Genomic DNA, 129,948 nt, shown 5'->3' with positions numbered 1-129,948 from the left:
AAATTACACCTCTTATTGGAAAACCCTGTATCTAACACATCGCTCTTGAGATTATTTTTCACATAAACGGCGATATACAAATCACCTAAATATTATTAATTACAATGATTACTCTCGGCGCATTAACAGACGCCTGGATAGGCGTTTGTTAACTGTATTTAGTAATTTTCCGAGGAGAAACCCGATAAAAGCCAGTACATGTTCAATTCATTTTGCAAATTGTATAGGAGAGGTTTTGTTTTTATTTTACACGCAAATTCTAAACAATTCTCTACTTTTGTCATTTCGTTTTATACATGTCATATGCATAACAGGAACTCTCGCAGATTGAAGATATAATATGGATATAATATACTCCCATAACTTGTACTTCTTTTTTGTTCAATTCACCAAATAGTGGTGATTTTCAGATTTCAAACAATCTACTTGTACGGATTGTTTCGGAGAATTTGAACGATTAATCAAATTTATGCATTCGAGTTCGCATCCTCTGGATTCGTAGCAGAAGATCACTCAGCCACGGAGGTCGTCGGGACTAATCTGATAGTATTATTACGCTAGCGTCTGGACGATCTAGGCCCTCTTATTGGTCGAATTCAAATCGTATGTTTCGGGTAAATCCCGAATAGGGGGTCTGCAGGCAAAATTCGACCACTCCGCCCCTCTGGCGGTATAAGAACGAACCAAATGACTGGCGCGAATATTTAAAAATGCAGCTAACAATACGCATAGTTACAAAAACTTTTTTACCATTAACAAGCGTTTAATAAGAAGATTTCTTCTGGAAGCTAATCACTTTGTGATGGCATTATGTATTTTAATAAAACATGAATAACTTTGTTTACATCACTTAATTACATACAACCTCTACATGTTTCGTGAACGAAGATCACCTCATCAGGAGTAAATATACATTGAAGTAAAAAATTAAATATAGATTACAATTAGAAAGAAGAAGTGGAAGGAGGGGGGAGGGGTAAGAGTGGGCGGAGTTTATCAGAATTAGGAATTACAATATCATTAGACGTGAAAGACCAGTTGAGCGGGAAATTATTTAAAAGAGGGTTTATATTTTTTTTGCTTGTTGATTATATTTGATTTTATATTGACATGTTTTCTTATTACTAAAATTTCAAAATTATTTATTTGCGATGCTTTATATCCTGTGTGAAGTATCTTAACCGTTTGAGTGCCAAAAAAATCCATACAGTTGCTTGTAAAATGCCACCAAAAAAACATTATTTTTTATGAAACTATATATTTTTTTTAAACCCCATAAATTCTTTGAATTTTCAAGGATTTCGATGATTTTTTCGGTGTTTTATTAAAGAATATTGGTTTAGAATCACGCGGCGGAGGATCCCGAAGTCCAGGCGTTTCGAAAAAATGAGAATTTTACGTACAGACGTACGCGCGAATCAGAATACGACTGACGCAATCGACGGAAATCGACGATCGGCAATCTTCGCTAAAACACGAATCGACGAAAATCGACAATTGGCACCCAAACGGTTAAGACCTGAATTTTTTATAATTATTCAAAAGATGATCAAACTCAGATTCACCATTTCCATTTAGAGCTCCGAGATGTTTTATATGTAGTTCTGACTTCAAATTTTCTGGTTCTACCTTTGTAAAAGAAATTACAATCATCCCAATTGAGTTTATAAACTCCCGATTTTTTTGTTTGATTATCGCTATCTTTATTATTAAGAATATATTTCTTCATTTTGTAATTAGTGTAAAACGCCGGTTGAATAGTACCAGGAATGTTTTTATTTATAATTTTGGAAGTATCGTTATCCACAAATAGAATTCTACGCCATTGTTTATATACCTATAACCTATAATATTATTACTATATATACCTATAATATTGACCGGTCGGTGGCCGAATTGACATCGAGTTTTGGTCCCACCCAGGCGTAGTGTGTTCAATTCCTCGGCTGGCCAAGTCCTCCATTATAATACAAGCAACATTTTCAGCTTACTTCGGTGGTAGTAATGGTATATATATATACCATTTGAAGAGATAATGTTTAAATTTTTTATTTAGTATTTCAACAATCGATTTATTTTATTTTTATTTATTTTTTTATTTTTTTTACTTTATTTATTTTCATTTCTTTACACATATTATACATATTAATAGATAGTATAAAATAACATAATATATAATACCAAATAGTTTACAAAAGAAATGAAATTTTGCGCCCTTGAGGTGATTTTCTCACGAAAACGGCGCTATATAAATAATCCAATCATTATTATTATTAAAACCCACTAAGGCACTGACTGCCTGAGTGTGGGTAATATAAAACGATTACTATATTTCAAGTACCTAAAGTATAATATACATTAGTAGAAAAAGTTTTTTTTTGTTTATAGTTATTATAAAAAGTAAAGAGAAAACATTATGTACAATAGTTTATAAAGTTTCAGCAAGTGAGTTGTAGAAAGGATAAATAAATTTATAGTAAAAGCGTTTCAATATCTGCGTCAATCAGCCATAGTTTTACCTCTTTAATATATTCTATCTTTTTATTTATCATTTGAGTTTGTAGTGGTAGAAAGTTAAATGTACGAGGACCAATGAAACTGCTATGCGTCTGCATTAATTTAGTATTGGTTTGGGGGGTGTAAAATATATTATTTGTTCTTTTACTCATTCTGTTTTCATTTATTTTGAAATTGTTTTTGTTTTTAAATAGATATTTCATAGTTTGTAATATAAATAATTTACGAATGTTAAATAATTTAGATTCCTTGTATAATAGGTCGGTCGAAAATGTTTTATTTTTGTTATATATGACTTTAATTATGTGCTTTTGAATTATTTGTAGAGGCTTAATAAATGTATCAGGTGCACCACCCCATCCTATTATGCCATAAGTGATTGCAGATTGCACCAGGGAGAAGTAGATCATTTTCAATTTTTCAGCGTTTAAAATTTCCTTGAGTCTATAAAATATGTAGGTTAGATATCTTAGTTTAGAAGTGGTTTGATTAATATGAGATTTCCAATTAAGATTAATATCTATTGATACTCCTAAATATTTTATATTTTTGACATTAGCGAGTTCGTTGCACAGGAAGCACATTTCTTGATTGCAAGTTGTATTATGGATTCTAATTTTAAGGTTGTCTTTTGGTTTGTTTTTGATGTTTTTATAAAAAGGTAAGTAAAATGTTTTGCTGTAGTTTGTTGTATTTTAACCATTTTGAAACAAGTGAAATACATACAGTTGCATTCGAAAAAGTTTCTGTCCAATTATTACCATCCACTATTATTGCCGTGTCATCGGCGTAAGAAACAATTTTACCAGGGATTACAAAATTACATAAATCATTAATATAAATTAAGAATAAAATCGGGCCAAGAACAGTTCCCTGCGGAACTCCGTTTTTTATCTGTGTTTCTGAACTATAATTATTCCCAATTTTTGTTTTTTGTGTTCTGTCTTTAAGATAGTTTGATAGTAATTTTAGTGTGTGTTTTTTGAAGCCCAGTTGAGTTATTTTTTTAATGAGTAAATTATGATTAACGGTGTCGAAAGCTTTTCTTAAATCTAGGAATATGGCAAGACATTTCTTTTTTTATCGATAGATGTATAAATATTTTTTGTCAATTCATATATGGCATCCTCAGTGCTTAGATCTTTACGAAAGCCGTGTTGGTTTTTCGATAGAATTTTATATTTTTCTAAGTGTTCAATGACTCTAAATTTGATGCATTTTTCGAATATTTTTGATAGGTTTGAAACAAGGGATATTGGTCTGTAATTGTCTAATTTATGCGTATCCCCAGATTTATGAATAGGTATTATAGTGGAGATTTTAAACTGTTCTGGAAAACGACCATCTTTGAGGCATATATTAAAGATATGTTGTAATGGCGTTAATACATGTTGTTTTATTTTTTTAATGTATCACATGATAGGCCATCATTTCCATTAGAGTTGGATGGTTTTAGGTTATCAATATATTTTTCATTTTCATTAAATGTAATAGGAGAAAAATATTCTATTGAGTTAATTGAATCGTTATTAGAGTCTAATTGAGGAGATGTCTCCATATAATCATGATTAACATTAATGCCGGAAGATTGAAGTACCTCGTCTACTATATTTGTAAAGAAGTTATTAAAACATTCTGCAATGGTCGATTTGTTAGTTATTATTTCATTATTTATTTTAACCTCATTTACAATATTTGAAGACATAATTTTTTTGTTGGCAATTTCATTTATAATATTCCAAGTTTTTTTAGTATTATTTTTAGCATTTTCAATTTGTTCACAATAGTATTTCTTTTTGCAGTTTCGTATCAGTCTATTTAGTAAGTTTCGGTACATTAGATATTTTGTTTTCAGATAAGGCATTGTTCTGAGATTATTATTTTGGCAATCCATTTGATATTTTATCATTTCTCTATATAATGTATCCCTTTGTTTAATTGATATAATTAATCCAACTGTAATCCAAGGTTTAATTTTTTTATATTTTCTGTTAGTGACTATTAAACTATTTTACTTTCACTTTTTAGAATATACTCTCTAAGAGTATTATAGAAATTCTCTAATGCTAAATGTGGATTTTCTATTGATATTACATTTTCCCAGTTTTCTGACTGAAGTAAAGAGTTTAGAGTTTTATAATCAATGTTTACTTTTTCTAGAGTTACAGAATTTTGGTTTAGAGGTGTATTTTTGAAATGGTGTCCATAAAAGGTCAAATAATAATAATATAATTATAATATCTGTGATATGAGTTTCAAGAATTGAAGAGATAATATTGGTCGCCTTGTGCGACTTGACAAATATGTGGTCTAAACATGCAGAGTTACTTAAGGTTACTCTAGTTGGTGAGCTAATATATGACGTATATCCAGAGCTTGATAAACAATCTAGATACTAATTTTGACAATTTACATTTATATTGTTATCATTAATATTTATATTAATGTCACCTGTCAAAATGGAAAAAGTAAAATTGTTTCTGTCAAGATTTCTAACAAAAGATTTTAGTTCTTTTACAAATAAAAAATCATTTAATGATGGGGATCTGTATATGGCTAGTACGTGATATTTATAGTTGTTTTGAAAAAAGGTTAATTTTATTGCATTGGCTGACTTAAATTCAATAAATTCAGTGGCAACATTTTTCAGAGTATTATGAAAGAAGACAGTGACTCCATCATGACCAGTATGCTTACAGGCAGAGGAAATTGTGGTATATTCTGATAAGTTATATGGAATAACATCATTCATTTGTGTTTCAGTGAAAACAATTACGCTTGGAGAAAAATCTAGGTTATTAATAAGGATACAGAGCTCATCGAAGTGTTTCCTTAAACTTCTAATATTCATATTTAAAATAGAGAAATTAACATTTTTAAAAAGTAGATTTAGTTCATTTGGGTTTGTACATTTATAATTTTCATGTATATTGTTTTCTTCAGCCATGTTAAAGGTTGATTGGTGTTTGCTATGTGGTGTTATTATTATTTATTCGAAGGGAATGTCTTCTGAGCTGTTTATTTGTATGATGGGAGATTATTAGAATAACCGTTATTAAATGCTATTTGTTTTATGCATATATTGTTTTATGGTTATATGCTTTTGTTTTTTCAGGTCTTAAATTACTTCACACAGGATATAAAGCATTTCAAATAAATAATTTATATTTTTAGAAAACATGTTTATATAAAATCAGATATAATTAACAGTATATTTTTTTAATAAACTCTCTTTTAAAAATTTTCCTATTCAACTGGTCTTTCCCGTCTAAGGATATTGTAATTCATAATTCTGATAAACCCCGCCCACTATAACCCCTCCCCCCTCCTTCCACTTCTTTCCAATTGTAATCTATATTTAATTTTTTACTTCGGAGTATACTTACTCCTGATGAGATGAACTTCGTTCATGAAACATGTAGTGGTTGTATATAATAAAGTGATGTAAACAAATTTATTTGTGTTTTAATGAAATAAAGTTTAATAATATTACATTATTTTATCTATTTGCGTTGTAGATCAATGCATATGTCGCAATAAAATGTAAACATTATATTTATTTATTTATTGGACAATTTGTATAACTCCGCTTTTGTGAGATATCACCTCATGGGCGCTATATTGTAATAATCTATTTACAATTTATACTCACCCTCTCTCTGTGAATGACGTAATATGTACCTATTAAATGTAACTGTTGTTAGTATCACTTAAACTGGGCGAAGCCCAACCAAGTGCCGCAGGGTCTAGCAGCAAAAAACCCGGGGAGCGGGTTTTTAACTGCTAGTTTATTTACCCGGGGAACGGGTTTTTAACTGCTAGTTATCATTTTTCTTTGACATTTTTTAAAATTCTATTAATATTTCAAATGTGTAATAATTTTTGACTCCATAAAATATTTAATTATATTTCTTTGTTTTCATTTTGGCAAGCCGAGTTACATTCCGTAATCAACTGTAGGACCTACATATTGATTAATGACCTGGGTCTTTATCTAAATACGTAAGTTTCAAATACAAGCCTCAAAACTTAATGTATACAAATTCAGCCTGCGTATGTTTGAACTCGTAATAATCGAAAAGTACTCTACCGATATCGCTGAAAATTTCAAAGTGTGTTCTCATTAGTGCAAGAAAAATAAACAATTATTTGCTCTGATAAACACAAGTAAATAATGATGATGATTCCGTGTAAAGGCACGGATGTAAAATCGAAAGGTTTTAAAAGGCACTCACTTTTTAAAACCTTTTAAAAAAAATAATATTTTGTACATTTTATACTTTTAGATATTTTAACATTTTATACTTGTTACTTTTATTTGAGTTGTTGTACTATTACATTTTATACTTTTCTTTGAGTTGTTGTACTTTTACATTTTTTTACATTTTACACTTTTACACTCGTGGAAGGTCCCATACCCTTTTTTATGCTCCAAAAGCGAGAACTTCTGCCTATCAGAACGCCCCAGTCAACAGAGCGACTGAACTGCTCAACGAGTCTGCATTGACCATCGACATTTTTAACGTAACCTACAGGCAGTTTAACAATTATCTTTTGACGTATGTCACAAAGTAGTGAAACTGACCTTTTTATGTGTTTTGCTATACTTTTTGTCTAATTTGTAATCTTCTCCATAATGTATTGGTGAATAACCGTTTTACGGAGAACATGAAAATAAATAAATAAATAATAAATAAATAAATAAATTTTATTCTTTTCTTTCAGTTGTTGTACTTTTACATTTTTAACTTTTACTTTTATTTGAGTTGTTGTACTTTTACATTTTATATTTTACTTTATACCTTTCTTTGAGTTGTTGAACTTTTACATTTTATGCTTGTTTCTTAATACTTTTGTTTTTTTTATTTTGTACATTCACTATTCTTACTTTTGTTGATGGCAACGTTATGCCGTATATATGAAAAAATAAAAATAAAATTAAAAAATACAAGATTAACTCAATTTTTTTTTTACCCCACTCTGAGATAATTTCCGAGAGGGCTAAAGGTCATATTTGGAGATGCTGTGTGAAGGGTATTTTTAAGGAAAGGAGGTAGAGGAAGTTCTGGGAAGGAATATGTATGAAGTATGGGTTGGAATCTAGGGATCAGCGTGTCTAGGAGTGATGGCGTATGATCTATCCCTCGCTCTGCGGTGCAAGGCGATGGGGTCAAAAGAGACCAGTTGGAGAAGTCAAAGGGTCTCCCCAAACCAGCCTCTCCCGATCTGGCACCCCAGGCAGACGCTGGGCAGGCGCATCCTGAACCTAACAGACCCGAGGAACCCGGGCACCCCTGTTATATCACCAAACGTAGCGAACCACTTGGGGTGACCTATGGCAGAGGTGTTGGTTATCCAATAAATGTCTCCCGGGACGACCAAAACCTGCCCTCCAAATTAAAATTATATAATATGAACATTTGTTATTTTTGTACGGCTGATTATTTTTATACAGCGGTATAAAACCAGCTAAGCAAGCATATTTGGTTATTTATGGTCAATGCCATTTTAAAATAAAATTAAAAAATTATAGCGGTGCTACAAACTGTGAACCTAGTTTGGAAAACCTATTATACAGGGTTTTCCAATAAGAGGTGTTATTGTGAATAGCCCGCTATTTCGGTAGATGTTACTTTTGAAGCTGTCATTTTTTGACATTTGACAAGTAGAAACTACGTCATTAATAAAAATGGAACGATACACGCTTCAACAACGCATTGAAATTATTAAAATTCACTTAAGTGAATCAAATGCACATCATTTTGAGTGATGAGGCCCATTTCCACCTCGGTGGCTTCGTCAACAAGCGAAATTGTCGCATCTGGGGCTCGGAAAACCCAAGAGTTATTGTTGAAAAGCCTTTTTATCCTCAACGTGTGACTGTCTGGTGCGGTTTATGGTCCGGCGGAGTCGTTGGACCTTACCTTTTCGAAAATGAGGCTGGAGCAACAGTTACGGTGAATGGATTGCGCTATCGAGAGATGATTAATGATTTTTTATGGTCGGAATTGGATGTTATTGATCTGGACAACGTTTACTTTCAATAAGACTGCGCTACGTGCCACACAAGCAACGAAACCATTGATCTTTTACGATTGAATATCAAAATAACACCTCTTATTGGAAAACCCTAGTTACAAAATCTGGAAGAAACCATTGCCCATTCCTGATATTCCAAACGATGCTTTAAACATTTTTAACTAATTATTCGGTTTGTTTATGAATTATTCTAACAAGGATAGTATTAGAATGATCGCTTTTTTTCCGGAGACAAGTCCGCAGTCCACTACATATACCGCTCACTGGTTTATACACGTAAAATCCCTTATATTTGATATTTGTTGTCATTGTGGAAGCTGATTGATGTGAGGTTCGATAGGCAGGTACTGCCAATCAGAAGCTATAAGCGCAGGGTCCCCCTTGATCGAAATAAGATACGAAAATGTAAAAATAATAAATAATAATGGATTGTAAAAATAGCAAAAAAAAACTCTTATCAGAATCACTCTAAAATTATGTTAATAAAAAACCAGGTGGTATAAATAAATCATACGTATTATTACAATGAAATAACCCTGACTTTTTACATAAATAAATTTTAAGTATTATAAAAAAGCATATAAAAACATAAATTATTAATATGAAAAAAAAGTAAATAATACAATCGGATGATATGTATTAATTATACATTTCATTATTATGAAATAATCCTGACTTTTCATTTAAATAAATTATGTGCATTACAAAAAGATCTTTAAAAATGCGTATTAAAAACGGTAGTTGTAGGTAAAAGTTAACAATTTGTAAATTTACCTTTTCATTGTTCTTTTTACGCATAATTACATCGTTCGGAACATTTATAAATAGTTTGTTTGGTGTTGAAGATGTTGTATTTGTACACTTTGGTACCAAACAGTATTTATAAACGGTATTTACAGACATTTTATTAAAAAAATATCAACTGAAGTCTTATGACACTGACGTGGAGTAGGCGGCTGTCGAGAACTGAGACGTCACAAGCCAAAACCGCGCGAAAGAAAGCGTTTCGGATGTAATTTGAAATGTGAATATTCAAAAGGTTGTTGAAAAACTATTCTTAGCGAAAAAATAATGTTCTTGGTGTGTTCCAGTTTCTACAGTTCTTGTCAGTAATATTAATAGGAATTTATATCAGATCTCGAATAGTTATTTCGATTTATTTAGTTTTCTATATCTTCTTCTCTGCATTCTTCGTCTTTTTTATCGTGCTAGCATTTTTTCTTTCTTTTCCATCGGTTTCTGTCCTTATATGTTATTTTTCCGGTGCTGTCTAAATATTGATCTTCCTCCTCTTTAAACCTCTGCTAGCTGTTTTAATGGAAGCGCGTTGGGGAAGGGTCGCGATCTTTCTGGCACAAATATTGTACTTGTTGAAGACACGGACATGTTGTAATAATTGATATCCGGACTAAAATCGACAGGTAATTCATATACACAATTCTGTGAAAATTATTTCATAGTGTCGGTCCCGTTAAACTCATGAGAACTATTTAGAACGGTCGATCGACAAAGGGTTTAGCAATAATGTCGATAACTTACCAACCACTTATGACAAGTTATCGAAAAAATTCTTTATCGTGCTAGATACCCAGAAACTGTAGGTAAAGGCAGTACATTATTCGTTAAACTCACGAAACCTCTCGACGACCACATAACAAATGTTATTGGTCTTGTACTAAAGAATCGCAGATTGAACGCCGCTGTCTGAGGTATACTCCGATCTGTGATTGGTTTATTTATGTATCGAGTCAAAGAGGTCACACAGTATTTGTACCTACTACCTAACTTACGTGCTAAAAATGTGTTATGAGCTGCTATAAATAAATAAACAAATATAAATTTCTCGAGTAGTTTCGACAAATCTACGATTGCCGAAACAATATCATACTGAAAGAAAACGTCCGCTGAGATTCTCCGCTTTTCCACCTTGAACGTAAAACACGAATTCATCATATCGAGAGATAATAGAATATAAGATTATCTTTGATTTTATCCAAGGCAAAAATGGAATCCACCTGAATTGGATGATTTAGTCGCATATCACCATGAATCGTCAAAAGTGTCTGCTTATTTACATGTATTTACATTGCAATAGGTCTTTAAGCTCGCTAAGAGAGATATTTACCCAAGTCAAGATGCTAAGATGACAAGATAAGCCGACTAATACTCTATATATTACATAATATACCGACAACAGGGGTCATAGGGCCGATATTTCAGTATTTTTTGGTACAACTCACTAACTTACCTACATAAATAAGATAATACGTACCTACATTTACCAATGTATATACGAGTACTTACATGTTTATTTTTATGCGATTATAATGCGATTACAAGTTAGTAAGTAGAAACTTATTATTTTTAATATCTTGTTGCAGGTCAAATAAAGCGCGCACCTGACGGATCGGATTGGCAGATAAAATAATTAATCTAAGATAATAACGCAGGCAGGGCCGGCCCTATGCAGGCGCAATTGGATCAGTCCGCTCCGGGCGCCGAATTGTCAAGGCGCCAAGGCGCTGATATACCTAACACCTAACAGTCCTAACTAGAGGAGAGGCGTATTATCGTAACCAGTAAAAGTACCGGGTATTTTTATGCGATACTTTACTTGTACTTGTGACAAATCTCCAAAACGCCTGGTTCCAAAATACTCACAAGTATTTTATACTGGGAATAAGTATTTATTACTCACAGATATTTTTAAGAGGTACTTTTAAGGCGATGCACTACTTAGTAATGCAAAATCATGTGTTTTTGGTTTGAAAATTTGGTCGCCTAGAAATGTTTCAGATGCTTTAATTAAATACTGCGATTAGAATACATATTGGCCTTTGAAATAATCGAGTATTTTTTAGATAAGTCTTTTATAAGCCCAGAAAAAAATAATGTATAAGGCCTATGAAAACTGCATTAAAGTTCTAAATCTCCTACTTACGAACCCATTTTCGGTTATGATTTTATTGTATAATGTGGAAAATTAAGTTATTTATAAAATGATCGAAAAAAAAAATATTTATGCCTGAACATCCAAAAAATAAAATAAAAGGCACTTTTTGGCCATGTTTTTTTCTTGCATAAATCAACCTTAAAACAACCCCCATTAAACCTTATCGCTATCTACGTAAGGGTTATTATTGATAGCGGCTCAATTTAAAATATTACACGACGTAGTGCATCGTCATTATCATTTATTTTTTTCGTAAAAAGATTCCCTTCCCTTGCCTGTCCAACAACCGGGTGGCGATATAGTTCCTCTGTCTTTACACTGTGCAGACAGGGGCGCCCTTGTGAGGTATTACAGCAAATGAAAATGAAGCAGGATAAGCAACGGGAATTTCTTTCTGCAACTGGCCCTACAGAACTGCCCCTTAAGTTATTTGTCAGTGCTTATTCCGGTCAGTTCTTCTTGTCACACGATATCCGATTCTTCAACATTCCATTTCCATAGTCAAAATGTCCTCAAACTTAGTTTTGAAGTCTGTGTGAAGTGCATTTAAATGTTGAACGTTATTATTACCCTGGACGTTTTTCAAACACAGGGGAACTAGGAAAATTCGAGGCTTCCAATGTGCAATGTTTTGCTTGAATATATTAATTCTGACGAGACTCTATTTATATACCTCAATTAACAACTTTACGAAATATAAAAATAAAAATATCAAATAAGTAATTTCTCAGTCTATTATATTTGTGTTAGGTCTATTGTGTTATTTACGGAACTCCTAAATGTTGACTTGAGGTAAATGGGGGTCCGCTCGTATGTACCCCAATTTGAATCTCGTGGATCTCCCCAAATTTTTTTCTCGCTGACATAAACCCCCAACAAGCCGATATCGACTCCTGGGGGTCCATATAGACCACTTTGGGAACCTCTGACCTACCTACTACCTAGCCGACTACTGGTTTTGACAACATTTTTTGGGGCGTCAACATCTTACTTGCGCCAGACGCCGCGATGTTTCAGGGCTGGCCCTGAATGCACGTATCCAGACGTATTAATGCGGCATGCTCCTATTATGAGGTAGATAGGTACTTTTAAAAAATTGAACAGTCCTGACATTGCTGATTGATGTTCGTGAGTATTTGTGTTCAATTCGTAATTACACAGTTACATAGTCCAGTCGCGAGTTAAATCAGTTAAGTACATGATAAAGTTGTCAGTGACGGGAGAGCGATCACAACGCTCGTGTCGAGGACGTTTTATTTTATTGCGTCGTTTTTTTAAACCATTATTTCAAAATTAACATCGATACTCATTTAGGCAAGATGAAATTTTTATTTTCAAAATGTGTTAAATTTTGTTGATTATCGAGTGTATATATTGATTGTTTGTGTAGTTTTTAATTAGAATGAGGTTTGTGATTTGAACAACCAGGTGTGACTAATAATTATTACAAAAACAAAATCTCAAAACTATGCGGGAGCAACTGAGATAAATAGCATCGAAACGACCATGACCCCGATATTTTATGACCGATTCGTTCTTTAATCGTGTATCTCGCAATGATTCTCTTCGATGACAATTTAAAAAAATATTATAATTTCGGGAAGGATGTCTAATGTTCTATCAGATAATTAGTGGACAGTGTGCAGTCTGTGCTGACCTTAATGAAAACAACCCATAATAATAATAATTTATAAATGAGATAAAAAGAATTTGGCATTCTCAGACTATAAAAATATTACCATTCGTTATTTTGGCTACTGGCATTATAACTAGCTCTCTCATTAAAAATTTAGGCGTATTAGATCTATCTAAAAATTTATACATGAAAATGCAAAAATCAGTCATTTTAAATACATGTAGGATAACGAAATGTATTTTTTTATATATTTATGTTGAGGGATCAGTAGGATTTATAGGCCCTGTTAGAAGTTCTACCGAGCCGAACCCTCTGATATGAAAATATCTGGAATCGGTGAATTATTTTCCCATTTGATCTCTGGTGAGTTGACATGTTGTTCTTGTATTGTTTTGTGTTTATTTTGCTTATACTTGCATAATGTTGATTGACTAGATTCACTAGATGATCATTTGTGGAAAAGTGTGTGGAAGGGTTTATTCTTTCCTATGGGGAAGATTTAAACCGGACACAAAATCGGATAATAAAAAATAAAAAAAATAAATCACAAAGCACTCTCTTTACGGTGAATTGCCATACACAAAAAAATAATGTTTGGGTAATATGATTTGAGATTTGAATGGCCAAGAGTAATAACATCTGCTCTGATGAAGAAAACGACATAAACCCAAAAATTCTTCACGATAAAAAGAAGTTTTTTGATTAAAATGTGTGTTTTTTCTATAATTATGTGACAATCGTTCAAATTTGACAATAGTTCTACTTGACAAACGTTCTACTTTGACAAATTGACACATTTGTAGTGAGATATTAAATTAGCCATACAATAAAATCATACCTTATCTTGAAACTAAACATACCATAACTTTGGTCATAGAGAAATGTATAGGCGAATTTAAACCAGAGGTCCCCAAACTTTTTTGTCCCCTTGATTTGGGTATACCACCTGCTTTCCTATTATTGATTTTTTATAAATTCGTCAAATTTAATTTTATTTTTGAAGCGGACACTTTGATATGATTTACTTTAGAGTGGACAATTTTAAGGCCCCGTGGTAAGCGCTCAAAGATGGTTGTTAGAGGGAGCGCGCTCATATTTAAAAAAAAAAACTATAATAATTAAGCGCAAATGGTGAAAATATTTAATAAAACACGACTCGTTTGAAATAGAGCCAAAATTAATCGTAAAATGCTTTAGTTGCATTTAAAGATACACTATGATTTTTTTACATGCCTATAACATATTAAATAACAGATTTAGTCTGTAATGATCAGAAAAAGGGTGTATTTAATAATTTTCGCTGCTTTTTTTTCTATCGAGGGAATTTCATATAATTAACGTTCCAGCATAACAAAGAAACTTGTTATAAATCGATAGAAATTGGGTATGCAACCCCTTATCAGTGTAGAAGAATCATGCCCATTCACGGTACAAAGCATTGTAATTACAATGTCAACCTTGAACGTTCATTTTGCCTTAGGATAATATTACCTGTACTAGGTTTGTTTAAAACAAAAATTTTAATTGTCACTTTATAAAGAGACTGATAAAGTGCCTCATATCTTATAAACCACAGAAGTGAGATAAAACAAATAGTATTTCTTTTACATTATATCCACATTAGGCTCTGAGAAAAAAAAATCCCTCAGGGCCATATTTGGGGATGCTATGTGGAGGGTCATTTTATGGAAAGGATGTTCTGGGAAGGAAAAAAGGTTTGAGGGGTGGGTAGGAATGGGTCGAGAGAGTCCGGCTGGAGAGGTCAAAAGGTTTCCCTCAACCAATCTCTCCCGATTCGGCCCGCTATGCAGTAGGTGGGAAAATGTATCCGCCGCCAAGACAAACCTCACTCCAAAAACCCGGACACCCCTGCTAAGTCATACAAACCACTTAGGGTGACCCATGGTATTGTGCATTTAGCAATTTATTTATTTATTATCACCTATTTGGGCTTTACCATTTTAACATATAACATGCATAATAGGTGCATAATAAAACAAAAATAATATAAAATGGTAATACGTAATAGTTTCATCTTTTTTTCCTCCTTCATATAATCCGAGCCTCTTTAAGACCCGGATTAATAAATACTTTCCTACAGCCCCTAAAATATTGAATTAAAAAACAAATATAAAATAATACAGTGATAATAGTGCAAATATTTGCAGTAACAAATATCAAGAATAACACATAATGTTATCAATATCGCCGTGGTATCGATATAGCACCTTCTGACCATATACCCGTTCTACTTGGTACACGGAAGTCAATCAACCAAAGAACTTCAGGGGAGTATTTTGTGGAGAATTTTATAATGAAAGAATAAGTCGGAACATATTCGCTTTCACTTGCAACAGTTATAATTGATGTTTTCTAGGAATTCCTAACCTTTAATTATTTTGTCTTAAAAACCTTATCCCAAGTTACAAACAATTATCAGTGGACTTAGCTCAATATAAAATTACGATAATTGATAAGTGCAAATAGGTACCTACAGAATAAATACGAAAAATCATGATAACTCTATCTTATTAACAAAAAATGGTTTATCAAACCGACGAAATGAATTCAATTTGTTTATTTTTCGATTCACAGAAACTAATAAAAGTTTTTTTTAATATACCTAATCTATTATCATTCTGAAAATATTTTTCACATATTTTATTTTATCATAATCGGAGATGCCATAGTCTAAAGGCTCCAGACGGTTGGGAGCAGTTGGGACTCTTGTGGGGTATTCACATTAAATATTCACCTCAAGGGCCCTAAATAGTATACAATGGTGCTAAGCAACGATGCCATCCTGTATCTATGTATGTTATTTTTTTCCGACTCCAAACCATTTCACAAAAGGTTTTAATTTTATTTTTTAATTATAATTTACTATAATTAAAGAAATATAAATATTTAGCTTTCTAACTAAATATAAACTACATAACATTAACACACATAACAATAATAATATTTTTAATTGGCAAGATTTAACTCGAACTAAATGCAATCTAGACAGAGTCTTAGATTAACATATTTATCCTATTTTTATTTTTGATGTGGAATATCTATCGAAATGAAAATAATGCTGTTAGTTCTTATTTGAAGTATGATACAGTCAAATATTACCAAATGAGATAGGGTTCCATTAGCTCAGTTGGTAGAGCAAAGGTTCAAGACCGTATCTTTTTCTGATTTTTCAAATATTTGTTTAAGAATCGATAATATTGTCTTCAATAATCAGGGCCGAATTGCCAAGTTGCCGATAAAACCTAACACCTAACAGTCCAAACACATCTCCGTTGAGATTATTTCTCATAAAAATGGCGCTACATAAAAATAGAAATCTTCAGAATATTATTGATTACAGTGATAACCTAAATAGGCGTCTACTGATTTTGTCAAAGGGGCGTCAACATTGAACTGGCGCCAGGCGTCGTTTGGCTCAGAACCGGTCCTGGTTCAATGATTTAATATTACAATCTGTGGTTTTCCTTAAGTTATTCCACCATTAAAATATTATTATTCTCGTAAGTGGTGGAATTAATACCATCGGTTTTTATTTACTATTTTTAAGTCTGCAATATGAATATATATATATTTTTTTGTAATTTTGTTCCTTAATCTTCTGGATTGCCAAGTTAGTAGTTCTTGAGTTATAGAATCGCCACATACGAATTCAAAAACATTTACAAACTTTTTTTATATTAGAGATATGTAAATAATCAGTGGAATTTCAGGCATACCTAAGCTAGACGAGAAAGTTTGGCATTCAGAAGGTTAAATACGATTTCAATTTGTACAATTATCTATTATGTAATGTTTTACATGAAATTTTTAGGGTTTACATGAAGCGAGATCATGAATATGTCTGAATATTTGGTGGAACCCTTTCTAATCGCTGGATTATTGGGTGTAATTTCGTTCGTATTCCTCGCTCTGAGTTCTCCAGGAAAGAAGAAGGATGGATTCTACTCAGTTCCAGGTACTAATACAGGGTGTATCGGCACTAACCCGACAAACTTTAACCAGCTATTCCTTAGCACATTTGGAGTAAAAAATGTTATCGGCACTTTGCTGTCCGGTAGCATTTTTTTTTCAATTAAAAACAAAAAAAATAAAAATTTCCACTCTACATCATTGTCATTGGTATTGCTTTTCGTGTTCAACAGCTATTATAAGCAAGTATGTCGAAAAGCGTCTTCGCTCTTTCGCACACACGAAATAATAATAGTTAAAAATGAGACGAATGGTGCCGTGCCATTTCGTTGTGATTGTAAAAGTGCGCCAATAGAACAATAGTACAATAGTAATAATAATAATACAATACACGTGCATTATTCAACGGAATTCGAATAAAATATTGCCAGATGGGTTTTCAAACTTTGACAAAGGTTAAAACAGTGGTGACATGTGTTGAAAATATGAATAATAAATTTTTTATTAAAAAAAAACGTTACCGGACAGCAAAGTGCACATAAGATTTTTTACTCCAAATATGCTAAGGAAAAGCTGGTTAAAGTTTGTCGGGTACGTGCCGATACACCATATATAAAAAAAATAAGTGTTACACTTGTATAAATTACATTTATACAAGTATTTATTGCATTGACGAAGTAAAAACTCGTGAACTGTGCTCTTCATGCTCTACTCAGGACAGTGGCAATTCAACACTCTTGTGAGAAGTTATATAAAGTGAAAAAATAATAAAAAAGGTTTTTGTACCTTATCTAACGTAATCTAATTAACCTAACACTTATCATGACTATATCACTTTTAAAGAGTGTGTTTAAGTGTGTTGTCTGTCCTGTCCTGAGTTGCCCGGTTACCATTAGCTCAGCTATTTCTGTCTGTGATTTCTCTAACACAGAAACTATTTTCAGTTTGCACATCATTTCGATCATAAAATATAATGTTAAAAAATCCAATTAAACTGTCTTAAAATATAATGTTAAAAAAGTCAATTAAACTGTCTTAAAATATAACGAATTTTTTCTTCTTTGTTTTTCAATTGCTTGTGTTGAAACTATTCTTCCTTGTTAATCAATTACTTGTGTTGAAACTGGGGCTAAGTTGAATAAAAGTAGTAATTAATTGGCTTAAAATTTTGCAGATTGGAATTTCTCTTTAAAGAAATGCTATGCTAGTTACATAATTAACAAATGGAAGAAATCACGATCGGAAGACGAAATAGAACTGATTGACTCTACCGAGGAGCCCCTAAGCTTGGATCATGGCATTTCTGATTCCCTGTCCATCTTTGGGACCAACAAAGACGGCTATTCATTATTCATCACATTTATAAGGAAGCCCCACAGAGTATCTGACGTTATATTGGAACTGACATTGCCCTGCGGGACCCGTCTACAACTTCCCAGTGAGTAATTTGATTTTATTTTCAATACAGTATTCTCACCTTCAGTGCCAATATTGGGAAGAAGTCTCAGGTACCTGATGGGAAGATACGTTGTGGAATGGAGACATTGCCAAACACCCAATGACAATCCCGATGACATCTGTTATAGGCACTGGTACTGGACTACTTTCAAGGGTCGTAATAAATGTCACACAACTATGGTACAAAATGTTTTTTTTTGCTGATTTCATCTGTAGAAGTGTTAGAAAATGAATTTGGATGATAAAAGGCGCATTTTTTGCAAATTACAATACGTAAAAACAAATAAACAAATTCCAACCTACATGTGCTTACGTGAGCTAAATAATAAGTATTACGGATTGTAAGAGCAAATCAATTTTTCTAGTATTTTTGATTAGGTAACATGATTCAAAATCAACAAAAGCGGAGAGTTTTTTTATGATTTGGATGTTTGTTTGTTCTTACAGCAACAAAACTAGTTATTTCTAGAAAAAATGTCAAAGTAATGCTGGAAATGGCAAAGTAATGATTTTGCCGAACTTGAGCACTCGTCGACCTTGGTGGCAGTGCGGTAGGCTTTCAAGGATCGGCAAGAGGTCGCGGCTTAAAAACCCGGCAGAGCAAATGAAATTTTAAATCGCTTAATTATGTGGATTATTTCACATATATTAAAAAATATATATTTAATAAATATTATATGTTACGTTACCTTTGGACTACTTCCAAATTCCAATATCGCTGTTAACGGGGAACGGCTGCGAGCTCTTTTTCAAACAAATATTAAATTTGGATTTCGTACCAAAACACCATACTGATTAATTATTTATTGTAATAATTAATAATTGTCAAAATTGCTTCTGAAATCTTTAATGAATCAATTTATTTAATGGCCTGTATTTTATAATTTGAAACAGAAATAAACAAAATAGCACAAATCCGTGCTAGATATTTGCTACATCTTTTGATTAACTCTTGACAAGCCAAGATGCCAAACTAAACGTCTGCAACAAAGTGGGTCTTTGGATGACCCCATGCATTTTCTGTTTTCTGCAATTTTAAACTACAGAAATCCCAATTATTCAGTAAATTAATGGTAACTTACTACTTAGAAACAGGTAAAATACTAATATGATTTGTCAAGTATTTAAGCTAATATAAGGATGATAGTAATTTTGGGTACCACCAGTTGGCTGCGGGATACTTAAAAAAATATTTATTCAATTTGGTAATGTAACCTGGCCTCAAATCCAAATTAAAAATTTGTTTGAAAATGGCCACGCAACTGTTCCCCTTGAAGCGAAACGTTACTTGAAATGGCTTTGATTGTATTTAGGACCAAGTCTGAGTATAATAACCAAGTAGGTAGGTACTTCGCAACCTTTCTTTTTCCCATCGACTTTTTACCCCTATCCATTTTTTAATCCCCACAACATACCCCTATTGGGGATGCTATGGTCTCACTGGCTCCAGACTGTTGGGAGAAGTTGGGAAAAGTTGTTATCTTACCATTTCTTTTAAATAATCTTATTTAAGTAAACTTGTTATATTCAAATGCTCAATAAATTGATTGATAAGTTTTTAACCATTTATTATTTAGATCAAGATGACACAATGATTTTCGATGGGTCTTCTTCAACATGGAGAGCCGGTGGACTATCATTGACACTGCTGAGGCCCTTCCAAAGCTGGAGAATCGTCTTCAATGGAATGCTTCAGAAACAAAGCAAATCAGGATCTACAGATGCAGACATGCAACATGTGCGATTTAATTTTATGTGAGTAATTTTCTTTTATCTAACAAACTTACGAATTTTCACAAACTATGAATACCTTTAAAATGCTTTGGAGATTTAAAGTTAATTTTTCTGATTTTGATCACAGTATAAAAAGTGTTTAATTTTGATATTTCCATTAATAATTATTGATTTTAAAACGATCTAAAATCCTACATTCCGAAACGGTTCCAGCCAGGGCTGGCCCTGAGCCAACGAGCCCCCTGGCATTCTCTTGTCCAAACCAGTAAGCCTAGATAGGTGATCACTGTAATCAATAATATTAGGTTGATTTGTATTTTTATGATGCGCCGTTTTTGTGAAAAATAATCTCAATGGCGATGTGTGAGGACTGTTATGCTGCTTACATATTTGCGAGCCGAGCCACGAAAGGAACGAAGCAACCGCAAGCGGCGTTTGGTGCCATTTTCTGATGCCAGAAAAAAAGGAAGAAAAACAATTGTTCCAGTTATTTCATTTCTTATACAGGATTCAGCAAGAAAATTAGACAGTTTAAATCTCCACTGACAAAATGTTTTTATGGATAAGAAGTTTAGTCAAGAACAGCAACGAAATGTGACTGGAGTTTAAATACCCGAGCTTTAGCAATAGTACCAATTTTACACTTTACGAACTTGCATGTTATGGAACATTTAGAAATAGACTGATTTCGATGATCTCAGATGGATTGGAGATTCGGTTCCCCAGAGAACACCAGATGACTCCAGCGTCAGCTTGATGGCAGAAGCCGTTGCATCAGAACCCTGGAGAGGTCCCAATTGGATGGATGGGATGTAAGTACACACAGACTCTTTTACTTTTAATCGCGGTGTAAATGTTACGCGGCGCATATGGTCGGAATAGCGAATTATTTGACTTATTACCACGGCACAAAACTAAAAACTAAGCCGGGCTAAGACCGGCTGAACTACCAATATTGAACCGATGCGACGCGCGACGCCTAAAAATCTGTTAATGAAGACGGATTCATTTTAAAGATGCATTCAAATATAGGTACATTTCTTTCTCAGCCAATATATTAAAAAAGTTAATAAAATTTTGGCACTTCTTATTACTTGTATCACTTCTTGCATATGTGTATTATTACACAAATGTATTATTTTATAATACGCATTTTACACCCTATATTATAATACCTGTACATTTATATGTACTCGTATTCATATTAATTAACATTAAATTTGAAATTGAAATAAACATTATTAGTATTAATAATTAACGCCACTCAATCAATTTAAGAAGAAAAAAACATTTCAAGGCAATTTTTTTATCAAGAGAAAAATTTATATGCAATGTTTTTTTAACCAGAAGTAAACGCGTGCAAATGGTTCAATTGTTATTATATCTCAGCTAAAAAATAACTTCAACTACGTACCTATAATATTCATGTAAGGTACGTTGGGGGTTAGGGAAAGAAACATTTGTCCACTTTGGGTTTTTTTAATTGAAGAATCTACGGTGTCCCCATAAAGGGTTTAATTTTATTTTGCTGTATTTAGCTTTTAATTATGCTAGTATTTTTTTTTAATAATCGAGTTATACACTGCTAAAATACCAAAAAACTGCCAAAAAAAACTTCCTGTAAATTATTTTTCTATATGGTAACGTCGAAAATTTGTGGGGCAAAACCGGAATTCATTCAAAAAGTACTTACTTATTTCTTACTCCTTTTGCCAAATTAGCCTGTAATACTTTAATTGTTTATCTGCACAACAAAAACAGGTATTTCATTTTAAATTTTAGTAAAACGATCTACCCCTTGTGGGGTAAGATCGACGTAGTGTTCGTCAGTGTTTTGGAAATAAGGTTTGAAGAATATTTTTATAAAATTCTCACATAGTAGAAAGCTTTCCTGTTTATACGCACCCAAATATGTCATCATGTAGGTGTTCGGCATTGCAATTGTTCGTTTCGGACTTGTTATTTTACCGCCTGTCTTTTCTGTTGATTTATTTACTGTACATTACTTACTATAAAAAATTTTAGGTCGCGTAATTAATCACGCGAATTTCGGCAAAGAGAATTCAAGTCCTGTCACTTTACGCGCGAAACTGAGATATTTATAGCCATTTTAAAAAGGAAGGAGAATACAAACACACAATACAATATGCGAACGTTGTAAATTGTTTGGTGTTGTAATATATAATATTATAACAATACATATGGGCAGAGATGTGCAAAATGGGTACCCAAAACCATTTGAAATGCAAAATGGAAATGGGTCAAAATTTTTCCATTTGAAAATGCAAAATGCAAAATGGTTTTTAGAAAAGCATTTCAAATGCAAAATGCAAAATACCTATTTTCAAAATGCATTGAAAATGCAAAATGGTTTCTCAGGTCAAACAATTAAAATAATTATAGAATTTTTAAACAAATTTGTCATTTAACCCTCCGTCAGGCACACCTATGGGCGAACCGAAATCGGGCGCACCCGGCCTGAGAGGCCACCAATATATTTTTAGCCCCCACCTTCCACTATATTAATTCTAATACAAAATACTTGTCGGCTAGTCTTGACTAGGATCTATAGAAAGGAATTAAACCAAATATAACACAAAATAACCAGTTTATTAAACATTACCATCCATAAACTAAAATAAACAATTTTCCAAAAACAGTGTTCAAAATAATTGGTCAAACCGAGCTCCATAAAAGTAATAAAAGTTTTAAAGTAATAAAAATTTAAAGGTAAGGTAGGTGGTAGTCTCTACTGACTGCAGCCGTAGCAAGATATGGACGATGAGGTTCCCAAATCAGCAGCCGAAAAACAGGTTTGGCACAGCGCGTTTACGTGGAGTAAACAGATCGGTTGATGACAACCTAAACATTCGTAATTCGTCATCCTCCTAAATCCTGATTCAAACACGTATATTCCACACTTTTGCCTTTTTTGAGGTGTTGTAGGGGATGTGTTTTATTGGAAGCGAGTTTGCAACTGAATGGGCATTCCACTTGTATTCAGACTTCGCCCGCTTCGCCGAGCTAGTTGTCCGATGTCGCTCTCGTCGCCTAAATCTTCAACCAAAGCTGGATCTTCAGAAGCATCATCATCGAGAAGAAACGTCACCATATCATCAGCATCATTGCGTTGAGAGAGATCATCTTTTCTAGCCATTTCTGCAGAAACATATGTATATAAAATGCCTAAAACTGAAATTATAATTCAATCGGGCGCACTCTGCCTGAAAGGCCAGGGTCCAATACAGAACTTATTTCTCAAGATACTGATAAACTTCATACAGAACAGGCATAATTGAGTATAATGAACAACTGCAAATAAAAATATCCTGAAAAAGGTCACCTTCAAAATTGTGATGCAATCGGGCGCAGGCGGCCTGTGAAGCTGAGTGTAAGGTGTAAGTGAGCTGCGTAAAGACCGACGACTGACTGAAGACGGGCGCCGTGTAAGGTTCCTAAAGTTAGGCGAGTAAAATGAGGGAAGGGCGGGGGGCCGCCTTTGAGAATTGGAGAGGGAAAAAATGTCTTTTGTTGGCCTCTGAGGCCGGCTGCGCCCGACCGAGGGTTAATAATGGACATCAATGTAGAACAAACATATTACATGATGGTAAATCCAAAAACACCACGACTACAGATTATGAAACCACAAAAAATTTGCGCGGGACTAATGTTGCCAACGTAAAAACATAGAAACTGCTATCTAACATTTAATATTACAGCGTCCTGGCCATGTTCAGTATTTGAATCAGTATTTTTTGTAATGGTATCACTCAATTGACAAATGTAAATTATCTCTCATAGCGAGGTTGAGGACCGACTGATATTTGGCGCTTATGAAAAAAAGATGAGTGGAGATAGTAGGAAGAATGTTGCAAAAAAGCATTTAAAATGGAAAATGCATTGAGAAAAGCATTTAAAATGCAAAATGCAAAATGGTTTTTAGAAAAGCATTTAAAATGCAAAATGCAAAATACCCATTTTGCATTTTGCATTTCCATTTGAAATGGATTTATTTGAAATAAAGAACATCTCTGCATATGGGAATAGCGGTGTCCGCCCGGCGCAGAGTAACCTTTCCTGTACCTACTAGCACCACCACCACCGCAAATTCACCCGTTCGTACCTGTGAAAGTTTGGGAATATATATGGCGTTTTGAATGGAAACGGCGTAAGATCGAAAGTGTCATATTCCGATCTCCCCCCGGAAATTTGTCAAGGGGGAAAATCCAAAAGAAAGCTACAGCCGAAACCGAGTCAGATTAGGAAACCGGAGTCTGGAGTTCCTAAACTACTTTAAAATCGAAAAGAAAGCTACAGCCGAAACCGAGCCAGATTAGGAAACCGGAGTCTGGAGTTCCTAAACTACTTTAAAATCGAAAAGAAAGCTACAGCCGAAACCGAGTCAGATTAGGCACCGGAGTCTGGTGTTCCTAAACTACTTTAAAATCGAAAATAAACCTACAGTCGAAACCGATGGCTTGCCTGGATCTGTATATTTACGATGGGGTAAGATCGGATATCTCACAATTTCACGAGAAATTTTAATTTTTACAAAACGCACCACACAACCCCCTGTCCTGTCACTATACGCGCGAAATCGAGATATTTAAGAGCCATTTTAAAAAGGAAAGTGAATACAAACACGCAATACAATATGCGAACATCGTTAATTGTTTGGTGTTGTATTATATAATATTATAACATATGAGTTCCTAAACTACTTTAAAATCGAAATGAAACCTACAGCCGAAACCGAGTCAGATTAGGCACTGGAGTCTGGAGTTCCTAAACTACTTTAAAGTTAAATAAAGTATCTAAACAAAGAATTTGAAATCTATTCGATGGCTTGCCTGGATCTGTAGATATTAACGATGGGGTAAGATCGGATATCTCACAATTTCACGAGAAATTAGAATTGTTTAAAAAACGCACCACAAAACCTAACACTTTGGCCGCTTCTAGCCGGCTTCAGCCGGCTGAAGGAGGAGCGAGGCACAATAAAGTTGCCCCTGTTTAGAGGTAATTGGTGCATATTATAATGTTACCAGGGTGCCGCAAAATCGCATTTTTCGGTCTTCCCCATAGACATATGAATATTAGGTCTTCCCTATATTCGGATTTACCCCGTATGTATGTGAATAATTGTTTGAATATGAATTTTAAATAGTGTATTGTGTGACACAATACACTACACAAGAAAATTAAAACAGTTAAACATTTTAATGCATTGTACCAGAACAATGAAATTACATAAGAACCCATATCTACCATGTGGTATGTTGAAGGTATGTACCTACCACAGAGTAAATATCGTTCTTACGTCAGTGGTACTTACCTGCACTCTATAATTTCTTTATTCTGTGAAATAAAGGGAATCATTGTGAAAATATTAGTTTTACTGAATGTCAATAAATTATAGCAAGTAATTTAATAATCAGCTTTGCGCGAAATTTCGTTAAGGTGAAATAAATAATAATAAAATACGTAACTCAATGCATTAAAATAACATTTTCACGAGCCAGAAAATGTATTATCAAAATATCTCTCATTAGAATTAAAATGTTCTTGTAATCTTATTTTTTTTTGATAAACCCTTGAGAAATATGGAAAACACGATTTAGTAGGTATTTTATAAAATTTATTTTGGTAATTATTTACCTAACTACAAGAAACAACTATTTACATGCGCAAAATAGGTTATTAGTTTGTTATGCATAATTAGATTGAATGGAAACTTTCATAAATGACTCCAACATTCCATATTCAATGGCGGCAAACGGGTCGTTTTATAAGGGAAATTTTGAAATTTCATTGGATTAAAATAGAATTTGATTGCATCTTTTACCATCTTTCCAAACATAATTAGTTGTTTCTTGGAACAATTATGTTGAAACGATGTGTAATTTACATAAAATGTGTGTATAAGTGCGGCACTTAGGTAAATATTTACCATTGACGGACAACGTTGGAATATATTGATTCGATACATTGGTCGATGATGCTGTTACATATTGTGTAGAAGTGTTTGAATTGTGACACAAATAGACAAGTTGAACACTAATACTAAAAAAAATTGACTCCCCTGTCGCATCCTTGACTAAAAGACGTTCTTATTCATTGTATAATGTGTATGTTGCGGCATATCACATATTTATCTAAAAGAACACCGTCTGTGGATGTGTTAATGGAAATTTCGAAGCTCCGTAGTTCATGGCGAAAATTATGCTGAAAATAGTTTCTTTTACCCTGAAATTCAAGACAGAAGAGCTGTTTAAAATTCATGGCGCCAGAACCAACCATTCACGAGGTTTTAGTTGGACATGTATACAGATTTTCTCCGCCAAAATTTTATCAATTTTTTTTAGTAAGATAACATAATTTGTGATTTTTAATTTATTTTTCTAGTATACTTTATTAATAGGTATTACGTTTTTTCATTAATTTCCATATGATTTTCTAGAACGCAGTCTGAAAAGCGAGGTTATGACCAGTATGGCAGTATGTGTGGAACCATCATAATGGGAGAGAAGGAAGACACGGTGACCACCTCAATGTATGGTCTAAGACAGAGGGTGTGGCAGCCTGTACTGGGAAATCTGCGGAGATCACTGACCATCGTGGGGGCAGCTTCCGAGGGAACCATTTATCAAATCGGAGCAGAGTCGTTTACCAATGGCCTGACACAGTTAGTCAAAACTTATTTGTTTCCTAACGCTAGGAATGAGAGAGTCTTAAACTTGCGTAATACGAATATCATTTCAATTAGATAAGGGCACTCCATTTTACTGGTCACATCGTATCTGAACCAGTCAACGAATCACAGACAAAAAAATTCCTGTGAACATTTTTAGGAATTGAATTCAAATTTTGTATGTCGGGAGGGTTGTATATTGCATATCACATTATTTCATAAATTTAGCTATTGTTTATTTTGTTCCTTGAACTATCTTTGAGAGATTAAGGGGTCTGGAGACGATCAATGTCAATTTTTAATGTGCTTCCGTCATTGACAATGTGCGTTGAAGTGTGATTGACGGATCTTCAATCAATCTGTCAATATTTTTTCGCCCCAATTGCTTTGTTGACGTTTTGTGTAAACAGTAGGTACACGAGGTACCCTCCTACCTAAAGTGAATGAATACAGTGGTAATTTTTTGATTTCACTTTCCGTAACTCTGAACAATCGCGATATGATGCTATTATAATTGAAACCAATCTGAATCCGCTATGAAACTGAATTCCAAAGAGCTCGATCATTCATGTAATTAGTCGATGGGCTCGATAGATAGGGCAATTGAACAAACGAGTGTCAACCGCACTGCGAAACGATTATTCCGCTGCGTCAATGGAATTTATGCGCTCAATCAAATACACATGTATTCGCTCAATCAATTGTCAATAGCTTCAATTGCTTCAATTTCTTCAATTGACTCTCTAATAGATCAATAAATTAACAATGTTATATCGCATCAATGACGTAAATTGACTTTTTATATTGATGGTCTCCGGGGCACATATTATCATTAATAATACTACAATTCTTCACATTTCAGATTTAAGTTTGGACATGTCAGATTACCAAATGGAGACGTACAGGCTTTTGAATCATTTGATTTAAATATGTCAACCATTGGAGAACACGACTCAGATTTACCTAAATCATTCACCATAAAGTTATCAAGTAATTAACCCCTTTCATAAATAATTTTAGCTCGTTATTTTTTTATTTATGAAAACATTAATCCAAAACCTATTTTTTAACACTATTCCAGCTAAATCCAGGAATTATGTCCTTTACATAAGCCTAAATAAAGAACTAAAACAAACCTACAAAAGCAGGACATGGAAAATAGTTTTGGTACCATTTCAAGCTGGTATAAATGGAAATCAAGGGTCTGGGTTTTTACAGCTCTGGTATCCGTATAGAGGTAAGAATACCTTAAAACAATTTACTAATAATAATATTTTGTTGTAGGTAAGTAAATTTTTTTAAGGTGTAACTGAACACCTTAAAAAAATTATGTATATTATATAAACATGTGACTAATTTAAAAAGGTGTAAAGTTTCATTAACAAACAACACTCTAAAATCCAGTCTTTATCAAACAATTTGTAATAGATAATTACATACAAATACATTTTTTTGTATGAACCTGTACCGAGGTGGAAGAAATTTAATTGAATTTCAAAAAAAAATTTACTGAATTTTAATATTTTAAATTATAATGAAATTGGAACAAAAAATGAAACAAAGAAGTAAAGCTAAGGGGAGGGGGTGTAGTTCTATTTTTTTTATAGAGCTTACAGGGAAGGAACAAAGAAGCAGTCAGAATAAACTAGAAATATTTACATACAAGCTGACGTGTACCCAGCGTTGCTTGGGGGTTTTTAACAAGACCGTCTTAGCCAGGCATTGCCGCATTGGCATACTAAGTTTGAAATAAACCTGAAGCATAACACAAACCATTTCTATCACAATTTCATTCTATAATTTTATTAGAGGGGTTCAAGGCCCTAGGCTGGGGAATCCTGGGCTTAGGCGGATGTCCTCCCCTGATCGAGTCGACGCGTTATGTCTGTATCTGGCACTAAACATGTCACATTTATTAGAAAAAATGATAGATTTGTAGTTGTGGCGCCAGTTGTAAACATTTTATTTCCTTATTTTTTTCTCACCATATTTTCAAGGAGTGGCAGCTGCTTCCCCCCTGCCCCCTCCCGACACCCATGCCACCTGTAGCGATAAATTGTTCGAGAATTATTCTGAATAAAACCTTCATTCCCAGCATTTCCATACCATGAAAGAGAAAACACAGTAAAACAGAATTTATTTTGACAGGGGAAATGCCATTAGAGGAACACATCAATATAAAGCAATTGCAATGGTTGAGTTTGGATGACTTGGATGCCAAGGTCCCCTTGTGCGCAACTTTCAAGGAAAGAGTGGCCACCTGCCCTGATGCCGTAGGGGGCAAGGGGGCCTCTTTGGCACTGCTGGCTTCAGTCAACACTGATCAGGTAAAAAACATAAAATCAACTAAACAGTAGGTTTGTGTACTCAATACCTGGTTTCTCTGGTGTCCTCTCCTATTATAGGATGACTATCAAGGCTGATGACTACCAAGGAATAGATAAGTTCATTCCTTACTAACCTAAGCCACGCAATTTGTTTTTATTTGGTGGTGTTATACCATTACAACACCACTTAAATGCAAATTTTATCTTGAGAAGTAAACTGAAATGATTTGTTACGTGGATATCAGTTTCATAATACATATTGGCACGATTTTTATTGCAGTACGAGGTACCAAATGGCTTCTGTTTAACAACACGGGCTCTTGAATGCCAGTTGACCCATTACCCGGAATTACAGCAAGCGGTGCAAGCCATTACCGATGTTGGCTCCAATTACAGTGAATCAAACCTTAAAGGCGCTTGTGAGAGGTATTTAACTTGCTACTTATGCACAACGTAATTTTACCGAATACCTACATTTAAGCATAGAGTTAACATCTTTGCCTTTTATATCAGAATGTAATAAAATTTTAGATACGTACTAAGAATGATGGTTTGAAGTGAAATCAATATCAAAATCTGCATAAAGTAGCATTTGTGGAAAAATTGTAGATTCTACGAGCGTCCATTACAATGTAATAAAATTTTAGATACGTACTAAGAATGATGGTTTGAAGTGAAATCAATATCAAAATCTGCATAAAGTAGCATTTGTGGAAAAATTGCAGATTCTACGGGCGTACATTACAATGTAATAAAATTTTAGATACATACTAAGAATGATGGTTTGAAGTGGAATCAATATCAAAATCTGCATAAAGTAGCATTTGTGGAAAAATTGCAGATTCTACGGGCGTACATTTCAGACTTGGGTTCGAACTTTAATAGCCGTGTTCTCAAGAATTATGTGGTCAAACATAATAAAATTTTAGATTCGTACTAAGAATGATGGTTTGAAGTGGAATCAATATCAAAATCTGCATAAAGTAGCACTTGTGGAAAAATTGCAGATTCTACGGGCGTACATTTCAGACTTGGGTTCGAACTTTAATAGCCGTGTTCTCAAGAATTATGTGGTCAAACATAATAAAATTTTAGATTCGTACTAAGAATGATGGTTTGAAGTGGAATCAATATCAAAATCTGCATAAAGTAGCACTTGTGGAAAAATTGCAGATTCTACGGGCGTACATTTCAGACTTGGGTTCGAACTTTAATAGCCGTGTTCTCATGAATTATGTCGCCAAACATAATAAAATTTTAGATACGTACTAAGAATGATGGTTTGAAGTGCAATCAATATCAAAATCTGCATAAAGTAGCATTTGTGGAAAAATTGTAGATTCTACGGGCGTCCATTACAATGTAATAAAATTTTAGATACGTACTAAGAATGATGGTTTGAAGTGAAATCAATATCAAAATCTGCATAAAGTAGCATTTGTGGAAAAATTGCAGATTCTACGGGCGTACATTACAATGTAATAAAATTTTAGATACATACTAAGAATGATGGTTTGAAGTGGAATCAATATCAAAATCTGCATAAATTAGCATTTGTGGAAAAATTGCAGATTCTACGGGCGTACATTTCAGACTTGGGTTCGAACTTTAATAGCCGTGTTCTCAAGAATTATGTGGTCAAACATAATAAAATTTTAGATTCGTACTAAGAATGATGGTTTGAAGTGGAATTAATATCAAAATCTGCATAAAGTAGCACTTGTGGAAAAATTACAGATTCTACGGGCTGATTCTAATATCTGCATAAAGTATTATTAGTGGAAAAATTGCAGATTCTACGATTTCATACTTGGGTTCGAACTTTGATAGCCGTATTCTCAGGAACTATGTGGCTGAACGCAATATAATGGTTTTATTTTTCAGGGCTACAAAATTAATTGAATCTACTGCAGTTTGCAACATAGTGAAAGAACATGTTGTATCTTCATTTGAAAACTTGTGTGAATCTGAAAATGATGATTTAGCACCTAAAGATCTTTACTTTGCCATTCGTTCTTCAGGTAAAATAATTTATCTCTCATTAAAACTGTATAGTATGATTTAATTAAAATAATATTCATCATCACAGGGCTGAACTCCAGGTTCTTATTTGATCTCCTCAAGTGGCTATGGCCCATAGTTTAATTCCAGTCCTCGGGCCTTCTTACCATGTTCCAATCCTCTTCCAGGCAGTCAGGTCAACTTTTTCTTAGTCTGTCTCTGGGGTTGCATTATTCTCAGTGTTCTCTCACATGGATTATTTTGCTGTTTTTGTGACTTACAATTCTGAATTCTTTTTTTTCCTTTCCAAATCAGGTATTGGCGAGGATTCTGAAGAACTTTCTGCAGCTGGTCAAAATGCTACAATTTTGGGATGCAAATCTGTCGAAGATGTTCTCAAAGGAATACAAGAGTGTTGGTCATCGCTTTTCACATTTCAAAGTGTGGAGTATCGCAGGTAATTTTAACATAATATGAAGTACATAAATGGATAGAAATATAAGTCTTTCCTGAAAATAAACACAAATACATTGTTTAAAACCACAATTTTACCCCCATCAATTGATTTTGAAAACACCTTTCCTTAGCGAGAACGAAAGTTATACTAAAAAATTAATAAAAAATAGTCGTTAACAGCGGCAACTAGCTCAACACACAGTGGCAACTAGGAGCAACACACTCCCAAAATTTCAGTCAATCTAAAAATAATAATTATCAACCGATAATAATATCAAAGCAAATAACAGTAATAAGAATAATACTATGTATTGTTATTATAAGGATGGGATGTTTTACAGAATTTGAACAATTCATCAATTTTAAAGGCTCATTTTTGGGTTTTGTGAAGTCCTATTCAAGTTCTGTTATTATATAATTATAGGCTAGTTGCTTGATAACAGAACTTGAAAAAATCAGCTAGCTTCAGAATGGAATTCCTGTTTTATATCATGATTTATGGACTTTTTTTGTGACACCTCATAAGGGCGCTCCTGTCTGCACTGTGTAAAGACAGAGGGGAACTATATCGCCACCCGGTTGTTGGGCAGGCAAGGGAGGTGAATTTACTTACAAAAAATAAAAAAAGGATAATTACATTTGACATTCAGTATTTGGCAGGCAGGGCAGGGAAAAAAAATATTTCCATAATTTAAAGTGTTCAACGAGGCAAAAAAGTTTGAGAATCTCAGATCTATATCATTCAAATAATAATTTTTGTACTTAAGTAACTTTTTTTAAAAGTGGCGTCCTTAGTTAATAGTTTTCTTATTTGCGTCATCTACTTCGTTGGGAAATTTTAAATAGTTTTGTTTGACAGTGTAACGTTTGCGTAAAGTAAACTTCCCGGCATAAAGTATTGGAATGGGGATTGTTTTGCGTTATTGGAATAATTGTTTTTCTATGATTCAGGCAACACGGCCAACAAGTGCAGTGTGGTATGGGGGTTGTTGTTCAAGTTATGGTGGATGCCAAAGCAGCTGGAGTTATGTTCACTCGACACCCTACCACTGGCAACCCTGCTCACATCTTCATTACTTCCAACCATGGACTGGGAGAGGTAATATTTTGAATCAATTTTTTTCAGTTCGAAGAACACCTTATTAAAATAATTTTAAATTAAATTTTTTTGTTTTTTTTTTTTATTGTTATGCCAATGTTAATGGCAATGCCAATTAAATAAGCTAGATTTGTAATGTCTACAAAGATTTTAATACAAAAAATAACAGTTTTGGAAAATTTATAAAATACATGTGTAGGTACTGTGTAATTTGACAATGGCAAAAAAACGTATTGGACTTGAACTTTGTTTTCGTTTTATGACACTCAGCTTACATGAGAACTAAGGTTTGAATCAGGATCTAATTCAAGATTACTTTTATAATATAATGTATTTTACATTGTTTTGACTTTTTGCTGTAATACATTTTCAGAGTGTAGTTTCTGGTCAAATAGAACCTGATACTATAATAATTAACAGAGATATTCACAACAACCTCTCAATTAAAAGTATCGAAGTTGGAAAGAAAGGAGCGAGAATTGTTTTGGACAAGTCCAAGAAATCAGGAACACAGACAGTACAAGATGAAGAGAATGCTGTTCCATCTTTGAGCCTTTTGGAAAAAGAGTGTTTGTTGCTTGGCAAAATAGCCATTCTACAAGAAAATCTATGGGGACTCCCAAGGGATATTGAATGGGCCATTGCACAGGTATTTTTTTTTGTTTTATCTGCAAACAGTTTATTAATCTACTGTAAGTACATCACCCAGAATAAGATAATATTGCCATTTATCTAACTAACCATCAAGTCCTTGCACCACAGGGGTAGGCAGAGAGAATGAAATGCCACACAACTCTGTATTGGCACACACTCCTAAGTTTATTCACATTGTCATTCATATCTCATGCATACTCTTTTGTTATGAATACTCTTGACATGAGACATGACCAAACCAACTAATTAACATGATCATACCATGTCTTCCTGAGACATCCCTTCTTCATCTTAGAGTCAGATATTCTCCTGAACACCTGACACGCCTTTCTCCGCCCATACGCTCCATGTGTGCAAACCATATATATGTATAATAAGTACCTTATTAATTTTTGGACCAAATTTGTTTTTTGGAAAGTCGTTAATCAATGTTTCTTACGAATAATAATAATATCCTTAAAGTGCATTGATATTTTTACTATCTTTTACTGAAGATAATGACTCCACTTCAATTTTTACTACAAATGCCTACCTAATAAATTGGAAGTACATTGAAAGAGAAAAGCTCCCTATCACCTTTTATTCAAGAATGATGTTTATAATCTTTAATTTAAAAAGGTTTCAATGTAGGGAGGAAAAATATCATTATTACATTCATGTTTCTTAACTTGCAGGATAGAATTTACTTAGTCCAAGCCCGGCCCATCACAAGCTTAAACAACTGGACTGAGTTTGAGTTGGCTCACGAGGCGGATACACCGGTTATGTCAGAAGAAGATCTATTAACTTTTGCCAATACTGGAGAGGTAAACATTATTGTTTCTGACACTATTAAGAAATTTATTGATACGCCGTGTCTAATTGTTTTAGATTCCCTCCCAACGGACTGAGATGTTCCTTTTTGAGAAGTTAAAATGCAGAAGAGAATCAATCATGGCGTTACAATGCGTTTTATTAATCTCAGTCTGTAGGAGGGAGAAAAAATGATAACCTGCCATCTGTCACAAAAAGCGCAAACCATCTGAACCACAACCAAACTCAGGTTCAACCCAAGATACATAAACTCTGGTTTGGATCTTTACTTAATTTCAACACGCCGCTTTAAAATAAAGTTTATAATTTTTTTTACAGGTTTTGCCGGGATCCATCTCACCTCTGTCTTTATCAGCTATTACTATAGTCCTAAATGACTCTATATCAGTGGCTAATGGAATACCAACTGCCAAATACGGCATGAAAATGTTGAGTTCCACAAACTACCATGTGGGCTTGAATGTGTATAACGTAAGTTTTATTTTTCATTTTAAATAAGTATTAGTAATTTCCATAATGAGGTATGAGCTTTGAAATATGTATATATTTAAATGTAAAAATTATTTCAGTCAATGTTAAGGCAATGCGAACCAACCATAACGACTAGCACCAAAACAATGGATCTAGCTATATCCGGGCACGTCGTTGTTGATGAAAACATGCACTCAATTGCACTTTATAGGAATAAAGGGATCGGCTTAATGACAAAATTTTTGTTATTTAGGGATATCGGTCTCGTAAGTAAATATTTTTATTGTTAATTAGTTAAGGCGATGCCATACGTAGTAATGCAAAATCATGTGTTTTTGGTTTGAAAACATGGTCGCCTAGAAATGTTTCAGATGCTTTAATTAAATACTGCAAGTAGAATACATCTTGGCCTTTGAAAAAATCGAGTATTTTTTAGATAAGTCTTTTTATAAGCCCAGAAAAAAATAATGTATAAGGCCTATGAAAACTGTTTAAAGTTCAAATTCAAATCTCCTAAGAAAAAACCCATTTTCGGTTATGATTTTATTTTATAATGTGGCAAATTAAGTTATTTATAAAATGATCAAAAAAAAATTAAATATTTATGCCTGAACATCCACAAAATAAAATAAAAGGCACTTTTTGGCCATGTTTTTTTTTTGCATAAATCAAAATAGGCGGATGGTGTTAAGCGGGAATTTAAACATTATCGCCATCTACGTAAGGCTTGTTATTGATAGCGGCTCAATTTAAAATATTACACGACGTAGTGCATCGCCTTAAATACTTTTGTGGCACCAACAAATAATTGGCCGCGATGGAAATCGAACCTAATAAGTTTAAGGTTTTTTTGGTATCGTTGAACAGGGTAAATCTGGACGCTTTTTAGAGTATAACGGGATTTGAAAAATAATCAATAATAAATAATTATGATTAATCATGTTACGAACATGTGAAGTACGAGGGTCATCCAGAAAGTAAGGTTACAACATTGATGTAGGATCAAAAATGTTGTACTTAATTGAAATTCATAGAATACTTATATATTAAACTATTTTTCAACATAATCGCCGTCGAGATGGAGACATTTCAATGGTTGGGGCACCAACTTTTGCATACCAGTGTCATAGAGCTCTGCCGCCAGCTCTTTCAGCCACTTCTTCACAGCTTCCTCGACCCCGTGATCGTTGGAAAAACGTTTCCCACCGAAAAACTCCTTTAGTTTGGTGAAAAGATGAAAGTCCGAAGGCGCCAAGTCGGATGAATAGGGGGGCTTGGTCACAATATCCCATCCAAGCGATGTCAGCAGCTTCTCTCGCGCGCATAGAGCCTGGCGTTGTCAGCAGCTCCTCTCTTGTCATGCAGGAAGCTGACTCCCCGGTTCAGCATTCCCATTCTGCTGTTTTGAAAGGCTCTTTTGAGGTTTTTTAAGGTATTGCAGTGTTAGCCTCTGCATTAATGGTATGTAGTCCCTTTATGCACAAAATCCACTTAAAGGACCCCCTTGTGGTCCCAAAAAACACTTGTCATCTGTTTTTTGGGACCGTAGGGGGCATGTCATGACTTTTCCGGCTGAATGGGTCGTCATGAACTTTTTTTAGGCTGGGGAAGATGAATGACACCTCTGAAGTGATTGTCTTTTAGATTCTGGGGTGTAGTGACACACCCACGTCTCATCCCCCGTCACTAAAGAGTCCAGAAAAGCTTCTCCCTCCTGTTAAAAATGATCCGAAAACGTACGCGGATCTCGCACGGATGGAAGGTGGCGGGAGCGCAGATAACCTCACCATCGGAAGAATTTACTGTGACTGAACAAAATGGCCGACAAACATGCGGGACTAAACAAACTGATCGTTAGAATCCCCCTACACGCCAGGTGCGCCAACTTAGAAACAAAAATTTTCCCCAGGCCACAGGAGCCCTTGTAACCTTACTTTCTAAATGGCCCTCGCACATTACTGCTTCCCCTCAAATACCCTTTGTGCGAAAAAACCCCGTCGGACGATACCAAAATATGTGTATTTTTATATTTTGGAATAACTTAATGAGTAAAACCTCAAATTCTAATATTTTATCATTGAAGATAATATTAACGACTCTCAAACGAAAGATGTGAACCAGAAAAATCAATAAAAAATTTAGTCGCATCTAGGTGTACCGGGGCTTATCTTTACCACTGAGCTAATTTGCCCTAACCTAACCTAACCCTATCCCCTTAGGTCATATTTGACTGTATCATACTTCGACTAAGAGCTACCAACATTTTCTTAACCCATATTTTTTTTGGAAGCTATCTTTATATATGATTCTACCCAAACTATAATACAAATCAACTCAGTGGTACAGCAAAGCCCCGGTAAGGCCGAGGTCCTGAGTTCAATTTCTAGATGCAACTGAATATTTTTCTGTTTCACATTTTTCATTTGGGAGTCGTTAATATTGTCTTCCATTTTTAAGTGTAGTTTCTGTTTTCGCAGTGATTAATCTCTTGTGGGAAAAATTATATCAATATAAATCAGTATCTTTTCGGTTTTGCAGTTTTTATGGAGAAATAAGTCTAACTGTGAAAAGGCAGTCGCTCATGCGAAGAAAATGGAGGTGGACCTAAGTAAGCAAAAGACTGCTCTAGAAATATTTAACTATCTTGAAGGAAAAATAGTTGAGGTGTCTGACAACTCTCTCTTCCATAGTAACTCCAGTGGGGCCAGTGCCATGTCCCAAGTAGTATTTCTATCCATTATTTTGGAGGGGCGTAGCGGTAAGTACAGCTTCCATTTCATAAACACTTCTGTACCAGTCAGTGGTCTGTACCTACATATTATCGGTGTACACAAAATTACTTACTTGAGCTTATTGCCGCGAACAAAACCAAAAATGTATTTAATATCAAACTGGAGATGCTGAACATACAATAAGGCCTCCCGCAGATGAGAGACTTTAGTAGCGGTGACATTTGGAAACTTTCTTTTAATTCGTAGTTCGACAACAAGGTTTTTTTTAAAGTTTATATTCCAGATTTAATAGATAACTTATTTAACTAGAAATATCTAAAATAAATACATTTTTTAATTATATTACACGTAAATACATAACAAAACAATATTGAGCATAAAATTGAACAATTTTTTTTAAATATAGCTACACTATTTTCATTTTAATGTTGTCTGAAAGGCATTATATATGTTGCCTCCCTCGTAACCAATGAATTGCTTGACATAGTGAGTATGTATGGTGTTTAAATGTAAGTTTTCGTGTTACCATGCAAAGTGTGTGTTTAACATAAGCCACCAGGTCAAAAAAGTCTCTGAAGGCTGTGCGGCTAAAATAGCCTGTGAACCCTAATACCGTGGTCGCCGTCACCGATGATGTCAGGCATCGCCCTCTCTTCAACCGAAGCTGGAAAAGCAGCTGGTTTGATGGAGTCCTCCCAGACTTTCTGAAACATGCTGGACCATGGACAAAACTATGGATCGCAAAACTATTTACTGAAGTTTTTAAATACGGAAAAATACCAAATATCTGGAAAAAGACTAAAGTTATTGTGATCCTTAAACCCAATAAGCCACCAGAGGTTCCGAAAAGCTACCGGCTCATCTTGTTTTTAAATACCATGAACAAACTCTTAAAGCGAATCATGCTCCGCAGGCTAGCTCCAATTCTACAGAATGTCGCTCCACAAAAACAAGCTGGCTTCAGACCAGGCCTTAACCTGGCACATTGAATCTGGTTTCCAGAAAAGACTTAAGACAGATCTCTCTGCAGCCTATGACACAGTGTTGCATTAAGTCCTCCTTGTTAAACCCTACGACACGATAGAGGATGGCAACACAGTGCGACTTATTGAGCAACTGATAACTTTCAGGGTTTTTCTAGGGGGGAAAAAAGCAAAAAAATATACCTCTCAAAATAATGCCCTTGCCCAAGGCACAGTGCTGGCCCATCGCTGTTTAACATTTACACCTGAGACATTCCTCACACTGAAGGCAGAAAATTTGCATGCGAAGATGTTATCGCCATCACAGCTCGAGCCAAAACCCTTTAGAGGAGCCGAAGAGACCCTTAATTCTGACCTAAAGGCTACGGAAGACTATTTCCTCAATTGGCGACTAAAGCCATATGGGTCGAAAACAGTTGCGACAGGTTTCCAGCTTAGCAACTCACAGGCGAATACCAAACATAGTTTGTGTTCAGTTTGATCCCCTTTCGGACTTTAGACCCCCACCCCCGCTATCTGGGAGTTACTTTGGACTTGGACAGGAGCCTGAGTTACCGGCAACACAGCAAATAGTGAGTAACAAAACTAGGACGAGGCTCAACTACAAAGTCAATAAGTTAGCTGGAACTAGCTTGAGATGCGATGCCAACACCCTAAGAACGGCATCCTTTGCCCTGGTTTTGTCAACAGCTAAATACTGTGCTCCAGTATGGGCTAGAAGAGCCCACACTTCCATGGTCAATGTTAATCTAAATACCACAATGTGAACCATCAGCGGGATACTATACCTCTCCCTAGGCTCCACGCACTTGCAAATATAACCTGCCAAATATCAGGCGTGAGATTGCAACACTGAGGGAATACAAGATTCGTCAAGAAGTTGCCACTCACCCAAAGTAATTAATATAATTATGTATACCCACTAAATGTTTGCTACAAGTGAAAAATTAATAATGCAATTTCTTGTAATATTAGCACTCTAGTACACCCAAAAGTCACGAGCCGTTACTGGCCACAACTAAAGTCTATCGTCTGCGGGGTGCCTTAATTTGTACACAATCATATATTTTTCACATATTCCATGATAAATCAAATACAAAAAATGAAGAAGAACTATTTAGGTCTTCCCCAACTTCTGAATCAAGTAAGTTTTTCTTTCACAAAACCTCAATACTCCCATATGAGGTTCCCGTAGAAGGATTGTGGTATACAAAATACTACTTTTCCATTATGTTAAATATATAAATAATTGCTGGTTACAGAATTTACAACAGAACTTTATACCGATATTGGGACCATTTTGTCTTCATGTTCTGACGTGATTTCGGCGCAAATTCCCGAAGAGTTAAAAAAAATAGCTAAGGCTCTTCAGTCTTCAGGGAGAGCTGAAGAATTCTCCCAACAACCCCCAGAAACAGTAATGAAGTGGTTGGAAGACAATTGCAGCAGTGTGCACAATTTGTTGGCACAATTTTTAAAAAAACATGGTCACAGGTGTATAAAAGAGGTCGGTACAAACTTATAAGTGGCAGAGAAAGAATAAGTGGTGAAGAATTATAAGTGCAACATTTAAAAGAGTAAATTTATTTATTTATCTTCCAGTTTGAAATGCTTACTGACACGTGGGACATTAACCCGACTCCACTAATGAAATCCTTACAAGCAACAGTCAAAGTTCCGATTGTAGAAACTAAAAGTGCTCCCGTTTCTGTAGAGGAACTTATCAATAAACTTGTTTCTCCTATGAAAAATTCTACAAAGTATGTATATATATACATACTAATATGTATGATGTAATTAATACACACAAATATTTAAAAGCTGTACATAATATTATTATGATACCATATTATATAATTTTTCCTTTTTTCAAGAAAAATTTTGAGGTATGTTGTACCTATCTGTCAGAAATCTGTCTCCAGGCGAGAGGCAACTAAATCAGCTTTAATATCAGTTGTGCACAAGATGAGATTGGCATACCGTGAATTAGGAAGGCAAATGATGAAGGAATGGAGATTGCCCGATGAAAAACTCGTGTTCTTTATGACCCGCACAGAACTAGAAAAATATTTACATACTAGAAATCCAGTATTTATTACAAAGTATGTATGCCTTCTTTATTTTTCTTCTATCTTCTTATTATTAATTTGTACTGTAGTTTGGGGATCAGGTAAGGAGACAATGAAAGATGATAGTGTGTTGTGTCACAGCGTTTATTTTGAGTCAGTAGAACTGCGCAGTTGGGAGATGACTCTGGACCGATGACGATGACACCAGGTGTAGGGGGCGATGACGGTGATGGAGTGGTCGAGGCGGTGGTCAGTGAGTCGACACCGCGTTGGTGGAGACCGGACTCGCGGACGTGTTCAGCACTAGTGTGAACAAGGTAGCCGAAGGTGCGATAGACCTGGTCGGCAGATGTACGGGAGATGCAGGCCGGCGACGATGACGCGGGGCCGAGGCGCAGACCGGCAAAGATGTCGCAGGGTCTAGGCGCGTGAGGTGAGCGCTGGCCAGGAATGATAGCCGGGGCCAGGGCGCTTTTGTGATCCTGAGGAGTCCGTATTGATTCGTAGTCCCTGTAGAGCCTGGTGTAGGTAAATAAGGTCCTGTAGCGGCGCGGTGAAGTAACAGCAGGGCGCGACAGGGGGAGAACCGGCGGTCGGTGGTCAGCCGCTTCAGTATGCAGCAAGCAGTAGCAGCGCTCGCATGTTGGTCACTCATAAAGCTGTTAATTAATGACTGACTGAGTAGATCTTGACGCGCCTCGTTATATAGCCGCCCGGGCGCATCGAGAACATTTCAGACCTGTAGGTAGGAACGCCGAACGCTTGCATTGCGTCTAGGGTGTTCCCGCTACAATGCGTTTTGCATTGGCGATCATTCCAGAATATTCTCGTAGCATCACTACAGTAGGAATGTATATATCCAAGGCACTGCTTTCTCGATTCTTACTGTGACCGGTAGATTGTATTGATCTTCGGTTCCCCAAGGGGGTATAGTATTTATAGGTATGGTAATATATTTTGCATCTATACCACAAATACATTTGATTAATTGAATTCTTTCAGAGCCATTCTCCGGCGGAGATTCTTCCCTCGATGGGACAAGTTACAGTTTTCTGAATTAGTTTGGGGATTTGCCCGACCGCTGACTGCCCCAGACGCTGAAATAGCCAGAGATGGACAAGAAGGTTTCAAAGTCACTGGAACTCCTGTGTGCTCTGGAGACATTGTTGCAAGAGCCTGTGTCATCACCTCCATTTCAGAGGTTATAATATTACATAATAACTTTTTTTACGTCTTCCCGTTCGCTCTCTTAGTAGGTACTTATTTAATACTTACAACTTTTAAAATGAATAATGTCAATATGTAGTCAATTCATCGCACAGTGCTTTATACAAGCCTAATTTCAAATTGTGTTACTTATGTAATAAATTTTGTTTCAGATTGATCAATTGCAATCTGGAGACATATTGATAACACACGCTACAGACATTGGCTGGTCTCCGTATTTCCCGTTGATGGGAGGAGTCGTCACAGAGTTGGGAGGACTTATATCACATGGTAGAAATTGATTACGATTTATTGTATTATGAGAACTAGTTTTCTTGGAGTTTAACAAGAGCATTCTACTTAAGTTAAATTACAATATAGATCAGTTGGATATCTCTTTATGTTGTACTCCAGCCGTCCAGAGATTGACCACCATGAAATCAGGTTTGGTATCTACTAAAGAATCTAATTTTTTTTTAAAGTTACGTTTATATCTCTCGTTCCTGATTCCACCTAGGCCAACCTCTTGGTGATGTCTCAGCATAAATATGTTTATAAGGCCCAGTTGTTTCACAGAAATTGTGACAGCAAAGTGTGAGAAAAAAGTGTGACATAGCCACCAAATGGCCATTTAGTCATTTTATTATTTTGACATTTGAAAGATCCCGTTTAAACTCCGACTCTAATTAACATTATAATTTCAAACAATTATAATGATTTACAACAAACCTGTAAGAAAACAATTTCAAAGCTCTACAGAAAACAATTTCAAAGTTCTAAGCTAACAGATTTTTAGACAGAGTCTATCTACCTACTTTATTAGTCTTCAATATAATTCGGTTTGTACCATGAATGAATTCATTTAACTTACAATTCTATAACTCACCTAGCTCCTCACCATAAATTCCCTTTCATACATCATTCTTTCGTTCACCATATTGATTCCAATGTGGTTGCCTTCCAGGGGCAGTGGTGGCTCGGGAGTACGGGCTGCCCTGCATCGTGGGGGCACAGGGGGCCACCGCCCTCTTCAAGACAGGGGACATGGTGCTGCTGGCTGCCTCCAAGGGGGTGCTGGAGAAGGTTGTGGCACAGCCGCAACTCTGACATGCTAACCATGTTCATATATAACTGTTCATAATTTATTTAAGTATGCAATTATATGTAATAATTTTGTAATAATTAATATGTAATTATATGTAATAATTAATAATTTTAATAATTTACACTCCTTTTTATTGACTAAATATTTTTTCTTCATTTTTATGTTTTGGTTTTCAATAAAAATTTCCAGCGTTAAGATTTTTATTTATTTAAAATAAGTTTGTTTACGATTGGTATAAAAACACCGGACACAAAAAAATATATTTTCTAAAACATTCTTTTGATTTGAATTAAATATGTTATGGTTGTCCTTTTGTCTCAACTGCAATAAACTTATGTTTAAAAATATATAACTGTTTGTAAAAATAAACAAGGAACAAAACTACAACAAATAATTTTGATCACAGCCAACAGATACCTCCATTAGATTATGATACTTTTATTATTTGCAAAAACACAACATCATAAGCATTCATTGGTAATGTAGCGAAGGACATATTGGCCTTACTTTCCTGATATTGTCTTGACTCTAAAAAAATTAATAATTTTGTATTTCGATTGAAACTTCTGTTTCTAGAAAATGATTGGCAATTATAATATAAATCTACTAATAACATATTATTAAATAAATAAAATAATTTAAATAAAGTGGGTTTACCGGATCACAGGAGCATCTATGTTCCATATTAGACACCAGCTTTTGTGCAAACTGATTGTAATATTTCCACTGTTGAGTTTCTGACACAAGTTTATTTTTAAAATTTGACCAGTCGTTGTCCACTCTGGTCAAAATATCACTTTTATCTCCTGAAATGTAGAAGATTACAACCCTTTGTTTTCTGTTTGACAGTGTATATATCAATCAGGATCTATTTTTTGTGAAACGTTACTGGATTCACTGTATTTCACAAGAAATAGTAAAAAAAATCTCTAGATTATGTCACTATGTAGACTAGTCTGGTTGGATTACACACACCAATCAATACTCTACTATTTTTATTATCTAGATTATGTCACTATGTAGACTAGTCTTATTAGATTACACACACACCGGTCAATACTCTACTATTCTGATTCTCTAGGGAATCTGACAGAACTATTCACACAGGAGTTGTAGCCCATTTCAAGCAGTTTTCCTCAGTTGAAAGTGGTCAATGACTAGAAAAAGACACTGGTACTTGCGTATTTGTGTGGAGACTAGGAGCTTTTTGACTCCCAATCGATGTATATTAGGCCACTGATATTCATAATGTACTTACCTGCTTTAACAAGAATCTTTCTTTGTGCCTCTTCAACAATGTCATAAAACCACTGATTCCAAACTTCTAGAGTAACGGAGAAACAGTGCAAAATCTTAGCGCACTCCTTGAATTTTCCAATTTCATCTGAAAATATAACAAACGATTATATTTATTATTGTTCGCATGTATTTCTACAGTACTTAGCATGGTATTTGGTCATGAGACATCACTTCAATTACATATACATAAGTGTTTTTTACAACAACACAATTATAAAAATTCCAAGAACCTAAAATATCAAAATCCGTTCCTACAGTAACAAAGTTTATCAATACATATTTGTTTTCCCCATTAATAAGTTTTAATTTGTCACAATGGTTAATTAACAAATTTTATCAATTTGATGTTGATGTTTCAAAAGATTACAAATATTCAAGATGGGTGCCAAAATATACATTCATTTATGGATTTCCAAATAACCAACTGTTCTTGAAAATCTTAGGATGGGTTGTTTCGGAGAATTTGAACAATTCATCAAATTTCAACGTTCATTTTCAATTTCTGTAAAAGTCCTATTAAAGTTCTGTTATAATATCATTATAGGCTAGTTGTTTGAGAGAACTGAAATTAAAACAGAACTTGAAAAAATCTTTCACAGAACTTGAAAATTAACTTTGAAATTTGAATAATTGTTCAAATTCTCCGAAACAACCCGTCCTTATAATTGTTGTTAAAATATGTCATAAAAATTCAAAATCACAAAATAATCATGACAATCAATATCACTTCCTATCAGAATCCTATAAAGTTCGACAATGATCTACAGGCAATCACCACAAAAAAAAGAATGTATAGGATGTTAAGGGACGTACTTGACTTTTTTTTTTTTTGACTAGTGATTCCTGACATTATTTAGAGTAAATAAAATTTTGGTCTCCGGTAAATTATTTGAAGTTTTTTCTTCTTAAAAACCAAACCAAACAAAAAATTCTTCCACATGTCATAACTGATCACTCAGCCAAGTGAACGCCCAACCCCTGACCCGACACCCAACTGTCCAATACCTACTGTTTTATGTTGTTGTTTTATGACCAAAATATAATTTACATTATTTACTCCAATATTGTCAGGAATCACTGGTTAAAGTAAGTCATGTTCGACCCTTAACACCGTGTATTTCTATGTACATACTTGGAGAGAATGAAGCATTTTTAGGTATGATGGCGTCAATCATATTCATTTCTTTGAATGTAGGATCGTAGCAGCATTGCCCTGCGGGTGTGGGTGCGGCACTCCTGCACTTCTGCAGCTTGCTGGACACACAGAGCTTGGGTCCCTTGGGCTTCTTGCATTCTCCCTTCTCTGCATCAAAGCCTTCCTTCCCGCAATCCTTTTTAGGTGGCAACATTTTCTTACAAGGATCGTCTTTTGGCAGACACTTGTCATCTTTTAGCAGACACTTGTCATCTTTTGGCAGACACTTGTCATCTTTTAGCGGACACTTGTCATCTTTTGGCAGACACTTGTCATCTTTTGGCAGACACTTGTCATCTTTTGGCAGACACTTGTCATCTTTTAGCGGACACTTGTCAACTTTTGGCGGACACTCTATAAAAATTACAATATTTACAATATAATCCACGTTGTTTAGCTTTTTCAATCTTCAATTTCTCTGTATGCTTTCAAAATCCTCTTAGACTTCAAGTTTTGCTTTTTCAAAATATACAAGGTGTCCAGGGGTAAAGTACGCTAACTTCGGGAGGTGATTCTACATGATGGTAGAAGTAAAAAAGACAAACAACTTTTTATAAATTCCAATGTTTATTTTCCCATACAAAAATATATTTCCAAAGAGGAATATTTATTTTTCCATACAAACAATTCTTCTTTTTGACCTTAAAACATTGGAATTTCAAAAAAAAAAAAAAATCTATTTTACTTCTAAAATCATGTAGAATAATCCCCCGAAGTTAGCGCATTTTACGGGGACATCTTTATATTTTTACAAAAAAATTGTTTTATTAGTTATAAAATTTATAACATGTCATGAAATAATTCAAATAAATCTTCCTCGGGCATCCCTGACTACTTCTACAATTCACATTCGCATCATATATTCTCCTTATACTATTTTCTATGTATTTATATAATGTATTATGTGTTGTGTTTGCATTCCATAATAATATTATTAATTAAATATATTCAATCTCACTACGTAAAAAATTTATAACCCATTTATCAATATACAGCTGGATTAAATAAAACCGCGTTTGTTAGGAAGGGGATTATGTATAAAATATAAAATACAAAAAGTGTCCGGGGGTATAGTGCACTAACTTCAGGAGGTGTTTCTACATGATAGGATAAGTAGATTTTCGAAATTCCAACGTTTTAAGGTAGTTTCAAGTTTGCAAGTTTAGGTAAAAAAGTTGAGTTATCCCGAGTTAAGTTCACAATTTCAGGAGTTATACGATATTCAGTTATTCTATACAATAGCACAAGTAAAAAAGAAAAATAACTTTTTGCGAAATTCCAACATTTTAAGGTAAAGAAGTTGTTTGCATGGAAAAAATCTTCCAATCAAAAATATGTTTGTACGGGAAAAAATCAATAGACTTTTGAAAAAAACACGATTCTACCATCATGTAGAATCACCTCCTGAAGTTAGCGCACTTTACCCGCGGACACCCTGTAAAAACTTTATATATATAGGTAGGTACATGTATTATATTATACAGATAGTATTATTAGCGCACCAATTAAAAGGCAAATATATTTCTGATGGAATGAACTGAAGAATGTTTCGTCCAAAAAATTAGAAGGTTTTTGATAAAAAGATTTATAAATGAAACGGATTACAATCATCATGGATCTCTAGCTCCAAACTTCTGGCTACTGAATGACACTGAATGCACTTCTATTAATTTATTAATTGATAATTAATTCTTATACTTACCAGGGATTTCTTTTGGTTCGCTGACTACCTGCAAACATTAAGAGACATGTGTAATTTTATTTTATTTCAATATATAGAAAAATTGTGGTTAAAATTAAGTATTTCTAAAAAATTCAATTTTAAGGTAGGCTTATTAACAGAGAGTTATGTAAATTATGTGTCAGGGTTGTACGTACAGGGGCCGGTGGTTTCTTAGGTTCAGCAGGAGGGGGGTTTGGCTTAGGAGGGAGTGCAGGAGGGAGTGCAGGAGGGAGCGCAGGGGGAAGCGCAGGCAGGGGTTCTGGTTTGGTCTCCTCTGATTTTTCCTTTTTAGGTTTTTTTTCTTTTTTAGGTTTGTTAGTTTTTTTTTCTTTTTTAGGTTTTTTTTCTTCTTTAGGTTTTTCTACTGCTTTTTGAATTTTTGGTCTTCCTGAAACATTAAAATTTCATAAAATACAGTCCTGGATTCTGTTATTCAAGTACACAAGCATAATTAATACCTAGTTGAAGTTAGTTTGTGAAAGAATAAATTAACATTTTATTCTTGGTTGAAACATGTCAAATGGGAGAAATATTTTGTTATTACTATGTATTAAAGATTTAAAACTATTGCAATTGGTACCAGCTACTTAAAAAGAGTAAAAAATCTTACTTTGTACTTTTTTTGGTGGACATTTTGGTGGAACCTTTAACCAAAATTGAACAAAATGTATTAAATATTTGAAATGTCAATAAATTAAATAGTAATCTTTGTAAAGTTGACTCTCTCACCTTCTTTTGGTTACATAAGCAATCCAATAATTCATGTTTAAAGTCTGTATCATCTGCTTCTGTAAATTTTATTACAATTTTCTGTAAGTACGTTCGATACAAAATCATGCAATAACGCTATTCGCAAATTCTGAAAATTCAGGGAGGCGTGTTAAACATAAAATACTTCCTTAATACAACACATTGGGAACAAATTAGTAAAACCTGCAAAAGCTGCCTCGTCGCATTCTATGGTTCCTTTTTTCTCCACCATCTCTTTGATCCAGATACTGAGCTGTTATCAAATAACAATACATTTTAAGGTAATAATTTCAACGTTATTTAATTTTTTAAGTAAATATGGTATAATATTATATTTACTACATCTACTATTGTTTGCATCAAATACACGTCTTAACCTTGACGTACCCACAATGACAATCCACACTGCATCTTTAATTTCTTCTAAAACTTAAACAGAAACTTAAAACTACACCTAGCCATCAAAAGATTTATAGAAAGCTAAGAGAACCGTTACAAATATGTATTATTATTCAAGGGAGCACACATATTTAACACTTAACACAAATTATCCAATTATTATTAATAACTAAAATATAATGGCAAAGTTGGCATGTCAACAAATTATCCAATTATTATTAATAACTAAAATATAATGGTAAAGTTGGCATGTCAACAATTATTAATAACTAAAATATTGTGGTAAAGTTGGCGTGGCTTGGGTTGGGAGCATCGACAAAATTGATGATTTGAAGGGAAGTTTAGTTTAGTTTTTTTAATAATTGCGGTACATTAATTTGCTTATATTTAAAAATGTGTAGGGAACTTCATATTCTGTCAGTTTAAGTAATTATTATTAGTAGTTACTACACAGATAAATTTTCTTACCTTTTTAGCCATTAGAATTAAGGTCTTTTGCTTGGGATCTTTGGTTTTGCTGACATCAACATTCATAATGCAACACAGCTCATTATATATAATGCAAGTCATACTTGTTTCTCTGTAAAAAGTTATTAGGTTTTCAGTTGGTAGTTTCATAATTATAATGAATCCCGTATAATATATAAAAATAATACTTCTATTACGGATTTCGTGATTTTTACTACATACATATTTAGAATCATCGACTGTGACTTCAAATACCTTTTCATATCATAAGTGTTGATTTTTTTCAGTAGAGATGATACCAATGAACACGAATTTTTTCCATCACTCCCTTTCCCCTGACAACATTTTCCTCTGACTTCGGCTTTGGGCTTAGGTTTGCTTGGGCACTTACTAAAAATAATGTAGTTATATCATAATTAAAGGCATACCGATGATAGCTCCTTCGTAACCTCTCTGTCTTTCACATAAACGAAAAATTTAACAGAAAGATGGGTAAAAATTCTTCTGTTTAGAACCCACAAAACAATATTCATGTACACTCTAGTTTCCCTTCAATAACAAATACATTTTTCGTCTTTTACAAAAGATTTCCGTGGAGTGGAGCTTTCAAATGATCTATAAACCAATCTATTGAAAAATACAAAATATTTTTTTATGCATTCTGTGTTATAATGGGTATTCTGGCAAGACAGAAGGAGTTTCACTAACTTTCTACACAAAATTCTAAATGATGTGTTTTGTTCAGAATAATGAATTAGTAAATAATTTTTTTTTTTACAAATGTTCACCTTCTAACTTAAATACAAGTATTTTAATTTTTTTTTACAAAAATGTCAATTGGATACTTAAAACAAGTTTATGTTTATCAAAACATGCCAAAATGATTGTAATCTGACGGGGTATGCGAGACATCATATGTACCTCGGTTTTGTCTGTTAACAGTAAGGTCAATCCCACACGTGTATGTATTCAGTATGAAAACAAAACACAAAATTTAAATATTTTGCATGCTTTTCAAAAAACATCAATTCTTTTGAAATCATTCGTAAACCGCAGCACATTACATATAATGACCCATGTGCAAGTGTACGCAGTGCAGCTTGGCGCAAAATAGTCCCAATTCTTAATGCACGCATTCTGCGAACTCGTGGTGTAGCGGCTCAAGTGAGGTCAGAACTCGCCGACCAATCATGGGAAGTTTGAGCGTCTCACGGTTATAATTATTTTTAAATGACTATTTATTAATATTATGTGTGTTTATATATAATAAAACTTATAAATTCAGAAACAACGTTTGTAGATCTATATCTATATGAATATAAGATTTCTAGGCCACAATATTTTTCACTCAAATTCCTTATTGTCAGACTGAAAGATTTTCACTGACTCGGTGTACATAAAATTATATATGGTACATTTTAGTTCAGAATTGCTTTCATTGATAAGCTTTCGGATTTCATTATTTAATACTAAAAGACAGGATTTATTTCGGTTCAGAAATTTTGGGATCATATTTCTGAACTTATATCTTCATTGCCCAGGATAATAATAGAGGGTCTTCTGAGTCAGTGGACATCTTCAATTTATCACAAACACAAAAAATTATCGCTGGGCAGTTTATTTATAATAATTACATAAAAAAACTATGTAGTGAAATGTGGAACTGAAGCCCATTTAAAAAAAAATTGGATCAACCTTCTACCTTAAATTAGTTTTTTCATTATCTAGTCATTTTCGAAATTTCTTTTTCGTTCAGGATTTATAAATAGACTTTTTTGAAAATATGCTACGAAGGAAAACGAAATATAGTGTATTCTCACAATTGTAAATATTATTTTTTCAATATGGTTTAGAATCCCCTTGTATGTAATTTTACTAACTATTCCAATGTAAAAGCCCTTAAAAGGGCTGTTAATAAATAAGTAAAAGAATTCTCAGGGGCACGACAATATCAAAAAATTAAAGAGTAACATACCATTTTTTGGGTGGCTTTTTAGCAGCTGTTGTCCTTTTGCATTTGCTTACATCCACACCCATGTACTCTCCTTTAACAATGCCTTTCAAATGTTCAATCTTAAAACAACAAAATAAATTAATATGGGAGGTGGGTACCTACTTACAAAATATTTTTACTTATGGCCACGCAAAAATTAACAAACCATAAATATTTGAATTTAGATCTGTCAAATAATAATTTTTTTCACTTCTCTTGCCCTGTGAACTAATAACATATATCCTAGAATATTAATAATACATACAACTCCAGTAAAATATTGGCAGTGTTTATTTGTATTGGCTGGTAAAGCTGGCCGCTAGAGGCGCTATTGTAACGTGTTGCATACCTTACAACCAATTATTTTATTTTAACTCCACACAGGAGGCCCTGAAGATAATTTCCCTCAGGGCCTATGTCATCTTTGGGGATGCTGTGTGGAGAGGAAGGAGTGAACATGGGTCTTGAAGAGTCCCATGTTGTAGGAGGGAGGAAACACAGGGGCCGGCAGCTCGTTCCACATCCGAGCTGTTGAACTTAAGAACGAATCGTAGAAGCGACCCGTTCTCATGTGACAAATGTCAACCGTGTACAAATGATGGGCGCGCGTTTGGCGTGTATCCCGACTACGTACCGGTGCCGAAGGGATCAATGACGCTAGTTCCTCAGAGCATCTTCCATTGTAATACCGATAGAACAAGGACAGCATACCTACCTGACGCTTGTGCTCTTAAGATTGCAGTCCGTTTGTTAAGATTGGGGAATCTATCAAACGGACCGCCCGTTTCTGCACAGAGTCAAGGGTTTTTTTCAGGTATTTAGGGGCTCCGGACCAGGATGGCTGCCAAATTCGACAGTAGGGCGCACTTGCGATTTGTACAGGGTCAGCAGTTGTGTACTATTAAAGTATCTGCGGGCCCTGTACAGTACGCCCAGCTTCTGAGAGGCCAACTTTACTCTGGCTTCGATGGAGCCCCCGTACCTGAGCTGGTCACTTATAGTTACACCAAGCATATCAATGGAAGGCCTGTTCGGAAGATTGCTTCCGTTGAAGGAGACTAGATTATCATTTGGATCCCTTTTAGACGTAATCAGACAGGATTGGGTCTTTGAAACATTAAATTCGACGAGATTATTTTTACCCCAGGAGGAAATACTCTCGAGATAACCGTCCATTCTCTGCTTCAAAGCCCTCCGAGCCGTTGGAGTTTGTGTGCCCTTTGGGGGCTTGTCAAACAAAAAGCTATCATGAACTGTACTGTCATCCGCGTAACAATGAATCCGTGCACATGTCAAAAGGTCATTGATGTGCAACAAAAACAAAGTCGGAGACAGAACCGATCCCTGTGGGACGCCAGCGTTTATAGAGTGTGAGGAAGAGGTGAAACCGTCAGCAACCGCCTGAATCGATCCCTTAAAAAGTCAGCAATCCACGTACACAGTGATGCGGGAAGTCCGTAAGAAGGCAATTTGTTGACAAGTCCTCGGTGCCAGACCCGGTCAAAGGCCTTGAATATGTCTAGTGCGACCGTTTGGGTCTCACCGTGACGTTCCAGGCACCGCCCCCAAACATGCGTCACATACGCGAGAAGATCACCGCAAGAGCGGTTCCGACGGAATCCGTATTGACGGTCGTTGATAATTTTGTTCTTCTCGAGGTATGTGAGCAGTTTGTCGTTGATCACACATTCCATCAATTTGGACAGAAATGATGTGATCGCTATGGGGCGGTAGTTGGCCGGGTTGGAGCGGTCACCTTTCTTGGGAATAGGGTGAATGACCGCTTTTTTTCCAACCAGAGGACACAGTGCCACACTTCAGGGACATTTTGAAGAGCTTTGTCAAAACTGGAACTATTTCCGCAGCACCCTTCTGCAATACCAGGGCAGGTATTCCATCAGGTCCACTAGCTTTGTTAACATCGAGCCCCCGTATAACGTGGAGTACATCCCTATGCCGGATCCTCAGCTTTTTCATATAGAAGCCGCAGTGAGGAACCGACGGCGGAACAGCACCTCCGTCGTCGAGGGTCGAGTTTTCTGCAAACATTTTCCCTAATAGGTTAACCAAACCAATGGTGGCAAATAATAATTAAATATATTTATATAGTACTTGGTGGCAGTGGCAGGTTTATAACTTTGCTGTATACATGAGCAAAAACAATAAAGTCTTATGTTTTTTTTCATTTTCGACTTCCATAATTTATGAACATAAAATAATGAAAATATTTCACATAAAATCCATTAAAATGAAAGAAATCGAACGTTGTTGATTTATGATGAAGACAGACATTCTAAAAAATTTGGTGTATGAACTAAATAAACAATAGGACTGGATGCCATTTATGTATTCAAAAGATGCGTCGAATACAAAGATATTAGAAGAACGAGATATGCTATGTTGTCCGTCGGACCGTAGGCGGAGTACTACCTAATTAGGGTACTTTGAACGGTATCGGGACGTGTACGTACAGAAATCTGTTCCATGTATTAGTGCGGCTACCTTAGCGTAAGCGAAGGTGTGCAGTAGTATTGGTGAACAAAACCGGCGACATTCGGCAAAACAATTCCACACAGCACGAACTGCTCATAGCACATCTCGTTCTTCTAATATCTTTGGTCGAATACTACCTCGGCGCCTAACGGATTTTGAGGTGTCAAGTGGTCAACTCAGTGCCGTGCCATAATAGAGCAATGACTGTTTACAAATGGCGGCGATTGTTGTTGATACGGCTTATTTGTGTGTTGTTTTTTTTTGCAAGCATAAAAAAACAGAGTTATTAGACTATTTTAAGCAGTGAGTAATTACTTAGTGACTTCATAATTTGGCACAAAGACCTGTACTCTAGTTTGCCTTGCATTTTCCCTAATGCTGCATAAAATCTTCAGGCGGGAAACAATTGTATTATTTATAATGTTCGATAATAATAATAAGTAATTTGTGTGTATTTACAAATGAAATTTTATTCCTTGGCTTTTATTAATGTTTGCTGGGTAATTAAAACACTTTCTCATTACATACGAGCAGAGATGTGCAAAATGGGTACCCAAAACCATTTGAAATGCAAAATGGAAATGGGTCAAAACTTTTCCATTTGAAAATGCAAAATGCAAAATGGTTTTTAGAAAAGCATTTCAAATGCAAAATGCAAAATACCTATTTTCAAAATGCATTGAAAATGCAAAATGGTTTCCCAGGTCAAATAATTATAGAATTTTTAAACAATTTTGTCATTTAATAATGGACATCAATGTAGAACAAACATATTACATGATGGTTAATTAAAAAACACCACGACTACAGATTATGAAACCACAAAAAATTTGCGCGGTACTAATGTTGCCAGCGTAAAAACATAGAAATTGCTATCTAACATTTTTTTTTAATAAATTTAATGGCTTTTCACCCCAAAGGTGTATCTAACATTTAATATTACATCGTCATGACCCCATGTTCAGTATTTGAATAAGTATTTTTTGTAATGGTATCACTTAATTGCCAGGGCTCCTACCAGGGAGCAACTTGACAAATGTAAATTATCTCTCATAGCGAGGTTGAGGAACGACTGATATTTGGGGCTTATGAAAAAAAGATGAGTGGAGATAGTAGGAATAATGTTGCAAAAATGCATTTAAAATGGAAAATGCATTGAGAAAAGCATTTAAAATGCAAAATGGTTTTTAGAAAAGCATTTAAAATGCAAAATGGAAAATACCCATTTTGCATTTTGCATTTCCATTTGAAATGGATTTATTTGAAATAAAGCACATCTCTGCATACGATGTCATTTTGGCAACTTTTAAGGCAATTTACTTAGGGGTAGCGTAGCACACAATGTAATACTAGGCGTGACAGTTTCGTACTAAAACTAAGAAATCGAAAGCAGCACAATTGACATACTTGTCACTTTGAAATTTCTAGAGCGCTATATATATATATATTGTAACATCATGTGGCATTAAAATTTTCTACAAAATTTACTAATAATGACACACATGAAAATATAGTTATAATTAACCTTTACCTTTCAATTGTTTGGGACTTACCATTTCAGGGGGCATGACAGTATTGTTATCCCTCCAAGTACTGAGGGCATGTCGCTTAGATGGCAAAGCCAATGGATTTACATTTGTCGATCTGGACTTAATTGAATGTTTAATCTTTAAAATCCTTTCTACATTATCACATGAGCATTTTCTAGCAAAAAAAAACAAACAAAAACATAAATTAAAATTTGATTTACCATAATACCAAAATCGTAAAAAGGTATTTAATGATTTTGTTTTTCAAATTACTTTGATGGGGCTGTTTTCGTTTCCGTAAAAGCCTTTTGCAAACATGTGCACGATTTACGGTCTCCTTGCTCCATTTTGTTTAATTTTATGTTGTCAGACTATTTCTACAATATTGATGTTAAACTTGTCTTTAAATCGAAGTGCTTATGATAATTTGCTGCCAGATCTAAAAACAATTAAATTTATTCCATTAGTACAGAAATGGAAGTAAATGATTTCAAAGGATCAGTTAAAAATAAAAAAAAGAATTACCTTTTTACATACAGATTTTCAAAAACTTTACAAAGTTGTGAAAAAGTAAAAAAAAATCATAGAGTTTAAAAAAATTAAAGAAATAAAGACCAAAAATTTCAACAATTCAGAAAAGATTGAAAAAAAACTAAATTAACAAATGGTCATTCATAAATGGAACACCACAATAATGACATTTTTAATTTGTAGAAATTTTTCATAAGTAGGCATAGGTACTTTCAAGATGCTTAAGTACTTTAATTAGAAAGGTAGGCCTTTAGGTTCACAGAAAATGTATTTAACAAGGTTAGACGTACCTCGAAGTCCAGTTAGAGTACGAAAGCAACGATCTCTTTTACTTTTCATTAGGTACATAATATCACTTTCTGGTAAATGTAAGTTATTTTCCTCACACTTATATCTCTTCATACGAGACGAATCAACTTTGATAAAATGTTGTTTTTTAACTGTAAAATTGTGGTAATCAGTAGTCAATGGTAGAAAAAGTAGGGACGCGCGAGAAAGACATAATACACATAGTACATACTTTGAATAAATCACCATTACATACCAAACACTGTTGGATTTGGCAGCCACCTCTGGTCTGGAGCTCTACAACCCTTGACGCAGTGAATCGGGTTGTACGTTTGATAGATTCCCCTGTCTTAACCCATTGGCCTCAAACGACGCCGTCCCGGCGTGTGTACGGCGATGTGTCTTAAAATCAAACGACGCTGTCCCGGCGGGTCTGATGTCTGTCGTCTTAAAAACGAAAAAGGGATACATTATTGACATCTGTGTTTAAAATTTTAAATGCCAATCGCTCTGTAGATAATTAAGCATTTAATTCGTAGTAATTGGCAGGACTCCGTTGATACAATTTTTTCCTGGTATTTACGATTGAAATTTTGTTATATTTCAGCTTCATTGATTTTTTTCAAAATGTTGTGTGGTTCGGGAATTGACAAGCTTGTTCGTAAAACGCATGGTGGGCGGCTAACAAGAGCCCAAATGGCAAAAAATATATATTATGGTAATAAGTATGATTAATGTACAACTTTTCTTAATCCAATTATAAAAAATTAAGTAAAAAAAATTGGTTTTTGAAAAAAAAAAATTTTCATATCCTCTTTTAATCATATTATTATTTTTTTCTAAACAATGCATACATTTTTTACATACCTTGATTCAATGCACAAGTAAATTAAAAAAGATTGTTTCGTTTGCATGTTTAGTTTAAAAGTTATGTAAGATTTAGTACACCACTGCACTTAAATTTTTGGTACAAAATTAATTTGGATGTGAAGGACAATTTTTTAGCCAAACAATTCGGATGTCAATGGGTTAACCATTGAGTTAGATATAAATGGAGCCTACATTCCTTGCAATATCGGTGTGAAATATTGTTCCCGTGCGGGAAGTAGTAAGGGGGGTGTGACGACTGTCGATGTTGCCCGAATCATTCCGACTGCGAACGAACTCAATAACCGTGTCAAAGGTGACTGACATTAATAAGTCAATTTACACGACTACTGAAACTCTTATTACAAATGAAAGGTATTGCTTTCCCTATATTTTACAGTATGACTTGTACAATATCTCAGTTTGAAATGCTCGGCGAGCGCTTGTAACCGACTGATGTCCGTGATATCTCACATCGGACAATGATCCTCTATGCGTGGCTCATACTTCCAACACCAATGCTGACTATATCTATATTCCTCTTTGGTCTTATCAAACGGATTGCATTCTATGGAGCACAATTGTCAAGTGGGAATGCTGTCCTCGTTCTATCGGTATTTCAAAGGAAGAAGCTCCAAGGAACTATTAATATTTATCCATTCGGCACCGGTGCATGGTTGGTAAACGTGACTTTTTTTTTTTTTGATTATGTAACTGATGTAAAATACAGATGTGTGTAATGGCAGAATTAGAACCTTATACAAGGGGTATCACTGTGATATTGGGTGGAACCATGTCTGAAAAAATAAATTGATTTGGGAAATAAAAGACCCGAGATAAATTATAATAATGGATATTTTATTTTATGTGAACAATCACTGATAAAGCTAAACAAAATTAAGGCATAATATAAAATGGTGATGTAGCGATAGGTACTATTTAAATCCAAATTACACATTATGTTAATAAATAAATATTAATTGTAGGTCATCAATTTCACTACTACAAAATTATCAGGTTTTCTACAGTATTACATTGAATTATTAAATAAAAACACTTATGCGGAGAAATTCTAATATCATGTAAATCAAATTTCACATGGAAAAAAACTTTTTACCACAGTTGTGGGGACCTGCATTTATAATTATTACAGGAAATTAACATAAGTTATACCTGAATCCTTTGAAATATAAAAATAGTTTCTCTTTGTATGCTGTTATTAGCCGCTCCTTTAACCTTTCGAGCGACGGCTACCCAAATTCGGGTAAGTGATTTTTATGAATTATAAATTTAGCGATTAATATTACCTAAAAATTTGGGAAAAATGGTGAAATCTAGATGGATTAATTGGCTTTAAACTACAGTATGTGTTTCTGTATTAATATTTGGAGGTATATCCATCGCTCGAGTGGTAAATATAATAAATACATTATTTAATATATATTTATACAACATAATATATATTTTTATGAGAAGTAAGTATCCACTGTAAATGCATAAAAATATGTATCACCCTCTCAATATTTAAAAAAATACTTTAAACTTTCGAGATTCATACTCTTGATAAACTGTTTAATTTCTCAATTGTTTTGGAATGCATAATATCATTATCCAACTTGTCGGATAATGCATCAACAAATTAATTATTTTCCAGTTCAGATCTGAGAAAGTGTGAAATTAACAATGCACATTTAAGTAAGGTGACCGTTCATAGACGACAGATTCGATTTTGTAGTTTCCAAACTTTTAATATTTTCCGAAAGAAACTCAATTCAGAGTTGAAAAATTTATAATCTAACTTTTCCTAGGCATAAGCCATATTTCTGATCAAGACTTCATACATATTACAAACAGATTTTTTCGCAATTTTTGTGCATTACTCACATAATTAATAAAACAGTTTTTTTTATTCTTTATAAATTTTTGATTAAATATATTTTTTAACATAATATCAATAGTTAATTCCTCATTCCCTTTAACTTAAGAGTTCCTATAACATAAATAAAACTTAATATGTACAACCAAATATTAAGGCCAAATATTGGTCAATGCTTATTCTCGCCTAAAGTGTAACTTCTATGTCATTTCTACGTAAAAGCATTAATAATGCATAAAATACAATTATTCTGAATAGAGTAAAGCAAACCCTGGGGGTTGGGAATTTGTTTAACAAATAAATAACCAGAACAATCCTCTACGGGGAATATTTCCATTTACCGCACAGATTAATTTAAATTGTCTTATCAGAGGTGCTAATAGATTTAACGTTTCAGGAACACAAATATTATAAATACTAGCTGTACCCCGCCACGCGTGGCTGTGGCTCAGTTGTCTGTGCAGATAGAGAAACAATCGTGCGTGTTGCTATTCTTTTTAAAAAAAAAATTTAATAAGAAAGACGAACATTTCTGGGTTACAAATAACCTGACCACTACCACCACAGTAAGCGGAAAATGTTGTTTATTGAGGACTTCGGCAGCCGAGGAGTTGAACACACTGTTGTTCAAAAAACCATGTGTTTACCCAAAGATAACAGACCTGTCACAGGTGACATCAATTTAAAACAGGTATATAAAAACACACACGTATTCTAATGCAACATTGTGTCAAAATTTTAAAGCAATCGGTGAAGAATGTAAGGTTTAAGATTTGGAACAAACTATCATTTACATGTTTATTTATATAGACAGATTTTGCATTATTCTTATTATTGAAGATAATTTCAAGAAAAAATATTTACATGAATTGATCTGAGTGTTTATGTAAAAATTAGTTAATGTCTTGCTTTTATAATTTGACTCCTTCTTTTATGTTTGTTTTATGTATGTTGATGGATCTGGTACGATAAATATATGATTGAAATACTTCCCATATTTATAGGTATCTACGCTAATTTTAACACAGTTTACTTAAATGTAGTTAACACATAAAATACTTTATTTTAACTTAAGATACTACATAATAAAGTTATAACCTATGCTTCAAATATGCAACATGCTAATATTTTATATTCTTACATGTAGTAGATGAAAATTCTATCACAAAAATTTATAATTATAATTATCTACTCTACACGCACACACATAATTCTGCAATGAATTTGATGGTAGTATTATTATTTAATTTGATCTAATCAATTTTATAGATTAATAGATTTTTTCAAAATTAATACTGAATCAAGTAACATCATACTTTTTAAAACCATCAAGATGCTACAAGGGTACAACAAAAGTATGTAATTATAAATATGAAATTAAAGAAAGCAGTGCTCAATTCACGGTAGTTACTATCCAGTGTTTAGAGATGAACATCAACACTCTTTATTCAATATAGTAAGCGTGGCAAGAGATTGCTTCATAAACTATCAAATATATATTTATAATAGGATCGTTGGTTTTGCTCTATTTTAAATACATTGACAAAAATATTTAAGTATCAAATGAACAAAACAATCAATCGGTTTAAACATTATTAGCAAATAACAAGTACAAATGGAGTCACCAGACTTAAAATACTCCGATGAATATAAGCCGCATTTCGTTGATGAAAAATGCTTCGTCCTACTAAACTAGGCTCTAATAATAACTACATCAAGTACAGCCACTGGCGGCGCTAGTTAGAAATGGCGCTAGCCAATGTATCTTACATATAGCAGTTTGTGTCCAGTTTGTTGGAAACATACAAATGTTGCTATATCATGTTTCATTAACCAAAGCTCAATCATACATTAGTTTATTTCTAATGGCTCATTTGATAAATTATCTATCTTGAAGGAGTATTGCCTGATTCAAATCTTTTGGATTGAATTGGAAATTTGGCATATTTTTGTTGTAAAGATTTAATGGCCATCTGGTTTAGTTAAAGTGTATATGGTTAATAGCTGATGTCTTTTCTTGCTCATCTGTGTTTGATGAAATGCCTATAATTTATTTCCGTTGGCTTGTTTGCAAAACAGCTGGCTTGAATTGAATGGCTATAGTCTACGGGTGATGTTGTGGTGGGATGTGTAAGTAGATCTGATTTGGAACTTAGTTGCAGCCGCAGTCGCGGAGCTCCCTGTTGGGGGCCAGGGGCACCGGGGGGCGGTAGTTGTTGATGATGTGGACTCCCTCGTCGCAGGGTCTGTCTTCATTGGAGCCGTATGTTCGCAGAACTCGGAATTTGTTCAGCTGGAAGAAAATGACAGGCTCATTAGAACTTAATCAATTTTAAAGTTTTAGGGTCCTTAAATAGATAAGTCATTATACTGTATACATTATAGTCAAGAAATCATTATACTAAAGTTACAAATGGGGATGTAGTGTGTATTTTCCATTTAATAAATTACTATGTTGTATCCATATAATTTCTAACTACTTTTCGATTTGAAATAATCATACTTCTCAGACATTGTTTGAGTAGAAGCGTAGTCTATGATTTAATAGTTTATAAGATCATTAGAGGTAATAATATATAATATAAGATCTAGATAATATTTATAAAATAAATTTAATAATCTTAAATAATAATATTTATAAAATATAAGTTTTATGGTATTTCAGTTCATAGTGCCATTCAAAAATTGAAATGTGCACTCATAGATTTGAATAATGTTATTGGGTCATTTTGAAGGGGTAACTGAATAACGTAGAACAGTGACAATACAGAATATGATCAAATAAATAACTTTAAATGTAAAATCGTCAGGGCCGGCCCTGAGCCAAACAGCACCTGGTGCCTCGAGAACGCTGTATTAGGTGTTAGGTATTATCAGCACCTGTGCTTCTTGGGTCCTTGGCAAGTCGGAGCTCGGAGTGGACTGCTCCAATTGCGCCTGCACAGGGCCGACCCTGAACATTGCCATAAAGTGACCATTCAGCGCCATTTTGTTTTTTTACTAACATTTGAGAGGTACCAAATTAAAAAAAGGTTTCTAACATTTGAAAGGTAGGTAGGTAGGTATTATCAAAAACTGAAACGTACCTAAAATCCTTTCAAAAAAAAAAAAATGGCGCTGATTATCCATTTGATGACAATGTTACATTTTAATTTTTGTGAAACACTCCAACCTAACTAACGAAAAAATGAAGTAAATATGAGCATACCTGTTCTGCAGATATTTCAACAGGTTCCTTGAACAGAATCCAGGTGACAGACTCGGTGCAGGGCGGGGTGGTCAGGGATCCCTCGTAGGTCCAGTAGGCCTTGCTATCTGGCAGCAGCTTGGAGGGGTCCGGGGAGTCGTTCATGGTGATCTTGTCCCCCTTGTGCATGATGAAGGGCAGCAGTTGGGCGATCTTCTCAAGCTCCGGGTGGTGCTTTCCAACCTGGGGACAATTCAAACACTTGTTTAGAAAAATGTCATTTTAATGAAAAACATAATTATAGATAATCTTGTAGAGTAGGTGTGTATCAACAAACTACGATTATGTAAATGTATGTTTTAATAATGATTGAATTATCAAAATGTCTAATTTTACCGATTGAGTCGAGATATCATTGGAACCCATGCAACTATCTACTATAATAACCCTGTAATTAATGACATATAATAAACCCCTGCCACTTAGGTAGGTACCGTAGGTAAATGCATTCATTAAAAAATATCAACTTGTTTATTAAAAAATATCAACTTTTTATACCTACCTACCAATAAAATAAACCGGCTACTGCCTGGTAACTAAGGACAGGTTGTTTCACAGAATTTTAACAATTCATCAAATTTCAAAGTTGATTTTCAATTTCTGTGAAGGTTCTGCTATTATTTCATTTTTGTGAAACAACTGGCATAATTATACATATAATAACATCTTGAATTGAATCTTCACAGAACTTGAAAATTATTAGTGAAATTTGATGAATTGTTCAAATTCTGTGAAACAACCTGTCCTAAATTATTATCCACTCGAACGATGGGTGGTCAGTTTTTGATTTGGCCATTCGATTTAATTTATATCATACCTCAAAATATTAATATAGACAGGGCCGGCCCTATGCGGGCGCAATTGGAGCAGTACGCTTCGGGCCCCAAATTGTCAAGGCGCCACGGCGCTGATAATACCTGACACCTAACACATTGCCGTTGGGGTTATTTTTCTAAAAAACGGCGCCACACAAAAAATACAAATGATCAGGAATATTATTGATTACAGTGATCCCTTACATAGAGGTCTACTGGTTTTAACAAGGGGTGTCAAAATCTTACTCGCGCCAGCCACCGTTTGGCTCAGGGTCGGCCCTGAACATAAAAACATTTGAACTGTTTACTATCTAGATTTCACCGTTTATCTCATATTTTTAGGTTCTCGCGTTGCAGTACATCTCTCTACTTATATAATTATAATATGCATGTATTATATATGTATAAACCTTCCGGAAGAAATTCTCTAAATGATAGTGAAAACCCTATCAAAATCCTTTACATAGTTTAGAAGAACTAAGCGGACAAACACACAGACGCGGAAAGCGACTTAATTTTGGTATAATAGATATATAAATTTGGCACATTATGGCAAGCTTTCGATCAAGACGTTTAGCAAACTTGCCGTTCATAGATATACCCAGATATACCACTCCTTGCCCATAATATGTCAAAAATCGTTCGAGTGGACAACATTATTTATTTATTTATTTACGGAAAAATAGTCCAATAACAATATAATATTTTTTACACGAATAAGAAACAGAGATGGCGTGAAAGGAGAGCATAATATATAAAGTACAGATGGAAGACAATTACAAGTGTTACAAGACAATTACACTTACAATGCATGAAGAAGGTTTAAAGGGCTTTAAAAATTTAACATTGCATATCGACTGTCGAAATTCATTCTAGCTTACACCAAAAAATTCAATGCTTTGACTTGAGTTTACAAGTCTAGACATTCTGGACAAAGGAGAATGGTAACCATAATTAGTGGAATGCTGATTGAGGAACAGCAATTCATTATTTCGGAGTCTACGTATTATAATTTAATATTACTACTACTATGTACTATTCGTATTCCTCCATCATTCGGATAGATCATTCTTGCCATGTGTAAAGTGAAAATAAGAACAAAAAAGAAACAAAATTAAAAGACCACCAATATAAGTACGGTTTTTTACACATAAAAATTGCCTGCCATCCTGCAAATGATTTAGCACGATTTTGAGTGCTTAAAAAAAGCACTAAACATGCTTTCTTGGAGCCTTGGGCGACAGGTAGACAGGTTAATTATTATTATAGTACATATTTGATTTGCAAGCATCCATCCATAACCTGCCTGAGGCTATGGAATATTTTCGTGCTAAATTTTATTTTCTTCGTGTGTGTTGATCAGTTATGGTTACTATGTTGTTTTGACATACTTATTATGGATGTGCGTATGTTTTTGATGTATGTAAATCCAAAAAGGCATCGGGCAAAAGTCAGGGATACGTACGGATATGAATTTACGCATATTAAACCATTTTTATTTGAATATTACGAATATTGGTATCAAAGTCAAAGATAGTATGCGTGTTCTTAACTTCAATCAACAATAGCAGAAAGTTATGCAAGTTTTCGATAATATTATTTGAATAAATCGTTTCATATTATTTCGTTAACTCGCATACATAACTTTTTTTCGACTACGAATTTTGACTGATACTCTATTATAAATGGTTTGCATTAATTCTTGAGTCATTTCGACAGCTGAATTTTTCATTTCACTGAATCAATTCAGCTTACTAATTTTTATGGGAATCTTAAAAATGTGTATTTTTTTATATTTTTTAATTGAACTAAAACATTGTAAGATGTTTTAATAAAGAAGAATAATTTGATTTTTTTTTGCAAAATCCCATACAAGTTAGGAGGCTGTTTTGGATTGGTGTCCCGGCCTTGTGAACTAAGAGGTTTTGGTTGCAACCTGCAGACCATCTGCAGACTGAAGTTGCACCGATGACAGCCAATCTCCAATAGGAGAGAAGGAGAGAGCATCGACATAAGAAGAATACGCATTGTTTTACCCATACAGATGTAAATAATTTTGATGCTAACTATTTTGTATTGAATAAGGGTAAGTCTTTCTTTGATTGATTAATATCAAGTCATGCGGATATCGCGTGTTTCTGAAAAATACTACGTTATTCATACAAGCGAAACGTATGAATAACCAAATCATATTGATTTTCTCAGAAACAATCTAAACAATGTGTATGAGCTTAGATTAACATTTTTGTTGTTAGCGTGTGACAAATAGGTGATAAGATTTTACCGATAGAAATCAAAACATTGAAAATAAAGGATTTTTAAGCAACGATAAAAATCGGTTCAAAATATCTTCTTAGCAAAGGTCCTATAATGGTCCTTTGGTATCAGGGCCGGCCCTGAACCAAGCATCGCCTGGTACGAGTATAATATGAAGCCTAGGTAGGTGATCACTGTAATTAACGATATGTTAATGATTTGTATTTGTGTGTAGCGCGGTTTTTATGAAAATTAATTTTAAGGGCGATGTGTCAGGTTAAACAGCTCCAATTGCGCCCACATAGGGCCGGCCCTGTTTGGTATTATACTCCAATTTACACAGTTCTGCTTGAAAAGATGACAAATGAAACATCGAGTTGAAACGACCAGATTAGTAATTCAAATCAACCTTTAAACAATAAGCAAACATTACGTATGCTTTATAATGAGGTGTGTTTCTATTGTCAACAGTACCTACACAGCTGAAAATTTTTGATGAATTTGGTATTTTCAGACAATTAATAAATATAACATGAATGTTATTGCCGATACGGTTTGTTATAACAGAGATTGAAACAACTAGATAGAAATCAGAAATCTGCTCATTTGTACAAATTGCAAAAACTTTCAAACTTTCAGCTATATATTTTTCCACAGATTTTTCAGTCCGGAATTTGTCGGCCCTAGAAACTATTTTTAAAGCGAAACTTCGCTTATGGCTATCTCACTGTATACTGGCTATGGAGCTATCCATTAAAAAGCATTAAACAATAGTGAAGATAGTTGTACATTTCCCATTTTATAATAAGAAAAAAAACTTGTGCGAAGCCGGGTAGTAACTAATAGTTGTCATATTAATTAGAAAACAACAAGCCTATTTTCGAATATCATTAGGGGATTATACAATTGAATTTTCTCGTTTGTACACGGAGAAAACTCACTGACGTGAAACAGTGCAGGCCTTTAATGAATGAATTGACATGTTTCCTAACAAACTACCAGTAAAAAACGAATGTGTTGTGGGGATGTCGGAACACGTGTTCATAAAAATTCTAATATTTTTTTTTACATTTCGTCATTATATTTATTAGGATAAACGCAGCTGCATGAACACGTGTGTATAAATATTCTGAAAGTACTAATAATGTGTTAATTGAAATAGCCTGCCATCACGTTGACAGGATTTTAATAAATCAGCAATACTCATTTTCTCCGTGTATTAAAATAAAATATATTTAATTACAATAATAAATGATTATTATTTGTGAAAAAAAATTATAACAGCTATTTTTTCTTGCATTTTTCCAACATTCCAAAAATATGTAACGGTGAAAAGCGAAATGAATGAAACGTAACATTATATTTTTAATTTGTTAATCCTTTCTCATGGTTGAATCAACTAGGGTCAAGATTTAATTTTTATTTTCGGTGCGATACTATATAAAGTCGCTTATAAAGTTATTTTTGAACGATTTTTCGATCATATAAAATCAACTTTGATTACTAAAATCCGTTGAAAATCGTACATTTTTTCTCTCCAGTCAGAAACAAAAACTTTCGAGCTGTATAGTGATGGAAAATAATAAATATTTTCACATAAAATTCGAAATTTAAAAAAAAACTGTTTTTTTTTTTAATTGGATATTTTATTCGTCTTTGGTTAGATCATTGTTCATTACTCAAAATTTCGAGTTGCAGACATTACCCAAAGGTGTTTAGTTGTATATGACGCGAGCAGAATATTATATGTATTTGCAGTTACATGACGTAAGTAGCTTAATATGTCGTAAGTAGCTTTCTTTTCGCTCGAGTCGGTTCCTATGGGGAAAAAACAAGTGCACGGTGAAAGGTGACAGAGCGTTACAAGGAAAATCTCGCCGACTAGATTTGATTAAAATAACTTATTTTATTAGGTACATACGCAAATTAACAAACATCGAACTACTAATTTCGATTGTGTGTCTGTCCTCCGTAACTATGGTTCAATGAATTCTAGAACTCGGATATGCTTTGAATTTTAGTGTAATTTTCAAAATCGGAACTGATTGCGTGAAGAATTCAGATAATCGATAAAGTACCTACCTACAACATAGTTTTTAATTTTCTTAATTGAAACTGATTTGTCGAGAATTCTGTGATTTTTTTATGTTTATCAAAGTGGTGGGCTTTAGTGATGGCATGTTTTAACTTAACTGAAAGATTTTTTTAAAACGAAAGAAATTTATTTATTTCCAAAACTGATAATCATTTGAACCATTTTGGAACCTGATTCATTCGAAGTAATGTTTTCGGGAAGCCCCAGGGAAGGCTTAAGGATATAATCGTTATGAAAGAAAAGTATTATAGGACGATGTATGAATGTGAAATAAAAAGTGTGATGGTTACCTTGATTTTTTTTCTCATACCACTATTTTTCTGGTTGCAACGTTTTATACACGGGAAACATTAGAAGCGGCCTTGTGGATGGGAACGAAGCCATAAAAATATCTCAAATGAACATACTAAACTACAGTTTGCTAGATATAGATCGATTAGTTCGACAAACGATGTTTTACCAAGAGTCAGCCATAAAATATTCAATCGCTTTTTTCTAAAATATATAATAGAGAATTACAGGGTGGCCACAAAAAACGGATTTCAAAATTCCCTGATAATTCCAGGTTTTCCAGGGCAGTTTCTATATTTTTCCCTGATATGTTTTATTTGGTATAAGGACATATCGTTCAAATTTTATTTTTGAAACACGATTTTCATCGACGCCAGAAAATTAGAACAGATACATAAATAAAGGGAATTCCGTCATCTAAAGCATTTATTATTTCCTTGCACCACAATGATCTATTCAAAACAAAATACACTTATTAAAAATTTATGATATTTCGCCTGAAGACAATTTGTGTACAAATGAAAAGACCAGACAAAAATAGACAAATAAACAAAAGTAAGTACAGTAGAACCCCGATAATTCGAAAAAACGCGTAATTCGAAATTTTCGCAAAAAAAATTTCGGCAGAAAAATTTTTTCATACAAATTTTTTTTTAATTCGAAATTCGTAATTCGAAATTTATTTTTGTCCGCGCACGAAAATTTGTTCGTGAAATTCGAAAAAATTTGATTTTTGCGAAAATAAATCATAATATTTCGTAAATCTGAATCTAAAAGTCAGCCGTGGCGGTAAAACGCCGAAAAATGTATTTTTACGTGGTTATACATCGTCCTAATTAGTATTATTATTTTGTAAATCTGAATCGATTTACACTGGAATGTTGTATTTTTTCAAATTTATTTCGAATATCCGAGTTTGAAGGGCCTAGAAAATACGTTTTACGCGGATATATGTGGTAGTTTTACGAGTTTACACCAAATATCTGTGTTTAAAGGGTCGGCCGCGACGAAACTCGGCCGCGAAATTTCGATTTACGCGTAAATGTATCGTATATTTACGAATTTATTTCGAATATTTGAATTTAAATTGCCCGCTGCGACGGAAATCGGACGCGAAATTTCAATTTACGCGGAAATATATCGTATTTTTACTAACTTTACTTCGAAAATCCGAGTTAAAAAATACGGCGCGACGGAAATCGGCCGAAAAATTTCGATTCACGCCGAAATATGACATATTTTTACGAATTTACTTCAAATATCTGAACTTAAAAGGCCGGCCGCGACGAAAAACTGCCGATAAAATTCGATTTACGCGGAAATATTTCATATTTTTACGAATTTACATCAAATATCTTAATTTAAAGGGTCGGCCGCGACGGAAATCGGCCGCGCATTTACACGAAAATATATGGTATTTTTGCGAATTTTTTTCGAATCTGAATTTTAAGAGCCGGCCGCGACGGAAAATTACCGCGAAATCTCGATGTACGCGGAAATATATCGTATTTTTACGAATATATCAATTTAAAGGGTAGGCCGCGACCGAAATCGGCAGCGAAATCTCGATTTACGCGCAAAAATATAGCATTTTTACGAATTTATTGCGAATATCTGAATTTAAAGGGCCCGCCGCTACGGTAATCGGCCGCGAAAATAAAGAAATAATTGGTATTAATACGAATTTACAACTAAAATACCACCCGGATTTGAAGAGGCGGCCGAGAAAATCGATTTTCGGCGTATTTTTTTATTTTTTTCCCTTAAAAATTCGAATTACGTGGGAATTCGTTAATTCGAAATTTGATTTTTGATGTCCCGTGGATTTCGAATAAACGAGGTTCTACTGTATTGACACTTTGTAAAAATGTTGATAATGATGATCTTTAAATTTTATTACGACCGTACTGGGTGTCCGACCCTTTTGACACTTTGTTGTAACTTTGTTAGCTTTTTCTTTACAGATTTCGCACCTACATAGTATAGGGGAAAAACCAAAGCGGGTGGTTTATGACATGATTGTGTTGCAAGGGCTATTTACGAAAATAATAATAAAAAATACCTACTTATCTAGTTTGTATTTGTCGGCATATCTTTTGTTACACACGCCGCAAGTAAAAGTAATAAAACACAACTTTGGGACTTCACAAATCGTAAATAACGAATTTCGTTTTATTTTTGGAATTCCCTGATATTTTAAGAATATTTTAAAATTCCCTGACATTTCCCTGATAATTCCCGGTTCGGTAAAATTCCCTGATAATTCCCGGTTTTCCCGGTTTTCCAGGTCTGTGGCCACCCTGAATTATAAAGACTCCAGTTTATAAATGTCCCTGAAAGGGGCTTCCGAAAATCTTTCAAAGGCATTGTTAAATTGCCACAACCGGGATAAGAGCTACGGGATCTTCTGCTAAACTTTTTCTAAACTCTGACACACTTACACCTGCCGTCAATAGCCATTAGACAATACCTTTATTTTAGAGTTTTCCAAATTGTGATTTTCGTAGTCTTTGTAGTCATTTGGCAAGAATCTAATGCACAATAACCATGCACGGTGATAAAGATTGTAGATCATTTGAATTGTTTACTAAAACGCAGCATTATTATATTCAATTAATTTCATTGAGCTATACATAAATTGAGTCTACATTCCGTGTAATAGCAGTGCGAAATATTGTTCCCGTGCGGGAAGTAGGGGGGTTGTGGCGGTTGTCGATGTCGCCCGAATCCTTCCGACCGCGAACGAACTCAACGAACAAATCGAAGCTGTCTGCAAATGCTCCACGAGTTTTTAAAATTAAGAAATCAATTTACACAATTACTGATTGTGGTAAAACTCTACTTACGGATGAAAGGTTACCATTGTTTTCCCTATATTTTCCAGTAGAACTTGTACAATATCTGAGACCTGTGACCGGCTGTGCACACTTGTATTTTGATGTTGTTTTAACCGATGGTTACGTTTGATAGTACCTCCTTCTTTGCAAATTTATTACTATTGTGTGCGTTTATTCTCCTGTGTTTTACTACTTTGTTTAAATTAACCGATCGGTGACTGAGTTGCCAAATGCGAATAAGAACAAAATTTGATGCCCTCTCTAACGTAAAATACATGACATCTTCTTATTTATAATTTATACAATAAACGAGTAGGTACCTACCTAATAATAAGTTATCTATACATGTTGTCCGGGGGTAAAGTGCACTAAATCCGGGGGGTTATTCTACATGATTTTAGAAGTAGAAAAGATAAATAACTTTCTTTCGAAATTTGAATAGAATAGAATTATATATAATTTTTCGGAAACGTTTACGGTAAATTTTTTAATGCAAATTTTAAAATTTAAATCATATTTCTCACCGTAATACAAAATGAGATAACTTTTATGAGACCGCAATCATATTCGTAATGGTAATAGTTAATACTAGGTACTAAAATAACCAGGTACGTGTTTAGTTTAGTACCTGTAATAAATTATTCACGTGTTATTTTGCTTCATTATAATATTATGTCCGGTGAATAAAAAATAACTAAATGTATTTAGGATCTCAGATCTATTAGTTCCGCCTAGATATGGTTGAGCGAAGGCTGAACTTGTGGTATGTAAATTACATTATTTATTTTATGTACTTTAAAGTTAAGCACCAATTATTATCTGACCGGCACCGACACGTGATCCAATAATGAAAGTGTTTTTCATCAATTTGATTCCAGGTCAGTAGAGAACAAAAATTATTTACTTATATACAGCAAATTCAAAATATTCGTGTATCATTTTTGATTTTTTTATTTTTTTTACTGTACAACAGAACATTCATTCCAGTTACAGTACAATTTTACATCATATCAGCATTTAGCTAAATGACTCTTCAATAATTGTTTTAGGTCATTTAGAGAACAGTCACTTACATCCCAATTCTTTGCTAGTTCGTTCAACAGCACCACTCCCCTCGTTATGCTATGTTATGCCAGGACGTCGGTTTTTCCTTTTGGTACTCTGAATAGGTCATGGTATCGACTTCGGCTGTAGTGGTCTGGTACAAATAAATCATAGCATCCCAAGAGGAATGGGCTATCGATAAAATTGTTCCAAATTTTGAAAGACATAATACCTAGACTCGTTTTCCGCCTAGTTTCCAGACTCACAGAATTAGTTTCCTCAAGTACGTCGATATGGTGCATGAACCTAGGATAGGTTCCATGCGTCCGTACAGTTTGTACAGGATCAGTATTTGTTTACTATAGTCTGCGAGCCCTGTTCACCCAGCCTCTGAAAGGCTAACTTTATAAGTTTTTAAAGATAAGCTTCAATCCAATGTATCTTTATATATCTCATCTTTTTTTATTTCCTCTACTATTGGAGGTGAGCTATCACCGATAGAGTATCTATCAAACTTGCTGTAGGCCCTTTGATAGCGAGCAGAGGAGCACATAAGGTTGCAAGAGTAATGTGTAACGTTGACAGGAGCGCAGAAGGCTGCAGAAGTATCTTAGTATTAAAATTGGTTGTTACCTTCAAGAAGACTCCAAGCACGGCGAGTCCATCGGGCTGTCCGCCCGCCTCGTCCAGGGAGGCGTACTTGCTGCAGTTCCAGTGCACCAGGTGCAGCTCCGCGGAGTAGGCCTTACCGTCCACAGTGTGCTCGGAACCGCGTCCATCGGAGCAACCCCAGTGGCAGTGGAACTGTGCCAGCCGGTACACGGCGCCCAGGGGACCGCCTCGCAATTCTGAAACAATTATTAAAGGTTAAATTTCATAAAAGATTTCAAATAACCTAACAAGAGATGCAGTTTTAATACTATTGGGAGTATCTACTTAAGGCTCCATAGGAAGCGTTCAAAAAGCAGAAGAAGAAGATGGTTTGAAAGGGAGATATGTAAATACGAATGTTGGAGGTAGGGTGCTAATATTAAAAGATGATTGTAATTAATGGGCATAATCGAGTATTGTGAAAATATTTTATATAGCACGACTTATTTAAAATAGAGCAAAAATAGAATCTGGATATTTAATTAATGAATTTAATTTACAAGTTCAATAACAAAACCAGATGTGTTTTTTTTATAATTTTCGGTTCATTCTTTGCGATTCTAATTCTATGAATGGAATTTCATATACATTATTTTCTAACTTGGTAAATATATGAAGATTATCTTAAATATATATATTTTTAAAAGAGCTTAAAACTATGCGTATATATATATTTCGGTAGAAATTCGGAATGCAGGGTCTTTATCAAACTGTTATACTAATTCGAAATGTGGGGTCATTATCAAACTGTTATACGAATTCGTCATTATCAAACTGTTGTAAGAATTCTGAATACGGGGTCTTAATCAAACTGTTATACGAATTCGAAATGCGAGGTCGTTATCAAACTGTTATCCGAATTCGAAATGCGGGGTCATTATCAAACTGTTATACGAATTCGGAATGCGGGGTCTTTATCAAAATGTTATACGAATTCAAAATACGGGGATTTAAACAAACTGTTGTACGAATTCGGAATGCGACGTCATTATCAAACTGTTATACGAATACGGAATGCGGGTTCATTATCAAACTGTTATACGAATTTGCTTCTTGTTGTTGTATTTATAACGTTGCCCAAGTCCAAGAAAACGAGGAAGAGAGATAACCATAATAGGCTAAGGAGAGTATTGGGAAACCTAAACATGCTTCTTTTTTTTAGAGGCTTCCGTTTAACGTAATCGATGGGGTAGTATACGAGTGGGGTAACATAATCTGCGCTCCTCGGGGCTGCCGGCGGCTTTTTGGAAGCGCTCCGAGTTTATTTTGAGGTAGGCACACCAACGAAATACATTTTTATGAGAACACATCTAAAATTCCTCCGGGAGAGACAGGTTGAAAATTAATGTACCTACATAAGTTTAGGAGTCAGATTTGGATTCGATACGCAAATTTCAATAGATTTTTAAGTAAATAAAATAGAAAGAGATTATTTTAATTACCAGTTTCCCGTTTATACCACTTGTTTCTAGAATCCGGACACCATGTGTAAATGACAGATTGTATACAGGTACCTACTTGCATTATTGTGTGCTTTATCTAAAAACATCCGGTCTTATCGTAAAGAAAATTCTTTACACTCGATCTTAATCAATCGCAAAATATTTAATTCAAGGATTAACTCAGCTTTGGAACTGAAATATGACGCGAATACTGTAATAACTGTGCAATAATAAATTGATGTCATGACATGCATTATACATTGTTCTACAGATGAAAAGTTTAATTGGTAGATTAACGCGTCACTTTTATAATCATTTTTTATCGAGTCATTTAATAGCCGTACTGTCCGGATTTAATTATTTGTACACGCTTTTCAGAAAATTTTAAACATTCAGTTTGTAATAATAAATTAATAATCCACCAAGGATGTAACCAATTATTTATGAATAACGCAGACAGATTTTTAAACAGTTCCGGTTTCTCACCTATAAATATTTTTTGGCATGCTAAGTGTTTAGGAAATTGTGTTTCTCGATATAAAACTATAACAAGGTAGCTATTTGTTTACCGATTTATAAATATTTGTGAAATGCAAACAATATTCTGAAAAATGTGGAATGTATCGGCAGTGTTTATATTTTTTTATCAACACTAACAACAATGTGAATGAGAAAACTTCGCACCTATGAATTCTTCGTGATTGTGTTTACATTGTTTCCGATTGAATCCGGTCATAAAAAACCTGATCCAGTATTCATTAACAACGTTAACATAGCGCTTGAAGAAATTTACTTTTCATAATATGTACATAAAAAATCAATCCGTCAAAATCAAAGTTTTTTTACAACTTTTTTTTTTATTTGACTGAGGATTGAATCTTCCTCCCCAGTGGCTGGAGTCAACCGCGCTAACAACTGAGCTCAATCTCGATTGGGTAGGACCGACATTTATTTCGTATATTAACTGCATAAATGTCGCATGTCCGGGTGTGAATGCGTGATTGCCGCCAAAATTGATAGAATGCACTGTCATCGCCAACGAGTCTATCCGACGAGTTTCAGCTCGATCAGGTGTCGAGAAGTGGAATAATTTCGATTTTCAAGATTACTTCATTCAAGAAAGCAAAAGTGAAATTAAAATAAATATATTTAAAAATGAAATGTTCGATATTTCCAACGGCATGTTACTTCTAGCCACATCGCCTGACAACTAACATTAATTTATATTAGTTTATCTTTATGCATGAATAATCATTCTACATCATTTGATTATTTACTAAAACGATTACGTAAATAATAATCGAGTTTGTTTCGCAACAAAAAGCTAATAGTGCATAATTTAATCTGCTTAAATATTATTGCGAATTTTAAACCCAACTATTTAAACAGCGTGTGTATAGCGTAAGTGTGTTGGTATCGGTAAAAGATCATAATATTTATTTAATTATGGATGCATCATACGAGGACTGAAATTATTTAGTTGTTTCAATACTGGCAATACTTCAGCAGCTGTCAATGAAGGTCGATTAATAATCAGTCGGTATTCGGTACATACTTGATATATTGTTATTATTGTTCCTACGAAAGAGTCGATTGCCATCAATAATATCAGGAATTCAATCGTCTTCCTATCGTTTAACAATGCAAGATATAACATACAAGTAGGTTCATAATCATTTTTATTTAGAACTTCTGTAATCTAGATCTGGACGATATAATAATATGATATTTACATAATTATTTTTTTAATAATTGATATAGAGTAAGGGCAAGCTCCATTCTTGAGGTAATCCAAAGACATTCAAATTAATAGACTTGCCCCCCCAACATGAAATCTGGGTTTGGCACCAGAGTATGATTTGAATGAACTACGACATCACTCGTACATTGACCACCGAAGAGCGCACATTGAAATGAAAGGTAAAGTTCGGTAGAGTAAAGCAAAGGTTTGCAACGCAGTCCATTGCGGGGCTTTTCTCGAAAATTGAGTGAGGTGGGTAAATTTATAGCATTCTAAAAGTGTGAAAACTTTCAATTTTGGAAACAAGCCCGAACTTTCGTTTACTCCATTTCATGGACCGAATGGTGATATTACAATGCGAGTTGCCTGAATACTGTCAGATTTATTGACAAATCACAGAAAGGGGGAGAGTCGTATCGCCTCCCCCACTCCGTGCAACTTGGTTTGATTTTTCCCTTTCCCTGATTGGCCGATATCATTGATTTTAATTTTGTAGGTCCCCTTTTCAATTCAATTCAGTTTATTAATTTTAAAACATTACAAAATTGTTCATTTTAATGCGCTTTTAAAATACATTTGGTTATAAAAATTCTTACATTAAAATAAACAGTGGGTATATCAACTATACTACTAATAATCGAGATTGCCTTTTAAACTTGTGAAATTTAGCAACTTTTTTGTATTCGCAATATTATATTATCTTTCAAAATATTTCATACCTACTACCGACTCAGATTTTAGTGTGATATAAAGCAACAAGCCTTGTGCTGTGATAACGAAATAAAAGTATGTGTAAGGGCACAGCTACCAAACTGATTAAATACATTCTTGTATTAACTTGAATGGCTTCTATTCAAATATTACCACTATCGGCCTCGTGTCCCGCAATATATTCCGCTATCAGAATTCACATAAGTTAAGATGTTGATGTCAGTATTATTATTTATTATCTGATAATGTCGATTGTGTATCGAAGAATCTGCATAGCCATGTCGATAAAGTTGTAATACGATAATATAGATTGGCACTTTAAAAATAATTATTGCAATAGCTTAAGTATGTGACATTAATCAGTAAGTACCTATATTTCATAAGCCAAAACTCATATCAATCAGGATGCTCACATGTCTTGAATCAAACCAAGATCACAAGGCTGGGACACTCATTCAAAGAAGCTTCCTAACTTGTATGGGATTTTACAAACAAAATCGTTTTAAATTTATTCTTATTTATTAAAGATCTTAATTTTTTTTTGAGGTGTTATACAAGTTGATTTTATTCAGTGTCCCGGCCTCGTCATCTTGGAGGTTTTGCTTGAACATGGCGAGAATTGACTATTTTGTATAATGCGGAAGTGGGTGGTTGAAGGAGTCGCGGGAGCCCCGGAAGAAACGGCACGATCGATTGGCCTGGTGATGCCAAGAGTCGAAATAACTTTAGAGAATGTATGAGACGGTTTATGAATGCGAATGAAGCAAGGAGTGTGTGTGCCAAAACAATTTCTCTATTACTATATAATAGTACATTCTAATGGTAATTTGTACATACCTAAATAAAATGAATTCCAAGTGACAAACTTAACTAAATAATTGAACATGCCTGCGTAATGAACTCAAGTTTTCTTTAATATTTTAAAATTAACAAAAAAATTAAGTAAAAAATTTGGCTATAAAATTTTGAATTTTATATCTTTGATGAAATTTATTTATTTATTTATTAAAAAAAAAACTGTTTTTAACATAAAAAACGTACTCTGCACATCTCACTGGGGCATTTCTGTATCAAGATGTGCAGCTTTACAATTATATCAATAAATATAAATTACTACTATAATAATCTATTACCTACGTAATAATATTTGAACTTCAAAAACATTGAAACCCACGAAAAACTGCAAGACTTTTAGAATTGTAACGGACGTGTGTATAAGCAGTGTGTATTCAGACAATTTTAGTGGTAATGTAATGTAGGTAATAATGTAATAACTAATAGTAATAACCTTCTTAGAATCAGAAAATATGTTATTACAAACTCACTTGGGATAAATCCATTTACGACTTTTTATTGTGGCAGGCTGCATGCGTGATCATTTTTTCAGTGAATAATATTATTATTTAAAGTTATACATTACTAAAACATTAATTAAATTTAGGCATACGTAACTTTGCTGTTTAGAGTGCGCTCAGAAATTATCCATTATTTGGTCAAATTGTCCAGAAAATTATGTATGTGTTTGAGCGAAAGCATCGAACAAGATATCTATCTCTAAATAGTATAAAATAAAGTCGCTGTCCGCGTCTGTCTATTCGTGTGCTTAGTTCTTCTAAACCAAGGCTGCCCAACCTTTTTAACAGTTGGGCCAAATTGACGATTTTGAATCACTGGCGGGCCACTGACGGCAAAAAAATGAGTGCTCCCCACCAAATATTTGTAATCCATGGGGGGGGGGGGGGGGGTTGTTACGGAACTTCGCTGAGAAAAATTCCGCGCACCCAAAAACATCATATGTGATTCCCCACGACAATTTTTCGAATTCCATGGGGGGGGGGGGTGGCTACAAGATTCCATTTCGGACGCAAAAGATACTATATCAAAACCGGTGTATTTTTGTTTAAAAAGTAAGTTCAACAGGTTAGATTTTTTCGTCGCTGATTCTCGGTCTGAGTAGACCAAATGGCGATATATCGCCTTCGTTGGCAACACTGGTGACCGCGCGCAAGCGGCATTGTTTGTTTTACAGCAGGCCCGCGACACTTTATCAAATTGGCGGATTGGCGGGTTTTTTGAAAATGGTTCACGCGGGCCACTTATAATTCGTTCGCGGGCCACATTATGGCCACATTATGGGCCTGGGGTTGGGCAGCCTTGTTCTAAACTATGAAAAGGATTTTAATAGGGTTTTCACTATCATTTAGAGAATTTCTTCTGGAAGGTTTATATATAATACATAATATTATATCTATAGAAAGTAGAGAAAAGTCGATGTTTTGTAATCAAGTCGTAAAAAAATATTTTCGGGCGCTTACATTGCTAACGCTTGGTAAACCTTATGAGATACATGAAATATATGTCTATCTCCTAAGGATAACTAGTTAACTAGTTCTAAATAATAACGACTATTATTTGCGTTTTATCATAATATCAAGACACTATCAGGCTTTGACACAAATGTACACGAGTCATCATAAAATCCTTTGCTGTGAATAAAGTCAACATAAAGCTAGTTTTATCTAAAAACATAACAAGTTAAAACTAGATACAAGTAAACTAGGCTTTTCTAACATTTTCCTTAACAATCGTAATTTTAAATAGGTAGGTAGCTATGAAAAAGAATTAAAAACATGTTATTGAAATAATCTACTGAGCTTTTCCATGAGACTTCTGAGAAATGAGATACCTGCTAATACTATCTATGTCAGGGTTTCCCAAACTTTGTGATACAACATACCGAATTTTAAAATAAGCAAGAATCGCCACTTACCATGTTTCAATAAACATGTGAAACAAGGTGTTTTTAAACGTAAACATTTTCATTGTCGCTGTTCTTAAAATTCATAAAGTTGCATATATATGAAATTCCCAAAGTTTCATTTATATAAATATACAATAAAAAGGTGACACAGTAAGTTTGTAATATTATTTACATAAATTCTCGTCAACATGCGTTTTGAATTATATTGATGTTACTTATACATAGGTACTTTTTGAGATTGTATTTGTTAAGGCGATGCCATACGTAGTAATGCAAAATCATGTGTTTTTGGTTTGAAAATTTGGTCGCCTAGAAATGTTTCAGATGCTTTAATTAAATAATGCGAGTAGAATACATCTTGGCCTTTGAAATAATCGAGTATTTTTAAGATAAGTCTTTTTATAAGCCCAGAAAAAAATAATGTATAAAGCCTATGAAAACGGCTTTAAAGTTCAAAATCTCCTACTTGCGAACGCATTTTCGGTTATGATTTTATTGTATAATGTGGCAAATTAAGTTGTTTATAAAATGATCGAAAAAAATTAAATATTTATGCCTGAAAATCCACAAAATAAAATAAAAGGCACTTTTTGGCCATGATTTTTTCCTGCATAAATCAAAACAGACGGATGGTGTTAAGCGGGAATTTAAACCTTATCGCCATCTACGTAAGGGTTGTTATTGATAGCGGCTCAATTTAAAATATTACACAACCGTTTCTACACTGGACACCCACCCCATTGACGCATTTTGAAGTGGTCTGACAGATCGAGTTATTATTGCACTTTGCTGATAAAGAGTGATAACCTGGCCTTTGTTATTCCAGTTATTACCAGTTATTATGCCGACAAATCTTTATCTATTCAAAGATGAGAAGTTCGTTTAGATTATGTATGCCATCCATTGTCAGCGCCTTTACTGACGATTGTAATATTATTAAAATTATCTAAAAATATTCGACCAACAATTGTCAATAAATCGTAGCTTCTTGTCAGCAGTGTAAGAACCCAGTTCTTTATTTTTTGCATGAAAATAACAAGCAAGGTTTAAAGATTTATTATTTCTTCCGATTCCATACATCTTCAGAGACCCATCAAATCTCAGCTCGCGGACCACAGATTGTGAACTACTGAATCCACATAAATTTATCATATAGACAAATACAAAAATAAGAAACACCAAAATTACATCGGTTATCGTCTGTCTGTGCGCTTAGTTCTTCTAAACTATGCAACGGATTTTGACAAGGTTTTCACTATCATTAGAGAATTTCTTCCGGAAGGTTTACATGTATATAATAAATGCATATTATATTTGCAGAAAGTAGAGAAAATTCGAGCAACGCCGAGTAAATAAGTTTTCGAATCTGATTACGCCCGCCTATCAAAACACAGTTGACAATCCTCCCATCTATATGTATCTAAAATGTTGACTTTAACCTTTAGAAAATGTTTGTTTTTGTCGTACCTATCAGCATCTTTAATTTGTGCCTATTAAAATGATCAAAATCATCATTAAAGACGGGTGATTTATCGATTAGAATCGTAATGAGGCTATAATTTTATAAACAAACTCATAACGTGCAGACAGTTTTTATGACATATGTTTTATATGACCATTTCTCATCGAATAATCCATTTAGGATCCGAAATTAAAATGTTTAAATTTAATATCAAATGTCACCTTAGCTAAAAATTTACGACACTTATATGTATATATTTGACGGCCGGCATAGTCCAGTGGTAACGCATTGGACTGCCATTCCGAAGGTCGCGGGTTCGAACCCGGCGTGCGCAAATAAATTTTATTTGATTAATTTGTGTTATTTCACAATTAATTAATTAAAATAATATATAGTATATTTGCGGCACGTTCCAGAGTGGAAGATACTACCAGTATCGCCCTGGTGTAAGACCACCATTCAGAATTGAAACGTTGCTCCAAATGGCTTTAGCCGTGTTTAGTGACTAGATCTGAATAGCCAGGTACTTCCCCACCTTCCTCTTTCCCTTCCCCACTTACCTTCAGCCTCACAACATCCCCCAATTGGGGATGCCATAGTCTCACTGGCTCCAGACGGGAGCAGTTGGGACTCTTGTGAGGTATTCACTATAAAAAAAAAAAATAAAAAAAAATATGTACATCTACGTAAATACATTTTAATAAATAATTAACTTTTAATTTTAATTTTTTTAAGGTTATACCCATCAATGTAATATATCATTGACGAGGAAGATATTGCTAATAAATCTAACCGAAACATGAAACAGAACAAGACACAGAAAAATAAAAAGATAACGGTCACAACTGAACCCAGGATCTCTTGTCTTCCCGGGACAAGCGACTTAAACTCGATCTCAATCATAGACACTATCTAGGTTACAAACTAATTTCTTTAGACAATTTTTTATGGTTTAAAAAAGGTAGCTAAATTATTTTATAATAATTTGATATATGATATCGACAAATATCACGTTTAATAAATAGATCCCAATGGTCTGATGGTTTAAGACGCCTGTCCCTGCAAGACACGAGATCCTGGGTTCGATTCCTAGTTGTGTGTTGTTCTATTTAATGGTTGGTTTAGATTTATTAGTATTATCTTCTTCCTTAATATTTAATTAAGTACCTATGTGGTAAATTATCAAAAACTTGACGGCAAACCGTGTTCGTGAAGACGCAAAATCACATCTTCGGAATACTTAATAATATGCAAAAAATAATTTGTTCATTCTATTGACAAATTGCAATATCGAATGACGGTATTGATTATGTAAGATTCTTTTTTTTTTCATGTAAGATTCGTCTATAAATTAAATTGCCGTATTTGTCTAGACAAAGGAAAGACAAAAAATTAAAACGTCTACCTAATTTTAGCTGGGAATCCCGTTCACTGATGACGTTAAAAATTATTTAGTTTTGACGTCGATGGACAGCGCAATATACACTAATAAATAATTCTTATTCCAGTTCTTCGAGAATTAACTGGAAAAGTAATATTGGTTGAACCGGTTTTAGCCTCGCTGAAGCCAATTAATTTTGGATCAACCATTCGTTGCGAATATCACGGGGTTTTCCCTTTCACCTTCTTCAAATCGAACCAAAACAACATATTATTTACAAATTAGCTACATAGTTACCTACTTACATTAAAAATATGGTACAGACAACAACAAGTCAAGTAAGGTTAAGCTTATTTTCGACAAACTATCACCGTTGGTTTTTCCATCGTAACAAAACAACAAGTTTTGCAATATTGGTAGGTACGTCTATCACGATTTACCTGTAAGTTTAGTTTTTCCTTTAAAATTACCTGAAATAGAAATTTGACTATAGAAACAAAAAAAAAGTTCTTTGGAAGCGTTACTAATAATAAAAGCACTAGTTTCTTTAGAATTTGATATTGGAACCCAAGTCCAACAGGTGCGTTTATATACATATAACTGTGTACGACGAAGTTGAAGAAGAATAACACAGAGTGCAAAAAATTATCAACATAGGCGAGGTATGAACACATTGAGCTAATTTTAATAACAATTAAACAAACTATTTATTAAAATGTATACACATTTCTGATGTACGAAGCAGACAACCTGTTTGCCCATGGCGTTAAGAAATGCTCGCAGCTTTTGCTGAATGGTCTATATCAAATAAGCTTTTTTATAAAATAATGCTCTTTGAATAATTATTCAAGAACTATTTGTTCAATTAAATTCTATTCTTGAGCAAAGCCAGTGGTGAGGATCGTTACTAATGTTAAATCATGATGTTGGTACACAGGACGATAAAGTACACAGTCTCAAGTTGGTACACAGACTCCAAGTAAAAATTACTAATCTGACGGGCCATGCAACTTTATAATGATGTAGAAGAAAACAAATATCTAAAATTGTGTTAATAGAAGATTTTAACACAGCTTCTTGACGTGTCTAAGAAGTACCTAAAAATACGTAGGACTGGTCCGAGGTCATGGGTGAATACGTTCACATCTCTACTGAGTTCGTCATCATCAAAATCCTAAGTTAGTCTTACAGGTTTTTACTGTAAAGTAGATCTCCGGCAGGTTCCCCTTGTGGCCCTTGTTACATTGTAATACAGGTCGCTTCTATTTACCTGATCCCCTGCCATTCTCCTCGACTTTCCAGCAGTAGCCCGGGTTGACCAGCGACCTGGTCTGGATGGGGCAGTAGGTCCACTGTAACGGGAGCAACTGCGCCGTAGACATGGTGGTGGAGGTGGCTATGTCCACTGGGCTCTGTCGCGAGCCGCTCGCCTCGGGGAACTTCTCCACCCATGTTGATGGACCTGGAAATAAATCAATCATTTAGTTACTAATTTAAGTGAGAATAAATAAAGTGAGAAGAAGTTTCTAAATAATCTGACAACCCTAATAAAATTCATCAAATGAACAGGTTGAAATACGGAAGACAGCGCAGAAAGCGAATGATCTTAGCCATATAGCGCCTACGGCAGTTATTTTGAATCAATAACTTTGGGCAATTTAAGGAGTAGGCTACAGTTCCCAGGGACAGCGCAGGATAATCGCATTCGCCTGAATGTTTCAGAAAAATTGAGTTGTCTTTCAGAAAACCTTTCAATGCACATCATCTGGTCTGATGTCTGATGTTACACATAATGCAATGCTGTCAGAAATAGTTGGTAAAAATGAGGAAGCGTAACACTCCAAAAAAAACGGTCAACATGATAATGGTGAAAATCTCAAATTATTTGTCTCGAAAATCTTAAATATTTTCAAAACAGGCTTGTGATTTCTATAATAATACAAATAACCGCACGAGAAAAAATGACCAGTTTTGCAGGAGTCCCAAAATCGATAACACTACAAAATATTTCACGACTTTTAATAAAGCCTTTTTTAGAAACGCGCACTAAAAGCTCTGAAAACCAACAATATCTCTTTACCCGAACATTTTAACTACAACCTGCGTAGATACAGATTGGGTTTGTTGTGCCTCGAGAAAAACAACAAAAAAACTTCTACTGTAATAAAAAAATAAACCATTTTTAATATTGCATCATTCTTGTTTTATTTACACGTGCTTGTGTTGTGTTTCGTTAAATGATAACACGAAAATTAGAAAAATTCTCTAGGAAAATTATACTAAAAAATTTGCAGTATGTACCTAATTGTAAATGAAATTACTTGGTTCTTTCTCAGTGTCCAATGGAAGGAATAAGTCATATTTAATAGTTTCTTTAACATGACAGGAAGTGTTAATAACACTCATCTTATTATCAAATCTCAATCACAAATGGAGTTGCGTGATTGCAAAATTAATTATAGGTAAGATTTCAGTAGAAAAATCGCAAGTCAATTATTATAAAACTAAGCCAAACAGTAACCCACCTGATTCTAAAACAAAATGTTAAATCTATCTCTATCAAATATCTTTGGTCTCTATGTATAAATAAAAATTTAAATGTTCGTTTGTTCAAAATCTTAAATGCACCGATTGCTTTGAAATTTTGACACAACCTTGCATTCAAATAATGTATATATTATATAGATGTCACCTGTGACAGGTAAAATAACGCTTTTTTGAAAAACATGTTCACTTGTTGGACGTAAAAACATGTTCACTTGTTGGACGTAAAAACAACACGCGCTATTGTTTTTCTATCTGCACAGACAGACTGAGCCACAGCAACATATGTATATATAAGTAAATATGTATACTTATAAAATAGTAATTAAATATATGTGTATGTTCATATATTTTGCATTACATCCAAAGATGTGCAAAATGGGTACCCAAAACCATTTGAAATGCAAAATGGAAATGGGTCAAAACTTTTCCATTTGAAAATGCAAAATGCAAAATGGTTTTTAGAAAAGCATTTCAAATGCAAAATGCAAAATACCTATTTTCAAAATGCATTGAAAATGCAAAATGGTTTCTCAGGTCAAACAATTAAAATAATTATAGAATTTTTAAACAATTTTGTCATTTAATAATGGACATCAATGTAGAACAAACATATTACATGATGGTAAATCCAAAAACACCACGACTACAGATTATGAAACCACAAAAAATTTGCGCGGGACTAATTTTGCCAAACGTAAAAACATAGAAACTGCTATCTAACATTTAATATTACAGCGTCATGGCCATGTTCAGTATTTAAATCAGTATTTTTTGTAATGGTATCACTCAATTGCCAGGGCTCCTACCAGGGAGCAACTTGACAAATGTAAATTATCTCTCATAGCGAGGTTGAGGACCGACTGACATTTGGGGCTTATGAAAAAAATATGAGTGGAGAAAGTAGGAAGAATGTTGCAAAAAAGCATTTAAAATGGAAAATGCATTGAGAAAAGCATTTAAAATGCAAAATGCAAAATGGTTTTTAGAAAAGCATTTAAAATGCAAAATGGAAAATACCCATTTTGCATTTTGCATTTCCATTTGAAATGGATTTATTTGAAATAAAGCACATCTCTGATTACATCACATAATGTGGTTGGGTTCTACCTGATTAGGTATACCGCAAAAATGTTGATGTTTTTGCATTGTATTGTATTAGGTATATCTCTTCCGAGGGCATGCTAATGTTTTGTTCCTGTGTCTGACCATGAAACTGATAACATTTTTTTCATTATTTGTTTATTTGTTGTTCGCATTAAAAGCCTTTCCGCTAAGGTTTCTCGATCTGTAAGGTCACGTGCAGAAGACAACAAATAATGTGTCTAATCTTGTAAATAATGTAAACACCTGAACAGGTTTTCTTGTAAGCAAGCAACTAGGTACCGCCTGACTCACTTTTATTGGCATGCCGGGGGAGCAATTTACTGTCAGATCAAGTGCTTGACAGTTGACAACAGGTCTTTATCATTTTATCTGGCCTAGGCACTCTGACGCATTGTCACCAAGTCACGAGACGGTGCGAACAAATTAAGCGCATTTTTAACTAGCAAACACAACAGGACATTAATCAATGTGTAATATTTAAACTGGATTTTATTGGTATTATTAAATTACTGGATTGTCCGGCGCATCAAGATGAGCGATCACTTAAGAAAGTGAAATGAATGTTATTATCACTTGCCAACATGGAATGTATTTGTTGTTATACGCAACTTGAGAGGTCCATTGAGTTGTTTGCAGACCATCGACCCTCATCAATGGAATCTTTGTTATGTAAATAAGAATATAACACCACACTTTACTCATTTAAATTTTATTAACATAATGAATAGATTGTTGTCGTATTTTGTAGAACTCCAACTGACAAATAAGTAGGTAGGTAGGTACTCTTTTTTTCAGCCAATGACGGCCTCAAAGAAAAAGCAACGCCAATTATAGCCATTGTTGGTACAACTGTTGCCATTGTTGGTACAACTTTTGCCATTGTAGGTACAACTGTTGCCATTATTGGTATAAATGTTTCCATTGTTGCCAAAACTGTTGCCATTGCTGGCACAATTGTTGTCATTGTTGTCACAACTATTGCCATTGTTGACACAACTGTTGCCGTTGGTGCCACAACTGTTGTCATTGACGCCTGGATTTTTTTTAACTGGGTATAACAACAGTTCGACTATTGCACTGGCAAAAATAATAAATAAATGTGGCTTGTTTTTGAATTAGGATACAAAACTAACACCATGTCCACAAATTATACCGAATATCGATGCTAACTTGAAAGTTTATTTTCATAAAAGATACAATACAAAGAGTGAACCAAGACAAATAGACACATGTTTTGCAACAAAGAGACAATTGAAACAATTTTTCATCTGTTAACGCGTATAATTACAATCGTTATCAAATAACTCACTAGTTATTGGGCTCGTGACAAATATCGAGCGACTCGTTGCAAGTGAAACGATAAATGTGTTAGGTTAAGGCTTAAAGCACTTTATAGGCTTTAGCTGTCGTTAGTCTACATGTTGACAGAGTTACGTATGACGGTGGATAAGCCTTCTGACCATGCAAGACTACCTGCAGCGCCTCAGTTAAGATGGTAATTAGATTATATGCAACAATTCTGCATATTTCAAGACGTGTTCAAGGCATTACTGTCCACGTAATTCTGGAATTTGCACTGTCATCGCCATAATTGCATTATCTTCACCTTATTATCACCTTTCTATCGCTTTATTTTTAAGTAAATTTGAAATTAAACTAATAATAAACAATTTTGGAAAGTAGAGTGGTTTTTTTTAGTATACAATTAAATTTGTGTAATCTGTTTAACCCACACCACAAATTTTGTAAATTTCCAAGAAGGCATATGCCCAGCAATGGGAAGAGCAACGCTAAAGAAGAATAAGAACTGGTTATTTCCACGAAACCCTCCTATAAAATGTAAAATTTTGGTTGTGACAATCTTTTATGGCAGGTTATACATAATGATGCAAAGGGTAAAGATCAATCTTCAGTACACTCCTGCTAGGTTAACAAGAATGGGAAAGCATATCCCGTTGTAAACATAAAATAGCTTTAGTAGTTGACCTACTGTGGACAGATTTGTAGAAATACGCAAATTACGGTATGCATCACGAGGAAGAACAAAGTAGGTGCACGTTTAATTGAATTAGATTGATTTGGTGGTGTCCGTAATCAAACGTCGTCGCGATCAGACGTGCAGGACAACAACAATGTTTATGGAAAAGTGTTCATATGATTTGGCAATTGATAGCCAGTGTCACATGATGGAACATAAGTAAAGGATGTGATAATCAGACAATGTCTGGGACTCGTGATGATTCAGGTCCAGTCCCCCAGCATCTGGTTGCCAAGCAACACCCCTCGCGGCAATAGAGCACGGAGGACAGTGGCAATATTATTTATAATATATGCTAATTTATATACATAATCTAATGGTTACCGGCCGTGTTTATCTGTTCGATGTATGGCATTGACGCGAGAATTAGCTGACAGAGTATTGACCCCAATCATTGTAATTTCAATTGATTTGTGAATTGATCAACTAACCTAACATAAATTTAAAAAATACATATATTTTAAAATTGAAATCCCGGTTAGTTCTTAAACTTACTCCGTAGGGTCGATTTTTTTTTTCAATTATGAAATAGATTAAATATTAATTAAAATTCGTTTTTTGAACATCCCAAGTGTAAAGTTATTTTTAGCTAAAACTGTTTATTAATCTTACCAAACTCTATATTCCTTACTTTTATACTTTTATACGCCTATTCTGGTCTAAAGATTTAAAATTTGACGTGAAAACAGAAATAACTTATCTTAGTTCTGACTTTTTGAGTTGTTATAGTTTTGAAGTCACCCATAGAAATAAAGATGAAGTGACGCCATCTAGGTATGATTCGGACGATTTTATTTTTGGATGTTTTCTAGTTTCTACGTACGGAAAATCTGTTAAGTTAATAATTAATTAGAAAAACCTAAATCATATTTTCATAATGGTGGCTTAATGCATTGTTGTTTTTTGCTGGTTTGGATAATACGTGACATAATTTATTCATAACCTGATTTATATCCTTATTTGTTCTCAGAAATAAGACTGGATTGGGCGTTATACAAACAATTACAGTAAAAACTTCGATTCATTAACACCGTTAGTAGATTAGCTGTTACTGATCGCCAAAAATACTTTTTTTCTTATTTACAACTAACTTTATTAATCGGTTTCGCCGGAGATTTGGATTGAAAAATATGAAACACAATTTGGGTTCTTTTGGAAGTAGAAAACATAAATTTGAAACTGCAAAGCTCATAATGGAAGTAATAATGTGGACTGAAAATAGTAGCTTTAGCCTGGAAATTCGGAAATGTATGTGTTTGCTGAACGGACATGTACATTGTGTTAGCAAAAACTATCAAACGCCGAGTTTCCGATATAGATGTAGAGGTAATCTATAAAGATGTATAACCACAAATATTTTGGTTTTTTGTATCAGAAGAGAGATCATAATAAATTGTTCCAACTATCAAAATGTGATTGTTATGCTACCAAAAATCATTTCAATTCCGCAAAGTAAAACCTTATACATATTTCTTGTCAACGGTTAGTAGGTAGGTAGGTACCCAAGATTAATTGACAATTTATTTGCATCACAGTGTAAATAAAGGTAAATTCTGTTTATGAATAAACCCCAGGGTCAAAGAGGTAAAAAATATTCTTCTCTTGTCATTGTAAAGTTTAGTATCTTTTGCATTCGTTCAAGAGCTGCGCGAGCCAGGACCGGAACTTGACCGCTCAAGGTTCCGGAGTTGCTCGGGTATAACTGTTCAAATATTTCCGATTGCCAATCTAACCTATTGACGAACAATGAGTAATTCTATGAAGATAACTTAACTTGAGCGTGCAGCAAAACTATGAAAATATCAAACTATGTAGGATGTACCCACTTCGGTAACAGGGCGACTCAGGCAACTGGCTATTCAATACGTTATATAAAAGTGATGATAAAACAATGTTAAATAGGTTAGGTTAGGTTTATAGGTAATTTTAATGACTTAACATCACTTTTCACAAGTGTGTTTACTTGCCACTGTCCTGAGTTGCCATGGAACCTTTTTAAAAGTTTTTTGTACAATAGCTGGTTAGTGATTAGTAGTCATTTATAAATTTCTGTAGGTGAATGATAACTGATACCTATCTTTTTAAAAAATTGACAAGTTTCATTTAGGGAGAGATCTGATTTCGAAAATTCGTGTTTTATTTTTGTTGTAGTTAAAAAAAATATTAATAGTTTTGGTTTCAAAATAATGTGGATTTTACGTAAGGGTGTGGTTTTTCTTTATCTTCTAGGAAAAGGCTCTAAACGCTGAATTTAGGGACACGGTATAAGTAATTATTAGTAAACTACCATCGTAATGTACGGTCTTTCATCACCGGTGTATACAAATTGTCGCAAATTCGCACATCTTGCATCGGAAGTAAAGCGCGCACCAGTCGCAAGGTCTCGGATATCTGGAGAGTGGCAGGCGGTGACCTTCCCCATCTGTAGGTCACCGTGGTAACCACCTCTGTTGACCTTGGGTGTTCCCCTAAGGACAGCAAACAGCACGTGACACCACACCAACATACGAACAAAAACAATTCTATTTCCCCGCAGAAAGATTGATTAATGCATTCACAACGAGCGAAAGGCTTACCATTTGAATTTGTCCAAGGTGTTCCAAAAACCATAAAACTGTTTGGTTTTATTTTGCTTCCTTCTCTTGCGTATTATTCAAATTAGTTTTATTTATCTGTTATTTAATTTACCGCATTATAATCTTTATTATTCATCTCTGCAGCTGTGTCAAACTGTGAATCTGTCATTGTGCTGTAATAAGTATTGAATATAGAAAAAAAGTTGTGTACTTTCCAACCCATATAATGTGATAGGCATAGTTGTCATTGAATTTGTAGGGTCAGAGGAACTTACTAAATTAATAATAAATTATACAGGTTAATCGATGAAAATGATTTTAAGGTCATGCGTTTTTTTTACAAAGGAAAACAAACAAATTAAAGCTTGGGAGGAGTGCTTGTTACAAATACGTCATAAATAATTGTTTTTTTTAATGAATTTTTCAACTGTCACAATCTATGAGTAATTTCGAAACAACCAGACGTGCGAAAGTGACAGTAGAACATTGAACAGTTGAGTTATCTTGATTATTATCTGCTTTACAATCAGTGAAATGAAAACTGAGTTCGCACATGCTCCTAAAAATCAAACATAATTTGTTATGAAGAAACACGTTCTTGGGCTATTAGATAGTAATGGATAGCGATTTGTCTCCAATCTTGGGAGCAATTACCGAGCAAAGTAATCCAGCAATAATGCTGTTCCTTAGTCATCCATCACGCAAGAGTGCATAAATATTCGGAGTAATTGTTGTTTTGATTCTTTTCTCTACATAATGGATATGTTTACGTCGTTTATCCATCAAATTAACTTTATAATTCATATTTAAATTGCAGGTAAGCTGCTTGTTTGGTCCGATGACTTCACTGAAAGTCTTCACGAAAACAAGTTGAAAAAACAGCTTCAAATCTAAATCAAATAACTCTAAACCTCGCCTCCTTCACAAGGCACCGAATCGATGATCTCAAAAATTTATGTGAATGTATGCAAGAGACCCAACTGCTCCTAGTTGTCCGGAGCCAGTGAGACTAAGGCATCCCCAATGTTGTGAGGCTAAATGAAGTGGAGATGGGAAGGAGATGAAGAAATGAAAGGTCGGGTAGTACCTAGATATTCAGAACTGGTCTCTAAACACGGCTAAAGGCATTTCGAGCAGCATTTTTACCATTCTGGATGTGCACACGAAAAAAAAATGATCGTGTTAAAAAAGTGATGGCATGCCAATTTCATATAAAATATATTAGTCATTCAGAATATATGGAGACCACGTATTCTTTTCCTAATAAATTTCATGACGAAATGCGACAATATCAGAATGTCAGTAGCAATATTTGTATGAACACGTGTTCGCACAAAACATTCGCTCTTTACTGATACTTTGTTAGGAACTCTGTTAATTCATTCGTCCATTTATTAACAACAATAATTTGACCAGATTTTTAATAAATTAACAGTATTTCATATGAGCAAGTTTACTCCGTGTATAATTGTACACCTTTACCCAATGTTCTGACTTTGATTCGGGTTGAGTGATAATAATTGACTACAACATAAACATTTACAGATTGCTAAGTGTTGGTGTTAGCCTACTGTCAGTTTGTTGAACCGATATATCCCACAGTTAACACGGAAGCCAATGTGCAAAAATCAAAACCTTGTTAGATAATTCTGTCGTTCCGGCTACTGATTGGTCCAGAGCTGAGTTAGTGTTCCCCTCTAATCTGCCGCTCTAAGCCGCTCCACGCTAAGTGTGATTGATCTGTTTATAATCTAAAGCGATTATCCCGCAAGGCAGAGATAATAAGGTTTTATAATTATATCATCTGTTGACATTATTTGACAAGCGATCGCACGAAAAGCTTCGCTAAAAAAAATCACTAATTATGATAGATTTTAAATATTAAATAACATACCAAATGGTCCAAAAATGTAATGAGTGGTGAACTCTGGCGTTAAGAAATTTGCAAATATATATTTTTTGTTATTTCTAGATTAACTTAAGTATTGTGTCAGCTATTAACCATGTATCAGTATCGGTCCGTGACTTTTCAGCGAGCTAGACTGGTAAGATTGAAAAATACGACATTTAAGACACCACCATTTTCGAAAATTTCGAAAAGAGATTGTACCAATTCAAGAGAAGCCGGGTGGCAATTGTTAGTTCAATTTAACGATTTGATTAAACATAAAAACAATGTAATTTTAATGTTACACGGGAATGTATTATCTACATACAATCAGAGGAAATCATAAATTGAACTGAATCAACAAATCAAAAGTAATGATAACTTTAGGGCGTTCGTATAATGAAGACCTTTTTTAGTAAGGTAAACAGGTGTTATGTGTATATTAGAAACAAGTTTTTGTTTGTACTCTATTTGGTTTTGCCATAATGTTAATTTATTGTTGTTTACAAAGTTATTGGGGTGAACTATAAAATTAACCTCAAAATCACAAGCGTAAAAAACAAAATCACGAATGTTTTTTTTCATTTGCATAGGTATATACATAAAAAGTATGCTGCGCAAATAATAGGACCATGTACTGTACAAATATTAGAGTCGGCTCCAAAATTAACTGGTTAGTTCTCTTTATTAATTTAAAATATAGGTTTAATTAATGAGAAATTCCCAGAATTTTCAAATTGGATGATCTTTGATCTCGGCGAAAATGAAATTACCCCAAATTACATTTTCTTCAATTACATCTATCTACCGCACAAACGCTACTAATTTGGGTGAAAAATCGCGTGAATTATGTCAATTTGTGTTTTTCAATAATTATACCCCATGACTCTAAAAATTGAGGTTTTGCCAAATTACTGGATATACGTAAATTTTGATTACAAATAATAAAAGTCTTTTTCGAAGAAATCAAATATAAAAACGACTTTCATGTAACTCGTCTTATGGGCGTTAGAGTGTCGAACAAGACACTGATTTTTCCCTTGAGCTTTTAACTAATTTGATAAAGAGTATCGCCAACATATTATCATACGACAATATTAATTGTAAGTATACTAAAGATGTATGATAGTTGTAATCACCTAGGATTAAAGCATTTATTAATATTACCAGTACAATTTCCAGGAAGTGGTTACAAAAAGCATGATTATAGATAGCAGTGAAAACACTAATCTTGTGATTATGATTGATACTTTTTTGCTTAGTCTGTCTAGGAACAAAATGAAACTTTCTAGATGGCGGGATTCTCACAATGGGAGTGAGGGATATTCTCTACAATTCGGAAAACGCTTGGCATCGAGCCCCTCACTCTTTATAAAAATTCCCGTGATGTTATTTGAACAATGAACAATATGACGAGACCCGTTTGTGTCTGAATTTGGACATTTTAACGAAAATATACTAAATTATCGAAGAAAGCAAACCCTTTGTGGCTTGACATTATACGAAATGAAAAAGTTACATCTTGAAAATATACTAATTTATTTATGGTTTTGAAAAGCTCAAATAGCTAGGAGTATCGTTAACTACATTTTCTACGAACCTTGGGAGTAGCTATAAAATGTATTGCAGCTAATGTCATTTTTAGGGCGGTACCGGCATCCTTTATTTGATTTTTAAAAAGGTGTTTCGCTACTTTATTCTGCGAAATACCAAAAATATTATCACTTTTATTGTAAAATTCGATCGTTTTTTTACTAACAACCATCGCAAAAATAACGCGACTTTAGTAAAGCCACGTCACGAATTACGAAATTTTAAGGTCCCTAATAATATATTTAATATGAAAATGTCTAACTAGACACTGATTACCGCAGATAAGCTGAGTAAACAAAATGCAGGCACTAAAACTAAAAGCCAGGAGATACTGGGACGGGAATGGAATAAATCCGTAGAAGTAGAGCAAGCTAATGGCTCCTGCAAATGCCTTGTCGATCACACGTGAAGAGCTGATTGAAAAGGTAAAGCTATTTCAATAACTGGGTTAACAACCTTCATAGGTGTCTTCAGTCGATTAAGTATATCTGCAACATGACTTATTATTGACAGAAATGAAGCGGTTTTATCTAACGGTCGTAAACGTCAGTCAAAGATAAGTCCGAAACAGCAGTAAAAATGGAGGCTAAAAATGTCAATTGTCCACATTCATAACCTCGCTCAAGTCTCAAACATACATGTGTCATGTCCTCGTGACTGTATTTACTATCTTGATTAAGTCAGATAACGTTATTATCAATTATTTTAAAACTACGAAAACGATAAACATTTTGTTTCACAAAAACGCAGGTTTTTATCTAAAACGTTAATTTTCCACTTCATTGCATCAAGATTTAATGATTTTTTTTTGTGCAAGATATATTATGTGTTACAATTATTATTGATATTTTCATAATAATCACTATGCTCTGGGTTTAGCCACGATTTTATTCGGACAAAATTTAACATAAAATGCACAAAACACATAATACGTTCTGTGTATTTAGTTCAAAATTTACGAGAACGACAATGGTTGAAATGGACCGAGAATCGGCAAATGTAAAAAAATCAAATTGGTCTAATTGTTGATCAAATGTGACGATGGTTCAAACAACCTGGCCTTAAAAACTTTTAATTGTCCCATTAAATCCAAAAATATAAAAGATTAATTTTGCGTTGGTTTTGGTGGACCATTTGTTCATTTGACACGAGACTTAATTTAAAAGACGTTTATCGCAACACCAATATTTTCGCATATATTCAAGTTTGTTACCTTTAATAAAATGACCTAGAGCGCAGGAACATACATTGTCTTATGATAATTTATAAAACGTAGATAAAACATGAATGCACTGGCGGCAAATAATTAATTAATTCTTATCACTGGCCTTTACTCAAGGCCGTCTGTCTGGCCCTCGGTTATTTTAAGGGTTTTGAAATTGGCACACTTGTCCATTCAATGTTAATCCTGATTGCCTTGGACGAGAAACAGTCCGGCGTAGGTACAACTCATCGATGTACAGTATCTGATCGATGGTAGGTACAGCTTTTATCGAATATACTCTTAGTTTCCAAATCAGAACCATATTATTTATAACACAATACCTATTCGAATACAACCTTATTTCAATGGATACATAGGCTTCACGTTTCAGCTTATATGATTTTTGAAGGCAATTTTGTTTTTACGCAAATAAACTTTGAATAAGTAATAATTGATTAAAATTTGACTCGATCCAAACCTAGTTCCAACAAATCAACTCGATATTATCTTCCTATTGGTTTTGCCATCCTTTTTTCGATAGCTTATTTTGTTTTCTCAATTCTTTTGATATGATTTTTTATGTGAATATTACACAAGAGTTCCAAACTTTTCTCTATGGTTTCAACTGTTATGAGACTGAAGGGAGTGTGGAAGGGAAGGAGTTGGGGTGGAGGAAGGTTGGGTTCTTTAAGCCATTTTAAGTAACGTTTCGATTCAGAGTTGCTGTCTTTCACCGAGGCGATACTGAGAGTATCTACCATCGCATACAATGTAATATTATCGTATCGCCTCTATCGCCATGTAAATACATGCATTATTCAAATACGCAAGACTCATTCTTGTTTGTGCGTGAGTACATCGATTGAACTCAAGAACGAGATATAATGTGTCAATTTCTTTATCGCACAAATTCCTGCAAAATTAGGTGAAACTAAATTAATTTGACGTTAACTTCAGTACCTACCTAATTGTGACAAACAAATAGAAGTCATTGTTTTATGATGAAACCGGAAATACAAAAGTGTAAAAGGAAAACATAGTGATGAAGGAACTAAACAAGGTGATATGAAACCGCATAAAAAAAACTTTTCAGTAAAATGAATCGTAAGATTTCCAGCGCAAATTAAATTAGTATTACAGAAATTGAACTACCCAATTATATTACGACAAAGTCGTGACACATTAATCAAGTTCCTTACAAAAAATTGTGTTTAAATATATTATGTCATAATATGTTATTATTAATGTTATTATTATTCACATTATGATATTACTTTTGCCTCACCTTGTATAAAGATCTCAACATACATTGACGAAAAATATTTAACATAAAGCAGAAATTCTGTACCCATACGTGAAAACTCCGGAAGGATGAGTTAAGGCGTCAAGAAATTGTCTGTCTGGAATATCTAAGTCATGAAATTGTCTGTCTGGAATATCTAAGTCAAGCCTTCAGCTCACAACTTCATTTTCATCATGAGCAAAGGAGTTTTTAAATGTGTAACTGTCAAAACATGACACCTGATTGTACCATATGTTTTAGTGTTAGTAACTTAGAAAAACTTGTACTTGTAGGTAGGTGCTCATATATGTAATTAATTAATTAATTTTGTGAAAAAAAAAATATACGTAGAAATAAGAAATTAAATCTTAAATATTACCATAACGGATTTCTTTAATATTGAATAAATTCATTTCAAAATTGGTTTAAATTGGCTATTGGAAAATTTATTGTTAATGCATAATATAATACATATTATATAGGTATGATAGGACAACGGACAACGACAGGGTCTTTTTTGTTCATCTCTAACGTGAAATGACGCACCGTCAGGGCAATTGCCTCCCAATCAATAGTGGCTGATAGAATGGTGATAAGTGTGCCAATCATGGAGTCATCGTCATTACATCATTTGGGCCAACTATTCAATGGGACTCCATACAAAAATTCGTGAGGTAGGTACGAAATTTGGCACGAGCTGATAATAAAAGGGTACTTAAAAACACCTGCCCAGTAAACAGAATGGTGAAGATTGATTAATGTGTTTGCAGGCGACCAAAGCGGAACTAAAACTTCTGCTAGTCTGCGTAATGCTTTTTGCGTGACAGCTGTTTCGGCTTCGTATTTAAAATCACTTTTAATATAATATTACCACATTACATTAGGTTAGTGTTAGTTTCTGAAGGATTATAACATTTTTGTATCCTTGGCGACCCCTGAACTTTAGAAAAACTGATCAATTCAATCTGCTGTTAAAAAGGTTGTGCATCACTGTCATGAAATGTGTTGGGGTCAAGTACATAAGCGATTTAATCATTTTGTAGCAATTTTTCGAGAATTTATCGGATAATGTTAACATGCAAAATTTAATCTCAATCATCATTAATAAATACTTAAATCAAGATTATTACGAGTGTAATACTTGCCAATATTGTCACAAACACCAGCACGATGTCAATTTTTTCAATGTTCATGATGACAAAATTATTATCAAATTAAGATCTATTTGTCACTTTGAGGATGATCGATTATCCGAATTTAAATCGTCGTTCGGTCGACACTAAAAAATTCCGAAAATCCTTCCTGGTTCTACTGTTATCGGTCATTATTTTTTGTTACTAATTCATTATTGTGTAATTGATTTAGATATTTTCTAATTGTATTACACTTTCTAAAATTAGAAATTAGAAATAATATGGCTGAAAAAATCGTTCCTCTAATCGAGGATCGGGGCCTAGTTTGCTTTATATATGTTAAATAACGCTGTAAATTAAATTAACCTTATACATTTTATAGTCCTCACTACTACCACACTTTCTGATACATGCTTAGATTATGAGAAAAGTGGAGGGATTACAACGGAGCTAAGCTTTGTTTTGCGAACTCCCGAAAGTTGGGGTATCAAGCATTGATGTAGTCAATAGTATCCAGTAATGAAATGTTTTACAAAACATCCGAGAAAAACAAAAACATTGGAAAAGGGCCATAAGTTTTTTTGTTTCGTAGTCGATCGAAAACGAAAAACAATGCGGCCCCGACCTAAGCATCTAAAAAATTTATGTGTATTTTTGTCGTAAGAGACACACCCTAAAAAATTTTTTTTTTTAACCCCCCTAAACTCGTCTACAATATTTGAATGAAAGTGTTTAGTTATAATATGGTCAAACGTGATGACGATAAAAGCCTTTTGAACGTGTTTTGTGTTGCCAATTTTGTACATGGAGAACTAATGAATAAGGCATTTTATTATTCGTGACAAAATAGTGCAATTTTATTCGCGGTATGTTTCAATTGTTCTAAAATATAATATATTGCTTTTGTTAATCTCTCAGGTAAGTCACGCTTGAATAAAGCCGAGATAGATTACTCACGACAAACACACATGCAAGTTGCAATGGTTGCCAATTTCATCAAGTTAAGTGATAGTTAACTACCACGAAATCATAATATCAATAAATTAATCATGTTTTGCAACACCACCTATGGGCATGTACTTAGATACTCACACATCTACATAATTTATTATTTCATCTAATCATTTTGACCGGTTTTTGTAGTAACGAATCACCTGTAACAGTTTGTGGAACAATCTAGATTGGAAAATAAACAATTCTTATCACCTTATTCACACATTCAATTAATTGACGGATGAATTGAATTTTACTGAAATACGGAAAAATTACTAAAAAGTATCTCGAATTACGATTAGGTTATTTGAATATGACTTATCGGTGTAGAAAAATGAGATAGCACATAAGCACGTGTTCAAAAAGTTATCTAATAATTCTAGAATGTATCGTACCTATCATAATAACTTTATTTAACACATATATTATAAATATATATACAATATCTTTTGCACTTTGCCAATCAATAATAGAATATGGAATTATTGCTTGGGGAGGAGCAACAAAACTCTGCTATCGATTACATATAAATCGCACAGAAAAACGATCTTAAAGGTAATACTAAAAAACATAGACTGATACAGACCAAATATTCAATAGTTGTGACGTACTAAATATACGTTAAAACACTACTAAACTACATTTTACCAAAAAACAAATTTCCACATACACAAAATATCACTAACAGACCAGTTAGACAAGCGTACAAAGAAAACATAAAATCTCCGACGGTAAATACAAGCTTTGGACAAAGACACAATCAATACCATAATACAAAAGCATTCAACAGTCTAACACTTGAAAATAAAATTGAGGAAAACAAAAATAAATTCGGACACAAAATGACAATATGGATTAAAGAACAAAAAATACAATGTTAACAAAATTTCATAACATAAGATAATAAAACCTACACGTAACACACAAAACCAATGTAAAACAAACATCACTCACAAACACACAACATATAATATAAATATACCGATTTTAACTTTATTTCATTTTATTTAAAATTTATTTTACTTATAATTATATCTATATTTTTAGTTTAAATTTATCTTAATCTCATGTTGTATTTTTCACCAACATTATATATATTTTCTTTAAATGTATTGTGTATATTTTTTGTATTATAAAATGGAGGCCTCAGCACGGGTAAGCAACCCGAGTGAGGCCAACATTATTGGATTGCACTATGAAATGTCAAATATTGTACAAAATAAAAATATTTTAAAAGAGCTATGAATTATTGAAACAGGACCGATCGAAATTTTCCTCGCCTAATCAATATTTGAAGGAAAACTCCATCAAATTCTAATAAAGGTTTATATGTGGTAAAATATTACGAATTGATTACGCGCATTGCTTACGTAAATTCCGTGGACCGAAATACACGTATCTAATAAAATATACGATAAATATTTCAATGCGTGAATTTGGAATCTAAATTTTCCTGAATATTTGTTTACTTCCTTCTCATTTGAATGTTTCCAGCACCCATCTAAAGATGCCTTGAGAAAACATCTTTCGCAACCGGAATGCAATATTAATATTATTTAAGAAACTGCACAGACTTCAAATGCGGGTTAGTAGGAATATAATTTCAATAAACCAATTCACTTTGAAATCTACTTTATATTTGTCCACGAGTCCCGCTCCCGAATGCCATGAAACTGAATTGGATAATTATATGTCTTCAAAGGGAAACAAATTGGTAAATAAGCAGGCACTCTATGCCACAAATTGGGGACACTGTGTTTCGCAATATTTGAAATGGTTTTTAGCTTGATATTATATCAATATACCTACTTTATTGTTTATTTTTATCAAAGGATAAACCGCGACCTACGAACAATAATTCTTCCTGGGGCTATAAATGAATGTAATTACAACGACACATGCTGTTTATTGACTGTTATTATTGAATGTTACAATAGTAATAAATTTTATGTCTATTAAATTGTTCTTTGTTACCTTCTCTGTCTGGTACGGCAGATATAAATCATTAATTTGGCTCATAACCGGGGTCTCTAAATATTCGCACATTTCAAAACACCTTCGTAACCTTCACTGGCTCAAGTTCCCTGAAAGAATCCAGTACAAATTGTGCTGGATGGTGTTTAAATCCATCAATGAAATGGCCCCACCCTACATATCTGAACTATGCGTCCCGGAAAACACTGGTCTGAGGCAGTCAACTCTTAGATCAGCAACATCAGCAGCTGTAGGCAGACTGATGGAAACTAAACGCAAGCCAAAAAATAAGTTTGGTGATTACGCTTTCGGAGCATCTGAGCTGAAGGCTTGGAATAAACTCCCTCCGGAACTAAGATCCACAAGTCCAACAGAATTCAGGTCTAAAATAAAAACTTACCCTTTTTAAGCTGTCACACCCTTAAATTAAATATACCATTCCTGATAGAAAGTCCAATTACATCCAATTTTCCAATTATATTCTAAATCCTGCATCTAAATTTCGTTACAATTAGTTAATGTTAATTAAGTCTTAATCTAAATCTCAAGTGACCTAACAGGAAAGTATGGTACTGTATATTATCTCCATATATAGTTAGTAGATAATTGTAGAAGAGATGGAGGATGTATTTGAGGTAATTTTGCACAAAAACAGCGCTATATTAATCATCCAAATATTATTATTATTGCTGGTGTAAAAAATGCAATGCGAATGCTAAATGGGAAAGTGGATAGATACAGAGATAATGGCAATTTATGAAAAAGTTTTATATTTAAACCGGAAGCAATGGACCCAGTGACCCAATAATATCATTATTTGGTTATTATTGGACAAATCAAGCGAAGCAATAAAAACCATAAGTTATTGGCTTTTGGCGGTAATGAAAATTATTATATAGGTATCTATATTATTAGAGGTCAGAGTAAAGACGCGATTAAAATGAACAACAAATTAAGTCAGAAGATATCACTGTAGTAAAATGTCAATGAAAGTGCCGAAAGGCATGTAAATAAGATCGTGTTTACCTTGGCAAATAATACAGAAGACAAAGACGTGAAGCAGATTAGTATGACATATTAAGCCTCAAGCAAAACATATCTAATAATAACCTATTAAAGATGTTAATTTGTTTAGTAATTTTCTAATATTATATTTCCTTGCAAGGTAAAATCTTGGCATGCATGTCAACGCTAAAGCCAATATGGAATTATGCAAAAATACATTTTTCTTTGTGGATTAATAAATGTATTAATCTGCTAATACATTTTCTTAGATACAGATGTTTCTTTACTGTGAAGTTACTCAGTGAACTGGCATTTCAATGCAAATTATTTAAATTGGACTAAAATATGGTTTTATTTATAAAATTTAATATGCAAATCAAATCAGTATCACCGTTATTATTCACGTGAAAAGAAGATCCATTCGATAATTATTATTTAATTAGTAAACTAATGTACAATCTTGTAGAATAACTATTTTTAATTTGTACAGATACTAAAGTATTCACTTTCCTGGGGGTTTCAATAATGCGTTTCTAATGAATATTGATTGATTATTTTAAACAACCTGCAACTATGACCTGATAATTGCGCAACTGTGCTAACAAACCGGGCTTTCATCTCTACACAAGCAAAGGTGGTTAAATAATTAAAGCGCTAACCTGTCTCGGAAATAAATAATAGATTATGGCTAAAAGATTTGCATGAAATGGTAATGTTTATTAATAGCAATGTTCACTTCCGCAAATGTTGATAAGGGGAACCCATATTGACGAATCATTATACAACTCGGTTGGTGTAACCAATGAATTAATCCGTTTCAGAGACAAAGCAGACTCTGGCTCTATTGCGTATTATCACCAAATGACAATCTGTAAAAAAACGCAGACACAACAGACATTTACTAAAGCTGTACATTTTAGACAATAGCGGATTTGTGAGGTGAATTCAATGATACTAATTGCCGTTGACGTCGATGATGTCGTGTTAATCCACTAATTTCGCATGGTGTCTTTAAGGCGATGCCATACGTAGTAATGCAAAATCATGTGTTTTTGGTTTGAAAATTTGGTCGCCTAGAAATGTTTCAGATGCTTTAATTAAATACTGCGAGTAGAATACATTTTGGCCTTTGAAATAATCGAGTATTTTTTAGATAAGTCTTTTTATAAGCCCAGAAAAAAATAATGTATAAGGCCTATGAAAACTGCTTTAAAGTTCAAAATCTCCTACTTACGAACCCATTTTCGATTATGATTTTATTGTATAATGTGGCAAATTAAGTTATTTATAAAATGATCGAAAAAAAATTAAATATTTATGCCTGAAAATCCACAAAATAAAATAAAAGGCACTTTTTGGGCATGTTTTTTTCTTGCATAAATCAAAACAGGCGGATGGTGTTAAGCGGGAATTTAAACCTTATCGCCATCTACGTAAGGGTTGTTATTGATAGCGGCTCAATTTAAAATATTACACGACGTAGTACATCTATTTTCATGAAACGGAAGCATTTTTATTAGAAGTCTTTGCTGAATCCCAAAAAGAGAGAGAAACTGAATACTTTCTACTAAGTCGTCCATTGGTCGAAGGCGTCGTCAGAAATCAGCTAACCAAGTCCAAATGTTTTTTCCGCACAGCTACAGAATTTTGCAAAAATGTGGTTCGGGTTTAAATCCAAGGAGAATCTAAATAATTAGTATTGGGGTCTCCCTACCTTACCGGAACCACGCCTGACCTTGGCCGTCTCTCAGTTGAAAACTAACGACATTTTACGGTGTAATTGGATACGCAAGAACACGTGCGATTTAAACCTGCAATAGTAATACACAATGACTATCAGCGCAAGTCTCAAAAAGATCACTGCAGATGCCGTGCCTCTAATGAAGGTACATAATATTATATTATGTACATATTAAATAGGTGTAATTAGATGCATACTACGTATTTGATTCAAATTAGACGTATTAGAGCTTCATAGATGATGTCTTATCATTGTTGAAATGTTAATTTAAAATCAATTAGTTATGCTTTGATGTGGTACCTAGGTAACTGATTTGTTCATTTGACGACATTAAGGTATAATGAAAGTACATCCTCCTAAACACAAAGCCAAGGTTATGTCTTGGAAAATCATCACTAAACGAAAAGCAAAATTCCAGGTGTTGATTTTTCGATGCCTAAATGTGTAGCTTTCTTGAATTTTTAACAAAGTGTGATGGAAAACTTCCAGGGATTTACGATTTAAATTCATTCCAGAGTACTAAGATTTCCTCTATAAGTCAAGGAAATTACCTTTAACCTCACAATAAGTTACAAGAGCAAACCTTGTTCCAATAGCATAAAAAACTCAATTCACTAACTTCACTAATATAAAACCTTGGAAATGCGAATACACGGATGCATAAAATCACAAGAACCCATATATTGGATATAAAATGATATTAACTCAATTATATTTTCATGTTCATCGACTCTGATTCAACTTGAAGCGTGAGTGAATTCCATGCAACGTTATATTTGCATATAATCTCGTCATTCCACGGGTCGGTAAGCAATCGACATAAACCGAATGCAGCAAGACCCCGCGCAGAAAAGTTCCACACACAACTGCGCTGCAGACCGTTACCTTACTATAGCGAACATAATTTTCTGCACAGGTCTTGCAGCATTCGGTTTATGTCGACTGCTTACCGACCCATGGGGCGACGGGCTAAACTTGCAAATTATTTGCTAAGATGTTTTAAAAATTGCTAAACTAAATAAAATCCACCAGCCAACAAATTAAAATCGTACTACAATTTTGTCAAGGTTACAAGTCTTGACGGATTTAGATAAAAAGTTGGAATTAAAAAATGGTGACTACGAAAAATAATCAGTGTGAGTTCGGAATAAAAAAAGTCTTTTGAGACGTGCGTCCTCGAGCATAATAGGATGTTAGGTTAAGTACATTTATTTTTATAAATAATATCTTAATAATTAATAATAATTTAATCTTCTTTTTCATAAATCTAGGTACCTACTTATCTGAAGCTAAGTCTTTTTATTCCGATACTTTTTTTCGTAACAGGTGGATGTTAATTAAAATTGCTTAGTCGTTTAAAATTTATGTGCTATTGTGTTATTAAATTCAACCTGATTGGTTTGGATGCGGGTTTTATCAGTTCCACGCTTATAAGTTTTCATTAGCAAAATGCTGATGTTTACGAATATTAAAAAGTTTTTCTGAATAATTAGCATCGTGGTAATAAAATAAATCGCACCGAGATCATTATGTTTTATGTATTTGCAATAATTGGCACAAGATCTTCTGGCATAACGAGTTTGTATCAAATTATGTTATAAATTCCTATAAGTGCAAAAAACACTCATGTAGGTAGGTACTTGAAAAATACATTTTATTTAATAGATTTGATATTTAAATTTAGGTACTTTTTCCCCTTAAGGCGATGCCATACGTGGTAATGCAAAATCATGTGTTTTTGGTTTGAAAATTTGGTCGCCTAGAAATGATTCAGATGCTTTAATTAAATACTGCGAGTAGAATACATTTTGGCCTTTGAAATAATCGAGTATTTTTTAGATAAGTCTTTTTATAAGCCCTGAAAAAAAATAATGTATAAGGCCTATGAAAACTGCTTTAAAGTTCAAAATCTTCTACTTACGAACCCATTTTCGGTTATGATTTTATTTTATAATATGGCAAATTAAGTTATTTATATGTAATACTATCGAAAAAAATTAAATATTTATGCTTGAACATCCACAAAATAAAATAAAAGGCACTTTTTGGCCATGTTTTTTTCTCGCATAAATCAAAACAGGCGGATGGTGATAAGCGGGAATTTAAACCTTATCGCCATCTACGTAAGGAGTGTTATTGATGGCGGCTGGATTCAAAATATTACACGACGCATGGCATCGCCTTAAATAGATTTTGATGTTTTACAATTATTATAAATTGAGTTAGAACAAAATCAATATGTTGATGAAATATGAAGTACCTGTGATGAAAATATTGACGCTAGAACTAAGCAATAAGATCGAATGAGGAAATCAAAACATAATAATTATGTGTTGATTTCCTTTTTCAATAATTATTATTGAACTGATAGTTTTAAATGCATTTTATTCTATCTACGAGTTGAGTTAAATAATAATACATGTAATACCTAATTATATTATCTCTGATGTAACATTAATTGGTAATAATAATAACTATAATCTCGATTGAGTATTTTCGGGGGCAAGATTATATGAACTAACTCAATATACAATTTAATTTTTTTTTAAATACCTACAAAGTAATTCAGAGGTCGTCAAGAAAATCTTACTGTAAAAACACGAGATGAATACTGTAAAAAAATATTTTACGATATACAGGGTGTCCGGGAGTAAAGTGCGCTAACTTCTAGAGGTGATTCTACATGATGGTAGAAGAAAAAAAGATAAATAACTTTTTTAGAAATTCCAACTTTTTTTTCTACACAAAATATTTTTCCATTGAAGAATATTTATAATTTCACATACAATTTTTTTACCTAAAAGCTAATTTAGAAAATAGTTTTTTTTTTCTTTTTTACATGCCGAAGTTATCCGACGAAACCCTGTAAAGGAGAAAAAAATATTTGAGGATAATATTGTTAATTCTAAATTCGAAATATGAGATACGACAAAAGTTACGTAAAATAATTAGGTTCGAATATATATAAGTGGTTAGAGGCGTTGTTCCCGTCAGACAGAGATCTTGGGTTCGATTCCCAGTTGAGACATAACCTTTTTTGTATTTTGTTCTATTTCATGTTTCGCTTAGATTTATTAATATTATTTTCTTAATCAACGAATTATCTACAAAAAGATAATTAATATACTATTAGTAAGTACAAATAGATAATTTTAAAACAAATAATATAATGTTGAAAATCTTCTGAATCTATGGTTAAATTATCAAAATAATTTGTAGGTTCTTTGTTTGATTTTGTACCTGTGCACCTGTATAAAATTATATTCAATTAATTTGTTGTATAAACATAGGTTGTGTTACAATACTGCCTCGACAGTGGAAACGTGAACGGAAATGCAACAGTCACGATTGTGATCATTAAATATTATTTATCGTCAATTTTAGCAACTAACATTGGTAAAAGGGTTGTAACCTAAATATATTTATACTTGTTTTTTTTTTATATATGTACCTAATGTTATTTTATCAACTTGTGAATGTACCAAATTAACATAAAATATCGTGCAAGGATTTGGAGAAGCCAAAGTAATTTCTCTTTAATAATAATCACAGCACCTTGAATATTGTTTATTTAATAAACAATTGTAATAAGGTAGGAAACTTATTAAGGTTTGAAGCAGGTAAGTGCCTACTTGTGTCGATACCTTCGTTTTATCGTATGGTCGATAAAAACTTAAATATCTTGGCTTGCCTTAGGGCCGGTTGTTTAAACCTTGGTGTAGGTTAAAATCTAGAATTTCACACAGTTAAAAATATTAGATTTAGCAGGTTTATCAAGTTGTTAAAGCTTTTAACCACCGCATCGCTTAGTGCTAACGATTATACAACCGTACCTTAGCCCCCCCATGCCCAATTTCTACCGATTTATAACAAGTTTACTAATAACTCTTAAAGTTTTGAGTTCCAAAAAAAATGTTATTTTTTAAAATAATATCTATACATTTGATATGCCGAAACGTTATTTAAATGAAATTCCTTGATAGAAAAAATCGCAATGTAAGCTTCAAAAATTATTAAAAACACATTTTGTTCCGTTATTTACAGGCATGAAAAAATTCACAGTGTATCTTTAAATGCAACTAAAGCATCTGTCGAGAGATTATTTCTCTATTTCAATTTTCGCATAATGATGATCGTTTTTTAATATTAGCGCGCTCCCTCTAACATTCTTATTTACATATCGCCCTTTCAAACCATCTTTGAACGCTTACTACGGGGCCTTTAGTTCTAGAATAGCAATTTTCTAATATGGAACCTCTTACAAAAATCTTGGAAAGCAAACATAATCGATTAAATGTCAATATCTACATAGTAACCAAATGTTTACACTGATAAACAGGAAAGCTTACTTTGATTGACTATGTTTATATATCAATTGCAATCTATGAACATATGTCTAGTCTGCGAACTCCGATTATGTAGTTACTTAATTACGTAATTTATAATAACATCCATAAACAAAAATTAATTAATCAATTCAAGTATTTTTTCAGGAACTATTCACAATTTATATGACGAACTTATATGAATTCGCTATTACTAATATTTTTCTCGGGCGTCTACGACTTCCACCATTCACTACTAAAAAACTACATTACATCGACTTTAATTCCACTCCGTTTCTCATTCCGGTGCAGAGGTATTCCTCGGGCATCCCCGACTTCTTGTACCATTTAAACCACTCTCTAAACACTTCTGGCACTAATAAAAAGAAACTTTTCTGCCATTTTGGAAGAAGTGGAAAACAACAATACAACACGTCATAAGGAAAATAGTCGAATACAATACTCATCGAACTTCATCAAAATTCTACCGGTTGTATTCAGTGGGAGGATGTAAAAGGACCTATTCAATTAGTATCCTTTTTAGGGATAATTTAATCTATAGAAGTAAACTGAATGCCTGCTACATCCTTAGTCACGCAATACAAAAACAGATGCCATATTATCGTCGCGCAGATTGCTCAGTGAGTAACTAATACAATTTTAATAAATTAAATTTAAATTAACATTAATTGCAGCAGGAGTAAAATATGTGGAATTTAAGTGACTCGTTTTAAAGTCAGAAGCTTCAAATATTTATTTTTGGCGTGATTCGATTAAAAAAAATCGATTATATTCAAATTGAAAAACAAAATTCCAAAATATAAATTATCTTTTTTATTTATTTTTCTATATAATTCATATTTTATGTTTGAATGCTGATTAGATACCTTAAATTTAGAAATGATGATTATTAAGTATATGAATAAATTTGTTTCGTGAAGGATCCAGGTGGGAGCTTTTATGTGATTTTTATATTTATTTTATGTGATTTTTAATAACATACTTACAGCTTATAGTAAAATACAATTAAATAATGTTTATTTCATTTCATAATTAAATATTGTAATGTAAACATATTGTCACTATTACTTCTGAAAATTAAATTGATAAGGTATCTAAAACTGCCCTAAAGATAAATGCCAGCATAAGCCGTAAAATTATTTATAAATCAAATGATAAAAACGATTAGTCCAGCTGTATTGTAAACCATGTTGTAGTAAAACATACTATTCAGTTAAACTTCTGAAAGGAAAATGGCCAAATGCGAGATTATGTTTTGTATTATCTGTCACATGACTCGAATCACGAGTTATTTATTTGCTATTTAAAACGTAATACAACTCTCTGGGCTGTAAAACAATACATACATAACATATTTATACTAAACCAACTTATATACCCATGTTTAACGACTGTTTGTAATTTTTAAGATACGTTGTAAAATCTTCAAGCATTTAATGACGTCAAATTTTTGCCTAATGTTTTGGAGATAATATTTTGAACGAAGTAAAATGGTTCCTACGCCACATAATTCCCATAATACTGTTCAAATGAAAACCCACATATTTTTTATCAGTGGAAAACACCCGTTCAACTAAAATAACCTAAAACCTTAATTCAGGTAGTAAAACCACTCTCAAGAAAATTAACTTGAAGGTAAATATGTAAGTAACATAACTGTATATAGTTAAGTTTATGCATTTTTTTAGTACTTGGTCATAAACTCAAATTACTTGATGGTAATGTATCTGAAATTTGGCTAATTCCACGAATAAATTATGTATTTTGGTGCGGTAATTATATTTTTTGAAACTTCTCTCCGAGTTATGTAAACATTAAAATATTTTTTCAAAAAGTCATTTCCAAGGCTACAATGCAAGACGGTTAAAGAAATGCTAAAGTTTCATAATTTTTTTGGTTAAGGCGATGCCATACGTAGTAGTGCAAAATCATGTGTTTGGTTTGAATATTTAGTCGCCTAGAAATGTTTCAGATGCTTTAATTAAATACTGCGAGTAGAATACATCTTGGTCTTTGAAATAATCGAGTATTTTTTAGATAAGTCTTTTTATAAGCCCTGAAAAAAATAATGTATAAGGCCTATGAAAACTGCTTTAAAGTTCAAAATCTCCTACTTACGAACCCATTTTCGGTTATGATTTTATTGTATAATGTGGCAAATTAAGTTATTTATAAAATGATCGAAAAAAAAATTAAATGTTTATGCCTGAACATCCACAAAATAAAATAAAAGGCACTTTTTGGCCATGTTTTTTTCTTGCAGAAATCAAAACAGGCGGATGGTGTTAAGCGGGAATTTAAACCTTATCGCCCTCTACGTAAGGGTTGTTATTGATAGCGGCTCAATTTAAAATATTACACGACGTAGTGCATCGCCTTAAAATCGAATCTTATATAATATTTTATGAAAAATAAAATCCCTGAAAACTCCGGTAGCAAAGGAATCAAAGATTTCAACGAGCGGGTCCGTCACCCATGCAAGTATGTACCTTGAAATAATAATGAACAAAATATATACCTATTTTATGATTCATTTAGTTTTAATTAGTTTTCCGAAATATGGTGTGGTTAGTGCAATCCCACACATCCTAAAAAGTGACAAAGTATAATATAAAATATAATACATTCATACACATAAGCATATAATAGTGATTTATTAGGTCTTTCCAACGATTATTATGATAGTGAATGACAGACATTGTCAAAGATTATTGTCGTTTTCATAAATTATTCAAGAAGTTTATATAAGTTAAATTAGCAACACGCATCACTCGGGATCAGCTTCTTAACGATATTTATTTTATGTTATCTAAAGATTTTTATAACTATTTTCTTACTCATAATTTTTGTATAATCTTTTCATTACTTTTGTGTATTCTACATATTTTTTTTTCCGAAATGCGTCAGTATTTTGCTGTTTGTTTATCACCGTTTTAAAAATCTATTTGTACAACTGCATTGCTTAAATATGTGTAGGTACTTTCTGTTCACTAAATTCAATGTCATACACTTCAAGAACACATGGTAGAGTGTAGGTTTTCTAGGTACAACTGTGCTTTATTTTGTTATAATATTTCCTCCAATTCCCATTCCGACCAAACAGTGAGCTAGTTTGAAAGGCACTAATGTCCTTCTGATTTTTCTGAGAAAAATCTTACAACATTCGCTTATGCAAAGTTTTGAGGAAAAAGTTGTCAATATTTACTTGATTCAAACGAATTATATCAGCGAATTATAGCCTTAACATTTTTTATCCTCTTTTATTGGAGTTTGTTATAAAAATTCATTGAAATCATTGGAAGCTTAAATCTATTTTTATCCCCTTATTCATTGGATTGCATACTATGTTGAAGTAGGTGCAAATTTTCTTTAGTTTTTGTTAAATATAACATCATGTTTTGTATATATATGGGTATTTACTAACCAAGAATTTTATGCTTAGACCGCACACTACTTACAATCTGCACATGTGGATAAATAAGTAAATATAAATATATACTTTTTTAATAACGATTTGGCATAGAATGAGACGCCGTTGAAATAACACCTGTTGAATCTGACAATACATAAATTAAAAGAAAAAAACTTGGTAATATAATGTTAACTTGGTAATTTTAAGCAAATTTTCTAACACGATTCTCTACAGCGACCTAGTAGGACCATTTTGATCTATTGTAAGAGCTTAGAAAAGAATCTTAAAAGAAAGAAAGAACTTAATTATGAGAACACTCATGGTTAGAACTTGAGTAAGTACCTACTCACCTATTCTTATTAGAATCTAGTATTGGTCAACTATTATATACATTCGGGTGTGTATACGTAAATTCGGTTGTGTATACGTTACATTCTAAAATGTGCACGTAATTAAAAAAATTGAACAATTCATAATTCTTACTTTTTCAGTACATAGGTATAAAGAATTTATACCAACGTTTTTATTACGTGGTGTAATTGTCAAAATAATTGACTTCCAAGCAGTTGATCGGGGTTCGATTGTCGACAAATTTGTGTGTGTTTTTATTTTTCCAATGTTTCTGACATTCACCCTTCAAGGGTGTTCTAGTTATTGGTCATCTGTTCAAATTATGAAGAGAGGGAATTTGTATTTAAATTTTGTTTAAATTGGCAAATTTCAAAATTATTTGAAAGATTTCGGTCAAATAAATTTTATTATTATTTGTTTTGTACTTTTATTTTTAAAAAAACACATTTTTACTATACATCCCGTTATCTTTCAAGGGTCTGAGGTAGTATCTAATAATGATCGCCAATATATTTCACAATATCCCATAAGTAAGTCCAAAGTAATAATTATCGTATCTGTATTATCATTTGTTCATTAGAAATTACTATTCAGAATTGGAAACATTGAATCACGTGGATATGACTCAGTCACTAATTTAAATTCTTGATTACTTGAACAGCTGGTGCAAATAAAAAAGGTATTGGGCATAAAAAGAGATTGTAAAGAAAATGTTTATTGCCAAATTATGTACGTACCTACTGCTTACAAAAGAAAAAAATATATATAAGTACAAATACTATGTACCTGCATTTGAATAATAATTTTTATTTGTAAGTAGTTGTGATGTGATTGCTTATTTCGCCGGCAGCAAAAAATAAATAAATTATTTCGATTCATAATTATTTTGAAAATTAGCGAATTATAGGTAGTGCCTTTCCTACATGTACAAGAGAATGATGTAGTTTCATACACGGAGAAAACTTACTGATATGAAATATTGTAATTTATTAAAAATCTGGTCAAATTATTCATATTCCATACAATGCAGATAAATTTTATCAACAGACTGAAAAAAGTTTTCTTGATCGAAATATTGAATTACTCTCAAAATAGAACACTGAAGATTAATAATAATTTACGACACAAAATGGCAACTTCTATAGACAGTTTATTAACTCATAATAAATAATTGTCCAGCAGATTACACATTGGTATTCATCGTAAGATTATCAAGGCTCATTTTCACTGCATGCGAATAATAATTAATGAACGTTCCGCAATATGTTGTCAGCAAGTATTCTTAATTGTATGGTTCAACACAAAAGTTGTTATTGCAAGCAAGTCCGCGAATTCGTCAGAATAATGGCGTTTTTTAATGTTTCGCAACTTCTCTTGTTACCTTGTTGTATGACCGCGTAGGAGGCGCTAATGTACCACTTACCCGGGACAACCAATTTGCACGACATTTCATGCAGCAAAATATTCATAAATTTAACTAGAATCTTTTTGGATAACAAATACCTTCTTGTTTGGGTTCAGACTTTCAGACAAAAATAAACAGTAAACAATCAAATGTTAATTGGAGGGAAGAAGAAGATTCTTCTTTTCTAAACTTTCTGCGAGCTTCCTCTTCTAATCCCAACCTTTTTGATGGGTAACATATTTAGGGCCGGCCCTGTGCAGGAACAATTGAAGCAGTTTGATTGGGGCGCTTGCGGTTTGCTTCGTTCCATTCCCACAATTCGTGCCTCGGTTCGCAAATGTAAACCCAACACAATACAGGGTTTTCCAATAAGAGGGGTTATTTTGATATTCAAAGAAAAATGCCATTTTTTTAAATATAAATGATTGAATGTTTATTTCATTATAAAGAGGAAGGTATGCTGTTAATAGTGAAAAATAACATCAGTCAAATGACCACCACGCCCACGCCTACAGGACCATATCCTTTTCATGAAATTTTCCATAACCAAATCGCAAAGTGGCTGCCTTATGTCCTCGATAGCCTCACGAATTCCATCTTGAATCGACGCTGGGCTGTTGGCGTAGACCAAGGCTGCCCAACCCCAGGCCCGCGGGCCACAATGTGGCCCGCGAACGAATTATAAGTGGCCCGCGTGAACCATTTTCAAAAAACCCGCCAATTTGAAAAAGTGTCGCGGGTCCGCGGTAAAACAAACAATGCAGCTTGCGCGCGGTCACCAGTGTTGCCAACGAAGGCGATTTATCGCTATTTAGGCTACTCAGAACGAGAATCAGCGACGAAAAAATCTAACCTGTTGAACTTACTTTTTAAACAAAAATACACCGGTTTTTGATATAATATTTTTTGCGTCCGAAATAGAATCTTGTAGCCACCCCCCCCCCCCCCACGGAATTCGAAAAATTGTTGTGGGGAATCACATATGATGTCTTTGGGTGCGCGGAATTTTTTCTCAGCGAAGTTCCGTAACAACCCCCCCCCATGGATTTCAAATATTTTGTGGGGAGCACTCATTTTGAATTTTTTTTGTGGGGTATTATGTTTTAGAAATTCTCTAACAACCCCCCCCCCCCCCATGGAAATAGGAACCGTCAGGTATTCAGTGGCCCGCCAGTGATTCAACATCGTCAATTTCGCCCAACTGTTAAAAAGGTTGGGCAGCCTTGGCGTAGACCTTCTCTTTCACGTGGCACCAAAGGAAGAAGTCGCAAGGTGTTAAATCACAAGATCTCGGTGGCCAATTGTGATCACCTCTTCGAGAGATAACACGGTCCGGAAACTTTTCATCAATGGTTTCGTTGCTTGTGTGGCACGTACCGCCGTCTTGTTGAAAGTAAAGGTTGTCCAGATCAATACCATCCAATTCCGGCCATAAAAAATCATTAATTCCTTAATTAATATTCGAAATAACACCTTTTATTGGAAAACCCTATACAAGGCCCTGTATATATTAATTAATTTAAAAGTTTGAGCACACAAAGTAACGGACAAAAGCGTTCTAAAAAATTAGAGTCCGGTTGAAGAAAAAAAACACTTCAGTCTTTTTATTTGATGTGTTCACCTTTTTAATGATTGTACCGTACACTAATAGAGTACCATAACTCATTATATTTTCTCACGAGTTGAGTAGATACTATTTTGACGTAAGGCTGTAAGAATGTGTGCAAAAAGCAACGAATGTAGATGAAAGATCAATTGTTACAAAATGACAGATTACAGACGTAGCAGAGTGAGAAATGGTCCATCATTGCTGAAAATAGTGTTGAAATTACTTGTTTTAGCAGGACAATGACAACGACGTGTTTAGTCATTGGACAGTGAATATGAATTACTTTTTTTCCAGTCATTGAAAGTACTCTAATCATAATATATTACACTTTAATTGATCCTAAACCATTTTCTCTATTTTAAATCGTGCTTCGTAATTTGATTCTCTCATAAAAATTGTATATTTATTTCATTTGGGAAAATAAGGACATACATTAACTTCTATTGCAGTGAAGGATTTCCGCAAAATAAGTTGAATTAAATTAGTCTCACTGGAGCCAGTGAGACTATGGCATTCCCAACTGGGGTGTGTGGTTAGGCTGAAGGGTAGTGGTACGATAATTAGATGGGGAAGAGGAAGGTGGGCGAGTACCTGGCTATTCAGATCTGGTCACCAAAAACGGCTGAAACCATTTCAAGCAAAGTTTCATTTCTTAATGGTAGTCTTATACCAGGGTGATACTGAGAGTATCTTCCACCCTGGAACGTGCCGCAAGTAAATATATATTATTTTAAATGAATATATTGTAAAAAAAACACAAATTAAACAAACAATATTATATTCATTGGAATTATACTTATGTTAACCTGTCAACTGTGGATGGGACACCGGTGTTGTCCATACAAAAATCGATGAAATTTTCTTTAGCGATTTAAACCCTTATCTAGAAAGAAACTGTATGAAGAATTAGTTCAGATTTGCTTGCGCTAAACATTGGTTTAGAAAATATTTTTTATTGATGTGTGCAGCTTCTCTTACGGCTTTGAAATAAATTTATTAATAATTTTTTTTCTCAAGGTCACGGACGTCACCACAGTCAACTAATTTGTGATGAGCAAAAAAATATGGCCGCCATCTTTGTCATTTGTTCTTCATGACTGTGAGCCCATGAAAATTTTACTTTGACACGGAAAATGGATGTGATCCCCGAGCAAGATTCTTTGTCAAAAGACAAATTTACATTAATTAAGCATCCATCACTCTAAAATGTTGTTAATTAGTCTGAGGACATACAGGTGTAACAGATGATGGATGGGTAATGTATTTTTCTCCATTTCAAAAACTTCACACTTCATAAGACACTAATATGATAGTTAATTAAATATCTTTTAGACCGGTTTTACTAGACTTTAGACCGGTCAGTGGTTGAGTGGGCATAGCGCTTGGGTCTCACCCGAGCGTCGCGTGTTCGATTCCTCGGCTGGCTAAGTCCTCCATCACAACACAAGCAACATTTTCGGCTTTCTGTGGTGGTAGTAGGAGATTTTCAAACATTGTTGGGTTATTCGTAACCTGGGAATGTTTGTCTTTCTTTTTAAAAAAAAAAAAAAAAAAAATCTACTTAATGTCGGTACAACCTACTGACATAAAAAAACATTTTTAATTGAAGTATCTATAAAAAATTGCAAACAAACGATTTGCTTAACAAATTAAAATGTGCGCTACGATGGAGGAAAATGAGCATTTCTGATTTATTAAAAATCTCTTCAAATTATTCGCAATGTAATGTAATGTTTATAAAACAGCTATATATCACTCAAATACTTTGTAGATTTTTTATCAATATTAAATTTGCTGAAAGAACACAACAAATGCGGACAACTAGAATTAGCTCTACATTGAACTTTGTGGCGGTACATACTAAAACTTATTTTGGTCAAAGAAATTATTTATATCACCACTTATGTTTAATATTCTTCCAAATCATATTAAGTCTACCAATTCCTTAGTTAAATTTAAAAAGTTAATTAAGGTTTTTGTATTGACAGACGATTATCTTAATATTTTTTCATCCTTGTCCTTTCTTAAAAAATAATATTTTATATAAGTCCTATTTGCTAAAAACTGAATGTCACCCTATCTGTCTATTTGCTTCCTCTTTTGAATAATGATTAATGATTAGTTATGGTTCAAATATTGTTACAATATACTGTCAAATTATTACCCATCTGGTAACACATCTATTTTTTTTTTTGCTATATTTTGGGTTTGTATGTAAAATTACTTTATGTTTGTGATTACTCTTATGTTTGCTTCACTCAAATGTAAATTGTTAACCTCGATACAGGCTCAGTCCTAGTGAGGTTGATTTTCATGTGAAAAAAGGGTTTTATGTATAGTGAGATGCAATAAATAAATTCGTAATCCGGTTAAAAATGGGACTGCAGGCCGCTTCTTAATAAACTTTTAGCGAATTCATAATAATATCGGACCCTCGATTTTTATGCACAACTCCAAAATTTTAAGTCGGATTCAACATCAATTCTCGACGCACGTGGGATTGAACTCCTACGCTAATTACATATTATGATGTCTTACTTTAAAGTCGAAACTTCATTAAATTGTTGCTGAATAACAAATTTCTTATTAGTTTCTTAATGTCATGAAGGTGACGTACCTGCTGAGCAAAAGAACACCATTACGAAACATGTTTCATTTTGCTTTCTAAATACATATTTAGGGTTAATCCTATATGACGAGTAAGTATAATGATACCTATTCCATTAAAAACATCAATTTTAAAAGGTCATATATCATTAATACTTCTATTTAAATAGCCGCCACGGGAAGCCTGGTAGATGTGAAACATCGAAATTGATTTTTATTGAAGGAAATGAAAATGAAATTAAAATGGTCTTCATATTTTTGAGAATTAAAACAATTATTTTATTATTATCAAAATATAAACAAAGCTAAATATCACGAAATTAATAATTCATCATCGCTTAGAAAAGATCCATCGCCAATTTTGGTGAGAATGGAATCAAACATACCGCACAGAGTTTTGGCGGCCGGGCGGAAAGTCCCGACGAGTCACATCACATGTCCCGTCTTGCCACGTTTGCTACGCAAGGGTCGGTTTTACCCCCCCTGGGCGCGCCAAAAGACGTTTCTTATAAAAAAAGTATTCCCTATTGTGATTTATTTTTGAAGTAGTGCAGTGTTACGCTTCCTCCGATTCGGACAGCGTTATACTACCCACTTTGTGTAAGTACATTTTCCCTGATGATACGCACTGTAACAGTGTCCGAAACATTGGCTAAAGGAGGAAGCGCAGCAATACATAATACCGCAAAATTAAATCAAGATAAAAGTTTTACTATATGTATTTATATCTATATCTACCTAACAACCGTTCTATAAAATTAGTACAAATTACAATTAGCTAGTGACATTACTTTGAAGTAGTAACAAATGACGAAATCTTTACGTCAAACCATCGTTGACGATGGTTTGACGTAAAGATTTGAATGAGTAAGACAAGACAATGAATGAACTGATTATTTATTGGTAAACAAATCTTCATGGACTTTGCATTATTATGTCTTTAGACTGAGGACATTGATTTGATCGCTGCGATAGTAATGTTTACTGTTTGCCTTCTATTTTGCTCTAGAATAATGTCAGATTTCGTGATTTTACAACAATCTCTTCATCTTGTGAGATTTCATGAAAAGGTGTTATAAAGATTTTATCCTACTTCTGATTTAGATATATTAAAACAGATGCACGATCTCAATATTCGGCATAAAAACTTTGATCTCGTAAGTATCAAAGAAATCTTTCCAAATTCCACCACAAAATGCTGCAACTTTAGGTGCCTACTACCTACTTCTTATTGGAATATATGACGTGGGTAAGCAATAACCCAAATATATATATCAGATCTGGTTCAGCATCCTTTCATTTAGACATGTGTACACTTCTATAAATTACCTTTAACATTATATGTTCTCTCTGTAGAGTTGCTCTATAGCAGATGTTCTCTATCACAGGAGAGGTTATCTACAGCAAACATTCTCTATATCAAAGGTTTTGTTTATATCATATTATATATTCTATAAACAGAGCTTTTCTATGGCAGCGAATGCCTTCTTTATCTTGGATCAAATGTGGGAGTGGATGCATGTGATACGATAGTACAATTGCACTATGCCGAAAGAAATAATAGTCATTAAAGCCAAAGAGATGTTAAATGGAAGCTTATTGATGCTACGTAGCTTGGTAAACTATGTTTTATAGTCCTACATAAAGCAAATCGTATAAATTCGTAATTCAATATCGCAAAGCGATGTTCGAATTGGTTTTCCAAACATACCTAATAACTCATGTATACACATTTTATTACTCGTTAAAATACAGGTAGAATTACTAATTTGGCGCCGTTTGGGAAACATTGGTTCTTAAAAATAGTAACAGGTTTTTTAGTAGTCAGCTAAGGCTGTCATCCCACGGGTCGGTAAGAAATCATAAACATAAACCGAGTGCTGTAAGAACCTTGACAGAAATTTGGACTGTGCTTTCCCTCATTTTCCCTGACGGCCAAAGGCGACAGAGACGCAAGGCGATGCCATACGTAGTAATGCAAAATCATGTGTTTTTGGTTTGAAAATTTGGTCACCTAGAAATGTTTCAGATGCTTTAATTAAATACTGCAAGTAGAATACATCCTGGCCTTTGAAACAATCGAGTATTTTTTAGATAAGTCTTTTTATAAGCCCAGAAAAAAATAATGTAAAGGCCTATGAAAACCGCTTTAAAGTTCGAAATCTCCTACTTACGAACCTATTTTCGGTTATGATTTTATTGTATAATGTGGAAAATTAAGTTATTTATAAAATGGTCGAAAAAAGTTAAATATTTATGACTGAACATCCAGAAAATAAAATAAAAGGCACTTTTTGGCCATGTTTTTTTCTTGCATAAATCAAAACAGGCGGATAGTGTTAAGCGGGAATTTAAACCATATCGCCATCTACGTAAGGGGTGTTATTGATAGCGGCTCACTTTAAAATATTACACGACGCAGTGCATCGCCTTAACGGTGCATATAAACGGTGACCGGATAAATCATCACAATGATAATTCATCACATATTTAAAAAGTTATATAAAGTCATGGAAAGTGATGAAACAAAATTTTTATTAACTGGGTTAAGTAGGTTAGGTTAGGTTAGGTTATGTTAGGTTAGGTTAAAAAAAAACATCGTTTCATATGACTTTATATCACTTTTTAAAAGTGTGTTGAATTGTCTCTGTGTTGAGTTTTCATGAAACCATATAAACAGGACAAAATTCCACGAATTAAAATAGCCACGAATTACGGGAAAGGAATAAAGTTTGCGGTTGCTTCGTTCCTTTCCTCGCGGAATTTCTGTCCTGTTTATATGCACATAAGAATCTTTATATTGTAATAGTGCAGAGACTGGATTGATTATTTTAATGATTCTTTTGATTATAAATAAACCAGAATGATTCATTCAATAGTGTAATGCTTGAACGGCTCCAAGGCTGTAATTTAATGCACCTCGTTTTATTTCGGTAGAAAAAATACGTTTCCAGCATCAATTACTTTTTATCATTTATTTGTTTTCCGACACCTACTTTTTTTATTGTTTATATTATTTAGCTTAACCTTGTTCCCGGCCGTTAAATCCATTAAAATCTTCTTGCTAAAGTCGGTAGCTATTTTTATAAAACCTCAAAATAATAAAGGCGTAACAAAGTATCTTATCGGCAAATTTAGAAATACATCATTAAAATGTTGGTTGATATATCAACTAACACTTCTTTGTCATATTTACGTGAAATATTAATTGCATTTTAATATACCTTGCAGATTGACTTAAAACATATTTGTATAAAGACTACACGATTAGTAAAGTTGTTAAAATGTATTAAAATAAATTACAGGTTTTGCAAAACATGTGTTAATATTTTACTGAAATTTATCTATCTTCTTCTTCCTTCCTTGGAAAAATTCTGAAATTCGATGAGAAATTATTATTGTTTCATGGATCGTGTACACGATTTCTTTCAGTTCTAAGAGCTTAGTTAGTACACCCCCATTCATTAATAATATTAATACTTTGTATAACGAATGACATTGTCCAAACAGTTGTTCATATTGACTTTAAACATTGTGGTATATGTATTTTTAAAGTGTAAATTCATTCCAGCTATCTTAAAATGTTGTTAAAAGATCTTTCTTCGTTTTTCTTCGATGCTCGATCCCGAAGTCAGACGGGATTTGATGATATAGGCTCTGAGGGAAATTTAATGTAAAAAATTACGTTAGTTAATGTATATCCCTGTACGGAACATTTTAATATCCCTGTGCGGAACATTTTACAAATTATTCCTGTACGGAACATTTTACGAACAGAACAATGTTTCACGTTGAAATAAATATTAATAATATTATGCAGTCAGGTAATTTCTATTCAATTCATTCTTTTTCTTCAAATGCCGCAATAAATAAAAAAAAAATCTTTTTAAATAAAAAATAGTATCAAATCATTTTAAAAAAATAGTTACCAATGAAGATTGTATTGAGTAGATATGGGTAATATTAATGAAAAATATATATTACAATTAAATATAATATCGTTTAAAGTAGTCGAGTTGAAAAAATCCCAAATCATTCAAATGAATGCTGGTTAAGATAGGGATAAAATATAAACTTGTCATTTTATTCAACATTTATTTATATATGTTTTTTAGCTCAAGAAAATTGTAACAATATCGATTAGCTAGGTATAATCAACATTGAAATTGCTTTAATGTATCTTATCAGAGCGATAGACAGGTTAACTCCGTACATAAAACATGTACACACCAGCACATGTACACGCACAGTGGTTACGTACCCCAGTTGCATTAACATGTATGTAATATAGATTAGTGTGTGTGGCGAGTGTTAGACGAGTGCTCGCCCCGCCATCAGCTATCACCCATCGGGCCCAGTGACACTGGGTTAGACAGACATACGGGTACAATAATTATTATTGTTCACTTATCAATCTACCTAACACATACACGCAACTCTTACATGTGTTGGTTACACCGCAAAAGTTATAAAAACGGCATCTTTCCCTTTTTCGAGTTTTTTTTTCGAACACTTTAATGAATTTTTCAAAGCTCCATAGCTCGTGATGGAAACGATATTTGCAGCTGAAAGGTATTTAATGTGTTGGTTTATAAATTTTAGACCCCAAAATCTGTGAAAGTTTCATGGCTTTACACACACAGTATTTCATATTGGAAACATATCTACCACTGTTGTAACTTCTTTCCCTTTCTCGTGAAGGCAATGGTTGTTAACAGAAATAGCTTTAAAGGAGCTCTCCTTCACAGATCCAGAATTCAGTGTCAACAATGTGAGTGAATTGAATCGAATTCTGACAATGTTTCTCTTTTTCCATCTGCTTCCTCCCCCACTCCCCTTAGTCACACAACATACTCCATAATGAGTTTAGTATTTAGATGTAGCTCCACTGACTGTCTGCCAACAGTTGGGACTCTTGTGCGATACTCACATAAGAATTGCATACAGATATCATTTATTCGAGAGAGCATTGCACTCTTTCATTTGCATTTTTGTAAATTTCTTTTAATTCAAACTTCTGGTTAATCGCGTACGGAGAATTCAGTCGTCACTTCCAAAATAGGAATGTAATTATTATTGTAATCGCATCGTTGGGCATTATGGTAGAATTATGGATTGAAGTGGCAGTTCGTTCTGGCCAAGAAATACACGAATTAATGTTGATAATATATCGTTCAAACCTTTATGATAAGATTGGGAATGTCGCAATAATAATAAAGCATTTATATAGCGCAGTTTAGTGTCATTTATTTCAAGTGCGCTTTAAAGGCTAGGTGTATCTAGATGACGTTTTCATACCTTCACACAGACAAAACATATTTATCCTTATTTGGCTATTATTTTAAGGATTTTTTTTTGTTTTGTTCGGAGACAGTGCAACTGAGCATTCTTATTTGGGGGATGTTGTGCCGCTGAAAGAGGAATGTTGGGAAGAACCTGGCTGTTCATATCAGATCTGCACATACAAAGCTAAAGCTACAAGAATTTTAATGGTTTATTCACATGTGTATTCTCCACCCTTATTTAATTTCCAAATAACCCATGTAAATTAAAATTAATATTTATTTGTTTAGGCCGGGTGTCGAACCCGCCTCGTCTAGTTACAGCATCAAAGAGCTTACGCTCAGTTATGGAATAGTCTTAATTATTTTTGTCGAATTAAAAATGTTCTTCGTCAAAATTTTTGGACCCACGACTGAACAAATTTAATGTTGCGCCCACAAAAACAAGCACGGCAATAAATCTGCGGTCCTCGGACCATGAAGAGACAACATGTTTTTAGCGCTCGTCGGGAAACGAGCCCGCGACCACATTATGCCATTATACCAAGCGCTGAATCACTTCACTTTGCATTTTCAGCGTAGCGTCGTCACCAAATAGACTAACTAACTAGGTAATTAACCTTCACACAATTTCTACGAAGGGGTAGGCAGAGAGGATAAACCGCCACCAACTCTGTCCTGGCACACATTCTTGTGTCATTAACATTCATATTCATTCGTCTCACACATACTATTTTTTATTGTGGCTCTTGACATGGCCCGACTCAAGTATTTGGTTGACTTGATCGTGCCAGGTTTGTCTCGAATTATAAAAATATAGGGTAAAACCAAATAAATGTACCTATATAAATAATGCGAAATATGGAAAATTAGTTTTTATCGATACTTTTATAAATTTATGATTTTGGGTGACATTTTATTCTCTTTCTGTCTTTAGCACTTTCATGATTGTGTCTCAAAATAAACTCTTAAAAATATATCAGATATTCCTTAAAAATATAGTTTTGAATGGTATTCTATCCTCTAAGTCTATATACACCATCAGGCAAGTGCAAATTAGAGAAAACTCTTGTTTTCAGGGATTCAGTTTTTAATTTCAGGGATTTTTCAGCGCTTTTCAGAAAACGGGCGTCCCGACGTTTCCTTCTTTCCTGATACTTTTATTTTAATTTTCAAACTGTTTTATTAATGTAAACACTTTAAACCATTTTTTTTATTAAACTAATGTAAGAAATAACGTAATTACGTTTATTATTGTGACTTAGCCAACATTGTCAAGCCTGACGACTTTTGCGGCTGTCGTAGAATCATGATCACACTGGCAAATGTAAATTATTCGTTACGATGTAACAAGCGTTTAAACAATGTGACGCTCACAGATCTTTCATTGCACAAGAGTCACTGTAATGAAGCAGATTGCCGAGCAATTTTTTACTTAAACTTTTTATATCCGCACAGCATTAGGTAGGTAGCGAGTGACGATTAAATTGGTGGAGGCACGCGAACACCACGCCAACAGGGCAGTGTAAGCACAGCACATCTCTGCGAAAAGTATTATATGGAGTTATATTATTTTATTTTCGCAAAGCGTCGATGCTTGTGCAACGTCGCATTGGCGGAGTGCGAAGTTACCTCCGACGGTATTGCCAGCGACGAGGAATTTTCTATAGCCGCGAGAGTGTACTGGTAGAATTTCTCGTGAACAGCGTGCAAATCCGCAAACGACCACCACCAACGAGGCGTTCCAATCGCTCAATTTCCAAATCTCAAGCCTCCACCACACAACACAACAACACACACTGTCTCAATAAACAAACCAGTTGTTGCCGGCTGAGCATCGGCACAATCCAAATTACGAAAATCACAGCCAAACGGCAACTTTTCACTCAGGTGTCTAAACTATCCTCTAAGCAACAAGTAGTCCCCTTTCTACTTGATGGCATATTCTATCGAGGAGTTCACTCTTTATTGAATGCCGTTCCTCACACACACCATCACACTTGTCAAAGGCCTGTTTTGGGACACGCAGCACTCATACCACACCACCACCTCACACACAGGAACTTGTCGACTCTTGTAAGCTTGTAGCTCATGTTGAAGCACGCATACCATGAGAAACACTCACACCGACCCAATATCGCCCGAGGCTTATCGCGGAGTATGAACGGCAAGACGAAGAAAGGGATGGATTGAGAATAATTTTTGATTCCATACAAATCTGCATATTGCCATACGTGGCTTAAAATGCAATAAAAAAATACCACAATGCAACCATTTCCATCTGCACAACTTGCAGCCCAATTGAATAAATTTAGAATAAAATAATCAAAAATATTTAATTTCCAATAAAAATATTTTTAAGATTAATATTTTGTTTTTTGATAACAGATAACTTCCTACCCCTTCTGTGTTGGGCGTTAAAAGATTTTTTGAAAGCGTTTAAAAGAAAGTAACTTACCATTAGCGGTTGTGTATCCCCATTCGGCATCCATGTTGATGAGAACTTTCGCGTTTCCCCCGAACTAAAAATCCAAAATATAACGCTGTAACGAGAGTATGCGTAAGTCAGTAAAGTTATAATTCGCTGAGCCCAAGAGTCGGTGGATATTACTAAGTATTTGTGATAATATCGAGTCACCAGCGCGAGCAAGTGTTGAGTATTTTCCGTAGGACGTTTGGGCGATCACTGTTGCTGCGAGTAAACTGTTAACAAGTTTACCGCCTGTACTCCCTCTTCCATCTCTGGTGGATTGGCGAACATGGGCGCCTCGAAAAATTCCCCCTCCATAACTCCGGCAAACCTACAAAATTCACCCTAACACCGTTCTACTGACAAATAATCCGCTAAACTCACCCAAACACGTACAAAACACACCGCAGCACTCTCGAAATAACTAAATTCTAACCAAAAATTCGATATTCAAATCGTAAATTTTACAATTACGAAGCGCCTTTGTTAACGTCCTTATGCCGCACTGAATAATGTAGCTTGCGCTAGTTCAGTGGTCTCTTTCTCGCACAATACGCTTATCTGTTGTAAAAATGAGACAGCTTGCGTTTGTTGGGGTAATCTTTTTTATCAATGTCAGTCATTCGCTTGTTGATGTTTACGCTTTTGGGACTGATTATTGCAGAGTTGTGGCGGGTAATTCGAATATGGAAATCGTTTAAAATGGCCGCACTCGAATGATCATAGGTATATTATTACTGCGAACGAGATTTTTTCATGAATTTGCGGCGAACCGAAACGAAAACAGCAAAGTTATGCATTAAAAGACGTAAGCAAAAGGCAATTTGATGCCAATTTTAAGGAAATGTGGTTTATTTCATTCTGTTTCCTGGGAAAAGATCAATGAAAATGAATCATAGTCACATGCTTTTGATAGCATCATAAGTACCTTAACCGTGACATGATGTAAATATTAATGAGTCTTTCAGTAAACATTAATTTAACGTGGGTATATTTTATAATCTTACCATTATAGATATGTTTTAGGTTATGATTATTCATATTGTTATCAGTTAGCATGCTTTGGCATTACATAAATAATAATGACAATTCACTTTACTACTTACTAGAACTTCCTGCTGTTTTGGGAGTATATTTTATTATTTCAGACAGGCGGATAAAATAATAAAATATTTCAAATACGCAGGTCACGTGGCCGTGAAAGGACGAAGGAGGCTTTCAGGAAAGAGATATCGACGTTAGGGTAGACCGCATTTGGTTATGTAACATTTTGTTGTTTTTTTTGTGTTTTTTATTTTTTTTGTTTTTGCTAGATCAATCCCGATAAGTTATAAAACGCATTGTAGGACGAGAGGATCTTATAACTTACATAGGTGGGAGTGAATAGGAACTATTTTACTTTGGTATTTTTATATCAAAATTATAAGTTTTAAATCGAAACAAAAAAAAATAATAATCAAAATTATAAGTTTCACGTACAAAAATATAAAAAGGGAGGTTAAGTAGAACTAAAAGATAAAAGTTAAGTGGAAAAAAAGGAAACAGACAGAGACACATAAGTACAATTCTTTGAAGGCATATTCTTTTAAATGCTTACTTTAAATGTTTGTATATGCTGGCTGTTTTTATGCATTTCTGGAAGATAGTTATAGAGTGTGTAGGCAATATAGTTAATAGATTTTATCCCATATTTTGTAGTTTGTGTTAAAGGAATATGTTTAGATTATTTTTTTTAATTAACGTTACATGGTATGTGGTTTATTTTCAATTTTATTATTTTAACTTATGATAAAAATTTTCTAATTAATGAAAACAAAAACACAGATTTTTATAGCGTTGTTTTAGAGAATTATAACCTTAAGGCGCATTATTAAAATAAAAAACATGTCAAAGCTAAATTATAAATTAGCTCAAAAACAAATAAGTTTTTTAGCCACTGGAGCGATTTTCGGCAAATTATGCCAGGTTTGCGAAATCGTTTTGAGCGATCACTTGTCATAATGTGCTATATTTATAGAACCTAATAATATGGGATAAAAAGCGAAATCTAGGTGGACTCATTGGCTTTAAACCGCAGTCAGCAATTGATACGTTTTCATATTAATATTTTGAAGAATGTTATTAATTAAATAATATGATACAACCAATCGAATAGAAATACACAGCTTACATATTATTTTTCCACTGCCGAACACGATTCTAATAATCAGGTTTAAAAAAATGTTTTTAGATAAATGTTTGATTGTGGGTACCTAATCATAACACTAAATTAGGCGATGCACTACGTAGTGTAATATTTTAAATCGAGCCATTATGAATAACACAACTTACGTAGATGGCGATAAGGTTTAAATTCCCGCTTAACACCATACGCCTGTTTTGATTTATGCAAGAAAAAAACATGGCCAAAAAGTGCCTTTTATTTTATTTTGTAGATGTTCACTGTTCAGGCATAAAGATTTATTTTTTTTCCGATCATTTTATAAATAACTTAATTTGCCACATTATACAATAAAATCATAACCGAAAATGAGTTTGTAAGTAGGAGATTTTGAACTTTAAAGCGGTTTTGAAAAGCCTTATACATTATTTTTTTCTGGGCTTATAAAAAAACTTATCTAAAAAATACTGGATTATTTCAAAGGCCAAGATGTTTTCTACTCGCAGTATTTAATTAAAGCATCTGAAACATTTCCAGGCGACCAAATTTTCAAACCAAAAACACATGATTTTGAATTACTACGTAGTGCATCGCCTTAATTGAGACTTTAGTCGATTCTCCAGCGTCTAAATGTTTTCAAAACATCGCACAAAACGGAAACATTGGCCACGGAAAATAAGAACATTGTGACCTCGCCCCAATGTTTCATGTTAGCACAAACATTTTTTTGGTTCTATGTTTGTGGGAATAAAAGGAGAGCCGCCTTTAGATTCTACGCCGGATTCGGTAAACAGAACGTGAAACTTTCCGTGAAAATTTTCGGACCCTGTTAGGGTGGAATATTTTTATTTTTCAAAATATCGTATAGATACACCGTTTATGCTGATTTTTGGGGTGCCATTATGTACAGATCGACCATCAATCAGGGGCATAACTATTATAAGAATTGGAAAATCATTACTTCCTAAGTTCCTCTTTTGACCACCTCGTTCGTTTCTTAAGATGGTGTTACCTATTTTGATCACACATATAGGTCCATAGATCTGTAATACTATCGGCCGTGAGAATCTTTAAAAGATTGTATTATACATGCATTTAATAAGAAAGAAGGCTCTTACCACCCACTTGACATACCAATGACAAGGTGATAATGACTCGGCTATTAACACAAATAACGTCACTTATTTTCTATAAATAGATTTGTCATGTTGCTGTTCCATATTATATGCTTAAACAATTAATTAATGCGGAACATAATGTAATTATACCGATGCAGGCCACGACAGGGAGATACAGTTTCTTGCCGTCCGTACCTTTTGGTAGGGTTAATTTATGAATCACACAACAATAATACTCAGTAATCATTGTGCAATTGTTACATTTACTTTCCGCAAGATGGGGTTAAATTACTTGACTATTTTCTGATGTTAATATTTTTTGCTACGATAATTTAGAAAGATTTGATTCAAAAAAAATTTGATTCAAATTTATACTTTAATTTTTTTATTAGCTCCGCACAGGAGGCTCTGGGGAAAATGTTATTATGTTTTGGTAATTGTTTACTTTATAAATGCATCCAAGTGTGTAGGTAGTTTAGCTCCCAATTAAATTAAAAATGTAACTAGATTAAGCATATTTAAAGAAATATGTAAATATTATGTACGTAATACGTATTATGAAAAATTAGCAAAGTGTTTATTAAAATTAAGTGGAACTATTTTAAGAATTATAAATAAAAACAAATAAGTTCAATAAATAGGTGGGAACCTAAAATAAATGATTATTAATTTATTTAGATTTTTTCTGAAGTAGGGTAAAGTAAACTGCAGTTGTTCTCATAGTAACGCCGTCATACAGTACCTATATACCTAATACCTACTTACGTGCGATGATCCATATAATTACCTACAGTGACGGGTGACGTGGTTTTTGTTCTGTTCACACCTTGTTGGAGAGGGGTTCGTAGTAAATATGATGATTCTTGTGCTTCATTATTATTTTATTTTACACAAACGGACAAAATTTAACAATGCCCTAAAGATAGTGGGCCTTACTTATAAACTTGTTTTAAATATTACACAACTGATAAATACGTGAAGGGTGATGTGCTTTCATATTCGTACTTATGGAATTCTATATCGTAAAATTATTAAGTTCTACACGGAGTACCTACACGGAGAAAAATAAGTATTGCGAATTTATTATAAATCTCTTCAAATTATTGGTAATCCAGTTAAAAACGGGATTGCAGACCATTTCCTAATAAATTAAAAAAAAAATACGAATGTATTATCACGATATCGGAACACGTGTTGCATATTGCCTTATAATATTATTTTTTTTATGAACACGTGTTCCGACATCTTGATAATACATTAGGAAGAATATAAATTCATTCGTTGAAATCTCGTGTTTATCCGGATTGCGAATAATTTGAAGGGATTCTTAATAAGTTAACAATATTCAATATTAGTCATTTTCTCCATATACTTAATTCAAATCGTGATTGAATAAAATAAACGATTTATTTTCTTGTACTTACTTATTTCTTTCAGACATGATTATGATTATAGATAACGCCGCACAGTGCGCTGAAAATCGCCTTTAAGTCGCCTTGAAGTATGTCAATAATTATCTTTAATCGCCTTGAAGTATGTCAAAAAATTACAAATAAATAGTAGTAAATCTGTGTGTAAGGATAGAATGGCTCATTTTTAATGTCAGTGCCATACAATTTTTTCTTAAAAAATTGATAACTCCTTCATTTGTACACGCAATTACTTCGTACGAAATTTTATAGCATAGTAATGATCAGCAGAATCCATTTCTAGCCAAAAAAATACCCTTGAAAATTCAAGTCTCTATGTCTATGAAAGGCGATTTTCAGCCCACTGTGCGCCGTGGGTTAATAAATCTATGAAATCTACGACAATTAAAAATTACTGATGCACCCTTAGTTACGTACCTACTTGAATTTATACTTGAACCACAAGAAACAGATTTTAGCGTTCAAACATATTCTAAATACTTTATAAAGTTTATCATTTTTATAAAACTTTTAGAAACCTTGATGGGATGACGCTCTGAGATTTCAAGATAGGTCATTTTATAATTTATTTTTATCCATTTGCGGTTGGCACGTACAAAAATAACTGTTACGAAGTGCTAAAATAATATTCTGAAGTAAACACAACGTTTCCCCACGAGGCGTTACATACTGTATACTACACATTACATATATATGTACGAGCATTGCATTTTCTATTGACACAATAAATTTATGAGCAGATAATCAATTGACAATTATTTCACATTTTTGATTAATTCTTTTTAGATTAAACATAACTTATTCGCAGTATGTGGGTGCTTAAAAAAATATGATGCACGTGAACGGTTTGTACACTTGTGAATAAAAGCAATCAATGTTTACATGACTCGAGTAATAGGTAAATAATTCAAAAGAGATACAAAATAGTTGAATAATATACAGGAAAGAAAACGGAGATATTAAAGAAAATAGCCGAATATAATAAATACAAACGAATATAAAAATAATACTTGCAAAAAATTAGTAGAAGAGAATAGGAATTAGTATATAATACGAAATAAATACTGCAAAATAAAACAATGACAATAATGGGGACGATAAATGCAACGCAAATTATATTGCCCATATATAAGAAAGATATATATCAAGCATCTCTGATGTACCAGGCGGTCCAACTTTACAACAAAATCCCAAATGAAATTACTGAGATTGAAAATATGTTTCAAAGGGAATTAGGAAAGTATGTCTAACTCAAATATTGATGTTTTTGTTTGTGATTGAATATGTTTAGATTTTAAATGTTTAAATTATGTTCGCCAAATAATTATTAGCACACACGACAATGGGAGCTAACTTAAGATTAATAAATAAAATAAAATATTTCACAATGGAAAATGAAAGTTGTAGGTATATCATTTTATTTATATTAACTAACTAATTAAATTTTTAAAATGTTTGTACAAAAATATGCATATAAATAAAATATACATATCTATATGGGACGTGTGGGATTGCACTAACCTCCACACATCCTGAATTTTTTTTTCCGACTTTATGTCCGTGTTAAATCTTCCCCACAGGAAAAACTAAACCCTTCCACACACTTTTCCACAAATGATCATCTAGTTAATCCACATTCTATAAGCATAATAAATACAAA

General features: G+C 33.6%; 2 protein-coding genes and 1 non-coding gene across 4 annotated transcripts; 2 read left to right on the top strand and 1 right to left on the bottom strand.

Moving 5' to 3' along the window:
- Positions 1-12,722: 12,722 nt before the first annotated feature.
- LOC149425192 (uncharacterized) lies at positions 12,723-43,007 on the top strand. The gene is made up of 24 exons (XM_089651005.1): positions 12,723-12,823; positions 16,978-17,121; positions 18,250-18,513; positions 20,111-20,288; positions 20,969-21,079; positions 26,728-26,952; positions 27,821-27,948; positions 28,040-28,195; positions 29,107-29,285; positions 29,566-29,711; positions 31,170-31,306; positions 31,602-31,743; positions 32,694-32,841; positions 33,215-33,490; positions 34,170-34,301; positions 34,627-34,779; positions 34,878-35,045; positions 37,318-37,537; positions 39,757-40,001; positions 40,097-40,254; positions 40,369-40,596; positions 41,566-41,764; positions 41,943-42,060; positions 42,734-43,007. Exons 2-24 carry the CDS (start codon positions 16,998-17,000, stop codon positions 42,874-42,876), a joined length of 3,978 nt encoding a protein of 1,325 aa, XP_089507131.1. The 5' UTR covers positions 12,723-12,823; positions 16,978-16,997; the 3' UTR covers positions 42,877-43,007.
- Positions 43,008-49,243: 6,236 nt separating this feature from the next.
- LOC149425191 (U5 spliceosomal RNA) lies at positions 49,244-49,362 on the top strand. The gene has a single exon (XR_016305715.1). It is a non-coding gene; the product is annotated as a U5 spliceosomal RNA (small nuclear RNA).
- Positions 49,363-57,251: 7,889 nt separating this feature from the next.
- CAH1 (carbonic anhydrase 1) lies at positions 57,252-123,803 on the bottom strand. 2 transcript variants are annotated; one of them, XM_089649927.1, is made up of 5 exons: positions 123,568-123,803; positions 82,290-82,481; positions 71,504-71,718; positions 61,494-61,715; positions 57,252-60,578 (listed from the first exon to the last, which is right to left on the bottom strand). In XM_089649927.1, the coding sequence occupies exons 1-5, from the start codon at positions 123,599-123,601 to the stop codon at positions 60,438-60,440; spliced, it is 804 nt and encodes a 267-aa protein (XP_089506053.1). In that variant the 5' UTR covers positions 123,602-123,803; the 3' UTR covers positions 57,252-60,437. The 2 variants fall into 2 exon arrangements, with proteins under 2 accessions (XP_089506053.1, XP_089506059.1); XM_089649933.1 differs by lacking the exon at positions 123,568-123,803 and adding an exon at positions 122,356-123,175.
- Between the last annotated feature and the right edge of the window lie 6,145 nt (positions 123,804-129,948).

Source organism: Hesperophylax consimilis, chromosome 3 (genome assembly GCF_061612785.1).
Source record: "Hesperophylax consimilis isolate HC1 chromosome 3, BYU_Hcon_1.0, whole genome shotgun sequence".
In the NCBI taxonomy this organism is placed as follows: Eukaryota; Metazoa; Arthropoda; class Insecta; order Trichoptera; family Limnephilidae; genus Hesperophylax; species Hesperophylax consimilis.
This window is presented reverse-complemented; position numbering and strand designations above follow the sequence as displayed.

Bases quoted from the DNA above. Each gene is read 5' to 3' on its own strand.
- LOC149425192 (XM_089651005.1), top strand. From the start codon at position 16,998: ATGAATATGTCTGAATATTTGGTGGAACCCTTTCTAATCGCTGGATTA. The intron at 27,949-28,039 runs GTAATTAACCCC...ACACTATTCCAG, and splicing joins ATTCACCATAAAGTTATCAA to CTAAATCCAGGAATTATGTC. The intron at 40,597-41,565 runs GTATGTATGCCT...GAATTCTTTCAG, and splicing joins AATCCAGTATTTATTACAAA to AGCCATTCTCCGGCGGAGAT.
- CAH1 (XM_089649927.1), bottom strand. From the start codon at position 123,601: ATGGATGCCGAATGGGGATACACAACCGCTAATG. The intron at 82,482-123,567 runs GTAAGTTACTTT...ATTTATTTCCAG, and splicing joins GGGATACACAACCGCTAATG to GTCCATCAACATGGGTGGAG. The intron at 61,716-71,503 runs GTAACAACCAAT...AATTGTCCCCAG, and splicing joins TGCTTGGAGTCTTCTTGAAG to GTTGGAAAGCACCACCCGGA.